Genomic DNA, 144,179 nt, shown 5'->3' on the forward strand with positions numbered 1-144,179 from the left:
CTTTGTGGGGAAAAAAGCAGACTTTGCTACACGTCTTAAAATTCCTCTTAAGTTCTTTGAATTATATGGCAATCACCTACAGACGCCCGAGAAAGTTTTGTGTAAAACAAAACAAAAACAAAAAAAGCAGGCTTGGCAACATGTCCTAAAATTACACTTAAGCTCCCCCAACTAGCTGTCAGTCAGCTACAGACGCCCAATTCTTTGTGTATAAATAGCAGACTTCGCACACGTCTTAAAATTCCGTTCAAGCTCTCCCAACTATCTGTAAATCAGCTACGGACGCCCAAGACAGCTTTGTGGGGAAAAAGCAGACTTTGCTACACGTCTTAAAATTCCTCTTTTAAGCTCTTTGAATTATATGTCAATCACCTACAGACGCCCGAAATAGTTTGTGTAAAAAAAATAAAAAAAAGCAGGCTTTGTGACACGTCTTAAAATTTCTCTTAAACTCTCTGAATTATATGTCAATCCCCCACAGAAGACCGAGATAGTTTTGGGTAAAAATAAAAAAAGCAGGCTTTGCGACACGTCTTAAAATTACACCTAAGCTCGCCCAACTAGCTGTCAGTCAGCTACAGACGCCCAATTCTTTGTGTATAAAAAGCAGACTTGGCACACGTCTTAAAATTCCGTTTAAGCTCTCCCAACGATCTGTAAGTCAGCTACGGACGCCCAAGACAGCTTTGTAGAAAAAAAATGATGTAGGCTTCGCTACCCGTTTTAAAATTCCACTTATGCACCGTCAACTAGCCAGCAGTCAGCTACAGACGCCAATGACAACACTTTGCCAATAGACTATTGAGGGTCCTCTGACACTTATCTAGCAGTGGTGGAAAATACTATAGTTGGGGTAGGTCAGGGGTGTGGAACACGGTTACACTGAGGGCCACATCTCAGTTATGGCTGCCCTAAGAGGGCCGCTTGTAAACATATATAATTTATGAATAAAAATGTATAAGAATTCACCTCATGATATTATAAAATTAATTGCTGTGCATTTGATTATTATATTTGTATTATATACACCAGAGGTCACCAACCTTTTTGAAAGCAAGAGCTACTTCTTGGGTACTGATTAATGCGAAGGGCTACCAGTTTGATGCACACTTAAATAAATTGCCAGAAATAGACAATTTGCTCAATTTACCTTTAACTCTATGTTATTATTAATAATTAATGATATTTACACTTAATCGAACGGTTTAAAAGAGGAGAAAACACGAAAAAAAAAATGACAATTAAATTTTGAAACATAGTTTATCTTCAATTTCGACTCTTTAAAATTCAAAATTCAACCGAAAAAAAGAAGAGAAAAAATAGCTAATTCGAATCTTTTTGAAAAAATAAAAAAAATAATTTATGGAACATCATTAGTAATTTTTCCTGATTAAGATTAATTTTAGAATTTTGATGACATGTTTTAAATAGGTTAAAATCCAATCTGCACTTTGTTAAAATATATAACAAATTGGAACAAGCTATATTTCTAACAAAGACAAATCATTATTTCTTCTAGATTTTCCAGAACAAAAATTTTAAAAGAAATTCAAAAGACTTTGAAATAAGATTTAAATTTGATTCTACAGATTTTCTAGATTTGCCAGAATATTTGTTTTGAATTTTAATCATAATAAGTTTGAAGAAATATTTCACAAATATTCTTCGTCGAAAAAACAGAAGCCAAAATGAAGAATTAAATTAAAATGTATTTATTATTCTTTACAATGAAAAAATAAATTTACTTGAACATTGATTTATATTGTCAGGAAAGAAGAGGAAGGAATTTAAAAGGTCAAAAGGTATATATGTTTAAAAATCCTAAAATCATTTTTAAGGTTGTATTTTATCTCTAAAATTGTCTTTCTGAAAGTTATAAGAAGGAAAGTAAAAACATTAATGAATTTATTTAAACAAGTGAAGACCAAGTCTTTAAAATATTTTCTTGGATTTTCAAATTCTATTTGAGTTTTGTCTCTCTTAGAATTAAAAATGTCGGGCAAAGCGAGACCAGCTTGCTAGTAAATAAATAAAATTTAAAAAATCGAGGCAGCTCACTGGTAAGTGCTGCTATTTGAGCTATTTTTAGAACAGGCCAGCGGGCTACTCATCTGGTCCTTACGGGCTACCTGGTGCCCGCGGGCACCGCGTTGGTGACCCCTGATATACACTGTAAAAAAAAATCTAATTTTCAGTTAAAAAAAAACAACTAGCAGCTTCACCGTAAAATGTACAATGTTTTTTTTACAGCATTTTACTGTAAATGGAAAAACGGTACTATAGTTTTTTTTTTTACTGTAAAATCCTGGCAACTGAGCTGCCAGTTTTTTTTACTGTAAAATCTATTGTCATTTCTATAGTGTACAATTTGATAATTAACTTCCTTTGATATAACTCAAGCAGATATTTTTTTTATTTTAAAAAGTTTGAAATTAATGATAGTATTATATTTGTTGCATTATTAGATAATTCAGTTTACAATATTATCATTTATTTATTTATCATTTATAATATATCCCATAGCATGCAATACATGTACAGTATTTATGTCTGTCACAATGAAAAGATTGCACTTAGTAAATGATATTGTTATTGACTCATATTATTTCAGGGCTTTTGCGGGCTGCATTTAATGATGTGGCGGGCCGAATATGGCCCCCGGACCTTGAGTTTGACACTTGTGGGGTAGGTGGTAAACTTCTCTTAACACAAAGTACAAATAAAGTACTACTTAATTAAAGTAACATTAACAAACATAATGTGTTACTAAATGAACACCACTCTTGTCAAATTAAAACCATATTTTGCCCCCAGATCCTTCTCCTTTCTGTAGCTGCGCCCCTGCTGCACTCGGAGGGGGTGTGCACGTGTTTGTGTGCGTGTGTGTGTGTGTGTGTGTGTGTGTGTGTGTGTGTGTTCTTGATTTCTACCCTTCTTGAGACATCAACAAGGAAAAGTACCTTCCACATGAGGACATAAATCATGGTCCCAATACGGAAAACCATTGCATCTAACAGAGAGCCAAATACTAGAGTCCGTGAACATTGCTCCAAAGTTTTGTTGATTTAATGTGCATACAAAAGTAAACATTGACAAATGCAAAGGCAGTAATATATGATAAAACAAGACGGCAGCTAGAGAAGGACTTCCCTGTTCATCCCCCAAAAAAACCGCCAGGTGAACCGCTGATTTTACGACTTCCGGTGCTGACGTGAGACAACCCGCGTCCCATATGTGACTATAGGATGAACAAATACACTACGGTACTCAGACTATAGTGGCCATTAACAGTGAGCTTCTACAGCTGGGTTGCCCAAAGTGCGGCACAGGGGCCATCTGTGGTCCTTGACTCGTTTGTCATCGGCCTTAAGCACATTACGAAAAACAAAAAAATAGAGGATGTCTCATTTGCACCCCTGGTGGTGAAATCTATCAAAATTAGGGTGGTCCCAAAAAGGAGGGATTTTTCAAATTGACTGTGTGTCGGTTTTAAAAGTGTAAGAAATTGAAATGCGCCCTCTTTGGACAAAATTAATTTAAAAAAATTCATAAATATGTATATAGAGACATACTGTAATAACTTGAAGTAAATAATGAAGACTAAATATCAATTACAAAAAACAAAACAAAAAAATTAAAAGGAGTATTTTTTTCACAATGTGTCGACTTTTTTCTTATAAACTTGGGAACGATTTCTCACATTCTTTCTGTTTCTGTAATATTGCAATATTTTCTCGTGAAATTATTACTTTTTTATGTGGATTCATTACTTTTTAATGCAAAATGGTGACATTGGAGTTGGGGGTTAAATCACCAAAATGATTACCGGGCGCGGCGCCGCTGCTGCCCACTGCAGTGTGTGTGTGACAATCATTGGTACTTTAATCTTAATGTTAATTTTTCGAATAAAAGTCTGACTCCCCCTCTGGCCAACATATGAAATAACAAGTGTGTGTGAAATTGAAATGCGGCCCCTTTGGCCAAAATTGATTTAAAAAAAATAAATAAATGTATATAGAGACATATGGTAATAACTTGATGTAAATAATGAAGATTAACAACTAATTACAAACAAAAAACTAAAAAAAAAACTAAAAGCTTACCTTTTTTATATTTACATAGTGTGTGTATATATTATTAATTTTGTAAATACAAATCTTTTTATATTTTTCGGAGGTGTGTGTGTGTGTGTGTGTGTGTGTGTGTGTGTGTGTGTGTGTGTGTGTGTATTTCTACCCTTCTTGAGACATCAACAAGGAAAAGTAGCTTCCATATGAGGACCGGTGAACAAGTTAGGACATAAATCATGGTCCCAATACGGAAAAGCATTTCATCTAATAGAGAGCCAAATACTAGAGTCCGTGAACATTGCTACAAAGTCAGGATTTTTTGTTGAAATCTATCAAAATGAGGGTGGTCCCAAAAAGCAAGGAATGTTTTAAATTGACTGTGTGTCGGTTTTAAAAGTGCGCCCCCTCTGGTCAACATATGAAATAACAAGTGTGTGTAAAATTGAAATGCGCCCCCTTTGGCCAAAATGTATTAAAAAAAAAGAAGAAAAAAAAAATATAGAGACATATGGTAATAACTTGATGTAAATAAAGAAGATTAAAAACTAATTACTAACAAAAAAGTAAAAAAACAAAAACAAACTAAAAGCTTACCTTTTTTATATTTACTTAGTGTGCATATATTATTAATGTTGTCAATACAAATCTTTATATATTTTTCGGAGGTGTGTGTGTGTGTGTGTGTATTTCTACCCTTCTTGAGACATCAACAAGGAAAAGTACCTTCCATATGAGGACCGGTGAACAAGTTAGGACATAAATCATGGTCCCAATACGGAAAAGCATTTCATCTAATAGAGAGCCAAATACTAGAGTCCGTGAACATTGCTACAAAGTCAGGATTTTTTGTTGAAATCTATCAAAATGAGGGTGGTCCCAAAAAGCAAGGAATTTTTTAAATTGACTGTGTGTCGGTTTTAAAAGTGCGCCCCCCCTGGTCAACATATGAAATAACAAGTGTGTGTAAAATTGAAATGCGCCCCCTTTGGCCAAAATGTATTAAAAAAAAGAAGAAAAAAAATATATAGAGACATATGGTAATAACTTGATGTAAATAAAGAAGATTAAAAACTAATTACTAACAAAAAAGTAAAAAAACAAAAACAAACTAAAAGCTTACCTTTTTTATATTTACTTAGTGTGCATATATTATTAATGTTGTCAATACAAATCTTTATATATTTTTCAGACGTGTGTGTGTGTGTGTGTGTGCGTGTGTGTGTATGAGTGTGTGTGTGTGTGTGTGTGTGTGTATTTCTACCCTTCTTGAGACATCAACAAGGAAAAGTACCTTCCATATGAGGACCGGTGAACAAGTTAGGACATAAATCATGGTCCCAATACGGAAAACCATTGCATCTAATAGAGAGCCAAATACTAGAGTCCGTGAACATTGCTACAAAGTCAGGATTTTTTGTTGAAATCTATCAAAATTAGGGTGGTCCCAAAAAGCAAGGAATTTTTCAAATTGACTGCGGGTCCGTTTTAAAAGTGCGCCCCCTCTGGTCAACATATGAAATAACAAGTGTGTGTAGAATTGAAATGCGCCCCCTTTGGCCAAAATGTATTAAAAAAAAAAGAAAACAATATATATAGAGACATATGGTAATAACTTGATGTAAATAATAAAGATTAAAAACTAATTACAAACAAAAAAGTAAAAAAAAAATTAAAAAAATGCAAACCTTACCTTTTTTATATTTACATAGTGTGTATATATTATTAATGTTGTAAATACAATTTTTTAAAATATTTTTTCGGAGGTGTGTGTGTGTGTGTGTGTGTGTGTGTGTGTGTGTGTGTGCGTGTCTGTGTGTGTGTGTGTGTGTTTCTGCCCTTCTTGAGACATCAACAAGGAAAAGTGCCTACCATATGAGGACCGGTGAACAAGTTAGGACATAAATCATGGTCCCAATACGGAAAACCATTGCATCTAATAGAGAGCCAAATACCGCAGTCTGTGAACATTGCTACAAAGTCAGGATTTTTTGTTGAAATCTATCAAAATTAGGGTGGTCCCGAAAAGCAAGGAATTTTTCAAATTGACTGTGTGTCGGTTTTGGTCAACATATGAAATAACAAGTGTGTGTAAACATGTTAAGTGCTCCCCCTCTGGCCGACATATGTAATAACAAGTGTGTGTGAAATTGAAATGCTCCCCCTTTGGCCAAAATTTATTAAAAAAAAAAAATTGTATATAGAGACATATGGTAATAACTTAATGTAAATAATAAAGATTAAAAAATAATTACAAACAAAAAAGTAAAAAAAATAAAAAAGTAAAATCTTACCTTTTTTATATTTACATAGTGTGTATATATTATTTATGTTGTAAATACAAATCTTTATACATTTTTCGGAAGTGTGTGTGTGTGTTGTGTGTATGTGTGTGTGTGTGTGTGTGTGCGTGCCTGCGTGTTTTTGCACAGTCATGCCGCTCAAACAAGCCCCGCCCCTCCTTGAAACACACAACTCTTGTTTTGGACGCCTTCCTCATCTTACTCCTCGGGACACTTTTTACTTCTCTTTGTACAACATTTTTGAAGACAGTTGTAACCTTAAACGCCCGCGAAGTTAGTCGACAATCAAATTAAACAACAGCCGCGACATTTTGGACTTTTCGTCAAGCGGCTGTTATTTGCCGAGGTGAGTGATTTTTTTTTAAAGTGTTGTCTTTCACATTTAGACTCCTTTTATATCAACAAATAATGGCGGCGCTTTTTTGTTTTGTTTTTGAGTCTTTCCTAGTCGTCAGTTGGACCTTAAAGGGTTTCTTTGTTGAACATTCCTTGTGGTTTTCCCTCTAAAATGTTCGTTCCTTATTCTCTGACGTCACAAGGAGCAAAACGCACTCGAATAAAGTGCAACACTTTTTTTGGGGGTTTGCTGAATTGAAAGAGAAAGTATTTACTTGTTGCCTCTCATACTGTATAGTTAATACACTGCAAAAACTGATATCTAAGTAAGATTAAATATCTCAAATAAGGGTGATATTTGTTTTTTTTTCTGTCTGATAAGATAATTCTTCTCACTAAGCAGATTTTATTTTAGAGTGTTTTACTTGTTTTAAGGGTTTTGGTCCTAAATGATCTCAGTAAGATATTACAGCTTGTTGCTGAGATTTGATGACCTATATTGAGTAAAACATGCTTGAAACTAGAATATCAACTGATGCAAAGCGGTGTCATCAACACTCACAAGTATAAAACTATGTTTTTAAAGTAATCATTTCTTATTTCAAGCGTGAAAAAAAAAAATCATGACTTTGACACAATTGTGTCTCATAATTAAAACAGATGACAGCCAAATGGACTTTGCTGTTTTATTTTCAATGAAACAATAGACAATATGTACTCATATAGTAGTACAGTTGGCACAGTACAGTAAACTAGTTAATATCAATCAATCAATGTTTATTTATATAGCCCTAAATCACAAGTGTCTCAAAGGGCTGCACAAGCCACAACGACATCCTCGGTACAGAGCCCAAATACGGGCAAGGAAAAACTCACCCCAGTGGGACGTCGGTGAATGACTATGAGAAACCTTGGAGAGGACCGCATATGTGGGTAACCCGAAATAATACGTTACAGTAATCGAGACGAGACGTAACGAACGCATGAATAATGATCTCAGCGTCGCTAGTGGACAAGATGGAACGAATTTTAGCGATATTACGGAGATGAAAGAAGGCCGTTTTAGTAACACTCTTAATGTGTGACTCAAACGAGAGAGTTGGGTCGAAGATAATACCCAGATTCTTTACCGAGTCGCCTTGTGTAATTGTTTGGTTGTCAAATGTTAAGGTGGTATTATTAAATAGATGTCGGTGTCTAGCAGGACCGATAATCAGCATTTCCGTTTTCTTAGCGTTGAGTTGCAAAAAGTTAGCGGACATCCATTGTTTAATTTCATTAAGACACGCCTCCAGCTGACTACAATCCGACGTGTTGGTCAGCTTTAGGGGCATGTAGAGTTGAGTGTCATCAGCATAACAGTGAAAGCTAACACCGTACTTGCGTATGATGTCACCCAGCGGCAGCATGTAAATACTAAAGAGTGCAGGGCCAAGAACCGAACCCTGGGGGACTCCGCACGTTACCTTGACATAGTCCGAGGTCACATTGTTATGGGAGACACACTGCATCCTGTCAGTAAGATAAGAGTTAAACCAAGACAAGGCTAAGTCTGACATACCAATACGTGTTTTGATACGCTCTAATAAAATATTATGATCGACGGTATCGAAAGCGGCTATAAGATCAAGAAGCAGCAACATAGATGACGCATCAGAATCCATCGTTAGCAATAGATCATTAGTCATTTTTGCGAGGGCTGTCTCCGTAGAGTGATTTGCCCTGAAACCGGATTGAAAAGGTTCACAGAGATTGTTAGTCACTAAGTGTTCATTTAGCTGCTGTGCAACAATTTTTTCGAGAATTTTGGAAATAAACGGAAGGTGGGAGACCGGTCGGTAGTTTACCATGAGGTCAGGATCGAGGTTAGGTCTTTTGAGCAGAGGATGAATAACCGCTTTTTTGAATGCTAGGGGAACAGTGCCAGAGGAAAGTGATAAGTTTAAAATATTTAACACTGATGGACCTAATAATACAAACAGTTCCTTGATAAGTTTCCCAGGAAGTGGGTCAAGTAAACATGTTGTTTGTTTTATCCCACTTACACGCTGTAATAATTCCTCTAATGTTATTTCATCAAAAATAGAGAGACTATTTTGGAGGGCAATGTCCGTCGTATATACAGTCGTATTTGTGTTAATAGAACCCAGTTGTAGCTGGGATGCGTTGTCTTTAATCTCCTTTCTAATGAGTTCACTTTTCTTATTAAAGAAATTCATAAAATCATCTGCCGAGTGGGTGGAGCTACTGGGAGGAGTCCCTTGTTGGGTTAGCGATGCTACTGTACTAAACAGAAATTTAGGATCGTTTTTGTTGAGGCGGATGACATTTGAGTAGTATTTAGCTTTAGCTAAGGTAAGCATGCGTTTATAAGTTATTAAACTATCACTCCATGCTTGATGGAAAACCTCAAGTTTAGTCGCACGCCATTTGCGTTCCAGTTTTCTACATGATCATTTATGAGCTCTAATTTCTTCTGTAAACCATGGGGTGCGCCTTTTAGGGGGCCTTTTTTGCTTTAGCGGTGCTATACTATCAATAATTTTGCGCAAGGCATCGTCAAAGTTGTTAGTGAGGTTATCAATAGAGCCGACATAATTTGGGAATGGTGCCATTACCGAAGGCAGTAGGTCAGCAAGAGTCATCGTTGTGGCAGCATTAATGTTGCGGCCGCTATAGCAGTTATTATTATTATTAGCTTGTTGACAATGAGTCAAAACTTCAAATTTTATAAGGTAATGATCGGACATTACTTTAGTATATGGAAGTATCATAACTTTCATAATAAAGTTTATATTTAACATGTGACATTTCAAACAATTTTGAACAGAAATAGTTCATGCACATTCAGATAAATTCTTCCAAATTACAATTTAAAAAATTTGGGCCGGTGGCCGGGCTGTATATATGTGACCCGTGCTGGCAAAATGAGTCGGAATACGCACAGGCTAATTTTGACCTACAGGCAAATAAGTGGAAAAAATGTATCTTGGTTGAAATTGAGATTTTCACAAAAATGAGTCCATAAAGCCACAATCTAGCGATCCCAATCATCGAAATAGCAAGAAAACATCTTAAATCACCTTTATTTGAAGGTTTTGTACGAGGTATATCTTCAGAAATTAGTCCTTTGTGTTAAAATTCCTTGAGAAAATCAAGTGTTTTCAACGCTCACTCGCGGCAATAAGGGGGAATCCCCCTAGCCATATTTGGTATCATTGTGACGACAAGTTTACCTACTTTCTAAAAATGAGCATGGAATTCCCGATGACGCCATTCTGAACCAATAGAATTCTAGTTTTTAAACCTGTTCCGACGTAAACAAATCCGGCTTGTTGCTAACCGGTCGCTGTGAGGCGTACCCTAATTGGTTGAATCACCCCGCGCGGTGCATTGTGGCATCATGGCAGCGCCCTGATGAAAAACAACACACAGTAATTCGAGCGGAATATTTAGTGAAAAAAGGTGATTTTCGAACATTTAATTATTATTTTTGTGGATAAGTTAGACTGTTTTACATTCCGTAATGGATTTAGAAGGTGGAGAGGGTACACAGGCGGTTGCAAGTGCGCTAAATTCACTGCAGTCGGCGAATCTTCTTAGTGCTGCTGGTCAGGAATATTACGGACAGCTGACCAGCTGACAAACTGACCAGTGAACAAAAAAACTGTGACATAACTGTGTTGACATTTTTGTACATAACCATTTTCAATAGAGTTGAATATATATTTTTCCTTTAGACATGGGATTTGACTTTAATTGTACCAATTTTGGTGTTGCTACAAGGACTTTTAAGGTATGGTTGCTATGGAGTTTTGTTTTGGAACATTCTGTTCTGGAACAGTAAACTGCTGTTTACTGAAAAAAGCTGTTTTTTCTCAAAACAGACCCTCAAACTTGGTCGACTTCAATCGGATGTAACTCGGTCGTTTTCTGTCCAATTCCAACAAACCATATATCATTTTGAAGGTCTTTAGATGGAGAATGTGTAAATAACAATAACTCAGTTTTTAAAATTTCCTCATTGTGACTCATTTTGCCAGCACAGGTCACATATGCGCACTAATTCACTGAAAAAGCACGCACTTGGCGCGATGATGTCATGTTATCGATGGAAAAATGCATTTTTAGACAATATGATTTGCCTGAGCGGCTAGGACACCCCGAGAGTAACAAGCGGTTGCCTTGTTGCCTTTCAATTAAGAAAAATAAATTCGTTTTTAGTATAAGTTTGCTGGTTTCAAGAAATGTAATGCCGAGCGCATATCATTATGTCAAGATAATGGCACTAGCATTTACTTAATTTAAGAATTTTTTTCAACATATTGAGCAAAAAGGTCTCTTTTTTATTTTTCTACCAGGAAAAGTGCACTTGTTATTAGTGAGAATATACTTATTTTAAGGCCAGATGTGACTCTTTTGATGACTGCATCCGGCTCTCAGATAAATCTTAGCTGACATTGCTTAACACAATAAGTAATGAATAATTCCGCTGGTAATCACAGTGTTAAAAATAACGTTTAAAATGTAAAACATTTTCATGCATTTTAATCCATCCATCCGTTTTCTACCGCAGTGTTTTTCAACCACTGTGCCGCGGCACACTAGTGTGCCGTGAGATACAGTCTGGTGTGCCGTGGGAGATTATCATTTCACATATTTGGGTTAAAAATATTTTTTGACAACCACTAATTATAGTCTGCAAATTATGTGCCATTGAGTGTCGGTGCTGTCTAGAGCTCGGCAGCGTAACCGTGTAATACTCCTCCGTATCAGTAGGTGGGAGCCGGTAGCTAATTGCTTTGTAGATGTCGGGAACATGTTGTGTGAGACGACAAGGGTTTGTCGTCGTATCTAATGCTTAGACCAAAAATAAACAAAAGGTGAGTGCCCCTAAGAAAAGGCATTGAAGCTTAGGGAAGGCTATGCAGAACGAAACTAAAACCTAACTGGCTACAAAGTAAACAAAAACAGAATGCTGGACGACAGCAAAGACTTACTGTGGAGCCAAGACGGCGTTCACAAAGTACATCCGAACATGACATGACAATCAACAATGTCCCCACAAAGAAGGATAAAAACAACTGAAATATTCTTGATTGCTAAAACAAAGTAGATGCGGGAATTATCGCTCAAAGGAAGACATGAAACTGCTACAGGAAAATACCAATAAATAGGAGCACAAGACAAGAACTAAATCACTACACACAGGAAAACAGCAAAAAATACAAAATAAGTCAGGGCGTGATGTGACAGGTGGTGACAGTACACCTACTTTGAGACAAGAGCTATATTCATACATGCTTGGTTATGGTTTAAAGTCGTATCCAACAATTGCGACAAAGACTTTTTACTGTCAACTGAATTTGGTTTTTTAGTGATTTCTGCTGGTGGTGTGCCTCCGCATTTTTTCAAAGGTTGAAAAACACTGTTCTACCGCACCTGTTCAAGAAGTTGCATTAATGGTAAGAAGTATTTTATTCATTATTGGTTAGCTTCAGAATAACAATATTATTAAAAATAATAAGAGACTTATTATACTCTAAAAATGTTGGTCTTACTTAAAAATGCACGCATTTACCGGTAGTTGTATTCAGTGTTAAAAAATATTATATGGCTGTCATGGAAATACATTTTAAAATATTTGGCTTTCATGGCTCTCTCAGCCAAAAAGGTTCCCGACCCCTGGACTAGACATATAAGATTTCATGGGATTTAGCGATTAGGTGTGACAGATTGTTTGGTAAACGTATAGCATGTTCTATATGTTATAGTTATTTGAATGACTCTTACCATAATATGTTACGTTAACATACCAGGCACGTTCTCAGTTGGTTATTTATGCGTCATATAACGTACACTTATTCAGCCTGTTGTTCACTATTCTTTATTTATTTTAAATTGCCTTTCAAATGTCTAGTCTTGGTGTTGGGTTTTATCAAATATATTTCCCCAAAAAATGCGACTTATACTCCAGTGCGACTTATATATGTTTTTTTCCTTCTTTATTATGCATTTTCGGCCGGTGCGACTTATACTCCGGAGCGACTTATACTCCGAAAAATACGGTATATAGCCCTAAATCACGAGTGTCTCAAAGGGCTGCACAAGCCACAACGACGTCTTCGGCTCAGATCCCACATCAGGGCAAGAAAAAAACTCAACCCAATGGGATAACAATGAGAAACCTTGGAGGGGACCACAGATGTGGGGACCCCCCCCTACTGGGCTACCGGTGCAATGGACGTCGAGTGGATCTAGTTAATAGTGTGAGAGTGGGGGGGCCAGCAGGGGATCATCTTAAGTGGAGACAAGTCAGCAGCAACGGATGCACAGATGACTGGTCCACCCCGGGTCCCGACTTTGAACAGCTAGCGCATCATCTGTGGTCACCTAATAGCCCCTAATCGTGGATCTAACATAATAGTGTGAGAGTCCAGTCCACAGTGGATCTAGCATAATAGTGTGAGAGTCCAGTCCATAGTGGATCTAGCATAATAGTGTGAGAGTCCAGTCCATAGTGGATCTAACATAATAGTGTGAGAGTCCAGTCCATAGTGGATCTAACATAATAGTGTGAGAGTCCAGTCCATAGTGGATCTAACATAATAGTGTGAGAGTCCAGTCCATAGTGGATCTAACATAATATTGTGAGAGTCCAGACCAGTCCATAGTGGATCTAGCATAATAGTGTGAGAGTGCAGTCCATAGTGGATCTAGCAGAATATTGTGAGAGTCCAGTCCATAGTGGATCTAACATAATAGTGTGAGAGTCCAGTCCGTAGTGGATCTAACATAATATTGTGAGAGTCCAGTCCATTGTGGATCTAACATAATAGTGTGAGAGTCCAGTCCTTAGTGGATCTAGCATAATATTGTGAGAGTCCAGTCCATAGTGGATCTAGCATAATATTGTGAGAGTCCAGTCCATAGTGGATCTAACGTAATAGTGTGAAAGTCCAGTCCATAGTGGATCTAACATAATAGTGTGAGGGTCCAGTCCATAGTGGATCTAGCATAATATTGTGAGAGTCCAGTCCATAGCGGATCTAACATAATAGTGTGAGAGTCCAGTCCATAGTGGATCTAACATAATAGTGAGAGTCCAGTCCATAGTGGATCTAGCATAATATTGTGAGAGTCCAGTCCATAGTAGATCTAGCATAATATTGTGAGAGTCCAGTCCATAGTGGATCTAGCATAATATTGTGAGAGTACTGTCCATAGTGGATCTAGCATAATAGTGTGAGAGTCCAGTCCATAGTGGATCTAACATAATAGTGTGAGAGTCCAGTCCATAGTGGATCTAACATAATAGTGTGAGAGTCCAGTCCATAGTGGATCTTGCATAATATTGTGAGAGTCCAGTCCATATTGGATCTAACATAACAGTGTGAGAGTCCAGTCCATAGTGGATCTAGCAGAATATTGTGAGAGTCCAGTCCATAGTGGATCTAACATAACAGTGTGAGAGTCCAGTCCATAGTGGATCTAACATAACAGTGTGAGAGTCCAGTCCACAGTGGATCTAACATAATAGTGTGAGGGTCCACTTCATAGTGGATCTAGCATAATATTGTGAGAGTCCAGTCCATAGTGGATCTAGCATAATATTGTGAGAGTTCAGTCCATAGTGGATCTAGCATAATATTGTGAGAGTCCAGTCCATAGTGAATCTAGCATAATATTGTGAGAGTCCAGTCCATAGTGGATCTAGCATAATATTGTGAGAGTCCAGTCCGTAGTGGATCTAGCATAATATTGTGAGAGGAGAGTCCAGTCCGTAGTGGATCTAACATAATAGTGTGAGAGTCCAGTCCATAGTGAATCTAGCATAATATTGTGAGAGTCCAGTCCATAGTGGATCTAGCATAATATTGTGAGAGTCCAGTCCATAGTGGATCTAGCATAATATTGTGAGAGTCCAGTCCATAGTGGATCTAACATAATAGTGAGAGTCCAGTCCATAGTCCATATAATCTATTCCCAGGTGGGCCGGGGAAAAAAAATGTGTGCGGTTTGAAAAACACAACGAACTTAGACTTTGTCTCAGTGTATATGACTCTGGGGTAAACAGTTATTAGCTAAAAAAGGTAGCACTTTAATGTTAGCATGCAGCAGCAGGCCCATAATAATAATGATACTAATGGATTAGATTTATATCACGCTTTTGTAGACACACAAAGAGCACTCATTCATTCACTCCACATTCACACGTTGATAGTGGTAAGCTACATTTGTGGCCACAGCTGCCCTCGGGTAGACTGAGGAAGCGTGGCTGCCAATTTGTGCCAACGTAGGTGGGGGAAGTGTCTTGCCCAAGGACACAGCGGCCATGACTAGGATGGCGGAATCGAACTTGGAACCCTCAAGTTGCTCTACCATCTGAGCCACGCCGTCCGACTATCAGTAATCTTTAAAAGTAATGTCAATTCAGCAAAACTAACAGGCGTTTTAATTGAAACCGAAAACCATTGTTTGACTTAAAAAAATAATCTACTGGTAATCAAATGTCAACAGTTAAAGGGAAATATTGAAAAAGCAGTTTTAGTTATGTTGAGGCTTACAATTTATTGAAATAATGTCATTTTAGCAAAAGTGAACTAACATTTTTGGAAAATGAAAACTTTGAACTTATAAAGATAATCAAATGTCAATAGGTTAAGGGGCTTAAATAGACTGGAAACCTTTATTAGACTTTATAAAACTAATCCAATGTCAACAGGCTAAAGGGAATAATGATGGACAGTTTTTTTGTTATTTTGAGGCCTAATGTGTAATCTGTAACAGAGAACAAAATCTGTAACAGAGAACAAAAGCTTTGTTCGACTTAAGAAACTAATCAAATGTCCACAGACATGTATAGGACATGTTGATGTCTAGTTTGTATATTAGTTTGAGGCCTAATAGGTAATCTGTGAAAAATGTCATTTTAACAACGGTGACAAATCTTTCAATTGAAACTGAAATCCTTTAGACTTAAAAATCGTATCAAATGTAAGCAGGCTAAGGGAAATATTGATGGAAAGTTTTTATATTATTTTGAGGCTTAACAGGTAAACTGACAAATATTTTAAATTGAAACTGAAAACCTTTATTGGACTTAAAAACGTCACATCATAGGCATTAATGTTACTTTTTGTGATTTAAAACAATGACACGGACTCAAAAGTTGAGAGGTTACACTTTTGTTACATTACTTTTCCGCGAGAAGGCGTTGTGTAGTCTGTTAGTGCTTTGTTGTGTATATGTATATATACATAAATATATATGTATATATACTGTGTGTGTGTGTGTGTGTGTATATACACGCTGTGTGTATACATATATTATGTGTATATGTTTATATGCTATATATATATTGTGTGTATATATACATATACTGTGTGTGTGTATATGTATATATATATACACACTGTGTGTGTGTATACATATATGTACTGTATATATGTATTTATACTATATATACTGTCTGTATGTATGTGTGTGTGTATATATATATATATATATATATATGCACCGTGTGTGTGTGTATATACAGTATATATACTGTATGTATGTATGTATATATATATATATACACCGTGTATGTATATATATATATATATATATATATATATATATATATATATATATATATATATATATATATATATATACATACAGTTATGTTCATAATAATAGCAGTGTGTTTAAAAAGGTGTGTAAACCTCAAAATTCTTCAAATAAATTGTATTTTAATGAACACAAATGCATTGGGGAGACGGCACATTCTATTTCAAAGCCAGAAAATTGGAAAAAAGTAATTCAATTTGACAATATTTTACAGAAAGTCAAGAAATATAAAACAAAAAAATAGCAGTGTTGACATCTTTCTTTATAAAACTCAAATGTACTGTATAAACTATGTAAGGCTTGCAGATACAACTTTCCTTAGAATTATTAACTATAATTTAGTTGCATAACCACGGTTTCTGATAACTGCTTCACATCTGTGGCACATGGAGTCGACAGGTATTGCAGCCCAGGACAATTGTACTACGTTCCACAATTCCTCTGCATTTTTTGGTTTTGCCTCATGAACAGCATTCTTTATGTCAGCCCACAAGTTTTCAATGGGATTAAGGTTCAGGGATTGTGCTGGCCACTCACTCCATTACTTGAACTCTGTTTGTCTGGAACCATGATTTTACTCGCTTGCTGGTGTGTTTGGGGTCATTGTCTTGTTGAAACACCCATTTCAAGGGCATTTCCTCTTCAGCATACGGCAACATGACTTCTTCCAGTATTCTGGTGTACTCAAACTGATCCATGATCCCTGGTACGCGATAAATAGGACCAACACCATAGTACGAGAAACATCCCCATATCATGATGCTTGCACCACCATGCTTCACCGTCTTCACTGTGTACTGGGGCTTGAATTCAGTGTTTGCAGGACGTCTGACAAACTGTCTGTGGCCCTTAGACTCAAAAAGAACAATCTTACTCTCATCAGTCCCCAAATATTACGCCATTTCTCTTTAGGCCAGTCAATGTGTTCTTTGGCAAATTGTAACCACTTCAGCACACGTCTTTTTTTTAACAATGGGACTTTGCGGGGGCTTCTTGCTGGTAGCTTGGCTTCACATAGACGTGGTCTGATTGTTACAGTACTCACAGGCCATCTTAGATCTTCTTTCATCCTCCTGGAGCTGATCATTGGCTGAGCCTTTGCCATTTTGGTTATTCTCCGATCCATTTCAATAGTCATTTTTCTTTTTCTTCCTCGCCTTTTTGGTTTTGGCTGCCATTTTTAAGCATTTGATATCATTTTAGCTGAACAGCCTATCATTTTCTGCACTTCTTTATAGGTTTTCCCCTCTTTTATTAAATTATTAATCAAAGAACGCTCTTCTTCTGAACAGTGTCTTCAACGACCCATTTTAGTCTGTTTTTCCAAGGACAAATGCACAGCCAGCATATGCAGCGTCAGTTGCCTTGATCCTAAAATAAGGGCCACTTGTTCAACATATTTTTTTTACACATAATCAATGATGTCACTTATGGAACGCAGCACTGCTATTTTTTTGAACACGCCCCTTTCAGTAAATGATTCAGTTTCACAGAATCAGCAGCATGCACATCATTCCTGTTGGGTCTTTTGGTTTTCTATACCTTTACTAAACCTTCTAGAAACTTACTTGCAGTGTAGCAGTTGAAATTCTAACATAAACAGTGATTTATCTTGCTAGTGATGTGGGACTGCTATTATTTTGAACACAACTCTATATATATATATATGGCAGGGGTGCGGTGCCCACACTTTTTTGGCTGGCGAGCGACTTTTTAAATTGGCGGTATAGCTCTGTTGGTAGAGTGGCTGTGCCAGCAACCTGAGGGTTCCAGGTTCGATCACAGCTTCCGCCTTCCTAGTCACTGTTGTGTCCTTGGGCAAGACACTTTACCCACCTGCTCCTAGTGCCACCCACACAGGTTTAAATGTAACTTAGATAATGGGTTTCTCTATATAAAAGCGCTTTGAGTCACTAGAGAAAAGCGCTATATAAATAGAATTCACTTCACTTCACAAATGACCAAGTCGAGGTGATCTACCTCATATATACTGTACATACTCCGTGGCTTGCTAGCTTGTTTGCGCTAGCTTTTCGGAGACTCTTATTTTGTTAGCGCAGGCAGGATGGAGCGGCACTTTTATTGTAAAGACAGGAACCGTGCGGTCAGTCTTTGGGCTTTTAACATTTCACAAGATCCTCGGGTGCCTTGAACGTCAATCAAGTGACGAAAGTCACGCCATAGCGAAGATTTATGATCGCTAATTTTTTATGATCGACTGACACACCCTCTGCGATCGACCGGTAGCTCGGGCGGTATATATATATATATATATATATATATATATACATACCGTAATTTCCGGACTATAAGCCGCACCTGACTATAAGCCGCACCAGCTAAATTTAGGGGAAAATACAGATTGCTCCATATATAAGCCGCACCCAATTATAAGCCGCAGGGTTTTGATGTGTAATTACCGTAGTATATAGGGGTTCCTGCTACCACGGAGGGGATTGTCGGGACAGAGATGACTGTTTGGGAACGCAAAGCGTCCCATTTATTAACAATAAATCTTTCAATCATTCAATCAAACTTTCACATCTTTGACATGGCGAACAGCATTCGTGCAGAGTACAAATAATACAACGGTGCAAAGTAATACAAAGTGCTCGCCTGTACGTTATCAAAATAACCAGCCTACTGGTATATGAAAAGTCAGTCTTTAATCATTGTGTCATCGTCTTCCTCCTGCGTACTAAAACCACCGAAATCCTCTTCGTCGGTGTCGGAGAAGAACAGGCCGTAAATAAGCCGCACCCTTGTATAAGCCGCAGGGACCAGAACGAGGGGGAAAAGTAGCGGCTTATAGTCCGGAAATTACGGTATATATATATATATATATATATATATATATATATATATATATATATATATATATATATATATTAGGGCTGCAACTAACGATTAATTTGATAATCGATTAATCTGTCGATTATTACTTCGATTAATAATCGCATAAAAGAGACAAACTACATTTCTATCCTTTCCAGTATTTTATTGAAAAAAAACAGCATACTGGCACCATACTTATTTTGATTATTGTTTCTCAGATGTTTGTACATGTTGCAGTTTATAAATATAGGTTTATTAAAAAAAACAAAACATTTATTTTTTATTTTTATTTTTATTTTTTAAAAGCCTCTGCGCATGCGCATAGCATAGATCCAATGAACCGATGACTAAATTAATCGGCAACTGTTTTTATAATCGATTTTAATCGATTTAATCGATTAGTTGTTGCAGCCCTAATATATATATATATATATATATATATATATATATACATATATATATATATATATATATATATATATATATACACTGTGAGTGTGTGTGTGTCTGCGATCGACCGGTAGCTCGGGCGGTATGTATATATATATATATATATATATATATATATATATATATATATATATATATATATATATATATATCACACTGTGTGTGTTCTGGCAATGCTTACGTAATGGGGACATCTCTTTATTTACACAGTCACCTTTAGGGGACCTCTGACGGTATGGGGACAAAAAAACAGGTCCCCTAAAGGGAAACCTTTTTAAATGATAGTCAGATCCATGAATTGATTAACGTCCATGATATATTAAACAAGTTGAAAAACTTATTCGGGTGTTACCATTTAGTGGTCAATTACTTCATCAATCCAGAGATTTAAAGACATGTATGAGCTAACTGGGCAGTGGCCATTTTTCCAAAAAAAATTTTATGCCTCCACAACCTGTAGAAAGGGTGGTCCCCACAAGTGATGATCAAAAACTTGGTCCCCATTCCAAATGATAAGCAATGTGTGTGTGTGTGTGTGTGTGTGTGTGTGTGTGTGTGTGTGTGTGTGTGTGTGTGTGTGTGTGTGTGTGTGTGTGTGTGTGTGTGTACGTGTGTACTGTATTTAAGTATATATACTGTATATAGTGTGTGTGTGTGTGTGTGTATATGTGTATTATATATATATATATATATATATATATATATATATATATATATATATATATATATATATATATATATATATATATATATATATATATGTATGTATATATATATATATGTATATATATATATATATATATATATATATATATATATATATATATATATGTATGTATATATATATATATGTATATATATATATATATATATATATATATATATATATATATATATATATAATGTATATATATATATTACTATTAATAGGAGTCGGCAGTAAAGCAAGTCCAACAATGACACGGCAGATCGGTTTGTTATGTAACATCAAATTGCAAAGCTGCTTGCTCATCCTAGACCAGCGTTTTTCCTTCAGGCAAAGCAATTGTCACCCCGTGGTGTACTCTGTATGATTGCATTGCACATTAAGGGCAAAGGTGGGACTTCTGTGCTCATATGGTCAGACTGTGCATGCATGCCTATCAATGGTTAACTCCCTCGTCTGACAATATGCGAACAGTACTTCCAAGTCTGGCGTCACACATTTATCCAGTCATTAGGAAACAGAAACTAGTCAGTGTTACTGAACACTTGATTGTCTTTAGCAGCACATGTATTCATCCTTAATAAAATATCTTACCCAGGAATGATTTTACCCTGCAGTTAAGGATTTTTTTTTACTCTCATTCAACAATGTTTTCCCCCTCTACCATCGAGAGGTCATATGACCGACTGAGCGTAGAAGCCGAGGAGGCCAGGGGACTGCAGGCTGAACAGATTTGATTGAGCAACGGCCAACATGTAAAAGAAAACAACACGACGACTGAATCCTGCAGTTTAAATCACGAGTTAAAAGTTGTTTGGGGTTTTTTGCCAAAATTGGACACGTTACTGCGGATTGAGGGTGATAAATGAACGTGACTGGCAGCTAAAACACTCCCAGGGAAACTGTAGTAAGAGAGTTTCTCCAATTTGTAAATGTATGCATGCGTTGTTAAGGCCAGACATTCTAGAGTAGAGGTGTCCAAACTTTTTCCACTGAGGGCCTCACACTGAGAAATGAAAGAATGCTGGGGCCATTTTGATATTTTTCATTTTTAAAACCAATACAATATTGTACCCATCAGGGCTCCCCTCAATGTTTGTGAATATTAAAATTAGGGGTTGTCCAATAATATCGTACTGCCGATATTATCGGCCGATAAATGCTTTAAAATGTAATATCGGAAATTATCGGTATCAGTTTCTAAATTATCGGTATCGGTTTCAAAAAGTAAAATGTATGCCTTTTCATAAGGCCGCTGTGTACACGGGCGTAGGGAGAAGTACAGAGCGCCAATAAACCTTAAAGGCTCTGCCTTTGCATGCCGGCCCAGTCACATAATATCTACGGCTTTTCACACACACAAGTGGATGCAAGGCATACTTGGTCAACAGCCATGCATGTCACACGGATGTTAGCCGTATAAACAACTTTAACACTGTTACAAATATGCGCCACACTGTGAACCCACACCAAACAAGAATGACAAACACATTTCGGGAGAACATCCGCACCGTAACACATCATAAACACAACAGAACAAATACCCAGAACCCCTTGCCGCACTAACTCTTCCGGGACGCTACGATATACGCCCCCCTCCCCCCCACCCCCCAACCTCCTCATGCTCTCCCTGAGAGAGCATGAGGCTACAATATACAACCCCCGCCACCCCCCGCCCACCTTAACCTCCCCATGCTCTCTCAGGGAGAGCATGTCCCAAATTCCAAGCTGCTGTTTTGAGGCATGTTAAAAAAAATAATGCACTTTGTGACTTCAATAATAAATATGGCAGTGCCATGTTGGCATTTTTTTCCATAACTTGAGTTGATTTATTTTGGAAAACGTTACATTGCATTCAGCGGGGCATCACAACAAAATGAGGCATAATAATGTGTCAATTCAGGGGTGGGCAATTAATTTTTACCGGGGGCCGCATGAGCAACCCGAGCACTGCTGGAGGGCCACCCGACAATATTTCAATTACATTTTGTTTAAATTATTTTTGATATTCCGTAAGATAAAAAATAATAATATTTTCATTTAACCTAACTTATCTTTATACAAAAGCAGATGGCTTTTGATGGTTTTATTTTTAACACTTTCTTACACAACACTACCTGATGTGTAATACAATGCAAAAATTTCAATTTCTGTCACTTTATCCTGCCGCCTGTTTGTTGTGAACGTAGCACGCCTGTAAGGTGATTGGCGAAGAAGGAGGAAGCGTTGCTGTTGCGGAAATGAGGAGTGAGGATAGATGTGCGTGTGGAAAGAACGAGATAAGTTGAGCTGTGTTAGTATAGGTTGCTCAATAAAAGTTTAAAAAGAGCGTCAGACTTGGTGTGCACTTCTTCTGGACGCTACAATTGGAGTCAGAAGTGGGATGAAATGCCTCCCAGTTCGCCTTGCCATCAAACCTGGGAGTCTTCATTGAGGGCGGAATTCCCCCATGGCAAGCAGCGTGCGCTGCACCTGTAGACACTGCCTCTCTCCTTCCTTTCTCTCTCTCTCTCTCTCTCTCTCTCTCTCATCTCCCTCTCTCTCTCTCTCTCTCTCTCTCTCTCTCTCTCTCTGTGGCGAGCTCCTCACGTGGCACGTACCTCTCGATGATGTAGCAGGCTGCGCACACAATTAAGCAGTGCAGTATGCGCAAAGTTTTACTTCTGCCACCAATTGTAGCGTCCAGAAGAAGTGCACACCAAGTCTGACGCTCTTTTTAAACTTATATTGAGCAAGCTATACTAACACAGCTCAACTTATAAGTCTGACGCTCTTTTTAAACTTATATTGAGCAAGCTATACTAACACAGCTCAACTTATCTCGTTCCTTTCACACTCACATTTATCCTCACTCCTCATTTACGCAACTCAAGAAGACAACATCAACTTCAGCAGGTCGTTACACTATATTCTTTAAACATAGCAACATGTGTACCACAAATTAAGTACACGGCTTTACCTTTACTTGGCAGTCCATGTCTTGTTGAAAACACGCCATTCGTCATCACCTTTTCTTTTTTTAGCGTCTCGGGGATAACCGGGCGGACCCGGGCATCACTTGTCGCTGTGCGCCTTCACTAATAGGACATACGCCCATAAATAACACTTTTCAAAATAAAAGCAGCACAGTTGTATTGCACGCACGACATATATGTTTTTTTAAATTTATTTTGTAATTTGTGATTGCCGCTGCGCGCACGAGCATACGTCCACACGGAAGTCATACAAATAACGCTTTTCAAAACAAAAGCAGCACCGTTGTATTGCACACTCGAAATAGAAACTTTTTAAAATTTATTTTGTAATTTATGATTGGCCTCACGCGGGCCGGACAGGGACGTACAAAGGGCCGGATGCGGCCCGCGGGCCGCAGAATGCCCAGGTCTGTGTTAATTCCACGACTGTATATATCGGTATCGGTTGATATCGGAATCGTTAATTAAGAGTTTGACAATATCGGAATATCGGATATTGGCAAAAAAAGCCATTATCGGACATCTCTAATTAAAAGTCCCGGGGTCTGCTATCTAATGTCTTGGAATTGCAACTGTATTTGCAACCTATTGTCATACTTGCAAATGAGACTCAGAAATGTGATAATGAAACAAGATATAACTACTGGACAGCAGTTATCACAATCAGCTAATTTTTAATGTTGTAATAAAAAAATTTGATTTTATTATCAAAAACAAATATTTTTTATGAACACACACAAGTACCAAAAATTGGTACCATTGAGTACCAGTATTGATTCCCTGGTACTGAGATTTGGTACAGTATCGGTTCAAATGTGAAAAGTACCCGTCCCTACCAGTTAGCGATTAGTGATAATAAGATAATACTGTATTATTTGAATATCTTAGTTTTGCACAATAACAAGGTGCATTCAGAAACAATTTGATTCAAAACACAATTTTATACAAGATGCAAAAGTCGGGCATTAGTGTCCAGACTTTTTCCACCAAGAGCCGCATACTGAAAAGTCAAAACATCTGGCACACATTTTGATAATTTCGATATTGTTTTACTCAATAGCTTGTTTGGTTTGATTTTATTTTGACAACATGCTGTGGGCCAACAAAACTTGAGTCGCGAGCCACAAATAGCCCCAATGCCACACTTTGGAAGTCCCCTCTCCATGGGTTTGAGGGGTCCTTTACCTGAAATACATTGAAAACCCCTGCTTCAATTTGCAATAAAAACATAATTTAAAAAGTACATGTACTTGTGCTTTGGAGTGCAAGACTTTGTTCCTCATAATTCTCATTATGGCAGACCTGTGACACTATTATTTTTAACTTTGGTGGAATTCAAATAGTTGGTCAGACAGGTTCGAGTTGGGAGGAAGTTAAAGAGCTTGGGATTTTTTTTGAGAGCTACCATTTCATCCAAGTTTATATTGTCCTTTAAATCATGTATGTTGAGGGCAGTGTAGGAAACGATTTCTTTAAAAATAAGCAATATTTTACAACCGTTTAAGTTTAATACACATGGGTTTTAGTGCCCTAAAACTGCCTTCCGGGTTTAGTAATGGTATTGTGAAACATTGTGAATGCTGTAGTCTTAATTTAAGAATGGGGCTATAATTGTAAGGAAATAATGAGTCATACAGTTCCGAAAAATTAGGTAAAATGTGTGGAGTTAACCAAAAAAGAGCCCGGTTAGGCAAAACACACAGGAGGATTAACAACTTATTTTCTTAAACTTTATTAATGGTACAGGAGAAGGCGGAGAGTTAAACGTAACTCTCTTTGACCAGTGTGGTATTTGTGTTAATGAGCAAACTGCTCAGCCAGCTTTAATAGCCCTGATGAGCTCATTATACGACAAATAACATAACATAACACCCAACATTTTACCATTCATAATTAGGTATGGGGACCAAGTGGAAGAACCGTCGGAGGTCGCGCAACATTACGATAATCGAAGTCTCGTATTTGAATACAAATTGGTTACTCGTGTCACACCAAGCGTTACATGTCTATTGTTAAATGTTCTAAATGAATAAATACAGCTGCACTCACATTTTAAAGTCGCAGTTTTCTCTCCGTGTGAAAATATAACAAAGTATTGTTACATACGGAGTTTCGCCAAATATCACGGCTACATCGAGACACACATGGATAATTTAAAAATACATAATCAATTTCTGTATCGTTATACTACATCTTCAAAGTATGGCTAGGTTAACACGGAGATCTCACATAACTTTTCAACTTGATTTTGACGCCATCGGTCCTCCTTTCTTCTTCTACGGTGTTTTTCCAGTCCAATAAAACAGTTTCTGAGTAAACTTGATATAAGCCCCGCCCACAGGCACACGCTCTTCATGCTAAAACACTGCCTTTAGTATAATACTGTAAAAAAAAAAGAAGCGAAAGCGGAAAAAAGAAACAAAACCGGAAAAAAGAGAAGCGATCATAAAAACCTTTAAAACACACTGAAACAATATAAGTGTAAAAAAAATGAAAATTGGCATCAGAAACATCCACCAAAAATATAGTATTTTTTTCAATGTTTGTATTTATTTGTTGCCAAAACTTGTTTCGGTGCCAATACAACTTTTTCAATGTAAAAAAACAAACATTTAATTCTGTGGTGGAATTTCTGACCTTTGAGCTATATTTCGTGTCTGTCAAGAATGTCTGCTCGTTTCATTTCTTTTCTATTCTAAACCATTGAAGGACCAGATGTAGGCCAAAGTTGAATATGGAGTCGCTCTGACCATTCTACAAAATGTTTTGATTGTCTAAGTATGACTAAGGGATTCAAGGATGTTGCAGAACAAACAGGTCGAAAACATCAGGACCTTGACGCATGAAGAAAATAGATAAAATGGCCAAGTGACAAGGGCTGAGAGTGATTGCTTGATTCTTGTGTCCTCCGGAGGACGTTTGTCTGTCTGCACGGGCAACTCAATCCAACTTTGTACTTTTTGACTATGGGTAAATAAACCTTTTGTACTAAACTCACTTTTGTTGCTGTTTAAGCTTCGGACAATCCACTACAATACCAGATTTCACTGACTGTGTTCTGGCTCCATACTTTGAAAACTACAATGGTGGCTCCCATTAGCCGCATCTTGCAAGCATGTTTTATCATCTTTAGAATCCCCCAAAAAAGGCTTGTGTTCTTGTCTCTAATGATTGGGAACGTTAGGCAAAATTCCCCCCAAAATATTTTTTTTGTCAAATCCTATCTTTTTATGTAATTGTTTACGTTACAAAAAATGCGACGTCTATGTGAACGCAATTTGACCCGCATACAGACATGACGTGATTTACGGAAGTAAACATGGCTTCAATTCAATTAGTAGGTCTCACTGGTGGCACATTTGGGGCAATTTCAAGGATTTTGTGCAACCAAAGTCAACGTTTTCTGAACCAAATTATTGTGCGTAGATAGAATGTTAAGAACTAAGAGGGCTGGCATTTTGTCTCTCGCAGTTTATTTTGCTTCGATGTCTACTCCGAAGAGCGTGTGAGCGAGCAGTCGGATACATGAGTGGTAAAAGATTGATGTGAGATCCTAAAATATATTATTTTTGCCTTTTTTCTGCTCATTTGTCAACTATTTATTTTGCAAACGTCTATTCTGGCGAAGAATTATGACGCTAATTTGATGACGTATTGGTCAAATGAACCCGACCAGAGCATTCTTACCAATATACACATTCGATGCATATCCGATTTATATCTACGTATGAAAGAGGACCGGGTCAAATATGACAAATTCGGAATTGCACTGTTCACATTAAAATGAAAACATCTGATAGAGGTCACAAGGCCTAGGGAACATTAGATTTTTCAAAGTTCTTTCCCTTTTGTGTTTTGTTCAATTTTTCTTTGCCCAAGTTGACTGTTGCAAAATAAACAGTTGCCAAAATGATAAGAAAACAGGCAAAAATAATAATTTGGGAACTCACGTCAATGTTTGACCATTCCTGTCTGACTGCTCACTCACATGCTCTTTGAAGCAGACGTGGAAGCAAATGTGCCGCAAACTGCGAAAGCCAAAAATGCTTGCCCTCTTTCTTCCTAAACTTCTACACGCAATAATTCAGTTTAGAAAATGTTGACTTAGATTGCATTAAACCCTTAAAATAGACACAAATGCGCCACTACTGAGACCTACAAGAATTGGAGCCGTGTTTAGTTCCGTAAAGACTGCAGCACGTGTGACGTCATAACCTCATGTCTGCATGCGGGTCAGATTGCTTTCGCATTAGACATCGTCTTTTTTTGGAATGTGAACGTCTACATGAAAAGATTGGATTTGACCAAAAAAAATCTGAATTTGAAAGCCTTCCCAGTAGTATAAACGTAGCATAATACAATTGGGCTCGAAAGTGTGACGTAGAAACACAATGCATTTTGGTTCTTTTCATGGCTGAAGTTGTTCTATATTCTTTAATTCTTTAATATGGCCAAATGGTTCGAATCGTGATCACTTCAGGCAGGGGGAAAAAACGATTTGGTGAGATTGTTTTTATTTCCAGCCTAGTAGCAAAGCCAAGGAAATCGGGTTAGTAAGATAAAAAAGAGACGACGAATAGCTTGGAAAGCAGCCTTGAAACGATCAAACATCACTTTTAATGCCATCACCTGGTACATGGTGTGTTCATTGCATTTTCATACTAGTAAGTTCGAATCAAAGCCTGTTTTATTTTATTGCACACATAGTATTTAGTAGGATGTTAGCGTTAGCTAAGCTAAGCTATCTGGGGAAAAACGCAATAAAACCCCTATACATATATCAATAACTGAGAAGACTTTAAATATTCCCCACATTAATGCAGAGTGTATTTCAGACTTATATTTACTTTGAAACACTGACAAGTCTTGTTAACTTACCTCTGAAAGGACACAACAGTCTTCTCTTTCTGATGTAAAATTCCCAGGTTCTGCACACACCCAAAGTTGGTTAGTCTGTGAGCATTTACAGACTTGGCACTCCAAAATGTTTGGCCTGTATAAAAACGGACTCCGTTGACAATGGAGATACATGACACATTCAGCAGCTCGCTCAAATCATGTCTATTGGACGTGCTCATATGGATCAATTCCACCAAATGTACTTCTTTTTTAAGGTGGCGAACCTTTGGAACAGGGTCCAGTTTGTTTCGGTACAGTCCCGTGATTAGTTTCTTTCGTACGATGCATTTTAATCCAGTTTGTTACTCTCTTTCACAATACCAATGGTGTAGCCATGTAAACAAAATCAATGGCTACCCAGCCCCCACAGTGCATTGCGAAATCAGCCCTATAGATCCTTAACATCTTTTAAAGCGCCACCCTTGCACAATAAAAGCCAGGTACTCTCTGCTTTTGACGTCGTGGGCCTTTATATAAGGAAATACGCTCTCACTTTTTGAATGAAACTACTAAGCAAGACAGACAATTCCTGAATCAAAAAAAGTACCTCGTAAACCACAGAGTCTCATCTCTTATAAAAGGAAGTGAAACCCACAGTAAACTTGATAGTGTTACGCCTACACACACACACACACATGAAATTGTACTTATGTTTAAACTATTACTTGTCTCTGTCTCTGCAGGAGAAACATCGTAAGAGAAGATTCCAAGCTGGAAGACAGCTTCTTGCTTTGTTGACTTAACGGAACATCGTATCATGTTGTGGAAAGTTTGCTGACGCTGTTGTGACTTTGGGATCAGTAAGCCATGTTGGATCCGGTATGTCTGCAAGAGGACGTCAGCCTGTTTAACAGCCATCGTGCTTTCACACACAGACACACGACCCTAACTTAAGTCTGTGACAGGATTCTTCCACCGCCATCAATGGAGAGTTAATGTGTTTGCACTATAATGGGGACAGTGGAGAATATTTGGACATTCCCATCAATGAATTAAAAAAAATCAGAAGACTTATGGGATAAATCACAACGTAACCACAATCTGGACCAGTTGTCTGTCCCACAATGCATTGCTCGTTGAGAAAGAAAACACCAGCGCGCAACTCGGACTTCTCGGCTATTGCCGTCCCCTCCATGCACGGGTCGGGGTACCTGGACTACACGGTGGAAAGCCACGCGTCCAAGTCCCTGCAGCACATGGACGAGTTCCGACGTCAGGAGGTACTGTGTGACCTGGTGCTGCACGTCACGCACAAGGAGAAGAGCATGGACTTCAAGGTGACCACACTACACTACAGAAAGCAGGGGAAACAACTTGGAATTTCAATATTCAACAGTAGATAATTACTGTATGTAGCCTGATGGGTCGCAACATTTTTACACCAAATATTACTAATTGGTATGGATGTGCCGATGGTCGCTGACCAGTCGGTATTGGCCGATTTTTACTTAAAAAATGATGTGATCGGCCATTGCCGAATAATGCCTTTTAATGCCGATCCTCTCTGGTTGACAAGCGGCTAGCAGCTAAATTATGTGTGTCCATACACTGTGTGGAGCTGCTCCCCTAAATTAATAATAATCACCTCCCATTACGACAAAGTGCATTTCTTAGTATTTTAAGTGTCATTTAGTATCGTTAAAGTAACATTATCTTTGGATGACGAGGCTAAACATGTTACACACCAAGAGAAAGCCAGGAGCAGGCCTCCTCATACCTAAACTAACCCAGGCACAAAGATTGTTTATTTAACACAAACATCAGGCTGATTTAAAAAATAAGTAATAACCAAATATACTGCTTAACCTGCTCAGTGGCTTTGTGGTTAGAGTGTCCGCCCTGAGACTGGAAGGTCGTGAGTTCAAACCCAGGCCGAGTCATACCAAAGACTATAAAAATGGGACACATTGCCTCCCTGCTTGGCATTCAGCATCAAGGGTTGGAATTGGGGGTTAAATCTCCAAAATGATTCCCGAGCGCAGCCACCGCTGCTGCTCACTGCTCCCCTCACCTCCCAGGAGGTAAACATGGGGATGGGTCAAATGCAGAAGATAATTTCACCACACTTAGTGTTAGGGTTGGGTATCGTTTGAATTCGAACGATTCCGATTCTTTGTTTAGATTCCGATTCCTGTCGATTCCGATTCTTTTAAGAGGCAGGGTCAAAAAAAAGTTTAGGATATTTTAAATGAGCTAGCTAACCTACAGTCTTTCTGAATGAAATAGTCTGACATTCTCCATCAATTTTAATTCTATTAACTTTTTATGAACTTTACTATAAATTCCTCACAGGGCTGTTTTCAACTAGAATATAAATATCAAATCTATGAACTTGAATATAAATATTATAAATTATGAATACATTTTCCCAGGGGTACACTTTCCTCAAGAGAGCTTTATTTTTGAAAACCTCATGAAAACACATTTACACGTAAGTGTATGATGCTGCAGGAAACCTCATGAAAACACATTTACACATAAGTGTATGATGCTGCAGGAAACCTCATGAAAACACATTTACACACACAAGTGTATGATGCTGCAGGAAACCTAATGAAAACACATTTACACACACAAGTGTATGATGCTGCAGGTACTTAAAAATGTTACCGTGCTCCCACTGATGGGCTAACCTGGTGCAGAAAAGCAAATAAACAATAAGAAACAACTTGCAAAACCCAGTCCAGATTAGCAGCAGGTACAGTATAAAATCAGAGACAGTTTTTGTTTAGGAAAATGACCATATCGGCCTTCTCAGGCAGGATGCGTGAGCGTTCTGGACAGATAGTGTCTCCTGCTGTGGAAAATACACGTTCACTGGGTGTGGAAGAAGCTTGAACGCATAAATAGGAGAAAGCGAGATATGACAGCAAAGGATAAGTCTTTTGTTGGTTCCACCGGACCACCACCTGGTACATCTGCAGCTCTCTTTCCACTCGTTTCTTGATGGACATGGAGCTCTGTTATTTCGCGGTTATTTCATTTTTTTTTGTAAAGTAAAGCCACACTTTCGACCGCCGACGCCCGCTATCCATGCTTGAGCTTGACTGACTCGCTCGGCTATGCTAACACTTCCGGCGGTGGGCGCTTCTTCGTTGGTGTTCAGCGGCTTCTTCTTACGGTTCGGCGGACATATTTTTTTCCGGTCGGCAAACTTGGTATCGAAAATAGGAATCGAAATTTAAACTTTTGAACGATTCCGGGAGAATCGGAAAGTTAGTCCCGGTTCCAATCGATACTCGATACTCGATACCCAACCCTACTTAGTGTGTGTGTGTGACTATCATTGGGATTTTAACTTTATAAGAAGGGATTCATGAATAACTGACTAAAAATACATTTCAAATAGAATAAAATAAATAATCCATCCATCTATTGTTTTCTACCACTTGTCTCTCTCTGTGTCACGGGGGGTGCTGGAGCCTATCCCAGCTACATTTTGGCGGAAGGCGGTGCACACCCTGGACAAGTGGCCACCTCATCGCAGGGCCAGCACAGATAGACAGACAACATATTATGAATTTATTTATAATAAATAATCCATTTAAAATGAATAAATAAACTCAATTAACATGAATACAGCTGAGATAGGCTCCAGCACCCCCCGCAACCTCAAAAGGGACAAGCGGTAGAAAAATAGATGGATGGATGTTTTTTAGCTAAACTGTCAAAAAAAAATTACATTAGTTATCATTTTTGTGCTAAACAAACTTCTCTATGACTGTAGCTCCAGATTTCTTCTGTTTGTTTAATATTGTCATTACTGCCACAAGTGTATTTCAACAGAGTACCGCTGCGGCCTATACGGCTGAGAAACAGATATTTTTTGGACCGCCCTCTAGTACCTCTACAGTATATTATTAATACCAGAGTGATCACATCGATATTTTTAGTTTAAATTTTTTTTTTTTTTTTTCCTTTTTGTTAATGTTTATAAACTCAGGGAATAATTCCTTGGACACAGGAGTACTTTGAGGGCAAAACACAAAGTATTTAAAAGAGTAGCAGATAGTATTTTTACTTTTGTTTCGTTATTGTGTACTATTGACTTTGTTTTGAGCAAACCACTATGTAATACAAGATAATAAGGAACTGATTTGAATATTGTGTTGATATTGTTAAACTGTCAATAGCACTCACCATAAATACATTGAAAAGTGTACTGGCAATACATGTTATCGGTATTGGTATTGGACGCTCTTACGCATGGATGATCTCTGTATCGGAATCGGCAGCATAAAACCCTGATCCGAACATCCCTACTAAATAGTACTGTATTTAAATATACCCCTGTTTTGCCACCTGCACTAAACATTATCAGCCCCGGGCTGATGTAACAGTTGGTTGGGGGGCGCATGATAAATGAAAATAACATAACATAACATTATGATTTAGCTTGACTTGTACATGCTTGCTGGTAACTGGATTGGGGCATTTGATGTGAGTTTAACATTTGAGCAAAGGAGAATTGTCCAGCCCAATACAGTGTTTCCCATAAACTGCCAAGATACCTGTGGCGGTGGGTACGTGGCTATGGGCGTGGTCACCATGACATCATCGAGTATTTTGCATAATTTACTACAATGATATGATTTTCTCTAAAAAGGCTCAAAAAATGTATACTTACTCATTAATAATAACAGTTTTGTTTTAAACATCCATCCATTCATCCATTTTACAATATAATTACAACACTTTATGTACATATTTATATACAGATTTGAACAATAAGTTATTCACTGAAATATATTTATTAATTGTGGTTCTTACAAAAAATATATCTTATAAAAATATAAAAGCTAAAATGTCTCTTAAAGCTCTGCCCCTTTAATTAGTGCGTACTAAATAATTTAACTTTAGCCTACTACTACAACCATATTATTTACCAGCAACATAAATTGAAACAGAGGCAGAGGTGTCCTGCCACAGTCAGTAACAAATAAACAGAAAACAGTAGTGGTGGTAGATAGACACAAAGCTTCATCAAACATCTGATCCACTGAACAAAGAGCTCCAAAAATCTTGATCCTACACTTCTCTTTTGTAAAGTAAATCCGAACAGCCGATATGGGCATCCACATCAACTATATGATTTGCCTGAGAAGCTTGACAGAACACACAAAAAAAAAAATTCAAAAATAAAAATTTTTTTTTAATAATAAATAAATGAATGTGTGGGAAACACTGCAATATACTTATTTATTTTTAGGACCACCAGTAGGGGTGGATTGTATTTCTAACATGTTTCATACCAATATCATTACAATATTATGCATGTGAACCTCGAATGTTTCAATTAATTTTTTTCAATTCAATTTCAATTTATTGGGAACATGTCAAAAATTCACAAGCACACATTTTTCTAAAGTGATCAACTGTCCAAAAGGCGTGGGAAGAAGCAGAGTTTGTCTGGTCCCACCCCTGTGCCGTAAGCAGCAATAATAAAAATACATTTAAAAAAAAAAAAGATATGGTAGCTAAAGATAAGAAGTGGTGACTAATAATTCAGAATGAATACATTAGTGTAAAGAGGAACTTACTCATATTCTACCCCCACACACACACAATGAGTATACTGTGCAAACACCATCTGCTTGTATTGTTTCTTAAACTGGCTCATGCTAGTACTTTAGTTTGTACTCAATACATTCCATAGATTAGTCCCTCACACAGATACACTAAATACATGCATAGGACTTTGGGTCATATATAAGTACAATTTGTGACAAAGCAAGATTTTAGGCTATGCGGCTAGAAATGACAAAAATAAACACTACTTGCTAACTTTAGCGCAACCTTAGTACTGGACTTCAAAGTCTCCACTTTTTTTTAGTGGACCTCAATTTCCTTTTTGATACAATGTGTCTCCTCAGAAGTATATTTAGTAGAACATGGCTGTCAAACTCGCGTTCATACAGGGACACATTGCAGTGATAGCTGCTTCCAGAGAGCCACATGTAACAGTAAATATATATAAATAGGGCTGGGTGATATTGGTGAAAACTGAATCAGTGTTTTGTATCGATCTACACGGATATTAATAATTTTTTATGAACTATCGAAAATAAGGACCAGGAGAAAAATATATAAAATGTAAACATTTGTATTTAAGATGTAACCTTCCTCTGATTGTAATCCCTCCAGCTATCAAGACAGAAAGGAAACAACCATGGAAAAAAACCCTGTGGTGGCATGGTTAGGGGTATGGTGGGGGCGTCATCGTATAATTAGCACAATTTGCTATGACGATATGATTTTCTTTAAAAAAGTTCACAAAATGTATATCTACATTTAAAAACAAATCTGCTATTAATAATTAGTATTAACATATGTTTTATATCATTTAGCTCTATTTTCAATTGCTGCTTAATGTACAATGTACTTTGTTGAGAATTTTTCAAGTCTGAAGAGACTTTTACTTTATTAAAAACAACTAGCAACAAAACTAACTTCATTTTTTGGTGTTATAGAATGTACTCGTGTTTACTGACTCTACTTCTGTCCCTCGATGTCCCCGATGACGAGCATGCTGCACCGAGCATGACGTCACACTTGCTTCGCGCTGCTGCTCCAGTTGGACTTTCTCTCCTTAAAAGCCGTTACTGTCCTCTTGATATTTGCACATTTTGTAGAACGCTGTCTGTGGGTATATATCAAAAATTACTGTTATGTATTGGGAGGAGTAGACGGCACAGACAGCAGGGGTTTGTTTTTAAGATAGATAGATAGATAGATAGATAGATAGATAACAAACAATAATAATATAATTAATTACAGAATGGAATGTGACAAAATCCAAGAGAGTGTATGGTGTGTGTGTGACTATGTGTATGAATTAACTGTTGAGTGTTACCGTAAATGTTGAGCGAGAGGCAAGTCCTAAAGGGGGCAGGGCAGGCTCATAGATCCGTGAAACAAGCAGTAAGTCGGGGGCTATAGCGGGGGCGTAGGAGGTCCGTGTCCAAGCGGGGGTCGAGGATCGAGGGAGGCAGTCCGGAATCCAGTGGGAAGTCGAGGCACACAGCTCGATCACGGGAGACAGGGGAAGCACTGCGGGAAACACAAAGGACATAAGACACGGGAACAGGGAAGGCACAGAGAGAGATCAAGTACGCGGGAGGGAAGCCAGAGACGGGATGCTTACTACGGGAACAGATGATTACGTTCTCGCCCGGAACGCAGGTCTTCACTGGCTTAAGAAGCCCAGGGAGCTCATCAGCGACAGGTGTGCAGATTGCAGATTGATTGCAGCTGCCTTCTGCTGCCGGAGTAACGCGCACAGGTGCACTCTTGGAGGCGCAATCAACAGAGCTCACAGATGAGTGCGCATGGGCCATGACAGTTACGTCCACAACTCAGACATGCTGACTACGCTACAATGGCGTGCGTCTTGTTTACGTCATCACAACATCGTGTTTCGGGAGCACTGTTTTCGATGTTCAAAGTTTATTTTGGCAGGCAAATTTTCAGTGCATCACAAGACAATCGTGTGCAAATAATAGGCTGTATATATCCATTCATACTGTAACGACCTGTAATGTTTTATGTTTGTGTGGTTTTGATTTGATGTTAGTTTTTCCCATGATCCCAAACACACCGTTTGTGCCTGAAAGCAGTTTGGTGGAGAATGAGGAAATGTTGTGTGTCTGAAAAAAAAAAAAAAAAGCTACATTCGGGCGGAACGCGGGGTACACCCTGGACAAGTAACTCTGTATGTAGTGTCTCCAAATATCCTACAGTAAAAGAAAAACATACTCTTGATTTTTTAGAATATTGAGTGAATAATTTTATTTGCCAGCAATGTTCGTCTCATTGCAATTGCTGTGTATAATTGAATGACCCCTGGATTATGAATTATTTAAGAACCTTTACATTAAAAAATCTAGGTTTTAGTTTTGCCTATGTTAGTTTAGTGTAGTGTCCTATATTATTCATACGTGTGTGTGTGTGTATGTATGTATGTATGTATATATATATATATATATATATATATATATATATATATATATATATATATACATATATATATATATATATTAGGGCTTCAACAACTAATCGATTAAAATCGATTATAAAAATAGTTGGCGATTAATTTAGTCATCGATTCGTTGGATCTATGCTATGCGCATGCGCAGAGGCAATTTAAAAAAATTTTTTTTTTTTTAAATAAACCATTATTTATAAACTGCAACATGTACAAACAGCTGGGAAACAATAATCAAAATAAGTATGGTGCCAGTATGCAGTTTTTTTCCAATAAAATAATGGAAAGGATATAAATGTAGTTTGTCTCTTTTATCCGATTATTAATCGATTAATCAAATTAATAATCGACAGATTAATCGATTATCAAATTAATCGTTAGTTGCAGCCCTAATATATATATATATATATATATATATATATATATATATATATATATATATATATATATATATATATATATATATATATATATATATATATATATATATATATATATATATATATATATATATATATATATATTCCCACCAATCACTTTTCATTTAGACAAGATCACAATGATTTAGTTACTTTTACACTGTGTTCCTGTTAATGATATACATGATCTCAAATAACTAATGTATCAAAAGTATCGATATTTTGATTTGAGAATCAATATTAGAGCATCAGTATTTGGTATCGGCACTATCGACATTTCAGTATCGATCCGCACGTTGGTGGGGAGGAGCGCTCAGCATAGATTACAGACCACTTTGGTCTAACTACGGTCCATTTGAAAAAATCAAAAAAACTGCCATACTGTCAAGGTGACTTTTTCTGTTTTATCCCTGTGCAACAATCATTTTTACTTTCTCTTCTCACTCCATGCAAAGAATCAACCACAAGACAAAAAGATGGCACAACCAAATTTAAATGTTGATATTATTACCGGATTGGCTGTTAGCGTGTCACTCCCATTGATCAGTGATCACAACCTGTGTTGCTCGGTTACCAGAGAGCGAGTGTCTTTGTTCATGCAACCAACCTTGCTTCCAGTTTCTTCCAAGAAAAAAAAAAAATTGACCGTTTTATTGAACGCTTTTTGTATTGATATTGATTACGTGTCTGTCGCAATAAAGATTGGATGCTTTATTGACGCACATTATAGATAGATCTGCCCCCCAGGCTTTGAGTTTGGCACCTGCGCAGTAGACCCTCATTCTTCTCTATTGTTATTTGTTAGCATTAAATGATGCATTCAATGCAGTTCGTTTTTTGCAGTTTTGCTGCGTAAGCTTCATTGAGTAGGTTGCTTTGCTGTGAAAAACAATGTTATAATAATTCGGTTCAATATCAGCACTTGTTTAAGCTACTGTAATTGACCCAAACATACCGTATTGTCCAGACTATAAGCCGCTATTTTTTCCATCGGTTTAAATCCTGCGGCTTATGAAACGGCGCAGCTATTTTATGAATTTTTCTTTGCTAACCTCCGTAATGTTTTGTATTCAACAAATAGTTTTGATAGAACGCAGACAGAGACATTGAAAAGGTGTGTTGTTGGTGCTGTGGTGCTATCTTTTGGATGAGTTTGCTCACTGCATGTGCTGCAGGTTGACAATGTACTCCCTTTTTCGTGCCAGGAATAAATTTCTCCATAGCGTTTCTGCTTGAAAGGATTGTTCATACTTTACTCCAAGCAACGTTTGTAAGTTTTATGCTATAAATAAAACAATTCATACTTACTAAACTGTCCCATGTGTGATGTCTGTAGGAGTGTTTTCATGCATATTTGTATGTGTTATTGTAATGTAATGAAGCTAGCGTCGTTAGCATTGGCTAATATGCTAACACATTTAGTGTCTGTGTTAGTATTATTAACGTACAATGGCATTCTTTTTGTATTGTTTAAATTTCATAAATTCACCAAAACGTCACCGTTGAGTTATTGAGTCTGTTTAGCTGATTGGAGAGCTAGCTTCCGCAACTAGTGGATTCATGACGATGACTTCTGTTTTGTCTGATCAGCCATTTTACTGCCGTGTTACAGGCACCGTTTGGAAATAATCAAGGTATGTAAGTAAACTTTTACAAAATCTTTTGTACCGGTATATATCCGCGGCTAATAGTTTGGTGCGGTTAATATATGTACAAATATTTTTTCTTCTAAAATGCAGTTTAAATATGGGTGCGCTCCATAGCCCGGAAATTACGGTAAATATCAATATAGCCATGGATATGAAATAGTAATAAATATTCTGATATACAACGTGAATGCTTATCTATCTTGTGCGGTTGTTTCAGGTGCACAAGGTGGTCCTGGCCTCGTGCAGCCCCTACTTCAGAGCCATGTTTTCCAGCAGTTTCATAGAGTGTCAGGCCTCGGAGGTCACCCTGCGCGATGTCTGCCCCCAGGTGGTGGGGAGACTGATCGACTTTGCCTACACGTCCCACATCGTCGTGGGGGAGAAATGTGTGCTGCATGTTCTTTTGGGTGCCATGAGGTAAACGCGCACACAACCTAACATTGATAGACGTCTTTTAAATAACGTTTCTTTCCCTTCTCTGCCAGGTTCCAGATGGAAGACGTGGCCAAGGCATGCTGCGACTTCCTCACCAAGCACTTGGAGTCGTCCAACGTCATCGGCATCACTCTCTTCGCAGAGGAGATCGGATGCGCCGAGCTGTACATGAAAGGCCGGGAATACATCAACACACACTTCAGTGAGGTGACACATGCGCTCAGTCTTAAGAGATGCTCTCAACTGGATTTAATGCACGCCTTTCGAGGAAATAACATCAAATGTGTGTTGTTGTTGTTTGCTGGTTTGCCCCAGGTGACCAAAGAGGAAGAATTCTTTAGTTTGTCTCACTGCCAGCTGCTGGAGCTCATCAGTCAGGACAGCATCAAGGTGCTCTGTGAGTCAGAGGTGTGTGTGCCCCCCTTAAGCTAGTCATTAACATTTCTTTAAAGCTGTCTGAGGACTTTGTTGTAATCAAATTACAGCAAGGCTTTATAGGGTTGGGAATTGACAAGATTTTTGTGGTTCCGATTCCCCTTTTGATTCTGCTTAACGATTCAGTTCCTTACGGGTAGGGATGTATACAGAGTAACGGTATTTTTTAGAGATGTCCGATAATGGCTTTTTTGCCGATATCCGATATTCCGATATTGTCCAACTCTTAATTACCGATTCCGATATCAACCGATACCGATATATACAGTCGTGGAATTAACACATTATTATGCCTAATTTTGTTGTGATGCCCTGCTGGATGCATTAAACAATGTAACAAGGTTTTCCAAAATAAATCAACTCAAGTTTTGGAAAAAAAATGCCAACATGGCACTGCCATATTTATTATTGAAGTCACAAAGTGCATTATTTTTTGTAACATGCCTCAAAACAGCAGCTTGGAATTTGGGACATGCTCTCCCTGAGAGAGCATGAGGAGGTTGAGGTGGGGGGTGTATATTGTAGCGTCCCGGAAGAGTTAGTGCTGCAAGGGGTTCTGGGTATTTGTTCTGTTGTGTTTATGTTGTGTTACGGTGCGGATGTTCTCCTGAAATGTGTTTGTCATTCTTGTTTGGTGTGGGTTCACAGTGTGGCGCATATTTGTTACAGTGTTAAAGTTATTTATACGGGCACCCTCAGTGTGACCTGTGTGGCTGTTGACCAAGTATGCCTTGCATTCATTTGTGTGTGTGAAAAGCCGTAGCTATTATGTGACTGGGTGGCACGCAAAGGCAGTGCCTTTAAGGTTTATTGGCGCTCTGTACCTCTCCCTACGTCCGTGTACACAGCGGCGTTTTAAAAAGTCATAAATTTAACTTTTTGAAACCGATAACGATAATTTTAAACCGATAATTTCCGATATTACATTTTAAAGCATTTATCGGCCGATAATATCGTCAGTCCGAAATTATCGGACATCTCTAGTATTTTTTAGTATCGGTTCCTAATTAGGTCGATCCATATGCACCGTGAAGATTCTGGACTAATGATACTGCCTTTGGTATTTTTTTATCCAGCTGATCGTCGTAATTATGACACGCTATCACATTCGGTTCAGCTGCTGCTGCATACACATAACAAATCACCTTGGAATAATTACAAATAAGAAATAACGTTTGTAACACCACAAATTATCTTCAAAAAGCCCCTCAAAGTCATGCTCGCTAAGAAGAGTTGTACAGTTTCAAGTGAACGCCACTGCACTTCATCAGCCTTCCTCATAGCCATCCAGTAATCCACTCAAATAAGTACAAATTGAAGTAATACATGAATCCATAAAGTTGCTTTGACGCAAGATAGGATATGCTGACAGGTTGCCGTTGGACGTCACTCCATCGTTACGCATTTGCATGCCATTAATAGACACCTTTGTTGTACCGTATTTTTCGGACTATAAGGCGCACTTAAAATCCTTTCATTTTCTCAAAACTCGAAAGTGCGCCTTATAACCCGGTGCGCCTACTGTATGGAATAATTTTGGTTGTGCTTACCGACCTCGGAGCTATTTTATTTGGTACATGGTGAAATGATAAGTGTGACCAGTAGATGGCAGTCACACATAAGAGATACGTGTAGACTTCAATATGATGGCAGTCACACATAAGAGATGCGTGTAGACTGCAATATGCCCCAAGTAAACAACACCAACATTTTATATGTTCCATTGAAAATATAGAACATTACACATGGCGCTCAAAAATCTATCAAAATGTTTTTGTACGACTTTGGTAAGCTATGAAGCCGCACCGCTTGATGGATTGTACTGTGCTTCAACATACTTCAACAAGTATTATTATGGTGTGTGTATAAGGTAAGACACATTATCTGCCGTTTTGTTTCGCAATATTATGCAAAAGCAAATTTTCTTACCTTCTGGTACTTGCTGATCTGTATTTAGGATCTGCATAAGTCCTAAAAATGTGCGCGCGTCCGCCTTTATAGTAGTCGATAAGTTTATTTGTTTTCTCTATCTTCTTGTTATGGGACATTCATCCTCTGCTGTTGCCATTTCTAATATAAAGTAGTGTAAAGTTCTTACTTACATCTGTCAGTAAACTCGCCATGAAAGCGCTAAAACATACCGGTGTAGTGAGTTTAAATTATTCACCCAAGGAACTTTAGTTTTATAGAGTTCCGGTCGGACGTTTCTTCACAAGATACATTTCCCACTTTGTTATTGCACTAATGAGCCACGAATGAGGAGATGTTGCTCCGTTATTGATTTAAGTCAATCAATCAATCAATCAATGTTTATTTATATAGCCCTAAATCACAAGTGTCTCAAAGGGCTGTACAAGCCACAACGACATCCTCGGTACAGAGCCCACATACGGGCAAGGAAAACTCACCCCAGTGGGACGTCAATGTGAATGACTATGAGAAACCTTGGAGAGGACCGCATATGTGGGTAACCCCCCCCCCCCCCCCCCCTCTAGGGGAGACCGAAAGCAATGGATGTCGAGTGGGTCTGACATAATATTGTGAAAGTCCAACACATCAGCGATAAAGTCTGAATGTCATTAAAACAGTTAGCGCCATCTTTTGACACTTCTTCCACTCCCGTCCTTGCACACTACACCGCTACAACAAAGATGACGGGGAGAAGACGCTGCCGAAGGTGAGCCACGTAAATAAAACCGCCCACAAAACGGCGCATCCTGAAGCGACTGTCAGAAAGCGGCTTTAAGATGATATGTAAAACATAATCTATGCAACATTTTGACCAAAGAACCACCATCACATGTTATGTAGACCACAAGGAAGTGTTTTACATTTAGAAAAAAATAATAATAATATGACCCTTTTAATGCGCCCTATAATCCGGTGTGCCTTTTGTATGAAAATAGACCTGCTCATCGACAGTGCACCTTATAATTCGGTGCGCCCTATTGTCTGGAAAATACGGTAATTTCTACACTTGATTGCACTTCAAAGAGGAGACAGAATGTCATTCGATGTTCTCGAACAATATTAGCGCTCTTTTTCTTACATCAACTTCCTGCTTCCGTTCTCACGGGATCATGGGAAATGCAGTACTTTTGGCCCAAAACAATACATCTCTACATATAATGATAAAACTGCTATGATATGAAAATGGGTAGGATTAAATAGGCTCTGCTTCTTCCTACTCCTTTTCGGATGTGCTGTAATGAAACAACTGGAAATATGTGATGCGTTATATTACCGTATGCACCTGGGGATAGGTTGATTGGCAACACTAAATAGGCCCTAGTGTGTGAATATGAGTGTGAATGTTGTTTGTCTACATGTGTTGGCCCTGCGATGAGGTGGTGACTTGTCCAGGGTGTACCCCGCCTTCCGCCCGAATGCAGCTGACATACACTACCGTTCAAAAGTTTGGGGTCACCCAAACAATTTTGTGGAATAGCCTTCATTTCTAAGAACAAGAATAGACTGTCGAGTTTCAGATGAAAGTTCTCTTTTTCTGGCCATTTTGAGCGTTTAATTGACCCCACAAATGTGATGCTCCAGAAACTCAATCTGCTCAAAGGAAGGTCAGTTTTGTAGCTTCTGTAACGAGCTAAACTGTTTTCAGATGTATGAACATGATTGCACAAGGGTTTTCTAATCATCAATTAGCCTTCTGAGCCAATGAGCAAACACATTGTACCATTAGAACACTGGAGTGATAGTTTCTGGAAATGGGCCTCTATACACCTATGTAGATATTGCACCAAAAACCAGACATTTGCAGCTAGAATAGTCATTTACCACATTAGCAATGTATAGAGTGTATTTCTTTAAAGTTAAGACTAGTTTAAAGTTATCTTCATTGAAAAGTACAGTGCTTTTCCTTCAAAAATAAGGACATTTCAATGTGACCCCAAACTTTTGAACGGTAGTGTAGGCTCCAGCACCCCCCACAACCCCAAAAGGGACAAGCGGTAGAAAATGGATGGATGTTCGAAATAAACTGAAACTGAACTGAACTGCACTGAACATTAGCCATCTCGTCTTATCATTCCACATGGGAGCACACATTAAAATAAATGAATATTAACAGCTGCGCTATAATTATATAAACATGCAATTTAAATAAGCTGTTAAACAGTAAACTTTACAACAAAAGTTACAACAACCGTGCTTAATTGTGTTTCATTTCCTTCTCTTTCTTGACTCTACAACTGGACGATTGAGCATTTTACTTGATCACTGAGTCTTTTTATTATTATTGTTCACACTACATACACACATATACGATCGGTAGCTGTCAACACTCAATATAGCCTACGGTCCGTCACTCAAATGCGTCAGTGTGCAACATAAACACAAAACTATTTCTATTGTTACAAAATGCACAACCACCTAATATGGTAATTGATTATATTGATTTATACGATATATGTGATATAATATATCATGTGAAAGGTATGTCCTCTGCAAATGAATGCGATACATAAATATTATTTCCAGTTGAGTGTAATTGATAAAAACACAGTGATGTCTCTGTGTGCTCTTTACAAGATGATGACATCATAACTGCATCAGCACACATAGTTGACTTGTTCAAAACTTCAAAAAGTGGCGGCTTAAAAAGTTGATAAAAGACGTCCCTGCTGTGAGATTTTACATCATGTTGTGGAGGTATACAACCTCTTGTGCTAAAAACAAATATGGTAATTAAAAAAAAAAAATGTTCCCTCATCTTTATTTACACCAATTACACATAGACTTAGACTTCCTTTTTATTGTCATTCAAATTTGAACTTTACAGCCCAGATAAGAACGAAATTTCGTTACATAAGCTCATGGTAGTGCAGGATAAAAAAGCAATAAGGTGCATGTATAAATAAATAAATATATATAAATAATATATAAATATATATATAAAATAAATAAATATATATAGTACCGATAAGAGTACCGATATTGATAATAAATATCGATAAGGGTATTGCATCGATAAAATCTTAACGATATACTTTCCTACTTACGGGATTCTTTTATCGATTCTCATCTGGGAAAAAAAGAGAACAAAAAGGTGGATTAGCATCAATTGAGTTTAGTTTAAAGGTAACATGACCTTACAAAGCCTACAGTGAGGTCTTAAGAGGCACATATGTAGCATAGAAAAAAAAACTTTTTTGAAAATATGTTGAATGTAACATAAGATTAACATGAAAGTGTCAAATATGTGTTATACTTTTGATGACTTTGGCTTACAATTTATGAAAACCTTGAATTGAAAATCTTAGAATATGTGAAGGTTTATGGAAACCTTCACATATTCTAAGATTTTCAAGATATTGATCTGTAAGCCATGATCATCAAAATTAGAATAAAGGCTTGACATATCTCACTTTGCATGTAATGAGTCAATGTCACATATTTAGTTCCACACTTGATTGCCAAGATACCTGTGGTGGGTGAGTGGCTCCGGGCGTGGCCAATATGACATCATTTCAGCCCTTTGAGGCACTTGTGATTCAGGGCTATATAAATAAACATTGATTGATTGATTGATTGATATTTGCTGTGTTGCATATATTTTCATGTGAAGGTTTCAATATTAGTAAGCCACGATCATCAAAATTAGAATAAAGGCTTGACATACAGTATCTCACTTTGCATGTAATGAGTTAATATCACATATTTAGTTTCACATTTGATTGCCAAGATACCTGTGGTAGGTGCGTGGCTTGGGGTGTGGCCAATATGACATCATATCTGCTGCGTTGCATATATTTTCATTAACAAGGCAAAACAATGTATACATGTTGCGTCGACAGCTCTTCCTCCCAAGGAAGTCAAAGTCTGCTGTCCACTCCCAAGTTCTTTTAATGGCAAATATGCTGATGTTAAATTGACCACCAAAAGCAGTAGTTGGTATTTCGTTGTTTATTGTCAAAGCTTTGGCAATAATGAGACCAATCCAGCACCCAAGCGTTCCCTAGCCCGGTCCAGATCGGTCTAGCTCGGTCTCCCCCGTGCTCGTTATCTCAGGAATGTTATGGCAGTCTCAACAGCGCTCTGCCTGTCTACTCAAGGACACTCGAATCCAAGCACTTTGTACCACACGAGACATTAGCTGATGTAAATATGACTATAGGAGTTTTTAGAAAGAAGTAACACTTAAATATGGATATATGGAAAATATCTCGTTCCATCACTCCCCCTTTAAGATCTTCTTATAAGATCTTTTACTACTAGTTAAACACTTCTAAAGCACGCCCCACATTAAAGTAGGTGCTGTTTTTTTTCTTTAAGCAAGCTAGCGATAAAACAACAGCTTATTTACATGGGAGATAGATGGAGGGAGTCCACGTCAATGTCGTCATGGTCAGGGAAGTAAACCAACAATTCTCGAAAGTCTTAAAGTTACCACTTTGCTAGACCCCCTTTAGTGACACTTAGCCCAAGGGGCGATAAAGCAACCGCATGAGGCTATGATGGCCAAAAAAGCTCCGAATGGAGACCAAGACAGACTTAATTAGGTCAGTCCACCTGCCTAATGTGCTTAGAAGCCAATCTTTGAAGGGGTCAGAGAGAGAGTTCCCTAGACAGGGCCTGGAGGCCCTTTAAGGCCCTCTGAACTGAGCCATCGGGGGTAGTGTTGTTAGGAATGAAGGTACAGCATTGGTCACCAAACATTGCACACACTCCTTCTTCCTTGGCTAGGATGCGGTCAAGGGCTATGCGGATCTGAACGGCCCTGAGGGAGGTCGGGGCAAGTTGTTCAGCAAGTCCCTCAACGGCGTCACGAGTCAGGTTGGTTAGTCTCAACGGCGGCGGGGAGTTAGAGAGGCCGCTGAAACAGGAGTTCCAAGGGGTGTTAATTTGGTGAGTGGGGTCACCAGTCTAACCATAGCACAAAGCCCAACGGCTGACGTTGGGATTCTAATGTACAATCTGTGCTTCCCACAACACCAGAATAAGTCAGCTCGTGCCTAAGGGCCTATCCTAGAGCCATCTATCAGTGTGGTACACCAGTAATGGTTGATGTCACCCAATTTGTTGGGGGACGGAGAGGGTCCTGTAATTTGAAAACGCGTGTAATTCAGCTTTTGGGCCACAAAGGGAAGAAGTCGGGTGGCATTGTCAACAGAAGGGTACACATGTCAGTCAACTTAAAAGGGGCGGGGTGAGTGTGGGAAAAGGGACGTCCAGCGGAAGAAGCAACACAGTCACCCAGGTTTTGGCATCCACCTGAGCCACAGGTTGTCTGCACCCGCTCCTAAGGTCAAAGGTCAAAGTTACCAGGCCTTCGGTGGTGATGTCATTAGCACGCACGGATGTGAGCCTTTGAAACACCACCGAGGTGGGGTGGTACTTTAGGTGCTACAGAGGGTGTAGAGGTAGTTAACGCCCTCTCAAGGACATTAATTTTAATAATTCCTTTAGCGTCTGTATCAGTCAGGTCAAGCCCCAAAACAACATAAAAGGGAAGATGGGCACAACTTACCAGAGTATGTTGTCTGCATCCGACACCAATGGTTCAGGGTTGAGTCGTAACAAATATAGAGGTTATTACCACGGTAATAGCTATTGTGTCCCCCGTAATTAATCACACTGCACAGGTCAAAAATAAGTCTTGCTATCCCCTTTGACCCAGTCTATTTAAAGTCCGCTGTATGTTCTTAGACACTTGTCAGTCACTGTCGTCAGGAAGGATGAACTGAGACACAAAGACAGTAGAACACGCCCAAGGGATAAACGGGGATAAACATCAAACTTTTCACTTAATGTAACGACACAGATAGTTATGCTGCAAACAAGCAAGAAAAACTAAGAAACATTTAGCATACTGGATTGGTCTCACACAAGGATATACAATATAGAAGTTGAAAAGAGTAATGTAGGTAGAAAATCTCTCTCGTCTCCTGGGCTGAGGGGCAGATGTTGTGGCGATGTCAGCAATGACATCCGCTGGTAATCTGTCAGGTTCTTCAGCTGTAGTGCAGAGGGAGAGGTGGTACCAGGTGTCCCCTCCACCAGCCAGTCGAAGGGCGTGGGACGTCCGTTCCACGACCTTGAAGGGACCAGTCCACCTGAGCTCCGTCCACTTGCGTTTGACGACCTTGATCTTGACCCTCTCAGCGGGCGGAAGGGAATCTGTACAGAAGAACTGGCACACAAATTCTGCAATTTTTTGTGTAAAATACCATTTTGGTTTTACGCTGAGTCCTCCTTCCATGGGGGGCTGCTGGTCCTGTGAATGGCTGACCTGTATGCAGCTCATAGGGTGAAAAACTCAAAGGGCGGTAAAACAGTTTAATTCACGGACCTTCGAATGATCATTAACGCTAATTGCAACATGTCAATCCAATTAAATTTGGTCTGTGCACAGATTTTAGCCAATTAGTTTTTTATGTTCTGGTCCATCCTTTCAACCTTGCCTTGGGACTCAGGATGGTACCCCAAACCTGTGTTCTAGTCCGAAAGCCTTTTCGACCAAGGCTAAGTGAGTATTTTTTTAATGGTTGCCGTTGTCTGACCTAATCTTTTTGGGGAAACCATGTCGGGGTACTAGGTCATTCACAAGTCATTTAATTACTGATATTGCATCCTCTTTTGAGGTTGTTGTTGATTCCGGCCAACCACTGTGATTGTCAACACAAGTCAGTACGTACCTTTTCCCTTGTACCGTATTGATCATATCAGTGAAGTCAAAGACTATACATGGTTCACCCTCACCTCCTCCATTTTCTAAATTTGATCTATTAAACTACTATCGATGTGTAAAATCGTTATTTTCAAATTAAAATTAGTTATAACTTCTTACCCACGGGAAAAACGTTAAAACTATGGAATGTGTCAGTCGGATGATTGTCGATTTTGTTCCAAGGAGTCTGTATCCACCCTCACTCACCCCCTTCTGTTTCTGAAAAAAGGACTGTGTTAGTCATACTATCACTTTCAGAAACATCTAAGAAAAAGGTCAGCTAATAGTCAAGTAGCGGAGGACAGGTAATGTTTGAGGTCAATGATTGTCTCATTAGCCTCTATGGTCCACTGGGGGGTGGTGTTAGGGTAGGGGACCCCTTAGCGATATCACAAATAACTCAAACTCAACTAAACCCTAACTTTTATGTAACTTATTCAATATGGAGAAAGTAACAAATATGCTTATATTTATATTGTCACCAATACTAGAAAAATACTACCCTTGTGGTGAATGCTTTAGCAATAGTATTTTCAAATTTTACCACACCTGGTAGCCCCAATAATTCATTAAGTCAAGCTCATGTTGTAGAAAGTTGAATAAAGCAGACACGTTTGTTACTGAATACTTTCTATCAGACTTCTGCCATGGCAACTTTGTGTATGTAATGAGCAACTATAATTATTTGATATGCTTAAATGTGTAATGTGTCGTTTTAGCTCAGCTGTTGTGTAGCTGCTAGCTCCTCGTAGCCTACAGGTGTCTAAAGTGCAGCCCATAGTTATGTGTTTAACATAACCATGGGCTAAACCTAAACAATTGAAAATGTGGTATTTGGGTGTCGGTGTAATGTTTGGCAGCTACGCCGTGTCTTATCATTGGACCTAAGTTCTTTGGTTTTGTAGGCGAGACAGAGAGCAAGGGAACAATGTGGGACACAATTGTGTCCATCTTATACCATGCTAGCTGTTGCAAAGATAGGTCAACATGAGCAGCCACACCTTGAGTTCCAACATATATAAATAATCATAACATATGGCGAGTCGGGTGGCAGAACACACGGAAGCATCTCAGTCAGTCAGGGTTTTCACCGTTAGAGCCATTCCTGTTGTTTCAGGCTGTGGTATGCTTGGTAGTGGTGTCGCAGCTGGGTGGTTCAGCCGTCAGGTAACACCAGGAATGTTCCTTCTTTGCGATTTGAATGTCAGGGTACAGTCTGTAAAGGAGGTCCAGCAATCTGAACCGGAAGTGGTTTGGTGACAGTTAACCTTCTTGTGACCCCAGCGAAGCCTTCGACCTTTAAAGAGGAAGCACACAGTTTTTTTGGTACCTCTGCATTCAGAATCAAATGGGTGGCTGATAAAATTGTCCGTTGACACTCATGTCCAGCAGGGGTCCTGTCGGTACTTCCTGCTGCGGCTCCTGATGTGGGCGTCCTCTTACACGCCTTCGTGTTTGTTTGTTGGCACGACGGAACCTTTCCTGTTCGGAAATGTTCGGACAGTCACTACTCCAGTGACCAGGCTGGTCACAGCCGAAACAGTGTCTACCCCAGACCGGCTTTGAAGCATCGTGTTGTCCACCACCCGAGTCCAACCGCACGTCTGTTGAGGATTCTTTCCTCCACCTGTTGGAACTCAAAAGCAAGGTCACCCACTGCTGAATATACCCTAGCTGATCTTTGACCTTTTGGTTCTTTTAACCTTTTATCTTCAGCGATCTGTAATTTAAGTAGTCGTTTCCTTGTTGCTCTGTCATTAGCCCTATTTTGCATCTAATTATTCCTATTGATTTCTTCCCATTTCACTCAAACAACTAAACAAACAAATAAACAAACTTGCAGCTAACCACAATCAACAGCATACCATTTACGAATACCTTCATTTGTCACTTTCTCATCTTTCTTTCACTTTCGTTTTCCTTTACAAACAACCTCCTGTTCCCTAACTCTTCCTTACACTTCACACAATGTTTCTATTTTCTGTTGTCCTAGAAACCATTCACGTAACGTAAGGTTATAAACATCCTTTTCCCCTATTGTTAATGTCATTTGTCAAAAATGTCTGCCGTAGGAAAATGCACAGACGTGTAGAAGGGGTTAATTTTCGGATGCAAGATCAATCTTAGAGGGGGCGTGTTAATACCTCCTTCTCTTGTCACTGGAGTAGGGGGCGGTGTCAGTCAAAGTCTGGGCGGGTCGTTTGAATTGTCTTGCGCATGCGCGGCAGACAAAAAACCAATCAGTTCATTCTGTCATTAATCATCGTTTCTTTTGCTGCATTTCGTTTTTCCACGTAATCCCCATTTACTTTTATCATACGCCAAACTCTTAAATTCTCTCCCTGAGTGTTCCATTTTCACCAGCGCACACACACACACACACACACACACACACACACACACACACACACACACACACACACACACACACACACACACACACACACACACACACACACACACACACACACACACACACGAGCGCGCGTAAGCACTCCCACTCACACACTCACACTCAGCAGCACACTCTCTGCGTTTCACTTTACCATAAAACTTCCAGTTACTTTTTTTTAATTTATTTTTAATTTTATTTTACCAGACGTTTGAGTTCACGACTTTTCGAGTATTGTAAACTCCCTCTTAACCCTTTCAAGGAACGTTCTCCTTTTTTTTTTTTTTCTCTACCTGCTAGTTCCATTGTCGACAACCGTCCATTCAATTGATCATTGAACGGTAGCCAATCATCACATTTTGCCCTGCCGCCATCACATTTCTGTTTGTCACACTCCAAGGCCATTGTGTCTATATTTTCTTAATTCTAGTGCCCTCAACGCAAAGGGATCTCCCAACCCGGTTCCTTAGTTTTAGTGTCTTATCACACTGGGATCTATCAACCCGCTTCTTTAGTTTTAGTGTCTTATCACACTGGGATCTATCAACCCGCTTCCTTAGTTTTAGTGTCTTATCACACTGGGATCTATCAACCCGCTTCTTTAGTTTTAGTGTCTTATCACACTGGGATCTATCAACCCGCTTCCTTAGTTTTAGTGTCTTATCACACTGGGATCTATCAACCCGCTTCTTTAGTTTTAGTGTCTTATCACACTGGGATCTATCAACCCGCTTCCTTAGTTTTAGTGTCTTATCACACTGGGATCTATCAACCCGCTTCCTTAGTTTTAGTGTCTTATCACACTGGGATCTATCAACCCGCTTGCTCTTTTAGGCGGCGACCAACTACCCAGGGTGAGCCACACCCAACTATTAGTTCACTCGTCAATGAAACTGCCCGTCACGGTAATCGAGACACAATGCCGTGAGTTGACCACTTATTTACAATTTAAATGCAATGGCAGGCTCCGCAAAAATGCAATCAATCTATCGAAATCACAACTCTGCGTCTGGGGTACAATATAGTGTTTGACTTACAGACTTCAGGACAGACTCCTAACGCAGATTTTATCTAAAAAGAAAGGTTCTGCTCACCTTGAATTGGCCAATTGAGTCTGTCCAGAAGATTGCAAGAAGTCATCGATCAACAGCGTGCCATCTCGGACGAAGCCCCCAAATTGTTGCGTCGACAGCTCTTCCTCCCAAGGAAGTCAAAGTCTGCTGTCCACTCCCAAGTTCTTTTAATGGCAAATATGCTGATGTTAAATTGACCACCAAAAGCAGTAGTTGGTATTTCGTTGTTTATTGTCAAAGCTTTGGCAATAATGAGACCAATCCAGCACCCAAGCGTTCCCTAGCCCGGTCCAGATCGGTCTAGCTCGGTCTCCCCCGTGCTCGTTATCTCAGGAATGTTATGGCAGTCTCAACAGCGCTCTGCCTGTCTACTCAAGGACACTCGAATCCAAGCACTTTGTACCACACGAGACATTAGCTGATGTAAATATGACTATAGGAGTTTTTAGAAAGAAGTAACACTTAAATATGGATATATGGAAAATATCTCGTTCCATCAACATCTAAAACAAATCTATTGTTAATTATAATTACCATATATTTTTTCTTATATAATACCGTTTTGCATTTTTTAACTGTTGCTTCTTATCGTACAAAGATTTCTCCAATCCTTTGTCAGTCAAATCCAGCATCTGTTTCTGGTGTTATTCGTGTTTAGAAACTCTGTATTTCTGTCGTTCCACGTCCCCTACCTAAAAGCAAGCAGCAGAGAGCCTGACGTCACTTTTGCTTTGCGCTGCTGCGAGCCTTCCTCTCCTTCAAAGCTGCCAGTGTCATTTAAAATTTTGAGGATCGCTGTCCGCGGGTATATCTCGGATAAATTAAAGCAGTGTTTTTCAACCTTTTTTGAGCCAAGGCACATTTTTTTAATTGAAAAAATGTGGAGGCCCACCACTAGCAGAAAACATTAAAAAATGAAACTCAGCAGCTGATATTGACAATAAAAAGTTGTTGTCGCAATTGTTGGGTATGACTTTAAACCATAACCAACCATGCATCTTGTCTCAAAGTAGGTGTACTGTCACCACCTGTCACATCACGCCGTGACTTATTTTGAGTTTTTTGCTGTTTTCCTGTGTGTAGTGTTTTAGTTCTTGTCTTGCGCTCCTATTTTGGTGGCTTTTTCTCTTTATTTAGTATTTTCCTGTAGAAGTTTCATGTCTTCCTTTGAGCGATATTTCCCGCATCTACTTTGTTTTAGTGATCAAGAATAATTCCGTTGTTTTTATCCTTCTTTGTGGGGACATTGTTGATTGTCATGTCATGTTCGAATGTACCTTGTGGACGCCGTCTTTGCTCCACAGTAAGTCTTTGCTGTCGTCCAGCATTCTGTTTTTGTTTACTTTGTAGCCAGTTCAGTTTTAGTTTTGTTCTGCATAGCCTTCCCTAAGCTTCAACGCCTTTTTTTAGCGGTACTCACATTTTGTTTATTTTTGGTTTAAGCATTAGACACCTTTTTACCTGCACACTGCCTCCCGCTGTTTCCGACATCTACAAAGCAATAAGCTACCTGCTGCCACCTACTGATATGGAAGAGTATTACACGGTTACTCTGCCGAGCTCTCAACAGCACCGACCACTCAACAACAACACATCATTTGCAGACTATAATTACTGGTTTGCAAAAAATATTTTTAACCTAAATAGGTGAAATTCTCCCACAGCACACCAGACTGTATCTCACGGCACACTGGTTGAAAAACACTGAATTAAAGTACATCCACAGCGCTGACACGCTGCCTCTGCTCCAGATCACATCGTGCGCATTGCTTACGTCATCACAACATCCCGTTTCAGCAGCGCTGTTTCGGCGATCCAAGCACGTCTTTTTTTGGTGGCCAAATTTTCGATGCATCACTAGTCAATAGTGTGCAAATAATACACTATATATAACCATTCATACTGTAACTACCTGCTGGTGTTAATTGTGTATCATGTTCATGTGTTATGAAGTATATTTCTTCCATGGTCGTATGGCGGAGGATAAGGAAGTAGTGTTGTGTGTCGGGGAACTGAAACACAGAGACAGACATGTGTGCACGGAGGAAGTACTTTTTGGAATCATGCCGGTTGTTAGCAAAAGATTGGCAATCAAAGAGCGGCAGACTTTGTGTGTCTTCTTCTGGACGCTACATTATATTATTTAATTGTTTTCACGTTAAAAAAACCTCATTTCTAAGGTGTGGCGGTTTTTATTTTGCTGTGGCAGACCCCCACAATCAATTACATTAAAGGGGAATTGCACTTTTTTTTTTTAAATTTTGCCTATAGTTCACAATCATTATGAGAGACAAGAAGACAAGGGGTTTTGTTTTTTTGTTTTTGCATTTCAACATGTAAAAATTGGCCTGTTCTTGGTGACTAGCAACTAAATCACTTTAAAATACATTCAAAAACCCGTCAACAATAGTTAATTTACGTTCCGTGACCTGTATTATAACCAAACTGTAGCAACATTGTTATTGTAAGAGCGAACACTGAGGAACTCTTTTTCTCACGTAGTAACACATATAGGCGTGCTACAATGCTAGCCATTAAGGCTAGCAACGGGAAGAGATAAGCCTCTATGTCAGTACGAAACGCATTTGAGTTTGTAATGCACAACACAATGCAATAAGACACCAATCTGTACTGACTGAAAAAGATGAACAGTCATATTACAGAATCTTTAAAGTATTAGACCACATTTCATGTTTTGTTTGTACACAGCTAGCCAGACAGCATATGTGTGCTGCGTGTATCATGATCAATATAAAGTGTGACTCAACAGATGGACAGATGTCTGTTTATTCTAGCTGGTTGTGGATGTTTTTTCCGGTTTATTTAGGTAAGCACTCCATTTATGTTTAAATAGCATGACTTCAAATTCCACATTTTTCAGCTTTGAGTCACTTTCACCTCACTCTCTCGGCTTCCGTCTGCTCCAACATCTCACTCTTCATTGAGTTCGCTTCTCCTCCATATATTCAGTTTAAAGATAAGGTTGTGAATCCTCATTTGTCCAAAAAAAAGTGGTCTTCGTTGTTTGTTACTAAATCGGCCATGATTAGAAGACAAACACGCCTTTGTTTTTGGAAGTAAGACACACAGTTGTTGCCAGCAGTAAGAAGTGCGCTGCTATGGAAACGAAAATAAATGCGCAGAGGAATTGGTTCCAGCAATGATTAAAATGACAAAAAATACGGTAAATGTTGTACATATTACATATTGTTATGATCGTGTCTGTTACTACATTATATACAGTATATACACTACCGTTCAAAAGTTTGGGGTCACCCAAACAATTTTGTGGAATAGCCTTCATTTCCAAGAACAAGAATAGACTGTCGAGTTTCAGATGAAAGTTCTCTTTTTCTGGCCATTTTGAGCGTTTAATTGACCCCACAAATGTGATGCTCCAGAAACTCAATCTGCTCAAAGGAAGGTCAGTTTTGTAGCTTCTGTAACGAGCTAAACTGTTTTCAGATGTGTGAACATGATTGCACAAGGGTTTTCTAATCATCAATTAGCCTTCTGAGCCAATGAGCAAACACATTGTACCATTAACACTGGAGTGATAGTTGCTGGAAATGGGCCTCTATACACCTATGTAGATATTGCACCAAAAACCATACATTTGCAGCTAGTCATTTACCACATTAGCAATGTATAGAGTGTATTTCTTTAAAGTTAAGACTAGTTTAAAGTTATCTTCATTGAAAAGTACAGTGCTTTTCCTATAAAATAAGGACATTTCAATGTGACCCCAAACTTTTGAACGGTAGTGTATACTTTCAGTGTGCATACAAAACGTTGAAGGAGGGTTTTGAAGTTGTTTTAGAGGGCGCATCTTCCAAGCGTTTTTTACCATCTTTAACCCCCCAAAATATCCAAAATAATCGTGATTATTATTTTTGCCATAATCGTCCAGCCCTACTGCTTGGTGCCATTCGTCTAGCGGCATACGAGACCTGGTGCTAGTACTTAGTACCCGCCTTGAAGCCAGTCAGAATCTGTCTCTCGTAATGCACATCTAAATGAGAATGCAGTCATTTCAATCAACAGGAAATGGCGCTAACATTATAGACCATGTTAGTTAGTACCTGTAGTATTTATGCAGGCAAGTGACGATGAGTGCTGCTTGGATTAAATTGCCGCAGTTCAAAAACGCCACATTCATTTCTAGTTAACTGTTTCAGCATACACTGCAAAAAGTTAGTGTTCAAAAACAAGAAAAAAAAAATTCAAAAATGAGGGGTATTTTATTTGAACTAAGCAAAATTATCTGCCAATAGAACAAGAACATTTGGCTTGTCAAGACTTTCCAAAACAAGTAAAATTAGCTAACCTCAATGAACCCAAAAATACCTTAAAATAAGTATATTCTCACTAATAACAAGTGCACTTTTCTTGGTAGAAAAAAAAGAGACCTTTTTGCTCAATATATTGAAAAATATTCTTAAATTAAGTAAATGCTGGTGCCATTATCTTGACATAATGATATGCGCTCGGCATCATGATTTTTTTTTTCATGCTTTCAATAAGAAATTATTACTTTAAAAAAGTAGTTTTATACTTGTGAGTGTTGATGACACAGCTTTGGTTCAGTTGATATTCTAGTTTCAAGCATGTTTTACTCAATATACTGTAGGTCATAAAATCTCAGTTAGAAGCTGTAATATCTTACTGAGATCATTTAGGACAAAAACCCTTAAAACAAGTAAAACACTTAGTGAAATCTGCTTAGTGAGAAGAATTATCTTATCAGACAAAAAATAAGCAAATATCACCCATATTTGAGATCTTACTTAGATTTCAGTTTTTGCAGTGTATTGCTCGTATGTCCTCTTGAAGAAATAACTACCTTGCAATTATCACAAGTAGCACTTTTGCGATCTTTCTTGTAAAATATAGCCAAACTTTTGGGTGGCCTGGCCGCCATGTTGCTGTCTGATATCACTATGTAAGTTGCGTAATGACGTCATTCACCCCGCAGGGATCGTTAAGGGAATTGTTTTGAAAGCACTTCCAAGAAATTGATACACCGGGAACCGGTTCTTCGATTCTCATCCTTAAGGCATTCGCGGTGCTGTAATACAAAATCTGACTTACCAAGAAAAGGTGGTTAAAATATGGCTTTATTTTTCAATGTTCATACATCTGCATGGGTGAACATGTTGCCATCACGTGTTACAGGCCTCGCACTGAGTAGCCTGGACCCAGTGTTCAAAATGGTGTGTCTGTTTTATATGAATAGAAAGAAGACACAAAGTGCTTGATTGCGTTCTAATCGCAGGCTGTAGCCAGCCTGGAAGCATTGACAAGCACCTCCCAACCCCCTCCTTTCCTATCAGGCCGGAATAACATGTCTAGTGGCATTCAGCTTGGAAACATACACTTTTACTGTGACTTAGATACATCAAACACAATTAGCATACTCTATTTACGCATTCATTTTCCAAAACAATTGTGACTACTAATTGTAGGTGTCACACACGCTCACATGTCTGCCTCTGGACGAAATGAAAGTAAAATTCCTAAGTATGTAAGTTAAAGTTCTGTCTTTAAGTAAGGTTTAAAACATGGGATAATGATGCACATTGAAGAGACATAAGTAACTGACAGTTGGAAAAAGCCAACGTCTTCTTTGATCCGTTTGACAAATATAAACATTTATTTGTTAAATTTGTTCTCTTAAACCAGTGCTTCTCAATTATTTGCTGTTGTGCTCCATAACGTGCTTGTGCTGATTTTTTTTCTTTATCGATAACAATGAGGAAACCAGAATTAAAGGCTACAATGAGCACGTTATGTAGTGCACAGCTTTTCCAAGCGGAGTTTGAAGCATAATACTGCATGATATCAACAAAGCATGTTGTGGGATCACATGTAGACCCCAATATTTTCACAGTGTTGCAATTTTTATAGTCGCGCATGCGTCGATAGACAACATTTTTTATTATCTGTAGCAGGCGTGTCATAAGTGTGGCCCGTAGGCTATTTGCGGCCTGCAGCTAATGTTTTAAAGGCCCACGGCACATTCTAAAAATACTATTAAAATAAACAAAAACATAACAAAAGTGGAATAAAAAAGCTTACAGGTGAAATGTAATTTAGAAAAAGTTGCAATGTTGACTAATAAAACAAAGCTGTTTTTTTTTCTTTAAAACTGTCATTGCTCAAAACATAATATTGAATCAAAATCAATGTTTTTATGAATTATTGACCTGTCCAAGGCTCCGATTACTACGATTTTGTGGAAGATTTTGCATATTTTGTGTGTTTGCCTTAAAAAAAACAGTTTTGTTTGACATAAAGGGCAAAAAACAAACAAACATTAAAAAAAAACCAACTTAGAATTGACGGATAGATCTCAGTGTTTCCCATAAACTGCCAAGATACCTGTGGCGGTGGGGGCGTGGCTATGGGCGTGGTCAACATGACATCATCGAGTAATTTGCATAATTTACTACAATGATATTATTTTCTCTAAAAAAGGCTAAAAAAATGTATACTTACTAATTAATAATAACAGTTTTGTTTTAAACGTCCATCCATTCATCCATTTTACAATATAATTACAACACTTTATGTACATATTTATATACATATTTGAACAATAAGTTATTCACTGAAATATATTTATTAATTGTGGTTCTTACAAAAAATATATCTTATAAAATATAAAAGCTAAAATGTCTCTTAAAGCTCTGCCCCTTTAATTAGTGCATACTAAATAATTTAACTTTAGCCTACTACTACAACCATATTATTTACCAGCAACATAAAGTGAAACAGAGGCAGAGGTGTCCTGCCACAGTCAGTAACAAATAAACAGAAAACAGTAGTGGTCAAATACAAATAAGGCAACAAGAGAAGTATCCTACACTTCTCTTTTGTAAAGTAAATCTGAACAGCCTATATGGGCATCTACATCAACTATATGATTTGCCTGAGAAGCTGGACAGGACAAAAAAAAAAAAAAAAATTTTTAATTTTTTTATTTGTGGCGGACGTAATTCTTTCGTGGCGGGCTGCCACAAATAAATGAATGTGTGGGAAACACTGGATCTGAAGTTGATAAGCGTTAAATAAATAATGTATGTATGCCCTGGCACACAATTATCATTTCATGACCGAAGCAAAACACTTTTTACACTTTTATACTGAAATAAACACACCTACAACTTATTAAATACAAATATAGAAAAAACTACCGGCAGCGGTAAAGTTTAGATTCATGAAGGAAAAAAGAAAGTGAATGAATGTTTATAACGGAAAAAAATTTACATATACATAAAAATGAAATTAAGTAACGTTTATGACAACCTTTTCCAAAACACAATGTAGAATGTGAGATATAACAGGATAATGCATACATTTATCATTTGTTTTCAAAACGCTTACAAAAAAGTGGGACCCCAAAATTTTACTGTGGCACCCCATTTTTATGACTTGATGACGTTTTTTTAACTTAAATGTACATCATTTAATTGATCATAATGTGTTAACAGTTTTACCAAAAATACCACCTGTTGGTGGTGTGCCTCTGGATTTTTTCAACGCAAAAAATGTGCCTTGGCTCAAAAAAGGTTGAAAAACACTGGTCTATGTGTGATGATGTAAATGAGGTGTGGTTGTAATATATAAGTATGTGTCAATGAAAGGGCCTTTTAGGACTTTTCTTAATTTGATTACATGCTATAGTATAATTTTATTGTTATAATTGTATTGCATGTTTTTTGCATCTCTTTAATTTAGGTAGCTAGGGACTGCAGATGGAATTTAGCTACCGTATTTTGGGAGTATAAGTCGCACCGGCCGAAAATGCATAATAAAGAAGGAAAAAAACATATATAAATCGCACTGGAGTATAAGTCGCATTTTTGGGGAAATTTATTTGATAAAACCCAGCACCAAGAATACTTATAGTCCGAAAAATACAGTATTTAGCTATAACCTGGTGCAGAACATATCTGTCTTTGAGCTTAATGTTTCTGTGCACTGTCCCTTCAAATAAAGACTAAACTAAATAGTTCAGTTAACTACGTTCAAATGTTGAGTATTTCTTTATTTTACAATGAACAGCCTCCAGGAATGGTCTTCTGAGGATATTAGCTTCCTCTAAAAACCTCAATTAGTGCCACAAATCTGGTGGGACTGACACATTCCACGACACAGAATGTAGAAGTGAGCAACATTAGCAATGGTGGGATTATGTAATTGAGGTAAATAATTACAAGTAAACACATCATTTCAGGTGTATAAAGCATGTACCGACTGGGTGAGCTGGGACCTGGAGAATCGAGCCCAGTACTTCCACGCTCTCCTGAACGCGGTCCACATCTACGCTCTGCCCCCCAAGTTCCTCAAAAACCAGCTCCAGTCGTGCCCCATCCTCAGCAAGGTACTTGACTACTGTACTTTACATGTCTACTGTGTGTTTAGTTTAGCTCATGTCTTAAAGTCACATGCTCCTTTTCCCCCCACCTCAAGGCCAACGCGTGTAAGGACTTCCTCTCAAAGATATTCCAGGAAATGACGTTAAGGAAGGTTACTCCGGCGCCCATACGTGGAACACAGCTCATCTACGTGGCTGGCGGGTATGACGGAAATTTAAGCACACATGCCAGCGATCCCTTAGCGCTGCATGCTGCAGAATTGTACTCCCATTGTTTTGTACGTTGCTGCAGCGCTCTGTTTCCTCTTGGTTCAAGTCTGTATATCAGTAAAGTAAATAAGTACAGGAGTAGTCCTTGTTAGTTCTTCTTTTTTAGCATGTTGTTTAGAAAATTGGTAGAACCTAGATACAATACTTATATGGACCCTAGAGTATTGCAGAAACCGATATTGAGCCGATCAGCAGGAAACATACATACTTTTTTTGTAGTGTGGAAATACTAAAAAGGCTTAATCAAGTGAAATTACTTAGAGGAAAAAAAGTAGTATGAAAAAAATACCGTATTTTTCGGACTATAAGTCGCAGTTTTTTTCATAGTTTGGCCGGGGGTGCGACTTATACTCAGGAGCGACTTATGTGTGAAATTATTAACACATTACCGTAAAATATCAAATAATATTATTTAGCTCATTCACGTAAGAGACTAGACGTTTAAGATTTCATGGGATTTAGCGATTAGGAGTGACAGATTGTTTGGTAAACGTATAGCATGTTCTATATGTTATAGTTATTTGAATGACTCTTACCATAATATGTTACGTTAACATACCAGGCACGTTCTCAGTTGGTTATTTATGCCTCATATAACGTACACTTATTCAGCCTGTTGTTCACTATCCTTTATTTATTTTAAATTGCCTTTCAAATGTCTATTCTTGGTGTTGGGTTTTATCAAATAAATTTCCCCAAAAAATGCGACTTATATATGTTTTTTTCCTTCTTTATTATGCATTTTCGGCCGGTGCGACTTATACTCCGAAAAATACGGCACCCTATTTATTATTTACTTTCTAGAACAGGGGTGGGCACTTAATTTTTACCGGGGGCCGCATGAGCAACCCGAGCACTGCTGGAGGGCCACACCGACAATATTTCAATTAAATTTTGCTTAAATTATTTTTGATATAATAATAATAATAATACCTGGGATTTATATAGCGCTTTTCTAAGTACCCAAAGTCGCTTTACATGTTAAAAACCCATCATTCATTCACACATGGTGGTGGTAAGCTACTTTCGTAGCCACAGCTGCCCTGGGGTAGACTGACGGAAGCGTGGCTGCCAATTTGCGCCTACGGCCCCTCCGACCACCACCTATCATTTATTCAACATTCATTCACCGGTGTGAGCGGCACCGGGGGCAAGGGTGAAGTGTCCTGCCCAAGGACACAACGACATGGTAAGAGGCGGGGAGCGAACCTGTAACCCTCAGGTTTCTGACACGGGCGCTCTACCCACTACGCCATACCGTAAGATAAAAAATAATAATATTTTCATTTAACCTAACTTATCTTCATACAAAAGCAGATGGCTTTTGATGGTTTTATTTTTAACACTTTCTTACACAACCCTTCCTGATGTATATAACAATGCCAAAATTTCAATTTCTGTCACTTTATCCTGCATCCTCTTTGTTGTGAACGTAGCACGCCTGTAAGGTGATTGGCGAAGAAGGAGGAAGCGTTGCTGTTGCGGAAATGAGGAGTGAGGATAGATGTGCGTGTGGAAAGAACGAGATAAGTTGAGCTGTGTTAGTATAGGTTGCTCAATAAAAGTTTAAAAAGAGCGTCAGACTTGGTGTGCACTTCTTCTGGACGCTACAATTGATGTCAGAAGTGGGTTGAAATGCCTCCCTTTTCGCCTTGCCATCAAACCTGGGAGTCTTCATTGAGGGCGGAATTCCCCCATGGCAAGCAGTGTGCGCTGCACCTGTAGACACTGCCTCTGTCTCTCTCTCTCTCTCTGCGGCGAGCTCCTCACGTGGCACGTACCTCTCGATGATGTAGCAGGCTGCGCACACAATTAAGCAGTGCAGTATGCGCAAAGTTTTACTTCTGCCACCAATTGTAGCGCCCAGAAGAAGTGCACACCAAGTCTGGCGCTCTTTTTAAACTTTTATTGAGCAAGCTATACTAACACAGCTCAACGTATCTCATTCCTTTTACACGCACGTCTATCCTCACTCCTCATTTACGCAACTCAAGAAGACAACATCAACTTCAGCAGGTCGTTACACTATATTCTTTAAACACAGCAACATGTGTACCACAAATTAAGCACACGGCTTTACCTTTACTTGGCAGTCCATGTCTTGTTGAAAACACGCCATTCGTCATCACCTTTTCTTTTTTTAGCGTCTCGGGGATAACCGGGCATCACTTGTCGCTGTGCGCCTTCACTCACAGGACATACGCAAATAAATAACACTTTTCAAAATAAAAGCAGCACAGTTGTATTGCACGCACGACATAGATGTTTTTTTAAATGTATTTTGTCATTTGTGATTGCCGCTGCGCGCACGAGCATACGTCCACACGGAAGTCATACAAATAACGCTTTTCAAAACAAAAGCAGCACCGTTGTATTGCACACTCGAAATAGATACTTTTTCAAATGTATTTTGTAATTTATGATTGGCCTCACGCGGGCCGGACAGGGACGTACAAAGGGCCGGATGCGGCCCGCGGGCCGCAGAATGCCCAGGTCTGTTCTAGAATGACTGATGCCGTTTTTAAGTTTAATTACATCCTAGTGACCAAAGTAGTTCCTGAAGACGAGCTAATGATGTCCTAAATTGAATGATGCGGACACGTTTGTTACTGGATACTTTCTAATACGCTTCTTTCTGTCTTGGAGACGTTGTATGTGTTGGTAATATGCATATATGATTATTTGATACTTGTTTATATTGACAAATGTGCAGTTTTAGACTGCAACGTTGTTCAATTAATATTACATATGTCTAGCTGGTGTGCTTTTGTGTGCTTAGCTGCTGTGTAGCTGCTAGCTCCTAGTAGCGTATAGCCTACCATGTTCACCTTTTGTAAAAATTGGAGCGGTAATTAGGGGTGCAAGTCTTTGGGAACCTATGAAATTCCGTTGTACTTGTGCAATTACAATAAAGAGCATACTAACGATTGGATCCGATTCCAAGTCCTGGGGTGACGTTTCGGTTTTAGAATCGATTCTCGATTTATCACGATTCAAACCGATTCAGGGAGAAATAATTCCCTGAGTGTTGACAAAAATGATTTTAATTTGTAAAGTTTTTTGTTTTTTTTTAAAGTTTTATTTATACATTTCAACAATCAAATAAGTACAAAAGTAGTACAAAACAGTACAAAAAGAATACAAAGCAGCGCCAGGGGCTTATAAATTCAAAGTAACTAAAATAGAATGCAAAAAAAACATATATATAATATAAACAAAGTGCAAAGCCATAGGCTCACTCAATTTCAGTAAACAACTCAAATTTGGAACACAGCATAATCGTCTTCACAGCTTTCTGGTTGCTAGAGGTAGAGAGTGTCTTAATGTACAGTTCTAACTCTTTTTTAAAGGCACAAAAGACAGGTCGGGTATTGAGAAACTTACATTTATGAATATAAAACTTAGCCAATAGTATAATGAGGTTGCAAAGGTAAAATTCCTTTTCAAATTTTTGTTCATATAGTGTAAAACCAAATATCACATCTTTAAAACAAAGCACAAATTTGTCATAAATATTGTCCAGGATGAAGCGACAGATGCCCTGCCATAGTGATCGAGTGCTTTCACAAGTCCAAAACAGGTGGTAAACAGTCTCTGGATGCATGTTACTTAAGGTGCAGGTAACATCAATGTCCTTCTTGTATCTAACCATCACAGTCTTTACAGGGTAATAACGATGAATGATTTTAAAAGATATCTCTTTGACTTTGTTGGTAAGTAAATACCTGTTAGGAAGGGACCATGTTTTGACCCAGCAGATGTCATTCACAATATTATTCCAGAGCGCAATTACATAGGAGACAGACACACAATCATTTTGGAATAAGCTGCGGATTTTTCTGATCAAAGCAAAGTTTCCCCACAGGAGTGTCAAGTGGATCATTCACAATTTTTACAGCAGAAAGAGGAGATGAGTAAGCCCTGTTCAACATAACAACACCCGTTGGAATGGCATCAAATACAATGGCAAATTGTTTGGGAGTCACAGGGACCTTAAAGTGGTTGAGAAATTCTTGGTAATTAAAAAGTTGACCTTCCTTATTGAAAAGCTGACTCACTAAAATAATATTATTGTTGAACCAATTGTTGAGGAAAAGAGATTTCCTTTTGTAGCATATATCTTTATTGTTCCAAATGAAGTATTTGGTAGGTGAGAAATTGTGCTTGTATATAAGAGACCATGCCAGAAGGGCTTGTTTGTGGAAGTTTGAAAGAGCAACAGGAATCCTATCAATGCTGTAGTTACACAATAGCAAAAATTTTAGGCCTCCAAGGTTAGAAAATACATGATGAGAAATGAAGTTCCAAATTGAGGTAGGGTCTTTCAAATAGTGTCGTATCCAATTAATCTTGAAGGTGTTGTTTAGTGTAGTGAAATCCAGAAAGTTTAGACCACCCTGATTATAATTGTTCATTATAACCGATTTCTTAATATAATGAATTTTGTTTTTCCAAACGAAGTCAACAAGTATTTTGTCAATAGTTTTACATATTTTTTGGTTAACATCTAAAGAAATAGCCGCATACGTAAGCCTGGAGATACCTTCTGCTTTGGAAAGCAAGGTTCTGCCTTTTAAGGATAAATCTCTCTGTAGCCATTGGTTAAATCTTTTCTTAGTTTTTTCTACAATTGGATTAAAGTTCAAGACCGATCTAGAACTCTGATTTTTAGTGATAAGTATTCCTAGTTTAATTTGTAAAGTATTGTTGTGCAGCAACTTATTATTTGATCATAAGCCCCTTTTTGCCAAATATTGTTATATTTAACGTTCAAAATCAATAGGGTTCCTATTTGGAGCGGGAAGATACTGCTGAAAAGTTTGAAAGAGACAAATGTTGCCAGTTAACACTAAAACCATGTAGCAATTTCTTTTTTGGTCTTGAGCGCCCTTGTGTCAAATAGCATTCAAAATCAATTGGGTTTTTGTGCTAACACGAGTAATAATAATGTTCTTTCTGTAGCAGGGGAGGGATAATGCATAAGAATGAAAAGGACCAGTAACTTATTTATTCTTAAACAGCATTGGTGTAAATCTATTCAAAATCATTCCGGTTCTTGCTTTAACAGGGTGGAATAATACCAGAACGGTTATATGGTGGTATTTGGTAAATAATACAATGCATTCATAATACAATGCATTCAGTTTTATCTTAACTTACTTAAGCCCCCTTTTGTCTAATAGAGTAAGAACTCTGTTAATTTTGAAGGCTAACAGGGTGAAATAATGCCAGACAATTAGATGGTTGTGTTCAGTAAATTATACAATTAATAACATGCATTGGTTTTATCTTAACAAGTCCCTTTGTGTCAAACAGAATTCAAAAGCAACACAGTTCTTGCACTAAGAGGGTGGAATAATGACTGACAATTACATGCTTGTGTTTAGAAAATATTGTAATTAATGACATGCATTAATTTTAACTTACCATACTTTGCACTAGGGTTGTCCCGATACCAATAATTTGGTACCAGTACCGGTACCAAAATGTACATTTCGATACTTTTCCAAATAAAGGTAACCACGAAAAAGTGTCAATATTGGCTTTATTTTAACAGAAAATCTTACAATACAATAAACATATTTCCTAATGCATTCAAAGAACAGTTTTAGAAGGTTAAAATGTAAATTAAAGGGCATTAAACACAAGCTGTTTTTCTTGTTGCACTCAAAAGAATAATTTACAATTTTCCATAATGAAAAATTAGATTAGAATTAGAGATGTCCGATAATGGCTTTTTTGCCGATCGCCGATATTCCGATATTGTCCAACTCTTAATTACTGATTCCGATATCAACCGATACCGATATATACAGTCGTGGAATTAACACATTATTATGCCTAATTTTGTTGTGATGCCCCGCTGGATGCATTAAACAATGTAACAAGGTTTTCCAAAATAAATCAACTCAAGTTATGGAAAAAAATGCCAACATGGCACTGCCATATTTATTATTGAAGTCACAAAGTGCATTATTTTTTTTAGCATGCCTCAAAACAGCAGCTTGGAATTTGGGACATGCTCTCCCTAAGACAGCATGAGGAGGTTGAGGTGTGCGGGTTTGGTAGGGGCGGGGTTTTGGGGGGTAGCGAGGGGTGTGTATTGTAGCGTCCCGGAAGAGTTAGTGCTGCAAGGGGTTCTGGGTATTTGTTCTGTTGTGTTTATGTTGTGTTACGGTGCGGATGTTCTCCCGAACTGTGTTTGTCATTCTTTTTTGGTGTGGGTTCACAGTGTGGCGCATATTTGTAACAGTGTTAAAGTTGTTTATACGGCCAACCTCAGTGTGACCTGTATGGCTGTTGACCAAGTATGCTTGCATTCACTTGTATGTGTGAAAAGCCGTAGATGTTATGTGACTGGGCCGGCACGCAAAGGCAGTGCCTTTAAGGTTTATTGGCGCTCTGAACCTCTCCCTACGTCCGTGTACCACTCCGTACAGCGGCGTTTTAAAAAGTCATCAATTTTACTTTTTGAAACCGATACCAATAATTTCAGATATTACATTTTAAAGCATTTATCGGCCGATAATATCAGCAGGCAGATATTATCGGACATCTCTAATTAGAATATAATAAAAAAGCTTTATTAACATAATATAAAATTATTTATGATATATGGTTGCCAATCCTGATCTGTGCTTTAAGAAAATTACAATTATTAGTAAGTACTAAAAACAAAACTATGGATAAATGTACCCAGATAAGCTATGTTGCAGGTAAAATACACAGCTGTTAAAGATAAAACACAAATAGTAGCAATTTGTCACCAAATTCAGTCATTTTACCTGCACTAGTTGACGTTAGATGGGCGGTCCTAACTCTGCTAATATTTGACATCAATCCAAGCAGCTGTATGTGCATCTATGTATCCACATGTTATGTATCTACATGTTATGTATCTACATATTATGTATCTACATGTGCACAACAGGGGAGCTGGTTTACTTATGAGCGTACACTATGTGTTTTTTCGAGAATGTCAACGTGTTGGCTGAGTGACGTCAGTGAGGGAATGGGCGAGTAAAGAGAGAGAGAGAGGAGCGTACGCACTGCGCAGTAAAGTGACTGTGTGCTGCAAAACTAATAATAAAACAACCAGATCGTCACAAATCGGCGGCCTCAAATTCTGACCAGAAAGCGGAGCTTAGCAGACTCTTTGCGGTGTAAAGTGAACTGAAGGGAATGTCTCCCCTGCGCTTCTCCACTGTGATCTGCACCGGAGCCGAACAGCAGGACAGGTGGAACAGCTACATTTTTACCTTTCACTCTTTATGAATGCAGATCCGAACGGTTATTATTTAAATGTTTACCTAAGTTTGAAGCAAAGGTGGTAATGCTAATTGCCAAATTTGTCGAGGTGTGTTTTAAAGCAACGCTTGAAGCGCGGCGCTTCCTTATTCAAAGTGTCACCTTTATCGTTGGTGTTGAAGCCCAAATACCTCCATATTGCGCTTCACCACCCTATTCATTAACCAGTAGAATTGTCGTTTTTTGCCATTCTTCCTCTCTAAGATGTTATTGCTTGTATGCACTTTGTGTGTGTGTTTTGACACACTCGACATCATGCGCCTCGGCTCTGTAGTCACCGCCGCACAGCTGCACTCAGATGAAAGAACGGTACCGGTACTTTTTAAAGGCGGTATAGTACCGATTTCAATCCATTAGTGTCAGGTTCAAACACTGATGACATCTATTAAACAGACGAGAAGCAAGGAATCATGCAGAGACAGAGTTACATTTTGCTCAATTGAGGAGAGACGTGTTTTGGGCTGTACTCTAGTTACAGATCCAAATTACGTTCTAAAAGTCCAGCCCACGTGCTTCCTCTATTTATTTGGGAGGTCCCTGGTTACATCACTGAAGCTGTCGCTGAGGGAAGGGGGTAATCTCGACAGCTCCAGTTAGACACAATATATGATTGTACAAAATGCAAATGTGCTGAGAGTCGTGATATCGCCTTGTCTCTGCTCTGTCTGCGTCACGGTACTCGATGTTCGGCCTTGGCAGTCAGCAGGCCGATTCTGGAAACAAACACCGATACGAGATCTTTTGGATTGCCAGCTTTGCACAAACAAAGAAAAATACAATTTTAGCACAATTGATAATAACTATAGCAACGGCCCTTAAGTATAAGAGTTGATGATAATATATACATAATTATTCTAACATTTAGTATCGCGGTGCTTTATTAGTACCGGTGTGCCGTACAATTTGTGTCAAACACTATTCTTGCTCTGACATGTGCCAAACTGACTTGTACTCGTTCCTCTCCAGATACCGGCAGCATTCCCTGGCCACCATGGAGGCTTACGACCCGCGCAGGAGAGTGTGGATAAACCTGGCCGACATGGCCGCTCCCAGCAGTGGCCTGGCAGCGTGCACCCTTTTCGGGCTCCTCTACACCGTGGGTTGTCATCAAAACCGTCCCTCGTTGTCTTTCTTTTCAACGTGGCCAACAACGCCGTCTCCCCGGTCTTTCAGGTCGGCGGCAGAAACCTGTCGCTGGAGAACACCACCGAGTCCAACATGCTGTGCTGCTACAACCCTATGACCAACCAGTGGAGCCAGCGCGCGCCCCTCAACATCCCCCGAAACCGGGTCGGGGTGGCCGTGGTGGACGGCTGCATCTACGCAGTGGGCGGCTCCCAGGGCTCCACGCTGCACAACACTGTGGAGAGGTCTGTGACGGGGGTTCTGCTTTGTCCAAACCAAGTTCAGGTTGACACACTTTTGCTTTGCAGGTGGGATCCAGAGTCCAATCGCTGGTCCTTCGTGTGCCCCATGTCGGTGGCCCGCATGGGGGTAGGAGTGGCGGCATGCGGTGGGGCCCTCTACGTGGTGGGTGGCCTTGATGGACCGAACCGCTCCAATATGGCAGAGAAATACCAACCGGACACGAACACCTGGCACCAGCTGACACCCATGAGCACCGTACGCAGCGGACTGGGTAATCCTCCGACGACAGCAACAAATGAATGCTAAAGTTCTGGTTCATAGTTACTTTTCTTTGTCTTGTGCAGGGTTGGTGTGTGTCAACTCTTACCTGTACGCCATAGGAGGCTTCGACGGACGCCACCCGCTGGCCACCGTGGAGCGCTACAACATAGCCAGGAACACGTGGGAGTCCAGGGCATCCATGCAGAGCGGCAGGAGCGCGCACGGCGTGGCTGTGCACCAGGGCCGCATCTTTGTGCTCGGTCAGTCCCCTCGCTCACAACAACACAAAGTCATGCACTCAACCGGTTATTATTTTAAATAAGTTCAAGATCAGGTACAGTAGAGCATTAACCTCTAAAGGCTTTAGTGGCCACATGCGTGGACAGCACCTTTTAGCTCTTATTTCCAATATTGTGTACACTACTGAATTGGGGTCTTATGCCGACATATGGACACTTATACTGCCATCTGGTGGTGTCAGAAGAGTATAACATACAATGGAATTTGGAAAAAAAGTGTAAAAATAAAAATTAGCATGTCACTACACATGAAGTACACGTTTGTGTACTTATGGACTAAGTACATCATATCAAAAGATGATTTTTAGTAGAGATGTCCGGTAATATCTGCCTGCCGATATTATCGGCCGATAAATGCTTTAAAATGTAATATTGGAAATTATCGGTATCATTTTTTTTATTATCGGTATCGGTTTATTTTTGTGTTTTTTAAAATTTTTTATTAAATCAACATTAAAAACACAAGATACACTTACAATTAGGGCACCAACCTAAAAAACCTCCCTCCCCCATTTATACTCATTCACACCCCTTTTACACAAAAGGGTTGTTTCTTTCTGTTATTAATATTCTGGTTCCTACATTATATATCAATATATATCAATACAGTCTGCAAGGGATACAGTCCGTAAGCACACATGATTGTGTGTGCTGCTGGTCCACTAATAGTACTAACCTTTAACAGTTCATTTTACTCATTTTCATTAATTACTAGTTTCTATGTAACTGTTTTTATATTGTTTTACTTTCTTTTTTATTCAAGAAAATGTTTTTCATTTATTTATCTTATTTTATTATTATTTTTTATAAAGGACCTTATCTTCACCATACCTGGTTGTCCAAATTAGGCATAATAATGTGTTAATTCCACGACTGTATGTATCGGTATCGGTTGATATCGGTATCGGTAATTAAGAGTTGGACAATATCGGATATCGGCAAAAAGCCATTATCGGACATACCTAATTTTTAGTTTTTATTCTAATTAGGGTCCAATAAGCCCAAATAGCAAAGAGAAATTTAAAAAAAGCATGTAAACAAACAGCTTAGGCCTTCAGATGTTAAAGGGGTAGCTGTGTTTTGCTATTTTTGGGGGCTATTTTTGTGGTGATATCCTGTGTGAATAGGCTAATGCACGCAGCACAAATGCGATACAAGTGCTGTATGAAAGTGGTTTTTTTTAGGATCGCATGTTATAAACAATATTCATTACAGTATAACCTCGATTTACAAACTTAATTAGTTCTTCAGCATGGTTCGCCAGCCAAAAGGTTTGTATAGAGAAACGGAATTTCCCATAAGAATCAATGTAAACATGAAAAATGTATTCTAGCCTCGACAAAAGTCCCTATTTTAGTTAAAAAATAAACAAAAAAAACTGCACACTTTGAAGTACCAGTGGAGTAGAAAAGCAAGTTGACTCTATATGGTTAATTGTATTTCATTGTATCCATTAAACCAGTGGTTCTCAACCTTTTTTCAGTGATGTACCCCCTGTGAACATTTTTTTAATTCAAGTACCCCCTAATCAGAGCAAAGCATTTTTGGTTGAAAAAAAGAGATAAAGAAGTAAAATACAGCACTATGTCATCAGTTTCTGATTTATTAAATTGTATAACAGTGCAAAATATTGCTCATTTGTAGTGGTCTTTCTTGAACTATTTGGAAAATATATATATAAAAATAACTAAAAACTTGTTGAAAAATAAACAAGTGATTCAATTATAAATAAAGATTTCTACACAGAAGTAATCATCAACTGAAAGTTCCCTCTTTGGGGATTGTCAAAAATGTCCTCTCCTGTTGTTCTCCCCTCTAATGTTTTACAAAAAAGTATGTGCTCATAAATATCGTCAGTATCGATGTATCTGACAAAACCTACAAGTTGTGCATTTCCACTAATATCTGTGGATTCATCCAGCTGGAGGGAAAATGAGTCGCTAAGTTTTCCAACAACTTGCTCAACAATGTCTTTTCCCATTTTATATACTCTCCGGCAAACAGAGTCATTTGATAAAGGCACATTCTTTATTTTATCGGCTGCGTTTTTATCCAGTATTGTCTCGGTCAGCACTGCAGCGGCTGGAATTATCAGCTCTTCAGCGATAGTGAACGGCTTTTTTGGCTTTAGCAACAAGCAAAGACACCCCGTAAGAAGACTCCAGGGCCAATGTTCCCTCTAATTGTTCATGTGTGTGTGCAAACGCACAAACTCCCTGAGCATTCAGTGGAGCACATGTGAGCAACATCAGACGTGCACACTGTGGCTACACCAGCGTCACACCTGTCCCAAACCTGACATCATAACAATTGAAATGTTTTATTCAAATAATTTTCTGATATTAGTGATTTTGCCCTCTTACAATGACAATTAAAAAAAACATGTTTTTCATGACCTATGTGCTAGTATTGTATGTCTGGCTGCGGGTCCTGCCTTTAAAAGTAATGCTAGAGAGATTACATTTAGTTCCTGTTACTTTCTGTCTGTAAAATACATCTTTTTAAGATTAAAGATTAAAGTACCAATGATTGTCACACACACACTAGATGTGGTGAAATTTGTCCTCTGCATTTGTCCCATCCCCTTGGGGAGCAGTGGGCAGCAGCGGCGCCGCGCCCGGGAATCATTTTGGTGATTTAACCCCCAACTCCAGCCCTTTGTTGCTGAGTGCCAAGCAGGGAGGTTATGGGTCCCATTTTTATAGTCTTTGGTATGACTCAGCTGGGATTTGAACTCCAACCTACCGATATTAGCATTTATGGAATCTAGTGACAATATTTCATGAATAATATCCTTAGATTAACATTCTTAATAAATGGCAGTAAAATAAGCACACATCTGATTGAGGAGTCAGAGTGTTACAACCTGGCATTTACACAATGTGTGGCGTTGGGGTTGTCCGACTTTTTGTGTGGCCATAAAGGCATCACTGGCTAAGTGCCATGAGTGCGTGTGTTGGTGCAGGTGAGCGAGCGAGCGGCTTCTGTATGACGGATGACAACGTTGGTTTAAGCCTGGTTTGTATGGCAGAAAATTACCAGTTTTTATAGATACAAGTTTTTTTACTCATGTTTTTGGTGTGGTTACAAACAGTTTTGCTCAATAAAGTGATTGATGGAATTCCTGTCCGTAAAGTGTCTCGACAGACGATAATTGAACTGTGTTGACAAAGATTGTTTTATTCATTGGGGCCACTCTTGTTGTCACCTGTCACTCACAGAGTTGCATTGCAAAATCATACAGAATAAATAGTAATGTGTTTATTTTGTTTAAAGTTCAGATGGGATTTTTGATTTCCTGCGCGGCATTAATTTGCTGTGCGCAGAGGACGCGTGAGCGGTGCGCAATTGCGCAGGCGCGCACCTTAGAGGGAACGTTGTCCAGGGCTTTGGCTGATGCTGTGGAGGCTTTCCACATCGTGTCTTGAGATGACCTGAATTCATTAAGTCTATTCTATGCCTTGGGGGGGTTACAACTCGAAGCCGTAAATCCCATTAACACATATTCTTCGGAATACTGTCTGAATTTTGCCGGCTCAGGTTTGGCCTTCTTTGGCACAGGTTCCTCCTTGTTTTCAGCTGCATTACTGCTACGCTTTAACCAAGCCTCCATTGTTTTCTACATCGATAGTTGATTGACAGTTGGTGGCGTGTGGCACCGCCAGGTAGGGTCAAACCGTTATGGCATGGGCCATGGGGGAAACTCTGGGTTTATGGTAATGAATGGAATAGCCTACTTGATTTGATGTTCAGTTTATGAACTTACATTCATATTTTGTTGAAGTATTATTCAATAAATATATTTATAAAGGATTTTTGAATTGTTGCTATTTTTAGAATATTTAAAAAAAAATCTCACGTACTCCTTGGTATACCTTCAAGTACCCCCAGGGGTACGCGTACCCCCATTTGAGAACCACTGCATTAAACCATAGCCAGTTGTATTTACAATCCGCAAAGTATGTGAAAATAACGTCTAAACACCACAAAATGCCACAAATTCAGTCAGCCAGTTTGAATGTTCCGCTCTGAACGGATTCGGTAATTTCCATATTTTGACATCCCTGGAGTAACACTTCTGCACTCTGACCAAAGTGTCAGATCAGTCATACTGGAAATACCCAAAAATTAGAGAGACACGTGCTGTCTATCATTCACAGTCCTGATATAAGACATTATTAACACATGGGTCTTTCTTTTTATTGTATGCATTCTAAGTCGTGAATAAATAAATACATAAAAAGTCCACTAACAATATAGTCAAAGGGGGCTCTCTATTCCGCCAACTGAACCCTCTTGTAGAGGTTGCCCTCTAGTGGGTTCTTCAGACCACCACACACTGCCAGGAGAGCCAGGAATTCCGGGTATAACACTGTTTTATTTTCATAGAATAGTGCAAAGTCTTTTGCTTTCCAGCAAACTGTCTTTCTCTCCTGCGTCCGCTCAGCAGCACCTCCAACTCCAACTACTCGTCTTATCACGGCTGCTGCTAATAAAGGCGACAGGTGATTAGATAACAAGGCCCACCTGGGCCATCTACGCACCTGTCGCTGTCTTCGAGGCCGGTCCTGGCAACACCCTGTTCCGTGGCAGGCCTGCAGGCCACGCCCCCCCTCCACACCTCTAAATAACCATCCAAAACCCGCCCAACAATACTCTGTACACATATCGTGACCTGAATATTAACCAAATATTAGCAATATTGTTATGAGCCCGAACTCAGATGGACTATTTTCTTAGCGGTGGAATGATAACACACAGCTAAGTAGTCCTCTGCCTCTTTACAGTCAACTGGCCGCGATGTCCTGCTGCTCCCGCATCATCGTGTCTCGGCTCGTCAAAGTTATTCTAGACTATAAATCATGCCTCTCATTTGGATATAACTAGAATTTAACCATACATCTAGAAGTTGTTATTCTGTGAAATTCAATGTATACCCTTCCTGTTTCCGAGGGAGGACGTAAACTAGAAGAGTTCCGCTCCCGACACTACAGTTTTGGTTAGGGGCAGCAGAAGAGCTGACCGTGGGCTTCAAATAGAGAAGATTCATGAATAATGTCTTTTTTTTCTGCAAAAACTAAGATATAAATGGTGATTTCTTCACAGTTTTCACATTTTTTTTAATCCTTTTTTTTGTGGGTTTTATGAGCTGCAGGCTCAAATTATGTAAAAAAAAAAAAAAAAAAAACACAAAATAACTGAAATCGTTTAAGTTGTGGGCCCTGAATCTATAATCTAGTTTAACGTTTTGAATAGAATTATGGAAATAAATACACTTTTCCATTATATTTTTTGGAAAGGTTCAGTGTGTGTGTGTGTGTGTGTGTGTGTGTGTGTGTGTGTGTGTGTGTGTGTGTGTGTGTGTGTGTGTGTGTGTGTGTGTGTGTGTGTGTGTGTGTGTGTGTGTGTGTGTGTATATGTATATTGTTTGTGTGTATGTATATGTGTGTGTGGGTGTATGTGTGTATGTATGTACATATGTATATACTGTATAGGTATATATATATATGTGTGTGTATGTATGTATATGTATATATTTATATCTATATATGGATGTACTTTATATGTATGTATTAGGGGTGGGGGAAAAATCGATTCGAATTCGAATCGCGATTCTGACGTGCGATTCAGAATCGATTCTCATTTTTAAAAAATCGATTTTTTTTTTTAAATTAATTTTTTTATTTTTTATTAATCAATCCAACAAAACAATACACAGCAATACCATAACAATGCAATCCCTCATTGACATTATCATTAGACATTAAAATAAAAAAGAACAATAGTGTCACAGTGGCTTACACTTGCATCGCATCTCATAAGCTTGACAACACACTGTGTCCAATATTTTCACAAAGATAAAATAAATCATATTTTTGGTTCATTTAATAGTTAAAACAAATGTACATCATTGCAAACAGTTGATAAAACATTGTCCTTTACAATTGTAAAAGCTTTTTACAAAAATCTACTACTCTGCTTGCATGTCAGCAGACTGGGGTAGATCCTGCTGAAATCTATGTATTGAATGAATAGAGAATCCTTTTGAATCTTGGCAAAAATCTCACCCACACGATTATCAAATGTAATAGGAAAATTAATTCATACTGACCAAACTGGCTTCATGGAAGGTCGACAATCTTCAGACAATACAAGGAAATTGTTTAATGTTATTTACTATGCTAGAAGTCTCCCTTATCCCACAGCAGTATGTACTGTTGATGCGGAGAAGGCATTCGACCGCATAAACTGGTCATTTATGTTTTGCACATTACGTAAATTTGGATTTGGAGATAATTTTATACAATGGATTAAGATGCTTTATACAAGGCCCATGGCATCAGTCAAAACCAATAATCCTATTTCAGAACCTTTTTTGTTAAAAAGAGGAATAAAACAGGGATGTCCTGCATCTGGATTATTATTTAATTTGGTTATTGAACCCTTAGCTGCAAAAATAAGAAGTGAAAATAATATTCATGGTATAAATATTGGCTCTCAGTATAATAAGCTATCGATGTATTGTGACGACATAATTTTTTTACCTGTCACATGTTAACTTCTGTCTTCTTTATATCAATAATGTCATCACTGAATATGACTGTTTATCAGGGTATAAAGTTAATTGGGACAAATGTGACATATTACCACTTAATAAACACTGCAAGAAATTACAAGTTCAGAACTCCAAAATTAAATTGTATTGCATTATTATGGTATTGTTGTGTATTGTTTTCACACAAAAAAAAAACGTTTTTGAATCGAGAATCGTTTTGAATTGAAAAAAAATCGATTTTGAATCGAATCGTGACCCCTAGAATCGATTTTGAATCGAATCGTGGGACACCCAAAGATTCCCAGCCCTAGTATGTATATATATGTATAAGGGTGTCATTCCTCAACAATCTTTTAATCCAAACACAACATTACAGCAAGTGAGCGTCAATGTACACACATGTTAGTGCGCTCCAAAACCAAAAAAAAATTCATAATTTCACCTTGTTTATGGGAATATTGGTGGCATTGTTGAACACACTGGCATTTTCTGAGTGAACGTCAAGCAGTGGCATATGTCAGGAGTTATATTAAGAGCTGTTTTAACTTGTTTTGAAATGGTTCCAGTATTATTTATATGCCAAATATTACATAGTGATATTGTTATCGCAAGAGGACGATGCTTTTATATGTCGGGATATAGGTGATAGGCCATAAAGCCCATCCCTATTTTTATTTTATTTTGAAAGTAACAGTTGTTAACTTCTTTTTACACTGGTATGGCAGTTTAGAATGTCAAAATGTCACCTAAAACAGATAAATAAGGCACTGTGGTGATCACAGTTTGACCCTGGAATGGACTATTTTCCTTATTTTACATCAAATCGTTTGTTTTGGAGAATGGTGAACGTGTATTTCACCAACTTGCCCACCAGGTTAGAGCAACTCTTAAGTGCCTTTTAATCCACTCCTATATGGAACATCCATATAGATACCGTGTGGTGGTAGATTTCAAGTTTGCTCCTGCGTTTTCTGAATAACAACAACAACAATCCTCCCCCCAGGAGGCTTCAACCAGCACGACTTCCTGTCCAGCGTGGAGCGTTACTGCCCCGAAAGGAACGAATGGACGCACGTCACCGAAATGTCGACGGGGCGCAGCGGCATGGGCGTGGCCGTCACCATGGAGCCGTGTCCGGGCAGCCTTCCCGAGCAAGAAGGAGAAGTCGAGCAGGGATGAAGGGACGCTCCTGAAGGAGGCGCTGGTTTGTAAGTGGATGCAACAGTGTTATGTGTGAAATGTGGAAGATTGCAGGTGGACTTTTGCATGGAAAAAGGACATTAAGGACATCTACTCAATGTTGGAAACCAACCAACGTGCAACAATTACCAACAATCTACAATATTTAATTCCTTTTGAAAAACTGTTGCATTTCTACCTCTTATAACCCCTTCCCCACAAACATCTAGATGAGCACTTTGCTAATGCCAATGTAGTTCATAATTACTTCACTGTAATTCATATAAAGCTTTTGAAAATAAATATAATGAAATAGTTTAACTTATGCCCTGAATTTATTCTTGCCAAAATGAATTGTTAAAAAATATTATATATATGTATGGATGTATGTATGCATGCATGCATGGATTTACAAAACAATTACAACATATACTGTATATATATATTTATATATATACATAAAATATTACATGTTTTAATAGTGATGAAATAGAATTATAACCCTTATTTTACACATCTTTATTTTTTTAAATAACTATTATATATATTTGTAAAAGTTATACAATAAAATTATATCCCTGATTGTATTGGACAATTTTATAAAAACTTTTTAAAATCGGACGTTCTAAATATGTCCATTGGGTGGTGCATATAAAGTTGACAATCATTAAAATATGAATTCCCTGGTCAAACTTCTGAGTTCATTTGATTATTTGTTGATGAATGCATGCGTTCCGGCTGGAAATGATTAAGACAGATTTATATTTGTTTTACATTTTCAAAATACATGTTTGATTCTTGACCTGATATAATTTCATTATAAATATATGTAGATAGATAGATAGTACTTTATTGATTCCTTCAGAAGAGATCCCTCAGGAAAATTTTAATTCCAGCAGCAGTGTACAGAATTGAGATCAAATTTTAAAAAGTAAATAATTGGGGTATAAATGGAAATAAAATAGAAAATATAACAAGAATAAAAATAAAAAGCAACGATAAGAATAAAAATAATAACAGTAAAAATAAGAATATAACAAGAGAAACTATGCTAATAGACATTTTCAAAATACATGTTAGATTCTTAACCTGATATAATTGTATTATATATTTTGGATATTTGTATATGCTTAATCTACCAAGAGGTACAATATATTTGTTATTTATTTAAATAAAATAGTATAATTAATCTTTTTGATTTGACATTTTCAAAAAACATATTTTATTCCTAACCTGATATAATTTTATGATATATTTTGGATATTTATAAATGTTTAATCAAGAGTTACAATAATGTAATATATTTTTAAATAAAATACTATAATAAATCTTTATGATTTTACATTTTCAAAATACATATTAGATTCCTTACCTGATCAAATCCTTTTGTATATTTATATATTGCTCATTCTGTCAAAAGGTACAATTATTTGTTAACATTTTCTTTATTAAAATACTGCACTATAATTACAACGTTTTAGCTTTTGGCCAGGTTTCCAGTTTAACAAATAAAAACGTTCAGATTTGCAGCTAATGTAATGACTCTTAATCACCACTAGATGGTGCAACAACTCTAACAACTGCATTTCCGTGTCACAAAGGCGCATCTCTGCTGCGCAGCTTGAATTGTTGACTCGAGCTAAATCGTTTTCAAAAGGTGTGAGTGTGTTCACGCTGCGGCCGTAAATCCATTGTTAAAACAATTACAGTCCTTCAGAAACATGAAGAGGACACCACTTGTGCTCCTCCGGGCCTCACTTGTATATTCTTGTCAGATGTTTGACAAACACAAGTGCGCCGTCTTCAGTGACGCCACAACCTGTTGGCGTCAGTGTGGTGCGTTCAGGGTCCATCATGAGTCACTACTTAAGGTGACTGGCTCGTCGATTTGTGTGACGTAACCACCTTCTACTTTCCCTCCCCGTAATCTCTTGTCACACACACACATTTGGAGGTGTGTGTCCTTGCAGATATTGCCATCCTACCGCCTACCGGGGATGTGTTAGTTATGCTCCAAGGCGAGGGGAATACAAAAAAATAATAGGGAGATATTTGCATGCATACAAATGTGGGAAAAGAGCCCTTTTCCCCCCCCAATAGGTGATCATGGTGGAATGATCTGTTCCAGGGTCAAGCTGTGGCCACATTAAATGTTTTAATAACTTTAAGTGCAATAGTAAGTTAACCACGGCTATTAGTAGAATTTCAAAATGTATTGTTTTTTTTTCATTTATGTTGGCATTTATAATGTATAATACTTTTGCCGAGGGATGGCTAAATGAAGCCTTAGTGAGTGTGTGGCACACTCACTGGCTGTATTGACACTGCACTAAGTTATTGTTTCATATTTTTGTCATGTGCTGGATTAAAGAAGTCACTACATGTGACTTGCAAACAGAATATCAAACACACACACTTGCCATCCTTTAGCAGCTCACTGAGCTGAAGTCTCTACCGTGTTTTTGTTTGGTTTGCTTAAGGCAAAGGTATCTTCCTGATGGATGCTTTATAGCACAGGTGTCAAACTCAAGGCCCGGGGGCCAGATCTAGCCCACCATGTCATTTAATGTGGCCTGCCACATCATTTAATGTACTCCACCACGTCATTCAAAGTGGTTTACCACTTCATTTAATGTGGTCCACCACCTCATTTAATTTGGTCTACCACGTCATTTAATGTGGTGCGCCACTTCATTTAAAGTGGTCCGCCACATCATTCACTGTGGCCTGTCACATCATTAATGTTGCTCACCATGTTAATCAATGTGGTCCGCCACATCATTAATGTGGCCCGCCACTTCATTTAAAGTGGTCCGCCACATCATTCACTGTGGCCCGTCACATCATTAATTAAAGTGGTCCACCATGTTAATGTGGTCCGCCACGTCCTTCACTGTGGCCCGTCACATTATTAATGTGGCTCACCATGTTAATCAATGTGGCCCACCATGTTAATGTGGTCCGCCACGTCATTTAAGGTAGCCCACCATGTTAATGTGGCCCCCCACTTAATTTAATGTGGTCCGCCACGCCATTCACTGTGGCCCACCATGTTAATCAATGTGGTCCACAACCTCATTTAAAATGGCACGCCACCTCATTTAAAATGGCCTGACACTTCATTTAAAGTGTCCCGCCACGTCATTTAAAGTGGTCCGCCACATCATTAATGTGGCCCACCATGTTAATCGACGTGGTCCGCCACCTCATTTGAATTGGTCTGCCCCGTCATTCACTGTGGTCCGTCACATCATTAATGTGGCCCACCATGTTAAAATGGCCCGCCACATCATTTGAAGTGGCCCGCCACTTAATTTAAAGTGGTCCGCCACATCATTAATTTGGCCCACCATGTTAATCGACGTGGTCCGCCACCTCATTGAAAGTGGTCCGCCACTTCATTTAAAGTGGCCCGCCACCTCATTTAAAGTGGTCTGCCCCGTCATTCACTGTGGTCCGTCACATCATTAATGTGGCCCACCATGTTAAAATGGCCCGCCACATCATTTAAAGTGGCCCGCCACTTAATTTAAAGTAGTCCGCCACATCATTAATTTGGCCCACCATGTTAATCGACGTGGTCCGCCACCTCATTGAAAGTGGTCCGCCAGTTCATTTAAAGTGGCCCGCCACCTCATTTAAAGTGGTCTGCCCCGTCATTCACTGTGGTCCGTCACATCATTAAAGTGACCCACCATGTTAATGTGGTCCGCCACATCATTCACTGTGGCCCACCATGTTAATCAATGTGGCCCGCCACCTTATTTAAAGTGGCCCGCCACCTCATTTAAAGTGGCCCGCCACCTCATTTAATGTGGTCCGCCACTTAATTCACTGTGGCCCACCATGTTAATCAATGTGGTCCGCCACGTCATTCACTGTGGTCCATCACATCACTCACTGTGGCCCACCATGTTAATCAACCACCCCATTTTATGTGGCCCACCACTTCATTTAAACTGACCCGTCACTTCATTTAATGTGGTCCGCCACGTCATTCACTGTGGCCCACCATGTTAATCAATGTAATCCGCCACATCATTTAATGTGGTCAATCACCTGATTTAAATGTGGTGGCCCGCCATGTGGTCTATCACATCAATTACTGTGGCCCTCTGAAGGCAGCCATAATTGTGACGTGGTCCTCAGTAAAAAAAAAAAAGAGTTTGACAGCCCTGCTTTATAGGTTCCACTTCCTGTTCTATGGTTGTCATCACTGGTCTCCATGCAAAATGCAATAAGGACTCCAGGAAGTGTGCTGTGATGATGTTTGTGAGGCATGTTGGATGTTGCTCATTGTTGTCCACACACAGGAAATGGAGGCTCTAAGGGGGGGGGGGGGGGGGGGGCTTTAACTCCAGTGCGTGTGTGTGTGAGACCTTGGGAAGTGATGACCTCATCAACATCCCAGCCTTGCAAAGCTAATCTGTTACATTCTGAAGGATGCTACCCTGCCATGGAGCCACCCATGAAGGTGACATTGCTGGCGGAACGCAAGCGCCTTTGGCGTGGAAACACGTCCCGCCAATAGCCCCGCCCCTCCCCCCACAGACTCACATATTCAAATGAGCGTGACATGTGACACGCACTGCCGTATACGTTGTTTTAATCCCCGGTCAATATAAAGCTGCCTCTTTCACACAGAGATACTGCTAAACTGTTGCGCCCAATTCATCCACCTGCGCCTTTTGTACAGAAACCTGCAAAGCGGGATGTTGTACGAAAGTGCTGACGATTTGTCGCGTATGGCGTGACGTGCGAAAGGAAAAAGGAAAATGGCCTGGTCAACTTTGACTACTGCCCGTGCCGTTTGTTTACTTTAAATACCGCCTTTGATGGTGGAAAACTGCCAGGTCAACTTTATCGCATTATGACCGAAAAATGTCATATTCTAAATTCTGTGTGAAGGGGGCTACTAGCAATGATGGTGGAAAATTGCCAGATCAACTTTATCGCATTATGAGCGAAAAATGTCAGATTCTAAATGCAGTGTGAAAGGGGCTACTAGCAATGATGGTGGGAAATTGCCAGGTCAATTTGATCGCATTATAACAGAAACATTTCAGATTCTAAATGCAGTGTGAAAGGGGCTACTAGCACTGATGGTGGAAAATTTCCAGGTAAACTTTTTTGCATTATGTCAGAAAAATTTAATATTGTAAATACTGTGTAAAAGGGGCTACTAGCAATGACGGTGGAAAATTGCCAGGTCAACTTGGTTGCATTATGTCAGAAAAATGTCCGATTCTAAATGCACTGTGAAAAGGGCTACTATCAATGATGGTGGAAAACTGCCAGGTAAACTTTTTTGCATTATGTCAGATTCTAAATGCTGTGTGAAAGAGGCTACTAGCAATGACGGTGGAAAATTGCCAGGTCAACTTTATTGCATTATGACCGAAAAATTTCAGATTCTAAATGCAGTTTGAAAGGGGCTACTAGCAATGATGGTGGAAAATTGTCAGGTCAACTTTATCGCTTTATGACCAAAAAATGTCAGGTTCTAAATTCTGTGTGAAGGGAGCTACTAGCAATGATGGTGGAAAATTGCCAGGTCAACTTTATCACATTATGACAGAAAAATGTCAGGTTCTAAATGCAGTGTGAAAGGGGCTACTAGCAATGACGGTGGGAAATTGCCAGGTCAATTTTATCGCATTATAACAGAAAAATGTCAGATTCTAAATTCTGTGTGAAGGGGGCTACTAGCTATGACGGTGGAAAATTGCCAGGTCAATTTTATCGCATTGTAACAGAAAAATGTCAGATTCTGAATGCAGTGTGAAAGAGGCTACTAGCACTGATGGTGGAAAATTGCCAGGTCAATTTTATCACATTATAACAGAAAAATGTCAGATTCTAAATGCAATGTGAAAGGGACTACTAGCAATAATGGTGGACAATTTCCAGGTAAACTTTTTTGCATTATGTCAGAAAAATGTCCGATTCTAAATGCAGTGTGAAAGGGGCTACTAGCAATGATGGTGGAAAACTCCCAGGTAAACCTTTTTGCATTATGTCAGAAATATGTCAAATTCTAAATGCTGTGTGAAAGGGGCTACTAGCAATGACGGTAGAACATTGCCAGGTCAATTTTATCGCATTACAACAGAAAAATGTCAGATTCTAAATGCTGTGTGAAATGGGCTACTAGCAATGATGGTGGAAAATTGCCAGGCCAACTTTATCGCTTTTATGGCAGAAAAATGTCTGATTCTAAATGCTGTGTGAAAGGGGCTACTAGCAATGATAGTGGGGAACTGCCAGGTCAACTTAATCACATTATGGCAGAAACATTTTAGATTCTAAATGCTGTGTGAAATGGGCTACTAGCAATGATGGTGGAAAATTGCCATGTCAACTTTGTTGCATTATGTCAGATTCTAAATGCAGTGGGAAAGAGGCTACTAGCAATAATGGCCAGGTCGATTTTGTCACATTTATACAGAACTGTGTTGTGGGAATATGTTCAAACTGTAGTTACTTTTTAAAGATGAAAAATTGTTTTCTCGACTTGAGCCTCCGGCATATTATCATTTATACAGAACAGCGACAAAAATACTGTATTTTGAAATATGTAAAATTCATTTTTTTTAAAGGTGTTGACATTGGGTTACTTTCAACGATGGTGGAAAATAGTCAGGTCATCTTTGTCACATGCATACAGAACAATGTCATGGGAAAATGCCAGTATCGTCAGGCATTACTACTTTTTTAAAGGTGGAAAAATGTTGGCTCAACTTCAGCCTCTGATATAGTACCATTTACACAGATGTGTCTTTAAAATGTGTAAAATGGTCTACTACCAATAGTCAATATATTCTTCCTGTTCTTTTTTGGTGCTTTTCCTACAGAACACCACCACGGGGGGAAAAAAGCAGAAATAAAACAGCCAATCTTCCACTACTTTCGAAGGTCTCACACCTTTCATATTGATGCCTTTTATACATAACTGCCCATAGGGGAAAATGTTTGCTTTTGGCAGTGTAAAAAGGGATAATGTTTCAGATGGTAGAAAATTGCCGGGTCTTTTCCTTTAATACAAAACGAGATGAGATACAACTAGATGGTTGAAGATTTCCTTGTCAACTCTGTCTCCCCCGTTTTGCGTGTGTGCTCTTCATACAGAACTTGACATGTGGGAAGAGGCTTAATCACTGACTTTTTTAATGCAGTAAATGTTGCAGAAGGTGCAATATTGCCTGGTGGACTTTTTCCATATTGGTGTCTTTTATACAGAACCACCTTCTGGAAAATGTTTTCTTTTGACAGTGTAAAAAGGATACTGCTTCTGATGGTGGAATATTGCCGGGTCTACCTTCTCCTTCCATTATATGTCGGTGGCGTTTATGTAAAACAAGACGCGTAAAAATGGCTTTTCCAACTAGAAGGTTGGAAATGTTCAGGTCAATGTAATCCCCTCTTGCTGCGTTCTGTGCTTTTTACACAGAACAGCGATACAGGGAAAATGCCTGCTCGTGAATCCCTGACTTCAATGCGTAAATGTTGTACAAAGTACAAAACTGCCCGGTCAACTTTTTTTCAAACGTTTCATGTTGGTGATTTTTATACAAAACCGCCATTCGGGAAATATCTGCTTTTTTCTGTGTAAAAAGGGACACTGCTTCTGATGGTGGAAAATTGCAGGGTCTACCTTCTCCTTCCATTCTACAAGACACAAAAAAATGTTGGCTTTTCCAACCAGAAGTTTGGAAATGTTCAGGTCAATGCAATCCCCTCTTGCTGCGTCCTGTGCTTTTTACACAGAATTGTGATACGGGGAAATTGCCTCTTGTCAATTGCTAACTTCAATGCGTAAATGTTGCAGAAGGTACAAAACTGCCCGGTCAACTTTTTCCAAACATTTCATGTTTGTGCGTTTTATACAAAACCGCCCTTTGGGAAATATCTGCTTTTTTTCTGTGTAAAAAGCGATACTGCTTCTGATGGTGGAAAATTGCCAGGTCTATTGCATCAGTGTCAATACAAAACAGTGACACCAACGAATTATACGTTCCTACAACCAGAATGTGGACAACTTCCTGGTCAACTTTGTCCCCCCCTGTTCTGTTTGTGTGCCTTTTATACAGAACCCTAACATGGGTGAAAATACCTGCTTAAAGATGCTTTTAATCACCGACACTAATGCAGTAAATTTTTCCACAAAATGCAACACTGCCTGATGGACTCTTCCCACGGTTTCAGGTGCCTTTTATACAAAACCGCCATACGGGAAATATCTGCTTTTTTTCTGTGTAAAAAGGGATACGGCTTCTGATGGTGGAAAATTGCATGAGTGTCAATACAAAACAACGACACCAAAAAATAAGTTTCTACAACCAGAATGTGGACAACTTCCTGGTCAACTTTGTCCCCCCCTGTTCTGTTTGTGTGCTTTTTATACAGAACCCTAACATGGGTGAAAATACCAACTTAAAGAGGCTTAATCACCGACATTAATGCCGTAAATTTTGCACAAAGTGCAACACTGCCTGATGGACTCTTCCCGTGGTTTCAGGTGCCTTTTATACAAAACCGCCATACGGGAAATATCTGCTTTTCTTCTGTGTAAAAAGGGATACGGCTTCTGATGGTGGAAAATTGCATCAGTGTCAATACAAAACAGCGACACCAAAAAATAAGTTTCTACAACCAGAATGTGGACAACTTCCTGGTCAACTTTATCCGACCCTGTTCTGTCTGTGTGCCTTTTATACAGAACCCTAACATGGATGAAAATACCTGCTTAAAGAGGCTTTTAATCACCGACACTAATGCAGTAAATTTTGCACAAAGTGCAACACTGCCTGATGGACTCTTCCCACGGTTTCAGCTGCCTTTTATACAAAACCGCCATACGGGAAATATCTGCTTTTTTTCTGTGTAAAAAGGGATACGGCTTCTGATGGTGGAAAATTGCATCAGTGTCAATACAAAACAGCGACACCAAAAAATAAGTTCCTACAACAAGAATGTGGACAACTTCCTGGTCAACTTTGTCCCCCACCCGTTTTGTTTGTGTGTGCCTTTTATACAGAACCCTAACATCGGTGAAAATACCTGCTTAAAGAGGCTTAATAATTACCGACATTAATGCAATACATTTTTCCACCAAGTGCAACACTGCCTTCCCACGGTTTCAGGTGCCTTTTATACAAAACCGCCAATTGGGAAATATCTGCTTTTTTTCTGTGTAAAAAGGGATACGGCTTCTGATAGTGGAAAATTGCATCAGTGTCAATACAAAACAGCGACACCAAAAAATAAGTTTCTACAACCAGAATGTGGACAACTTCCTGGTCAACTTTGTCCCCCACCCGTTTTTGTTTGTGTGTGCCTTTTATACAGAACCCTAACATCGGTGAAAATACCTGCTTAAAGAGGCTTAATAATTACCGACATTAATGCAATACATTTTTCCATCAAGTGCAACACTGCCTTCCCACGGTTTCAGGTGCCTTTTATATAAAACTGCCACTTCAGGAAATATCTGCTTTTTTTCTGTGTAAAAGGGGATACTGCTTCTGATGGTGGAAAATTGCAACAGTGTCAATACAAAACAGCGACACCAAAAAATAAGTTTCTACAACCAGAATGTGGTCAACTTTGTCCCCCCCTGTTCTGTTTGTGTGCTTTTTATACAGAACCCTAACATGGGTGAAAATACCAACTTAAAGAGGCTTAATCACCGACATTAATGCCGTAAATTTTGCACAAAGTGCAACACTGCCTGATGGACTCTTCCCATGGTTTCAGGTGCCTTTTATACAAAACCGCCATACGGGAAATATCTGCTTTTTTTCTGTGTAAAAAGGGATACAGCTTCTGATGGTGGAAAATTGCATCAGTGTCAATACAAAACAGCGACACCAAAAAATAAGTTTCTACAACCAGAATGTGGTCAACTTTGTCCCCCACCTGTTCTGTTTGTGTGCTTTTTATACAGAACCCTACCATGGGTGAAAATACCAACTTAAAGAGGCTTAATCACCGACATTAATGCCGTAAATTTTGCACAAAGTGCAACACTGCCTGATGGACTCTTCCCATGGTTTCAGGTGCCTTTTATACAAAACCGCCATACGGGAAATATCTGCTTTTTTTCTGTGTAAAAAGGGATACGGCTTCTGATGGTGGAAAATTGCATCAGTGTCAATACAAAACAGCGACACCAAAAAATAAGTTTCTACAACCAGAATGTGGACAACTTCCTGGTCAACTTTATCCGACCCTGTTCTGTCTGTGTGCCTTTTATACAGAACCCTAACATGGATGAAAATACCTGCTTAAAGAGGCTTTTAATCACCGACACTAATGCAGTAAATTTTGCACAAAGTGCAACACTGCCTGATGGACTCTTCCCACGGTTTCAGCTGCCTTTTATACAAAACCGCCATACGGGAAATATCTGCTTTTTTTCTGTGTAAAAAGGGATACGGCTTCTGATGGTGGAAAATTGCATCAGTGTCAATACAAAACAGCGACACCAAAAAATAAGTTCCTACAACAAGAATGTGGACAACTTCCTGGTCAACTTTGTCCCCCACCCGTTTTGTTTGTGTGTGCCTTTTATACAGAACCCTAACATGGGTGAAAATACCAACTTAAAGAGGCTTAATCACCGACATTAATGCCGTAAATTTTGCACAAAGTGCAACACTGCCTGATGGACTCTTCCCATGGTTTCAGGTGCCTTTTATACAAAACCGCCATACGGGAAATATCTGCTTTTTTTCTGTGTAAAAAGGGATACGGCTTCTGATGGTGGAAAATTGCATCAGTGTCAATACAAAACAGCGACACCAAAAAATAAGTTTCTACAACCAGAATGTGGACAACTTCCTGGTCAACTTTATCCGACCCTGTTCTGTCTGTGTGCCTTTTATACAGAACCCTAACATGGATGAAAATACCTGCTTAAAGAGGCTTTTAATCACCGACACTAATGCAGTAAATTTTGCACAAAGTGCAACACTGCCTGATGGACTCTTCCCACGGTTTCAGCTGCCTTTTATACAAAACCGCCATACGGGAAATATCTGCTTTTTTTCTGTGTAAAAAGGGATACGGCTTCTGATGGTGGAAAATTGCATCAGTGTCAATACAAAACAGCGACACCAAAAAATAAGTTCCTACAACAAGAATGTGGACAACTTCCTGGTCAACTTTGTCCCCCACCCGTTTTGTTTGTGTGTGCCTTTTATACAGAACCCTAACATGGGTGAAAATACCAACTTAAAGAGGCTTAATCACCGACATTAATGCCGTAAATTTTGCACAAAGTGCAACACTGCCTGATGGACTCTTCCCATGGTTTCAGGTGCCTTTTATACAAAACCGCCATACGGGAAATATCTGCTTTTTTTCTGTGTAAAAAGGGATACGGCTTCTGATGGTGGAAAATTGCATCAGTGTCAATACAAAACAGCGACACCAAAAAATAAGTTTCTACAACCAGAATGTGGACAACTTCCTGGTCAACTTTATCCGACCCTGTTCTGTCTGTGTGCCTTTTATACAGAACCCTAACATGGATGAAAATACCTGCTTAAAGAGGCTTTTAATCACCGACACTAATGCAGTAAATTTTGCACAAAGTGCAACACTGCCTGATGGACTCTTCCCACGGTTTCAGCTGCCTTTTATACAAAACCGCCATACGGGAAATATCTGCTTTTTTTCTGTGTAAAAAGGGATACGGCTTCTGATGGTGGAAAATTGCATCAGTGTCAATACAAAACAGCGACACCAAAAAAATAAGTTCCTACAACAAGAATGTGGACAACTTCCTGGTCAACTTTGTCCCCCACCCGTTTTGTTTGTGTGTGCCTTTTATACAGAACTCCTAACATGGGTGAAAATACCTGATTGATTGATTGATTGAGACTTTTATTAGTAGGTTGCACAGTGAAGTACATATTCCGTACAATTGACCACTAAATGGTAACACCCGAATAAGTTTTTCAACTTGTTTAAGTCGGGGTCCACTTAAATTGATTCATGATACAGATATATACTATCATATATACTATCATCATAATACAGTCATCACACAAGATAATCACATTGAATTATTTACATTATTTACAATCAGGGGTGTGGAGGGAGGGTATGGACATCAAGTAGTGGACATAGAGAGAGAGAGAGAGAGAGAGATCAGAAGGCATAAGAAAAAGTATCTGCATTTGATTGTTTACATTTGATTATTAGCAATCCGGGGAGGGTGTTAGTTTAGGGTTGTAGCTGCCTGGAGGTGAACTTTTATTGCGGTTTTGAAGGAGGATAGAGATGCCCTTTCTTTTATACCTGTTGGGAGCGCATTCCACATTGATGTGGCATAGAAAGAGAATGAGTTAAGACCTTTGTTAGTTCGGAATCTGGGTTTAACGTGGTTAGTGGAGCACCCCCTGGTGTTGTGGTTATGGCGGTCATTTACGTTAAGGAAGTAGTTTGACATGTACTTCGGTATCAGGGAGGTGTAGCGGATTTTATAGACTAGGCTCAGTGCAAGTTGTTTAACTCTGTCCTCCACCTTGAGCCAGCCCACTTTGGAGAAGTGGGTAGGAGTGAGGTGGGATCTGGGGTGGAGGTCTAGAAGTAATCTGACTATCTTGTTCTGGGATGTTTGGAGTTTAGATTTGAGGGTTTTGGAGGTGCTAGGGTACCAGGAGGTGCATGCATAATCGAAAAAGGGTTGAACGAGAGTTCCCGCCAGAATCCTCAAGGTGCTTTTGTTGACCAGAGAGGAAATTCTGTAGAGAAATCTCGTTCGTTGGTTAACCTTTTTGAAAAAAGGCTTAATAATCACCGACTCTAATGCAGTACATTTTCCCACAAAGTGCAACACTGCCCGATGGGACTTTTTCCTACACGTTTCACGTCGGTGCCTTTCATACAGAACCTTCAAAAACAGGAAAATACCAAGTGTAAAAAAGGGATGCTGCTTTCAATGACGGGAAAAAAATGCCAGGTCTACTTTTGTCTTCAATTCTGTGTGACACATTTTCACTACCAGAACGTGGAAAATCTCCTGGTCAACTTTCGTCTGCGCCTGTGCTGTGTACACAGAACTCGACGTGTGTGTGGGGGGGGGGGGAAATGCCTGCTTTCAGAGGGTTATTAATCACTTTCAGCACATTGACTGCAGCGAATGTTGCACTTTAGGTGCCTCCTTAGTTAGTGGTGTGTGATCCAGGTAGCTACTGTCGTGCAATGTTTACATTTGGTGCTTTGCTACTTCCTGGTTGTGCAAGCCCGGCCTTTTTTCTTGGGTGGGTTGGGGGGGGGCATTTTGGTGGTTTTTCCACATGCGACGCAAGCCTCGCCGCCGTGTTGTGTGCACGCAAGCACTGCGGCCGGACTGCTCCGCGCGCTGTGTGTTCCTCCGCCTCTCCGCGTGGAGCAAAGCATGGCGCGCACTGTTTCAAGCTCCCCTCTCGCTGAATTGATTCTACTATGGGGCTGCTAGAAACACCGCCGGGAAACCGGGGGGGGGGTCTTCCCTCTTCGAATTATCCCCACTTCCGCGTGTTAAACATCTCAAAACGACCCGTAGTCGGTTCATTTGGAGTTGAATTATGACCAAAATACGTCTCGCGTTTTCGCGGCTGACATAAATGAACGCGAAACCTGGAAATGGGAAGCCGCAAGGGGGCGTGCACCCCCGTGTTCCGCAGAATGGTTTGTCCCACAATTTATTCCAGGGAAAGACTGACAGTTTTTTGGGTCATGAAGCAGCTGTTGAAGTCAGTGGCCTGCCCTCCCTCCGCCAGAATAAGGAATTAGTACATTTCGAATTAGACAACGTCAAAACGATAGGACAGGAAGAGGGGGGAGGAAATAAATAATAATAATTTAAAATAATAATAATTTTCTGTGTTATTATTATTTAGATATTTTTGCATGTTTGGTTTGGCAGTGAAAAAGTGGGGCAAATTCCTTATGAAATTGCTTATTTACAGGGGCGAATTTGCACACTTTATTATAGTTGCCTGATTTTTGACCCCGTCGGCTAATTCGCCGGCTTTTGCGTCAAGTATACGTAAATATTTGGGACGACCGGCCGCGACAAGGAGGCGGCGAGGTCAAGACCTCTCCTCCCCCCCCCCGCCCCCCGTTTTGGAAAAAACGGCAGCAGAGGTCCTCTGCTTTTAAGTGGATTAAAAGAGTCCGGGGACAATCCCTGCCGGGCCGGCGTTGGACAGACCGGGTGCAGTTTAGATGAGGGACTTAAGACTGATTATCTCTCACGCTGCTTTTGTTTTTGCCGGCCTACTACTGTTGCACCTAAGCTGACACTTTGTGCTTTTTAAACATTTTTTTTTTTTGCATACAGTATTTTCCTTTTTTTTTCCTACGCTTTGAACCCTGCGGCTTAATCAATCAATCAAAGTTTATTCATGTAGCCCTAAATCACGAGTGTCTCAAAGGGCTGCACGAGCCTCAACGACATCCTCGGCTCAGATCCCACATCAGGGCAAGAAAAAAACTCAACCCGATGGGATACAATGAGAATAATAATAATAATATATTTTATTTGTAAAAAAAGCACTTTACATTGAATAAACAACCTCAAAGTGCTACAGTGTATTAAAAAAAATAATAATAAAATAAAAACTAGAACAGCCAAATAGCTAGAACTAGTATGCATATATCTAATTTAAAAAAAGGCTTTTTTAAAAAGAAGGGTTTTTAAGCCTTTTTTAAAAGCATTCACAGTCTGTGGTGCCCTCAGGTGGTCAGGTAGAGCGTTCCACAGATTGAGAGCGGCGGAGCAGGAAGCCCGGTCTCCCATTTTTTCCTACGCTTTGAACCCTGCGGTTTAATCAATCAATCAAAGTTAATTCATTTAGACCTAAATCACGAGTGTCTCAAAGGCATACTTGCCAACCCTCCCGGAATTTCCGGGAGACTCCCGGAATTCAGCGCCTCTCCCGAAAACCTCCCGGAAGAAATTTTCTCCCGGAATTCAGCCGGAGCTGGAGGCCACGCCCCCTCCAGCTCCATGCGGACCTGAGTGGGGACAGCGGCGACAGTCTGTTTTCACGTCCGCTTTCCCACGATATAAACAGCGTGCCTGCCCAATCACGTTATAACTGTAGAATGATCGAGGGCAAGTTCTTGGTTTCTTATGTAGGTTTATTGTTAGGCAGTTTCATTAACGTCCTCCCAGCGCTGTAACAACACACAACAACAGCAGTCACGTTTTCGTCTACCGTAAAGCAGTTCGTCTGCAGTAAAAAGCTATGTTGTGACACTCTTAAACAGGACAATACTGCCATCTACTGGATAGCCTCCGGAACATTGAAATTCAAGTATTTATTTTATTTATATGTATAATAAAATAAATAAATATATATATATAGCTAGAATTCACTGAAAGTCAAGTATTTCATATATATATATATATATATATATATATATATATATATATATATATATATATATATATATATATATATATATATATATATATATATATATATATATATATATGCTTCTGGAGGTGGAAAATTGCCAGGTCGTCTTTTTCTGGTTGAAAGGAGCTGTGTTACACGCACAAAGATGCCTGGTTGATTCCATCCTTCCATTCTGAGTTGGTGCTGGTTATACAGAACAGCAACAAGAAGGCAAGAAAACGCCAGCTCTTACAGGCAGTACTACTTCCTGAAGGAGGAAAATTGCCGACTTCGTTGTCGACTTTAATCTCCAATCAGCGTCAAGCATTTTTCTGCTGAGTCACGGGAAAATGTCAACTTTTCCAGGCCGTGTGAAAAGAGCTACTCCTTCTGAAAGTGGAAAACTGCCTTGTCACCTGTTTGGTACAGAAAACGTGGGAAATCGCTTGTTGTTAAATGTTAGCAATGATGGTGGAAAATTGCCAGGTCAATTTTATCGCATTGTAACAGAAAAATGTCAGATTCTAAATGCAGTTTGAAAGGGGCTACGAGCAATGATGGTGGAAAACTGCAAGGTCAACTTTATCGCATTATAACAGAAAAATGTCAGATTTTAAATGCTGTGTGAAAGGGGCTACTAGCAATGATGGTGGAAAACTGCCAGGTCAACTTTATCGCATTATGGCAGAATAATGTCAGAGTCTAGATGCTGTGTGAAAGGGGCTACTAGCAATGATGTTGGACAATTGCCAGGTCAACTTTGTTGCATTATGTCGGAAAAATGTCAGATTCTAAATCCTTTGTGAAAGGGGCTACTAGCAATGACGGTAAAAAATTGCCAGGTAAATTTTATCGCATTATAACGGAAAACTGTCAGATTCTGAATGCATTGTGAAAGGGGCTACTAGCAATAATTGTGAAAAACTGCCAGTTCAACTTTATCGCATTATGGCAGAAAAATGTCACATTCTGAATGCAGTGTGAAAGGGGCTGCTAGCAGAGATGGCGGAAAATTGCCAGGTCAACTTTGTTGCATTATGACAGAAAAATGTCAGATTCTAAATGCTGTGTGAAAGGGGCTACTAGCAATGATGTTGGAAAATTGCCAGATCAATTTTATTGCATTATAACAGAAAAATGTCAGATTCTAAATGCAGTGTGAAAAGGGCTACTGGCAATGATGGTGGAAAATTGCCAGGTCATTTTTATCACATTATAACAGGAACATGTCAGATTCTAAATGCATTGTGAAAGGGGCTACTAGCAATGATGGTGGAAAATTGCCAGGTCAACTTTATCGCATTATGGCAGAAAAATGTCAGATTGGAAAACTGCCTTGTCACCTTTCGGCTATCTTTGTTGGTACAGAAAACGTGGAAAATCACTTGTTGTTAAATGTTGTGTGAAAGGAGCTAGTACTTCTGAAGGGGGAAAATTGCCAACTTCTTCGTTGACTCCATTCCCCAATCAGTGTCTGTTGTGTTTTTTTAAAACAGAGACACAGAAAAAATGCCAACTTTCCCAGGCTTTATGGTTAGACTTTTTACAAAACCTTGGCAAAAAAAAGTGGAAAAATTGCTTGTTATTAAATTTTGTTTGAAATGGACAACTATTTCCGAAGGTGGAATATTCCCTTGGCACATTTTGGCCACGAAATGGCAAGGGAAAAAAGTGGAAAATTGCCGACTTCTTTGTCACTGCTTTCTCCAATCGGTGTCCGCTGTATTTTTTTTAAACAGCGACACAGAAAAAGGGCAGAAAAACCTTGCCTTTTCCAGGCTGTGTGAAAGGAGCTACTTACTCCCAAAGGCGGAAAATTACCTGACACCTTTTGACCAATATTGTTGGTGCAGATTTTACGAAACCGCGACAAAGAAAAAGTGGAAACATATCTTGTTATTAAATTCTGTGTGAAAGGGGCAACTACTTCTGAGGGTGGAAAATTGTCTTGTCACCTTTTGACAACAAAATGATGCGGGAAAAAGTGGAAATAGCCTGTTGTTAAATGCTGTGTGTGAAAGGGGTCATTACGTCCTTAGTCCATCCCACTCTATCCCATATCAGTGTTGTCTGGTTTAAGGCTGTCCCAATACAACCTTTTCACCTCAGACACCATACCGATATCGGGGCCTATCGATTGATATTGATCTGATACGATATCAGCAAAAATCATACATCTCTTTTCATATTATGGTAGTGTGGAATGGTAGAAAATGTTTGATCAAGTGACAATAGTCAAACCGCGAACAATGAAAAACACTAACTGTCAGGTTCAAACACTGATGACATTTATTAAACAAGACAAGAAGCAAGGAATTAAACAGAGACAGAATTCAATTTGGCTCAATTGAGGAGAAACGTCTGGACTGTACTCTTTGCACAGTTCCACCGCGCTCTGACGAAAGATTGTACGCCTCCTCTTTTATTTGGACTTTCCCTGATTACATGGCAACAGTTGTTTCTAAGGGAGGGGGGTCGTAAACAGCCATCGCCTTTGATTAAAACAGTTCAAAGAAAAGCTCGCCTCGAGGGGAGTCAGGCCCTGCTTCCTCTCCGCTTTGTAGTTCTCGGGTCAAGACAATATCTTTCTGTTGATTACAATACATCAAAGAAACAGAACACCTTCATGTTGCTCCCCATCCTACACGGTGGAGTTTTACAAGCCTTCTTCTTGGTAGGATCAAAGACAGCTTTTTGTCCTCTCGCCGGGAACTCACGGCAACACAAAGTTTTGTGATAACTTAGATACAATTATTCTGACACTAACCTCGTTTGGAATGGACTTATGCTGTCTTCAGGTTGAAGCGGGGTGGTCATTGTTATTGACAACACCGAGTGGTCACAATAATTCATTAAGTTAACTTAAAAGCCATGACGCAGTAAGTGGGATGATGCGGACACGTTTGTTCATGATGCGGACACGTTTGTTACTGGACGCTTTCTAATACAGCCTTGGAGAGTTAGCATGTGTAAGTAATAATATAATAATATGGGCTCTGCGGGGTTGGGTTGGGGCGGACGGGGGCTGGCTTTGTTTGGCGGGGGGTGGGCTCGCGTGGCGTCACGCTAAAGTGGTCTGGTGTGGGTCACGGGCCGTGGGGGAGGGCGGCTTCCTGGCCGTAGTTCCTGGTTGTCGGCCGCATGGACTGGGGGGGATGTCCGGGTCCTCTACTCCTCCTACTTATAGCACACACAGTTACACAAATATAGGACTTTGGGGGATTGTCCTGCGGGGAGGCATGGCGGGGGGTTGAGGATGCCTCCTATGGGGCTCCAGTCCTCCTGTCTTGTCCCCTGCTCGTCCATCCCTCAATCTTAGCTGCATATTAGACACTTAGGATTTGGAGGGCTCGGCTGGGTTGGGACCCACCAAGACCTTGATGTCCCCCAATTTTAATCGCATTATTAGTTCCAACAAGCATACATATCTCACTCACGCTACAGTACACGCATCAATAGGGACTGGAGGTCGGCTGTAATGGCTGACCTCCTAATTTTAACTACACAGTAGACACTCTGGGGGCCTTGTACACATGCATGTGGGGGGGTTGGGGTTCGGCGCACCCCTCATTGCCTCGTCGGCCGTCGCGGATTCCGGGGACTGCGTTCTGGTGGCCTGCCAGGCTTTTATTAATTTATTATTATTATTATTATTATTTATATGTGTATGTATGTATATATATATATATATATATATATATATATATATATATATATATATATATATATATATATATATATATATATATATATATAATTTTTTTTTTTTTGTATTTATTTTTTTTTTATTATTTATTTTTTTTAAATAATTTTTATTATTTACTTACTTTATTTTATTTAATTATTTGTATTTGTTATTTTTAATTTAATTTAATTTGTATTTCATTTTATTATTATTATTATTATTTTTTAAATTATTATTATTTTTGTTTAATCTTATTATTTATTTGTGTGTGGCGTCGCGCGGGTCTCGCTTCCTGTTGGGTGGGGTCCGTGCCCGTGTGGCCCGACCTTGCGCTGTGGGGTCTCTGTTGGCGACTTGATGTGGTGGCGGCGCGGCGCCCGTGTCTGGTCTGGATACTGTGTCTCGGTTGTTTGGGCGGTGGTGTGTTTGTGCGGGTTTGGGTTGGGGTGGTCGGGTCTTTTGGTGGGGGGGGGGGTGTTGGTGTCTCTTGTTTGCGTGTTGGCGTTTGGGCTTGCTGGCGGGCTGGCGCTGGCTGGTCTCTGTGATCCTGTTGGCGTGTGGTTGCCGGTCGCGTTTTTTTTTTTGATCGCTTTGATCTGATTGGGTGGTGCTGGCTGTCTGGGGGTGTTGTGGCTGCTGTTTCTGCTGCCGTTTGTTTGTGGTGTGGGCGCCCGTGGCTGCTGGGTCTGGTGCAGGGGGGTGGCTGATGTTGTGACTGGTGGCAGCGCGCGCGCGTGGTGGTTGTCGGGGCTGACAAACTGTGTATATGTATGTGTACGTGTGCGTGTGTGTATGTATGTATGTATATATATGTGTATGTGTATGTATGTGTGTGTATGTGTACATGTGTATGTTTATGTGTATGTATATATATATGTATGTATATTTCTGGGGGTACGTTCTGGGCCTGCCTGTCGGGTGGGGGTCGGCGCCTCAGGCTACTGCATCCGGACTGCGTGTCTGGAGCTCCTGGGTCCCACCGTCCATCCCTTCCAGGTGCCCGTCTTGGTTGGGGCCTGCTGGGTCTGGGGCCTGCTGGGTCTGGTCCCTGTGTCTACTGTGGTAGCTTGGTGCTGCAGGGTATTCCGAGGTGCTGCGAGTCGGCCAGTTGTTGGGGTAGCGACCTTGTGTGTCAGCATGTCTGTGATCTTCTTTTAATTCTTTTTTTTTTATAAATAGATTTAATTATTTATTTATTCTTATTTTTTAAAAATATATTTTATTAATATTATTATCATTATTATTATTATTATTATGTATTTATTTATTTTAGTTATTTATTCCCCTACCTCAGGGGGGGGACTCGGCGGGGCGGTTGCTGGTTGTTCCATCTCCATCGTTGGGGTCCCTGCGGGTGGGGTGGGTGGTTCTTGTGGCTCCGTGCTGGGTGGTCCTGTGGCGGCCGGCTTGGGTGGGGTGGCCGTGGGCTGGCCTCCCCGCGCTCTCCGGGGGTTGGTGGGGGGCTCGTGGGGGCCCTGTTGCCGATGGGGCGGGGGCGGTCTTCCCGTCCGGTTGCGGGGGGTCTCCGGGCCCCTCGGGCGGGGCGTCCCGCCTTTCTGTCCGTGTGGGGTGTGGTCTCTCGCTGGCTTGGGGTCTGGCTGCCCCCTGCTTTTCTCGTGCCTTGTCCTCTGCCGGGTGCGTCTGTCTGCGGCCTGCTGCTGGCCCTTGTGGGCGGCACGGTGGGCCAGGCTCTGGGGTTCCTGTCGCTGTCCGGCTTGGCTGCGTGGGGGCGGTGGCCCCTGGTTCCCTGGGCACCACACCTACTGTTTGTGGGATGGGCTCTCGGGGAGGCTGGGGCCGTACTCTGGCTCCCGCACACACTGGGAGTCAAATGTATTGTACATGCAAATTCACATATACTCACACACATACATACACACATACATAGGTACCTACGCTCCCACATACATATACAAATAAATACAGTACATATTTACACACTCAAAGTTCGTACATCCACACGCACATTCATTATACAAACATACTGTATACACATACTGTACATATACATTCACTGTAAAAACATACATATACACATACTGTACATATACACTCACTGTACAAACACACACATACACATACTACACATATACATTCACTGTACAAACACACACATACATATACTGTACATATACATTCACTGTACAAACACACATATACACATACTGTACATATACATTCACTGTACAAACACACACATACACATACTGTACATATACATTCACTGTTCAAACACACATACTGTATACACATACTGTACATATACATTTGCTGTACACACATATACACATACTGTACATATACATTCACTCTACAAGCACACATACACATACTGTACATATACAAGTACATATGCACACATACACTCATGCACATAATCACGTTTCATCAAACATATATTAACGTTGTTGCCCTAGGGTAAACTGGGTATAACACATGGCACACTGACAAAGCTTAACCTATTGTTACTATAACAATCTACAAGGTTAAGGTTGCTTCTCTATCTTCCCCTCCATTTTTCTGCATTCTTTCGTATCTCAAGTTATCATTACGTATAGGTATTGTTGCATTTGAACAATTGTATTGTTGATAATAAAGGTAAAGTATTGGTATTGTTTATTATCAATAGCACTATTTCTATTGGTATTCATATTGCTCCATTTTTAGTGTAATAATGCTCATTGTCATTTCTGTATTATTTTTTTAATTTTCGCTAACTGCTTATTTGCTATTACTTTTACCATCATATTTGTACATGTCGTATTTGCTGATGTTGCTCTGTTGTTGTTGTTGTTGTTGTGTTTGCTGTTGTTGTTTTTGTCTCTCTGTCTAATCCCCCTCTTGTCCCCACAATTCCCCCCTCTGTTTTCCTTTTTCTCTCTTTCTATCCTCTCCTGCTCCGGCCCGGCTGCACCAAATGATAATATAAATACATTTAATAAAGTCAAAATACAAGTAAGGCAACAAGAGAAGTATCCTACACTTCTCTTTTGTAAAGTAAATCTGAACAGCCGATATGGGCATCTACATCTGCTATAAGATTTGCCCGAGAAGCTGGGCAGGACATTAAAAAAAATAAAATTAAATTAAAAAAAATTGAATGGACTTATGCTGTCTTCAGGTTGAAGCGGGGTGGTCATTGTTATTGACAACACCGAGTGGTCACAATAATTCATTAAGTTAACTTAAAAGCCATGACGCAGTAAGTGGGATGATGCGGACACGTTTGTTCATGATGCGGACACGTTTGTTACTGGACGCTTTCTAATACAGCCTTGGAGAGTTAGCATGTGTAAGTAATAATCATTTGATGCTTGGTTATATCGACAAATGTGCTGTTTTAGACTGCATTATTGTTCAATTAGGAACACTTCCTACGAATGTCTAGCTTGTGCGCTATTGTGCGCTTAGCTGTTGTGTAGCTGCTGGCTACTAGTAGCCCATATAGCCTACCATGTTAACCTTTGTGTATATAACTTGACTAAAATAGAAGAGGGTGTGTCCTTATTGGAGGACATTTAGATGTTAACTGGCGGTCCAACAAGTCAGGACTGCTCGTATCGGACATTTCTGATGCAAAACGTCATGTAATCGGTTTGATATCGGACCGAGATTAATATCGGATTGAGAAACCCTAGTAGGGAGTGTTTAATATGATGTCAAAAGTGAACAATAAGGCTGAGTTGGTGTCATTTGTTTAAAAAAAAAAGAGCAGAAAAAATGTACAAAAGAGGTAGAAAAGGGCAGGAAAATGAGTTTTGGAGAAATAATCAGTTCCAGGGTCAACTAGTGTCTAGGCATTGTTCATTTAAACATTCTTAAAAATGTAAAAAAAAAAAAAAAGAAGGACAAACCATGAAATACTTCAGCTTTTTTCAAAAAGGTGAGCCTCAAAACTTCCCCGTGACACATCTGGTTGTGGTTGTTTTGGTTTTTTTGCATGGTTTCCATGGTTACATGATGATGACATGGCCCCGCCCCCCCATGTCATGTTTTAAGTTTCATGTTGTTTTGTTTGTTTTTGTTACAAAAAAAGAGCTTTATGCTTCATGCTGGCGGTAAAGGGGTGAAACGGGATCAACTGATGCCCCCCCCCCCCCAAACCCCCCGACACACACTCACGCCCACCACCCACTGAGTGTGTGTTCTTGTGTGTGTGTGTGTGTGTGTGTGTGTGTGTGTGTGCGTGTGTGTGTGTGAGGACATAAAAATGTGTGTGTTGTACGTGTCTACCGCCAGCCTCTAATGGGGATCATGTGTGGAGTCAGCACACAAAAACATGCTAACCCCCCCCACATAGGGCTGCATTGACACACACACACACACACACACACACACACACACGCACACACACACGGTGCGCCTCAGTCAGCAAGTTAAGAACAACTCCTACGGGAGGTCAAGCACCACTGTGTGTGTGCGTGTGTGTGTGTGTGTGTGTGTGTGTGTGTGTGTGTGTGTGTGTGTGTGTGTGTGTGTGTGTGTGCGTGTGTGTGTGTGTGTGCGTGTGTGTGTGTTCTTGTATTTCTACCCTTCTTGAGACATCAACAAGAAAAAGTACCTTCCTTATGAGGACCGTAATCTCGGTCCCAATACGGAAAACCATTGCATCTAATAGAGAGCCAAATACTAGAGTCCGTGAACATTGGTCCAAAGTCAGGATTTTTTGTTGATTTTAATGTGCATACAAAAGTAAACATTGACAGGTGCAAAGGCAGAACAAGGAAAAGTAGCTTCCATGTGAGGACCGGTGAACAAGTTAGGACATAAATCATGGTCCCAATACGGAAAAGCATTGCATCTAATAGAGAATGTCTCATTTGCACCCCCTGGTGGTGAAATCTATCAAAATGAGGGTGGTCCCAAAAAGGAGGGATTTTTCAAGTTGACTGTGTGTCGGTTTTAAAAGTGCTCCCCCTCTGGTCAACATATGAAATAACAAGTTTGTGTAAGAAATTGAAATGCGCCCTCTTTGGACAACATTAATAAAAATTATAAAATAAATATGTATATGGAGACATACTGTAATAACTTGAAGTAATTATTGAAGATTAAAAACCAATTACAAATTATTTTTTTTAAATTAAAAGCAGTCTTTTTCTCACAAGATGTCGACTTTTATCTTATACAATTGGGAACAATTTCTCATATTCTTTCTGTTTCTGTAATATTGCAATATTTTCTCGTAAAATTATGAATTTTTTTTGGTGTAAAATCATTACTTTTTGATGCAAAATGGTGACATTTGTCATATACAATTCTGACTTTTATCGCAATATTGCCAATTTTTTGTAAAATAGTGACATTTGTTTGAGTGAAATGATGACTTTTGTCATAATTTTGCCAAGTAAAGTTCCGATTATTATTATAACTGCCAACATTTTAAAGTTTTCTAAAAAAAATGGTGTCTTTTGTTGAGTAAAATTACGACACTTTTCATAAAATTGCCAACATTTTAAGCTTTTCTTGTAAAACTGCGACTGTTATTGAGTAGAATTCCAACTTGTATCATAATATTGCACACATGTTCCGTTTTCTTGTAAAATTTTGACTTGTGTTGAGTAAAATTACGACGCAGTGTAATTTGGGAAATTGTGACCTTTTTCTTGTGAAATTCCAACAAATTTTTCACAACAAGCCGTTTTATATTTGCATAGTATGTATATATTATTCATGTTGTAAATACAAATCTTCATATATCTAGAAAGGGTGGTCCTAAAGAGGTAGGCATTTTTCGGAGGTCTCAAAAAGCTAACAAATACAAGAGAGTGTGTGTGTGTGTGTGTGTGTGTGTGTGTGTGTGTGTGTGTGTGTGTGTGGGTGTGTGTGTGTGTGTGTGTGTGTGTGTGGGTGTTCTTGTATTTCTACCCTTCTTGAGACATCAACAAAGAAAAGTACCTTCCATATGAGGACCGGTGATCAATTTAGGACATAAATCATGGTCCCAATACGGAAAAGCATTGCATCTAATAGAGAATGTCTCATTTGCACCCCCTGGTGGTGAAATCTAACAAAATGAGGGTGGTCCCAAAAAGGAGGGATTTTTCAAATTGACTGTGTGTCGGTTTTAAAAGTGCTCCCCCTCTGGTCAACATATGAAATAACAAGTTTGTGTAAGAAATTGAAATGCGCCCCCTTTTGGCCAAAATGTATTTAAAAAAATATGTAAATAGAGACATACTGTAATAACTTCAGATAAATAATGAAGATTAAAAACCAATTACAAACAAAAAATTCAACAAAAAAAATTAACTAAAAGCAGTATTTTTCTCACAATGTGTCGACTTTTTTCTTATAAAATTGGGAACAATTTCTCATATTCTTTCTGTTTCTGAAATATTGCAATATTTTCTCGCAAAATTGTTACTTTTCTATGTAAAATTATTACTTTTTAACGCAAAATGGGGACATTTGTCACATAAAATTCTGACTTCTATCACAATATTGCCAATTTTTTTGTTGCTCTTGTAAAATAGTGAAATATTTTTAGTAAAATTATAATTTTTGCCAAGTAAAATTCCGATAATTATTATAATATTGCCAACATTTTGAAGTTTTTCTTATAAAATTGTGACTTTTGTCGAGTAAAATGACGACTCTTTTCATAAAATTGCCAAAATGTCAAGTTTTTCTTGTAAAATTGCGACTGTTATTGCGTAAAATTCCAACTTTTATCATAATATTGCACAAATGTTCAGTTTTTCTTGTACAATTTTGACTTGCGTTGAGTAAAATGACGACTTCTATTATAATACTGCCAAAATTATACGTTTTTTTGTGAAATTGTGACCTTTTACTTGTAAAATTGCAACTAATTTTTCACAACTAGCTTTTTTATATTTGCATAGTATGTCCATCCATCCATCCATTTTTCTACCGCTTGTCCCTTTCGGGGTCGTATATATTATTAATGTTGTAAATACAAATGTTTATATATCTAGAAAGGGTGGTCCAAAAGAGGTAGGCATTTTTCGGGGGTCTCAAGAATGTAAGTGTGTGTGTGTGTGTGTGTGTGTGTGTGTGTGTGTGTGTGTGTGTGTGTGTGTGTGTGTGTGTGCGTTGGGGGAAAGGGGGGGGGGGGCTGAAGGAAAAAAGGAGGAAGGTATGAACACATGTAAAATGATGAGAAGTGTGTGTGTGTGTGTGTGTGTGTGTGTGTTCTTGTCTCTCTGCGTTTGTGTGACAACACACACCTCCATTGTGGGGACACGTGTCTCTAGTGGGGACATTTTGGCTCCTACACGTAGCGTAGAAAACCAGCTCCAATGAGCTTATCTCAGACTTTTGTGAGTGCAAAAGAATGAAAGCAGAAAATCTTAGCTGGGAAATAGCAGGAAAGGCTGAGTGGAGCAAGTTGAGGGGCCCGGTATGGGGGGGAGGGGGGTATGTAGGACCTGGGGCGGTAGGCAAACTCACACACACACGCACGCACACACACATTGTATTTTTTGCCTTCTTGAGACCTCCGAAAAATGCCTACCTCTTTAGGACCACCCTTTCTAGATATATAAAGATTAGTATTTACAACATTAATAATATATATATGCTATGTAAATATAAAAAAGCTTGTAGTGAAAAATGAGTTGGAATTTCACAAGAAAAAGGTCACCATTTCACAAGAAAAACTTCGAATTTTGGCAGTATTAAAATAGAAGTTGGAACTTTACTCAAAGTACGTCAAAATTTTACAAGAAAAGCTTAAAACTTTGGCAATTTTATGAAAAGAGTCGTAATTTTACTCGGCAAAAGTCAACAATTTTATAAGAAAACTTTAACATTTTGGCAACATTATAATAATTATCGGAATTTTACTTGGCACAATTATGACAAAAGTCATTATTTTACTCCAAAAAATTCACTATTTTACAAGAACAACAACAAAAAATGGGAATATTGTGATAAATGTCAGAATTTGATATGACAAATGTCACCATTTTGTATTAAAAAGTGATAATTGTACATAAAAAAGCAATAATTTTATGAGAAAATAGTGCAATATTACAGAAACAGAAAGAATATGAAAATTATTTCACAATTTTATAAGAGAAAAAGACTGCTTTTAGTTGAAAAATTTTTTTTTGTTTGTAAACGGTTTTTAATCTTCATTATTTACTTCAAGTTATTACAGTATGTCTCGATATACACATGTATTTATGTTTTAAATAAATGTTGGCCAAAGGGGGCGCATTTCAATTTTTTACACACACTTGTTATTTCATATGTTGACCAGAGGGGGAAGCATTTTTAAAACCGACACACAGTCAATTTGAAAAATCCCTCCTTTTTGGGACCACCCAAATTTTGATAGATTTCACCACCAGGGGTGCAAATGAGACATTCTCTATTAGATGCGATGGTTAATGGCACCATGATTTCGGTCCTAACTTGTGCACCGGTCCTCATATGGAAGGTACTTTTCCTTGTTGATGTCCCAATAAGGGGAGAAATACAAGAACACACACACACACATTCTTGTATTTGTTGCCTTCTTGAGACCTCCGAAAAATGCCTACCTCTTTAGGACCACCCTTTCTAGATATATAAAGATTTGTATTTACAAAATTAATAATATATACATAGTATGCACATATAAAAAAGCTTGTTGTGAAAAATGAGTTGGAATTTCACAAGAAAAGGGTCACAATTTCAAAAGAAAAACTTCGAATTTTGGCAGTATTGTAATAAAAGTTGGAATTTTACTCAATAACAGTCGCAGTTTTACAAGAAAAGCTTAAAACTTTGGCAATTTTATGAAAAGAGTCGTAATTTTACTCGGCAAAAGTCACAATTTTATAAGAAAACTTTAACATTTTGGCAATATTATAATAATAATCAGAATTTTACTTGCCAAAAATATGACAAAAGTCATAATTTTACTCAAAAAATGTCACTATTTTACCAGAACAACCAAAAAATTGGCAATATTGCGATAAAAGTCAGAATTTTATGACAAATGTCACCATATTGCATTAAAAAGTGATAACTGTACATAAAGTAATAATTTTACGAGAAAATATTGCAATATTACAGAAACAGAAAGAATATGAAAAAATGTTCACAATTTTATAAGAGAAAAAGACTGCTTTTAGTTGAAAAAAAATTTTTTGTTTGTAATTGGTTTTTAATCTTCATTATTTACTTCAAGTTATTACAGTATGTCTCTATATACATATTTATTTATGTTTTAAATAAATGTTGGCCAAAGGGGGTGCATTTCCATTTTTACACACACATGTTATTTCATATGTTGACCAGAGGGGGAAGCACTTTTAAAACCGACACACATATGAAAAATCCCTCCTTTTTGGGACCACCCTAATTTTGATAGATTTAACCACCAGGGGTGCAAATGAGACATTCTATATTAGATGCAATGGTTAATGGCACCATGATTTCGGTCCTAACTTTTTCACCGGTCCTCATATGGAAGGTACTTTTCCTTGTTGATGTCTCAAGAAGGGTAGAAATACAAGAACACACACACACACACACACACATTCTTGTATTTTTTGCCTTCTTGAGACCTCCGAAAAATGCCTCCCTCTTTAGGACCACCCTTTCTAGATATATAAAGATTTGTATTTACAACATTAATAATATATATACGCTATGTAAATATAAAAAAGCTTGTAGTGAAAAATGAGTTGGAATTTCACAAGAAAAAGGTCACCATTTCACAAGAAAAACTTCGAATTTTGGCAGTATTATAATAAAAGTTGGAATTTTACTCAACGTACGTAAAAATTTTACAAGAAAAGCTTAAAACTTTGGCAATTTTATGAAAAGAGTCGTAATTTTACTCGGCAAAAGTCAACAATTTTATAAGAAAACTTTAACATTTTGGCAACATTATAATAATTATCGGAATTTTACTTGGCACAATTATGACAAAAGTCATAATTTTACTCCAAAAAATTCACTATTTTACAAGAACAACAAAAAAAATGGGAATATTGTGATAAATGTCAGAATTTGATATGACAAATGTCACCATTTTGTATTAAAAAGTGATAATTGTACATAAAAAAGCAATAATTTTATGAGAAAATAGTGCAATATTACAGAAACAGAAAGAATATGAACATTTTTTCACAATTTTATAAGAGAAAAAGACTGCTTTTAGTTGAAAACATTTTTTTTGTTTGTAAATGGTTTTTAATCTTCATTATTTACTTCAAGTTATTACAGTATGTCTCGATATACACATGTATTTATGTTTTAAATAAATGTTGGCCAAAGGGGGCGCATTTCAATTTTTTACACACACTTGTTATTTCATATGTTGACCAGAGGGGGAAGCATTTTTAAAACCGACACACAGTCAATTTGAAAAATCCCTCCTTTTTGGGACCACCCAAATTTTGATAGATTTCACCACCAGGGGTGCAAATGAGACATTCTCTATTAGATGCGATGGTTAATGGCACCATGATTTCGGTCCTAACTTGTGCACCGGTCCTCATATGGAAGGTACTTTTCCTTGTTGATGTCCCAAGAAGGGGAGAAATACAAGAACACACACACACACACACACACACACACACACACACACACACACACACACACACACACACACACACACACACACACACATTCGTGTATTTGTTGCCTTCTTGAGACCTCCGAAAAATGCCTACCTCTTTAAGACCACCCTTTCTAGATATATAAAGATTTGTATTTACAAAATTAATAATATATACATACTATGCACATATAAAAAAGCTTGTTGTGAAAAATGAGTTGGAATTTCACAAGAAAAGGGTCACAATTTCAAAAGAAAAACTTCGAATTTTGGCAGTATTGTAATAAAAGTTGGAATTTTACTCAATAACAGTCGCAGTTTTACAAGAAAAGCTTACAACTTTGGCAATTTTATGAAAAGAGTCGTAATTTTACTCGGCAAAAGTCACAATTTTATAAGAAAACTTTGACATTTTGGCAATATTATAATAATAATCAGAATTTTACTTGCCAAAAATATGACAAAAGTCATAATTTTACTCAAAAAATGTCACTGTTTTACCAGAACAACCAAAAAATTGGCAATATTGCGATAAAAGTCAGAATTTTATGACAAATGTCACCATATTGCATTAAAAAGTGATAACTGTACATAAGAAAGTAATAATTTTACGAGAAAATACTGCAATATTACAGAAACAGAAAGAATATGAAAAAATGTTCACAATTTTATAAGAGAAAAAGACTGCTTTTAGTTGAAAACATTTTTTTTGTTTGTAATTGGTTTTTAATCTTCATTATTTACTTCAAGTTATTACAGTATGTCTCTATATACATATTTATTTATGTTTTAAATAAATGTTGGCCAAAGGAGGTGCATTTCCATTTTTACACACACTTGTTATTTCATATGTTGACCAGAGGGGGAAGCACTTTTAAAACCGACACAGAGTCAATTTGAAAAATCCCTCCTTTTTGGGACCACCCTAATTTTGATAGATTTCACCACCAGGGGTGCAAATGAGACATTCTATATTAGATGCAATGGTTAATGGCACCATGATTTCGGTCCTAACTTTTTCACCGGTCCTCATATGGAAGGTACTTTTCCTTGTTGATGTCTCAAGAAGGGTAGAAATACAAGAACACACACACACATATTCTTGTATTTGTTGCCTTCTTGAGACCTCCGAAAAATGCCTACCTCTTTAGGACCACCCTTTCTAGATATATAAAGATTTGTATTTACAAAATTAATAATATATACATAGTATGCACATATAAAAAAGCTTGTTGTGAAAAATGAGTTGGAATTTCACAAGAAAAGGGTCACAATATCAAAAGAAAAACTTCGAATTTTGGCAGTATTGTAATAAAAGTTGGAATTTTACTCAACGTACGTCAAAATTTTACAAGAAAAGCTTAAAACGTTGGCAATTTTATGAAAAGAGTCGTAATTTTACTCGGCAAAAGTCAACAATTTTATAAGAAAACTTTAACATTTTGGCAACATTATAATAATTATCGGAATTTTACTTGGCACAATTATGACAAAAGTCATCATTTTACTCCAAAAAATTCACTATTTTACAAGAACAAAAAAAAAATGGGAATATTGTGATAAATGTCAGAATTTGATATGACAAATGTCACCATTTTGTATTAAAAAGTGATAATTGTACATAAAAAAGCAATAATTTTATGAGAAAATAGTGCAATATTACAGAAACAGAAAGAATATGAAAAATGTTTCACAATTTTATAAGAGAAAAAGACTGCTTTTAGTTGAAAACATTTTTTTTGTTTGTAAATGGTTTTTAATCTTCATTATTTACTTCAAGTTATTACAGTATGTCTCTATATACATATTTATTTTATTTTTTAATAAATGTTGGCCAAAGGGGGCACATTTCAATTTTTTACACACACTTGTTATTTCATATGTTGACCAGAGGGGGAAGCACTTTTAAAACCGACATACAGTCAATTTGAAAAATCCCTCCTTTTTGGGACCACCCTAATTTTTATAGATTTCACCACCAGGGGTGCAAATGAGACATTTTCTATTAGATGCAATGGTTAATGGCACCATGATTTATGTCCTAACTTTTTCACCGGTGCTCATATGGAAGGTACTTTTCCTTGTTGATGTCTCAAGAAGGGTAGAAATACAAGAACACACAAACACACACACACACACACACACAACCGCGCACACACTATAAGACACAATATTGAACTCCATTGAAGAATTGAGTGTTTTTGTAAACGGCTTTCACCCTATAAGTGAACATCTTTACCTCTGAATCGTTTCAGTCGGATGTTTGCAAGTAAGTCGAAGCTGAAGCCCACGGAAAAAAAAAAAGGTGCCATTTTTCTGCTCTGTTTCTGGGAAGACATTAAGTTTAAAAACAATACGGTACGAGCAGTGACGTGCGGTGAGGTTCATGGCTGGTGAGGCACTGACTTCATCACAGTCAGATTTACAAACATATGAACCCTAAATAGTATCTTATTCACCATGTGATTGGCAGCAGTTAACGGGTTATGTTTAAAAGCTCATACCAGCATTCTTTACACATACAAACTGTAGCACACAAAAAAGCACATTTAATTAAAAAGACATTATTATGGTCTTACCTTTCTTGCTGGACATCCACACAGCCAGCCTTTGCGTGTGTACCACGCCGTTTGAAAAGAACGGGTCTTCTGTCCCGAAGTCAAAAGCAAACCTTTTAGCTCCGGCGTTGGTCTACCTTTAATTATTACCTCCTGCTTCGATTGAAAGTCCAGTTTAGAAAACGGTTTTATTTTACATATGTAATACTCCATGTTTTTAATAAAAGTTCAGGCGAGAGGAAATAAACAATCGCTGTACTTGACTTGCTAACTGTTGCTTGTTGTCACTTCTTCTGCGGCCGAGGAATGATCTCTGGGATCACTATCGCCCTCTACCACCAGGAGGCGGGATTACTGCGAGCCTCAGCCAGTACGTCTTTTGCAGCAGTTTTATGAATGCTCAGCACAAAAAATACGTTACACACATACAGTTGTTGACAAAATACACTGTACATTATATACCTCAGCTAACTAAACTATGCCATAGTTTAGTTAGCTGATATAATTCACGTAGCAATACGGTCTCACTGCACAGCAGCTCAGCTGTGCAAAATAAAAAATAATCTAAAACTGGTGAAGTTAAATGGAAAATAACTTTAGTATAATCACTGGATACATATAACAATTTAATTATTTTTTTTTTCTTTTTACATTTTTTTTCTTTCCATGATGGCAGGTGAGGCCCCGCCTCCCCTGCCTCTAGTGACTGCACGTCACTGGGTACGAGTGATCAGCATTTAAGAACATGAGGTTAATATTACATTTCGCTTTGCTTCTGTAAACTCTACACACAATACTAGTGCTGTCTAATTACGTCCTTTAGAATTGATTAAACTTTCTAAAAAATGGTAATCCCTCCCCCCACTCTTCACTGTGACTATAAATAGTATTTGTGCATATAAATGTTGTAAGAACAGCTCTGCATAAAATGTACCGTATATTCCGGGCTCCAAATTTGAGAAGAAGAAATGCATATTTTTACATACGTTATCCGCACTGAACCCTACGTCTAATTTTTCAACAATTTACATACCTTAACTGTTTCCAAACGATGCTTGTCACCTGGCAGTAAAACGGCGGATCAAACAAAACAGAAGTCATCGTCATGGACCCACTAGCTGCGGAAGATAGCTCCCCAATCAGCCAAACAGACGCAATAACTCCACGGTGACGTTTTGGTGAATTTACGAAACTGAAACAATACAAAAAGAATACAAATGAATAATACTAACACAGACACTTGTAAATGTGTTAATGTATTTGCTAATGCTAACGATGCTAACTTGATTACATTACGATAGTTCATACAAATATGCATGAAAATTCTCCTTCAGTCACCACACAGTTTGGTAAGTGTGAATTGTTTTAGTTATATTGTAAAACTTACAAATATACTTCCGGTTCAAGGAATGAAACAGGAAGTACATTTTCAACCTGCATCTCCTGCATTGAGCAAACTTGTCCAAACGATGGCGTCGTAGCACAAACAATGACACACCTTTGCAGTGTCAAGGTCGTAATATGAAAACAATTTGTTGAATACGAAGCGTTTTAGATGTTAAGAAGGAAAAGTTAAATACGGTAAATTCAATTGCTTTATCTCGCGTAATATTTTTATAATATTTAATATTGTATATTATTTTTTTATTATAATATTTTTAAACATTCAATATTTACCAAAAAGAACAAATCATAATTTTTTCATTATTAATGTCCGTAATATCATCGCTTTCCTGCAGTGATTTCTCCAGATTCTCTGAAACCTTTTGATGGTATTACGGAGCGTAGATGGTGAAATCCCTAAATTCCTTGCAACAGCTGGTTGAGAAATGTTGTTCTTGAACAATTTGCTCACGCATTTGTTCACAAAGTGGTGACCCTTTGCATCAGTCCATCTTAGATGAGCTCAGGCCCAGCGAAGCCGGTGGGGTTTCTGGGTGTTGTTGATAAATGGCTTTGGCTTTGCATGGGAGAGTTTTAACTTGCACTTACAGATGTGGCGATGAACTGTAGTTACTGACGGTGGTTTTCTGAAGTGTTCCTGAGCCCTTGTGGTGATATCCTTTACACACTGATGTCGCTTTTTGATGCGGTACCGCCTGAGGGATCGCTTACGTGCAGGGATTTCTCCAGATTCTCTGAACCTGTTGATGATATCACGGACCGTAGATGGTGAAATCTAAATTCCTTGCAATAGCTGGTTGATAAATGTTGTTCTTAAACAATTTGCTCACGCATTTGTTGACAAAGTGGTGACCCTCGCCCCATCCTTGTTTGGGAATGACTGAGCATTTCATGGAAGCTCCTTTTATACCCAATCATGGCACCCACTTGTTCCCAATTACACTGTTCACCTGTGGGATGTTCCAAATAAGTGTTTGATGAGCATTCCTCAACTTTCTCAGTCTTTTTTGCCACTTGTGCCAGCTTTTTTGAAACATGTCGCAGGCATCAAATTCCAAATGAGCTAATATTTGCAAAAAATAACAACGTTTTCCAGTTCGAACGTTAAATATCTTGTCTTTGCGGTCTATTCAATTGAATATAAGTTCAAAAGGATTAGCAAATCATTGTATTCTGTTTTTATTCACCATTTAACACAACGTGCCAACTTTACGGGTGTTGGGGTTTGTATATTAGCTTGGTTAGTTGTTAAATATTGTGGACTCTGCTCATAGGAACTGTATCATTATGCATCAGCAGTAAAATATTGCAGTAATATAGAATCATCAACAAAAGAATAACACATTGTCCTTCAAGTCAAAAGGTGACGAGACCAGCGTCTGAAATCGGTGGACGAATTGGGAGGGTAAAAAAAAAAAAAAAACATCTGCAGACTGTCTGCTCTGCCAATTATAGGCCAGCTCACGTTTGGAGCTGAGCACTAAAAGAAGCAGAAGGGTGGGGGGGGAAAGAAGGAATCAAAAAGGTCTTGTAAGTTTTTGCAAACGTCTCGTAGAGGACATGGCGGTCTGGATCCAATTTGACGTCCGAGTCAACAGATGTTTCAGTCGGGTCAAACGCAAATAAAAGACTCTTTATGTTGAAAAGTCTTCACGTCCAAAATAAGAGAATAGTTCATGGGTGACTTATGAGTTTAACATGTTCATTTTTTGTCCCATCTTCTAATTCATTCATTTTATCATCTATTATTACACCCAAAAATGTGTTTTCTTTTACCCTTTCATTGTCTATTCCGTCTATTTGTGTTTGTGTTTCCTTTCTACTGTTACCAAATAACATTATTTTAGTTTTACTGAGATTCAAAGATAGTCTGTTTTTGTCAAACCATCTTTTTAATTTGTCCATTTCTTCATTTCTCTTGCTCTAGTGTAGTTAGTCAAGTGTGACCCAAATAATAATCTATGTTCCTAGTAAGAGTCATGTTATTATTTGTATTAGCTTTTGTGTGTTCTCTCCTGAACAAAACACAGTTTTATCATGTCTAAATAATACTAACTTTAAGTCCTTTGTAACTTCACAAATGTCGTTTATTTAAAGGCCTATTGAAAGCCACTACTACCGACCACGCAGTCTGATAGTTTATATATCAATGATGAAATCTCAACATTGCAACACATGCCAATACGGCCGGGTTAACTTATAAAGTGCAATTTTAAATTTCCCGCCACACTTCCGGTTGAAAACGTCTAGATATGATGACGTATGCGCGTGACGGAATCAGTTGATACGGAAGTATTGGTACCCCATTGAATACAATACAAAAAAGCTCTGTTTTCATTTCAAAATTCCACAGTATTCTGCACATCTGTGTTGGTGAATCTTTTGCAATTTGTTTAATGAACAATGGAGACTGCAAAGAAGAAAGTTGTAGGTTGGATCGGTGAATTAGCGGCGGACTACAGCAACACAACCAGGAAGACAGAGATGGATAGCAGACGCGCTAGCCGCCGAACTCACCTTAACTTCCTCCGTCTCGCCGACCGCATCTGTGATCGGGTGAAGTCCTTCGTCGCACCGTCGATCGCTGGAACGCAGGTGAGCACGGGTGTTGATGAGCAGATGAGGGCTGGCTGGCGTAGGTGGATAGCTAATGTTTTTAGCATAGCTCTGTGAGGTCCGGTTGCTAAGTTAGCTTCAATGGCGTCGTTAGCAACAGCATTGTTAACCTTCGCCAGGCTGGAAAGCATTAACCGTGTATTTACATGTACATGGTTTAATAGTATTGTTGATCTTCTGTCTATCCTTCCAGTCAGGGATCTATTTATTTTGTTTCTATATGCAGTTAAGCACGATGCTATCACGTTAGCTCCGTAGCTAAAGTGTTTCGTCGATGTATTGTCGTGGAGATAAAAGTCACTGTGAATGTCCATTTCGCGTTCTCGACTCTCATTTTCAAGAGGATATAGTATCCGAGGTGGTTTAAAATACAAATCCGTGATACACAATAGAAAAAGGAGAGAGTGTGGAATCCAATGAGCCAGCTTGTACCTAAGTTACGGTCAGAGCGAAAAAAGATATGTCTTGCACTGCATTCTAGTCCTTCACTCTAACGTTCCTCATCCACGAATCTTTCATCCTCGCTCAAATTAATGGGGGTAATCGTCGCTTTCTCGGTCCGAATCGCTCTAGCTGCATTGAAAACAATAGGAAAATGTGAGGAGCCTTTCAATTGACTACGTCACGCTACTTCCGGTAGGGGCAAGGTTTTTTTTTATCAGATACCAAAAGTTGCGATCTTTATCGTCGTTGTTCTCTACTAAATCCGTTCAGCAAAAATATGGCAATATCGCGAAATGATCAAGTATGACACATAGAATGGATCTGCTATCCCCGTTTAGATTTTAAAAAATTAATTTCAGTAGGCCTTTAAAAATTGACCAATTTTGGTCCAAGTATTGATCCCTGAGGTAACCCCACAAGATATCTATCTTCACATATTGCTACTTAGTAGGCTTCTTACCCAGTTCAAAACCAACCCTCTGATTCCATACCTTTCTAATTTGTTTCTTAAGATGCTGTGATTAATTGTGTCAAATGCTTTTGTTAAATCCATTGTTTGCTATCTATTGCATTGGTGATCCCTTCCGTTATTTGGATTAATGCCATTGATGTTGAGATGTTGGCTCTGTAATCCGCATTGGTTGTCTGTGAGTGTTTCGTTTTTATTCATGAATCTGTAGCTAAACAATTTTTCTATAATTTTAGAAAATTGCGGAAGTAGAGAAACAGGTCTGTAGGCTGTAAACTGGTGTTTGTCTCCAGTCTTATAAATTGGTAGAGCTTTGGCTATTTTCATTTTATCTGGGAATTAGAATTGATAGGTTGCTGATATATGTTAAAGGTTCTGAAATCCCTTCAATAACCTTTTTTATCGTTTCAATATCATTTCCGTTACAATCAGTTGAGGTCTTGGATTGACCTTTTTTCACAATATTGATTATCTCCTTTTGTCACTCCTTCTAGGAACATAGAGTTGGGGTTTCCATCTATGGTGTCTGTGGGGGGTGTGTGGCCTGCGAACCTGCAGCGAAGCGGGGTGTGTCAGGATCGGTTTCGAGATTAGTGACAGGTGCGTATAGATTCTGATCACCTGTCGCTCTGTTAAAGGCAGCAGTCGGAAAGGAGAGGAGGTTGTTGATGGTGGAGAACAAGCGAGAGAAACTTTAACATGGCTGAAAAGCACAACTTATTGCAAAATAAATCATTGTTCGCAAAGATGAACACGGCTGTCATGTCCGTCATTGGTGGTCCAGAGAACCCGGAGGAGCAAGACCTCCACAGTGTCATTCAACTGACTCAGGATCTGGAATCTTTTCCTCCAGATTTGGTACTTATTGAAGCTTTCAACTACTTTGTTCATATTGTCATTTTTTACATTTCCATCTGAGAAGTATTTGGGATAGTCCTTCTTAGCACCATTTTTAATAATGCTATGTAAGATGCCCCATGTTGCTCTCATATTGTTTTTGTTCCGGTCCAATAATTGACTGCAATATTATTTCCTTCGTGTTCGTAGTAAGCCAGTTAGCTTGTTCTTATATGTTTTGTACTTGTTTTCTGCTTCTGTAGATCTTTGTGTTATATATGTTCTATATAATGTATTCTTCTTTTTGCAAGCTTTTTTCAGTCCTTTCGTCATCCATGGTTGATTATTTTTTCTGTTGCTTCTTACTAAGTTGTTTCAAGGGACAGTGTTTGTCATAAAGCATCTGGAAGGTAACTTTTGTTTTCCCAGATCATTTTTGAAAGCTGTCATACTTTGTTCTGTACCTATTCTTCGAAATGTTGTCATCAATGTTCCTCTTCTTCTAGTTTCCGTCATTTATGATGAGAAATTTAGTGTAAAAAAATTAAGCTTTCACAATAAAAACACAAGGAAAAATATAAAACACGAGTACTGGTACTGCCTTTTAACTTAAATTTGATTCCTTTTTCCATTTTCGCATTTCATTTTATAAAGATTGGTAATTGTCGAGCAAATGTAAAAAGAAGTTAAGCACAAACAGAAATCGGAAAAAAGAAAATGTTATTCCAAAAGGCATTTATATGGAGCCCCTAAAGGGACATGGGGGGAAAAAAAAAAATTATTTTTTTTTTTTTCAGACATGCATCTCGTGCGCACGAGAAACTTTTTACAAAGTTATAAAAAATGGTTAAAAAAATTAAAGAATTGTTTTATTTTTTATTTTTTTTAGACATGTATCTCATGTGTAAAAAAAAAAAAAAAAAAAAAAAAAATTAGTACATTTTTTATTTTTATTTTTTATAACTATAAAAAGTTTCTTATTATAAATTATTTGAATTTTTTTCCCCCCATGTCCCTTTAGGGGCTCCGTAAAAAAAATAATTTTAATTTTATTTTTTTAGGGGCTCCGTAAAAAAAAAAAAAGTAATTTTTTTTTTTTTAGACATGCATCTCGTGCGCACGAGAAACTTTTTACAAAGTTATAAAAATTGTTTAAAAAAATTAAATTGTATTTTTATTTTTTTTAGACATGTAGCCTTTAGGGGCTCCGTACATTTATGTATCATAATTATGCCTTATTGTATTCGAGTGTGGCAAAAAAAAAAAAAAAGCCTAATAAAAAGCTAATGAATGTACACACAAGTGTAAAAGTAAGTCAAGCACTCCTTTCAAAGGTTACGACAAGTGTGGTGTTTTTGTCTGTATGTTGACATTGAAAAAGCCAAAGAAAAAGCTAAATTTATTGTCACACACTTTCATTCGTCGTACAAAAACATCGCAATTCTTTATGAAGTGCCGTTTTTCGAAAGTGTTTCAGGTGGCGCAAGTGTAAAAAGAAGTTAGGTTGTTCTGCCCGCCTCTTTTTACTTTTCCAGAGCTTTAGTGTCGCACGAAAAAGTTGTGTAGCGTAGCATGTCTAGCTAGCCACGAGCTTGCTAACAAGGACACTAGACTGAGACCAGGCTCTTGCTAGCATAAATGTAGCATATACACGCTAGTATACAAAAAAAGTTTTTTAAATTCTCAATTGAACAAATTAACGCACTGAAGTATCAACTTACATCCATGTGCTGGTCACTATTAGTCAGGCTCTTGCTAGCGTAAATCTAGCATATACATGCTAGTATACAAAAAAAGGTTTTAAAATTTTGAATCTAAGAAATCAGCGCACTGACGTTTCGCCTCACATATGTGCTAGTCCCCATTAGCCAGGCTCTTGCTAGCATAAATATAACATACAAGCTAGCATACAAAAAAGTTTTCTTTTTTTTTAATTTAACAAATTTACGCACTAAAGTATTAATTTACATATATGAGCTAGTCCCCATTAGCCAGGCTCTTGCCAGCGTAAATGTAGCATATACATGCTAGCATACAAAAAGAGGTTTTAAAATTTTAAATCTAAGAAATCTGCGCACTGAAGTATCAACTTACATCTATGTGCTAGTCCCCATTAGCTGGGCTCTTGCTAGCATAAATATAGCATACAAGCTAGCATACAAAAAATGTTTTAATTTTTTTAATTTACCAAATCAACGCACTGAGGTATCAACTTACATCTATATGCTAGTCCCCATTAGCCAGGCTCTTGCTAGCATAAATGTCAGGTTCAAACACTGATGACATCTATTAAACAAAACAAGAAGCAAGGAATTAAACAGAAACAGAATTCAATTTAGCTCAATTGAGGAGAAACGCGTAGACACTGTACCCTTGGACAGTGTCGTCTCACGCCCTGACGAAAGATTGTACGGCCTCCTCTTTTATTTTGACTTTCCCTGATTACATGGCAACAGCGGTTTCTAAGGGAGGGGGGTCATAAACATTCATCGCCTTTGGTTACAAAACAGTTCAAAGAAAAGGTGCCTGCAGCTTGCGTCTGGTCCTGCTTCCACTCCGCTTTGTAGATCTCGGGGCAAGATAAAATCTTCCTGTGGATTACAATAGAAAGAAAGAAACCGACGCCTTCATGTCGCTTCCCATCGTACACAGTGGAGTTTTACAAGCCTCCTGCTTGGTAGGATCAAAGACAGCTTTTGTCCTCTCGCAGGGCGAGCTGAACTCAATGTAACACAAAGTTTTGTGATAACTTAGATACAATTATTCTAACAATAAATATAGCATACATGCTAGCCCACAAGTTAGCATAGGAAATATTGTAAAATGTTAAATCTAACAAATCAAAAATGTATGGAGCCCCTAAAGGGACATGGGGGAAATTTTTCTTTTTATAATGTTTTTTTATTATTATTTTTTTAGACATGTATCTCGTGCACACGAGAAACTATCTGGTACGCACGAGAAACTTTTTATAAAGTTATAAAAAAAATAAGGAAAATTGTTTGTTTTTTAAAAATTTTTAGACATGTATCTGATGTAAAAAAAAAATTTTAAAAAAATTCTAAATATTTTTTTTCGACAGAAATTTGGTTTTTTTTTAGACGAGAAAGTTTCTCTTGCGTACGAGATACATGTCTAAAAAAATAAAGAAAAATTCTAATTTATTTTTTTTTAAATAAAAAAATAAAAAAACAAATTTACATTTTTTATTTTTTTTTAGACATGTATCCCGTGCGCACGAGATGTCTAAAAAACAAAAAATTCGAAATATTTTTTTTTGACAGAAATTTGGTTTTTTTTTAGATGAGAAAGTTTACAGATACATGTCTAAAATTTTTTTAAAAATTATAATTTAAAAAAAAAAAAAAATTAAGTGGGGACACGAGAAAGTTTCTCGTGCGCACGAGATGTCTAAAAAAAAAAATTTGAAATATTTTTTTTCTACAGAAATTAGGTTTTTTTTTTAGACGAGATAGTTTCTCCTGCGCACGAGATACATGTCTAAAAAAATAAAAAAAATAAAAAATTATAATTAAAAAATTTTTTTTTTTATAACTTTATAAAAAGTTTCTCGTGCGCACGAGATACATGTCTAAAAAAATATATCTATATATATAAAAATACTTTTTCCCTATGTCCCTTTAGGGGCTCCGTACAAATGACTATGAGGTGGTTCGATGTTGGAATTTTCCGGGTGTAGTTTCCCAAAACATTTAAATGGAATTCTGTTTGGACTTTGGTTAAGAATCTGATAGCTCTTGAATAAACACTTAACATGTCTTCCCGCAATAGGGCAGTTATAAGACGTTAAAAGGAATCGAACAAGGGTTTTTTTTTTGTGCTGTGCATCTCCCGCTTGTCCACTTTCACTTCCTTGTTGTTTTGATGAGGTTTTTTTTTTTCCCCCCGACGGTAGCCGCATAACAAGCGTGTTGAGTTCTTGTCGTGGTCGCCACGACAACCAGCTTCCCCTCTGGCTACTTGTCATCTACATGTAAAAAACATGTTAATACTCCTAAAATATACCAAATAATTACCAGTTAGTTTCTGGGGTATTTTATTTGTATTCAAGTAAGTGAGGAAGAAATAGAACTGCTTTACTTCAAATGTAAGAAAAAAACCAAAAAAATACACTATAATAAAAGTAATGGAGTAAAGACGGTTTCTCTTTCTCTGATGGTTGCCTGGCAACCTCACTGCAAACCATACAAGCAGGAATTTCAACCCTTGTTTACTTGTTGATAATATGCTGTGTTTTTATTCTAAATTGTCAGTTAAAATCTGAAATATTTCATTCATTTGTGGAATATAATATTAGACAACTTTATTTGATTTATACCCTGATTAATTTATAGCTTTAATTGGTTAAAGACGCTTTAATAGCATTTTTATGTTGGAAAAATGAAGTAAAAATAAAAAAAACTTGTAATCAAAGTCAAGTGTGCCTCATGCAAGTGTAAAAAGAAGTCGGGCGCTAAGGTCCGAGCGCCAATGGTGCCTATTTGAAATAATAACAAAAAAATAATAATCTGTTTCAGGGTCAAACTGTCACCATCATTAATAATTTATTTATTTTACTGGCAATTTAAAAAAAAGATCTGTTGTGTTATTGTAAAATGTTACTTTTATGTACAAACCCCAAAACCAGTGAAGTTGGCACGCTGTGTAAATGGTAAATAAAAACAGAATACAATGATTTGCAAAACCTATATTCAAATGAATAGACTGCAAAGACAAGATATTTAACGTTCAAACTGGAAAAAGTTTTTTTTTTTTCAAATATTAGCTCATTGGGAATTTGATGCCTGCAACATGTTTCAAAAAAGCCGGCACAAGTGGCAAAAAAGACTGAGAAAGTTGAGGAATGCTCATCAAACACTTATTTGGAACATCCCACAGGTGAACAGGCTAATTGGGAACAGGTGGGTGCCATGATTGGGTATAAAAGCAGCTTCCATGAAATGCTCAGTCATTCACACACAAGGATGGGGCGAGGGTCACCACTTTGTCAACAAATGCGTGAGCAAATTGTCCAACAGTTTAAGAACAACCTTTCTCAACCAGCTATTGCAAGGAATTTAGGGATTTCACCATCTACGGTCCGTAATATCATCAAAAGGTTTCAGAGAATCTGGAGAAATCACTGCACGTAAGCGATCCCTCAGGCGGTACTGCATAAAAAAAGCGACATCCGTGTGTAAAGGATATCACCACATGGGCTCAGGAACACTTCAGAAAACCACTGTCAGTAACTACAGTTCATCGCCACATCTGTAAGTGCAAGTTAAAACTCTACTATGCAAAGCCAAAGCCATTTATCAACAACACCCGGAAACCCCACCGGCTTCGCTGGGCCTGAGCTCATCTAAGATGGACTGATGCAAAGTGGAAAAGTGTTCTGTGGTCTGACGAGTCCACATTTCAAGTTGTTTTTGGAAAATGTGGACGTCGTGTCCTCCGGACCAAAGAGGAAAAGAACCATCCGGATTGTAATAGGCGCAAAGTTGAAAAGCCAGCATCTGTGATGGTATGGGGGTGTATTAGTGTCAAAGGCATGGGTAACTTACACATCTGTGAAGGCACCATTAATGCTGAAAGGTACATACAGGTTTTGGAGCAACATGTGTTGCCATCCAAGCAACGTTACCATGGACGCCCCTGCTTATTTCAGCAAGACGATGCCAAGCCACGTGTTACATCAACGTGGCTTCATAGTAAAAGAGTGCGGGTACTAGACTGGCCTGCCTGTAGTCCAGACCTGTCTCCCATTGAAAATGTGTGGCGCATTATGAAGCCTAAAATACCACAAAGGTATACATCTGTACATCAAGCAAGAATGGGAAACAATTCCACCTGAAAAGCTTCAAGAATTGCTCTCCTCAGTTCCCAAACGTTTACTGAGTGTTGTTAAAAGGAAAGGACATGTAACACAGTGGTAACATTTCCCCTGTGCCAACTTTTTTTGCAATGTGTTGCTGCCATTAAATTCTAAGTTAATGATTATTTGCACAGAAAAAAAAGTTTCTCAGTTGGAAAATTAAGTATCTTGTCTTTGCAGTCTATTTACCATTTACACAACGTGCCAACTTTACTGGTTTTGGGTTTTGTGTAATGGCAAATGACGACGACGTGACACGTTATGCTAAAGTGTAAAAAGAAGTTCAGTACAACTAAACAGGAAAAGTTGTTTGTGGCACTTTTTGGAACACATAATTTTAAAAAAAAACACCAAAAAAAAAGCCCTCAAAAAAGTATGTGTGCAGTTTGGCCTTTAATGAGATCTGAGGTTTTTGTGGCGTTCCCTGTGACTTTGGACCAAACTATCAAACTTAAGGCCAGATCTGGCCCACCACGTCATTTTATGTGGTCCGCGAAATAATGTGTAAAGAAAGTACTTAATCTTTACTTAGAAATGTATTCAATCTTTCCATTTGGACAGAAAATAATACCTGCACTCCATGCAATCACATGTTTCTTATTCTTAACTAATGCAAAAAAATATATGATCATACATCCCAAACTATTTATTACAATGGAAATATTTCAAAACAAGTTGTCCATCAAATTGTACGCTGCAAAAATGACAATAGATTTTACGGTAAAATTGTCAAATTCACTGGGTTTTTACAGCTTTTTACTGTAAATGGAAAAAACATTTAATCACTACAAAAAACATTTAATTCTTGCAACTGAGCTGCCAGTTTTTACTGTAAAAAACTATGGTACCTCAAAAAGGGTCATTATGTCTTCTTATTCATATACTTTTCACATTTGTAATCAGACAGGAAAAAATTCCATCTAATATACCAAAAATATTGTCTGATTACAAGAAAATTTGATAACTAAAATGTGGCACCGTTTTGATATTTTCAGTAATGCACCGTAAAATCTACAGTTGTTTTACGGTAAAAAAAAAAACATCAGCTCAGTTGCCAGAACTGAGCTGAAAAAAATAAAAATATATTTAACAACAACAACAAAAAAAGAGTATATTTTACAGTAAAATTCTTACAAATGAGCTGCCAGTTTTTTACTGTAAAAAACTGTGGTGCCGTTTTGATATTTACAGTAATACACTGTAAAATCTACAGTTGTTTTTATGGTAAAAAAAAAAACAAAAAACATCAGCTCATGCCAGAATATGTCAGTGAAAAAAAAAAAAGTATATTTACCTAAAAAAACCAAGTACATTTTACAGTTAAATTCTTGCAACTGAGCCGGACAGTTTTTTACGGTAAAAAACTGTGGTACCGTTTTGATGTTTTTTTTACGGTAAAAAAAAACTACCAAAAAAACATTAGCTCATGCCAGAATATGTCTGTTAAAAAAAAAAAAATTATATTTACTTTAAAAAAAAAAATTCTGGCAACTAAGCCGTCAGTTTTTACTGTAAAAAACCTCAAAAATGTCTTCTTGTTCATATACTTTTCAAATGTTCTTGTAATAAGACAGGAAAAAGTTCCATGTAATGTACCAAAAATATTTTCTTTACTACCAGGAAATTTGAAAAGTAAACTGTGGTACCATTTTGATATTTACAGTAATACACCGTGAAATCTACAGTTGTTTTTATGGTAAAAAAAAAAAACATCCGTTCAGTTGCCAGAACATGTCAGTAAAAAAAAAATATATATATTTACCTAAAAAACCCCAGTATATTTTACAGTAAAATTCTTACAAATGAGCTGCCAGTTTTTTACTGTAAAAAACTGTGGTGCCGTTTTGATATTTACAGTAATACACTGTCAAATCTACAGTTGTTTTTACAGTAAAAAAAAAAAAACATCAGCTCATGCCAGAATATGTCAGTGAAAAAAAAAGTATATTTACCGAAAAAAACAAGTACATTTTACAGTTAAATTCTTGCAACTGAGCCGCCAGTTTTTTACTGTAAAAAACTGTGGTACCGTTTTGATATTTACAGTAATACACTGTAAAATGTACAGTTGTTTTTACGGTAAGAAAAACCCAAAAAAAACATCAGCTCATGCCAGAATGTCAGTTAAAAAAAATAAAAATGATATTTACTTGAAAAAAAAAATTCTGGCAACTGAGCCGCCAGTTTTTACTGTAAAAAACCTCAAAAATGTCTTCTTGTTCATATACTTTTCAAATGTTCTTGTAATAAGACAGGAAAAAGTTCCATCTAATGTACCAAAAATATTTTCTTTACTACCAGGAAATTTGAAAAGTAAACTGTGGTACCATTTTGATATTTACAGTAATACAACGTAAAATCTAAAGTTGTTTTTACGGTAAAAAAAAAACAACATCAGTTCAGTTGCCACAATATGTCAGTAAAAAAAAAATGTTTACCTAAAAAGACCCAGTACATTTTACAGTTAAATTCTTGCAACTGAGCCGCCAGTTTTTTGCTGTAAAAAACTGTGGTACATTTTTGGTATTTACAGTTATACACTGTAAAATCTACAGTTGTTTTTACGGTAAAATACCATCAGCTCATGCCAGAATATGTCAGTAAAAAAAAAATAATAATAATAATATAATTTTACTGTAAAAAACCTCAAAAAACTTCATTATGTCTTCTTATTCATATACTTTTCAAATGTTTTTGTAATCAGACAGGAAAAAATTCCATCTAATATATCAAAAATATTTTCTTTATTACAAGGACATTTGAAAAGTAAACTGGGGTACAATTTTGATATTTACAGTAATACACCGTAAAATCTACAGTTGTTTTTACGGTAAAAAAAAAACATCAGTTCAGTTGCCACAATATGTCAGTAAAAAAAAAAAAGTATATTTACCTAAAAAACCCAGTGCATTTTACAGTTAAATTCTTGCAACTGAGCCGCCAGTTTTTTACTGTAAAAAACTGTGGTACCGTTTTGATATTTACAGTAATACACTGTAAAATCTACAGTTGTTTTTACGGTAAAAAAAAAACAAAGAAACATCAGCTCATGCCAGAATATGTCAGTTAAAAAAAACAAAAATTATATTTACTTCAAAAAAAAATTTCTGGCAACTGAGCCGCCAGTTTTTACTGTAAAAAACCTCAAAAATGTCTTCTTATTCATATACTTTTCAAATGTTCTTGTAATCAGACAGGAAAAAATTCCATCTAATACATCAAAAATATTTTCTTTATTACAAGGAAATTTGAAAAGTAAACTGTGGTACCATTTTGATATTTACATTAATACATCATAATATCTACAGTTGTTTTTACGGTAAAAAAAAAAAACATCAGTTCAGTTGCCACAATATGTCAGTAAAAAAAAAAAAAGTTTACCCAGTACATTTTACAGTTAAATTCTTGCAACTGAGCCGCCAGTTTTTTTCTGTAAAAAACTGTGGTACATTTTTGGTATTTACAGTAATACACTGTAAAATCTACAGTTGTTTTTACAGTAAAATACCATCAGCTCATGCCAGAATATGTCAGTAAAAAAAATAAAATAATATTATTTTACTGTAAAAAACCTAAAAAAAATTAAATATGTCTTCTTATTCATATACTTTTCAAATGTTCTTGTAATCAGACAGGAAAAAATTCCATCTCATACATCGAAAATATTTTCTTTTTTACAAGGAAATTTGAAAAGTAATACACCGTGAAATCTACAGTTCTTTTTACGGTAAAAAAAAAACATCAGTTCAGTTGCCACAATATGACGGTAAATTTAAAAAAAAAGTTTACCTAAATTTTACATTTACGGTAAAAACACAAACATTAGCTTATGCCAGAATATGTCAGTAAAAAGAAAAAAAAAGTATATTTACCTAAAAAACCCAGTGCATTTTACAGTTAAATTCTTGCAACTGAGCCGCCAGTTTTTTACTGTAAAAAACTGTAGTACCGTTTTGATATTTACAGTAATACACTGTAAAATCTACAGTTGTTTTTACGGTAAAAAAAAAACAAAGAAACATCAGCTCATGCCAGAATATGTCAGTTAAAAAAAAAAAAAAATTATATTTATTTCAAAAAAAAAATTCTGGCAACTGAGCCGCCAGTTTTTACTGTAAAAAACCTCAAAAATGTCTTCTTATTCATATACTTTTCAAATGTTCTTGTAATCAGACAGGAAAAAATTCCATCTAATACATCGAAAATATTTTCTTTATTACAAGGAAATTTGAAAAGTAAACTGTGGTACCATTTTGATATTTACATTAATACATCGTAATATCTACAGTTGTTTTTACGGTAAAAAAAAAAAACATCAGTTCAGTTGCCACAATATGTCAGTAAAAAAAAAAAAGTTTACCCAGTACATTTTACAGTTAAATTCTTGCAACTGAGCCGCCAGTTTTTTGCTGTAAAAAACTGTGGTACATTTTTGGTATTTACAGTTATACACTGTAAAATCTACAGTTGTTTTTACGGTAAAATACCATCAGCTCATGCCAGAATATGTCAGTAAAAAAAATAAAATAATAATATTATTTTACTGTAAAAAACCTAAAAAAAATTAAATATGTCTTCTTATTCATATACTTTTCAAATGTTCTTGTAATCAGAAAAAATCTATCTCATATATCGAAAATATTTTCTTTATTACAAGGAAATTTGAAAAGTAAACTGGGGTACCATTTTGATATTTACAGTAATACACCGTAAAATCTACAGTTCTTTTTACGGTAAAAAAAAAACAAAAAAAACATCAGTTCAGTTGCCACAATATGACAGTAAATTAAAAAAAAAAGTTTACCTTCATTTTACATTTACGGTAAAAACACAAACATTAGCTCATGCCAGAATATGTCAGTAAAAAAAAAAAAAAAAGTATATTTACCTAAAAAACCCAGTGCATTTTACAGTTAAATTGTTGCGACTGAGTCGCCAGTTTTTTACTGTAAAAAACTGTAGTACCGTTTTGATATTTACATTAATACACTGTAAAATCTACAGTTTTTTTTATGGTTAAAAAAAACAAAAACATCAGCTCATGCCAGAATATGTCAATAAAAAAAATTAAAAAAGTATATTTACCTAAAAAAAACGTACATTTTACAGTTAAATTATTGCAACTGAGTCGCCAGGGTTTTACTGTAAAAAAACTGTGGTACCGTTTTGATATTTAGAGTAATACAATGTCAAATCTACAGTTGTTTTTACGGTTAAAAAAAACAAAACATCAGCTCATGCCAGAATATTTCAGTAAAAAAATAAATAATAATAATTAAAAAAAAAAAACATTCCGTACAAAACCTCAAAAAAATGTATTATGTCTTCTTATTCATATACTTTTCAAATTTTCTTGTTATCAGACAGGAAAAATTTTCATCTAATACATCAAAAATATTTTCTTTATTACAAGGAAATTTGAAAAGGAAACTGTGGTACCATTTTGATATTTACAGTAATACACCGTAAAATCTACAGTCTTTTTACGGTAAAAAAAAAACCATCAGTTCAGTTGCCACCATATGTCAGTAAAAAAAAAAATGTTTACCTAAAAAGACCCAGTATATTTTACAGTTAAATTCTTGCAACTGAGCCGCCAGTTTTTTGCTGTAAAAAATGGTGGTACATTTTTGGTATTTACAGTTATACACTGTAAAATCTACAGTTGTTTTTACGGTAAAATACCATCAGCTCATGCCAGAATATGTCAGTAAAAAAAAAATAATAATAATATTATTTTACTGTAAAAAACCTAAAAAAAAATTAAATATGTCTTCTTATTCATATACTTTTCAAATGTTCTTGTAATCAGACAGGAAAAAATTCCATCTCATACATCGAAAATATTTTCTTTTTTACAAGGAAATTTGAAAAGTAATACATCGTGAAATCTACAGTTCTTTTTACGGTAAAAAAAAAACATCAGTTCAGTTGCCACAATATGACGGTAAATTTTAAAAAAAAGTTTACCTAAATTTTACATTTACGGTAAAAACACAAACATTAGCTTATGCCAGAATATGTCAGTAAAAAGAAAAAAAAAGTATATTTACCTAAAAAACCCAGTGCATTTTACAGTTAAATTCTTGCAACTGAGCCGCCAGTTTTTTACTGTAAAAAACTGTAGTACCGTTTTGATATTTACAGTAATACACTGTAAAATCTACAGTTGTTTTTACGGTAAAAAAAAACCAAAGAAACATCAGTTCATGCCAGAATATGTCAGTTAAAAAAAAAAAAAAATTATATTTACTTCAAAAAAAAAATTCTGGCAACTGAGCCGCCAGTTTTTACTGTAAAAAAACCTCAAAAAGTTTCATTATATCTTCTTATTCATATACTTTTCAAATGTTCGTGTAATCAGACAGGAAAAAATTCCATATCATATATCGAAAATATTTTCTTTATTACAAGGAAATTTGAAAAGTAAACTGGGGTACCATTTTGATATTTACAGTAATACACCGTAAACTCTACATTTTTTTTAACGGTAAAAAACATCATTTTATGCCAGAATATGTCAGTAAAAAAAAAAAAAAAAGTATATTTACCTAAAAAACCCAGTGCATTTTACAGTTAAATTCTTGCAACTGAGCCGCCAGTTTTTTACTGTAAAAAACTGTAGTACCGTTTTGATATTTACAGTAATACACTGTAAAATCTACAGGGTTTTTTTATGGTTAAAAAAACAAAAACATCAGCTCATGCCAGAATATGTCAGTAAAAAAAAATTAAAAAGTATATTTACCTAAAAAAACAGTACATTTTACAGTTAAATTATTGCAACTGAGTCGCCAGGTTTTTACTGTAAAAAACTGTGGTACCGTTTTGATATTTAGAGTAATACAATGTCAAATCTACAGTTGTTTTTACGGTTAAAAAAAACAAAACATCAGCTCATGCCAGAATATTTCAGTAAAAAAAATAATAATAATAATAATTTTAAAAATAAAACATTCTGTACAAAAACTCAAAAAAATGTATTATGTCTTCTTATTCATATACTTTTCAAATGTTCTTGTTATCAGACAGGAAAAAATTCCATCTAATATATCAAAAATATTTTCTTTATTACAAGGAAATTTGAAAAGGAAACTGTGGTACCATTTTGATATTTACAGTAATACACCGTAAAATCTACAGTCTTTTTACAGTAAAAAAAAAAAACATCCATTCAGTTGGCACAATATGTCAGTAAATAAATAAATAAATAAATGTTTACCTAAAAAAAAAACATTTCATTTTACAGTGAAATTCTTGCAACTGAGCCGGCAGTTGTTTTTTTTACTGTAAAACACTGTGGTGCCATTTTGATATTTACAGTAATACACTGTAAAATCTACAGTTGTTTTTACGGTAAAAAACCATCAGCTCATGCCAGAATGTTAGTAAAAAAAAAAATTATAATTACCTAAAAAAGCCAGTACATTTTACAGCTAAATTCTTGCAACTGTAAAAAAAACTGTGGTACTGTTTTGATATTTACAGTAATACACCGTAAACTCTACTTTTTTTTTTACGGTAAAAAACATCATTTTATGCCAGAATATGTCAGTAAAAAAATATATATATATATTTACTTTAAAAAAAAATTCTGGCAACTGAGCTGCCAGTTTTGACTATAAAATCTACAGATTTTTCTTTGTATTTGTAAGTGAAAATAACAATAATAATAAATCAAATGCAAAGGAAGTCATTATTAGAAACAACATGACTGCGATGTGACCCCCAATGATTTTAACACCCCTGCTTTAGAGGCCTCGTGCAAGTGTAAAAAGAAGTGGAACACCTAATATAATACAACATATCCATGTGGTTATGCATGAAAGGTTTTTCTTTTGAGGCTGGATTTCAAACCATTAGCCACAGGTTGCCCACCCCCTTGCACGCTACACGTCACACACACACATATTTCTGTGCAGGTGTGCGTGTGTGTGTGTGTGTGTGTGTGCGTGCGTGCGTGCGTGTGTGTGTGCGTAATTGCATGCATGTGTCTGCGTCACGCATTTGCCATCTGAATCTGAGGCACGTACAGCCCAGGAGGAGCAGCGGCAGGAAGACAGACAGGAGGCAGTCAGGGGGGGGAGAACAAATGAAGAGGAAGGAGAGACAGGCAGAGAGTGAGACAAATAGAGAGAGAGACAGCACGAGCATGCAGGATCAGGCTGTGTTCTTCCAGGCAGCAACAAAAAAAAAAAAATAAGGAAATAGGGGAAGAGGTAAACAATGATGACTTGAAAGATTACATTCCTGCCAGAGAAGGACACTTGCATGCCGCTTTAGGGGTCCTACTACTGTGTCATTAGACCCCTCCCCCTAAACCTCCAAAATGTACAGTACCTCCTTCAAATCTGCAGTTCCGAGACCCCCATCTAATGAAAAAAAAAAGGTCTGTTTTTTTTTACGCTGAAGTTGAAAACTCAAAGATCATCAACTAACCATTTTGTTTGTTATTTATTCCAGGCAAGGTGGCTGTTGTGCTCATTAATTACTGGCGTGAGGAGCGACTGCGGCAATTAAATGGCAGGTCGACGTGTGTAGGGTACCGTTCACTTTGTGGATTCTTTTGAGGCTTTTTTGACGATTACCGATATACTGCACTCATTAATAAGGGCGTTAGATGTTGGGTTTGTCTCGCGTGTTTGCGCTTTTGCATGAGCCAGCATGCCTTGGTTTTTCACTTTTGTGGATTATTTTGAGTTTATTTTTTTTATCAATGATAACTGGTGGGAGGAGCAACTGCGTTCATTATGTGACATCTTGACAAAGTGCGAATTCGTTTTAATTTCACAGATTATGTTGAGTCATTTGTGTTTATTGTGCAAGGTGGGTATATAATCGGGGTGTGGGGAAAAAATCGATTCGAATTCGAATCGCGATTCTCAAATTGATTCTCATTTTTTAAAAATCGTTTTTATTTATTTATTTATTTATTTATTTATTTATTTATTTATTTATTTATTTATTCATTTATTTTAACTAATCAATACAAAAAACAATACAAAACAATACCATAACAATGCAATCCAATTCCAAAACCAAACCCGACCAGGCAACACTCAGAACTGCAATAAACAGAGCAATTGAGAGGAGACACAAACACATTTATTTATTTATTTATTTATTTATTTATTTATTTATTTTAACTAATCAATACAAAAAACAATACCATAACAATGCAATTTATTTATTTATTTATTTATTTATTTATTTTAACTAATCAATACAAAAAACAATACAAAACAATACCATAACAATGCAATCCAATTCCAAAACCAAACCCGACCAGGCAACACTCAGAACTGCAATAAACAGAGCAATTGAGAGGAGACACAAACACATTTATTTATTTATTTATTTATTTATTTATTTTAACTAATCAATACAAAAAACAATACCATAACAATGCAATTTATTTATTTATTTATTTATTTATTTTAACTAATCAATACAAAAAAACAATACAAAACAATACCATAACAATGCAATCCAATTCCAAAACCAAACCCGACCAGGCAACACTCAGAACTGCAATAAACAGAGCAATTGAGAGGAGACACAAACACATTTATTTATTTATTTATTTTAACTAATCAATACAAAAAACAATACCATAACAATGCAATTTATTTATTTATTTATTTTAACTAATCAATACAAAAAAACAATACAAAACAATACCATAACAATGCAATCCAATTCCAAAACCAAACCCGACCAGGCAACACTCAGAACTGCAATAAACAGAGCAATTGAGAGGAGACACAAACACATTTATTTATTTATTTATTTTAACTAATCAATACAAAAAACAATACCATAACAATGCAATTTATTTATTTATTTATTTTAACTAATCAATACAAAAAAACAATACAAAACAATACCATAACAATGCAATCCAATTCCAAAACCAAACCCGACCAGGCAACACTCAGAACTGCAATAAACAGAGCAATTGAGAGGAGACACAAACACGACACAGAACAAACCAAAAGTAGTGAAACAAAAATGAATATTATCAACAACAGTATCAATATTAGTTACAATTTCAACATAGCAGTGATTAAAAATCCCTCATTGACATAATCATTAGACATTTATAAAAAAAGAAAAAAAAAAGAACAATAGTCTCATAAGCTTGACAACACACTGTGTCCAATATTTTCACAAAGATAAAATAAGTCATATTTCTGGTTCATTTAATAGTTCAAACAAATTGACATTATTGCAATCAGTTGATAAAACATTGTCCTTTACAATTATAAAAGCTTTTTACAAACATCTACTACTCTGCTTGCATGTCAGCAGACTGGGGTAGATCCTGCTGAAATCCTATGTATTGAATGAATAGAGAATCCTTTTGAATCGGGAAAAAAATCGTTTTTGAATCGAATCGTGACCCCAAGAATCGATATTGAATCGAATCGTGGGACACCCAAAGATTCACAGCCCTAATATATACAGTCATGGTCAAAAGTTTACATACCCTTGTATAGAACATTATGTCATGGCTGTCTTGAATTTCCAATGGAACTGGTGCTTTACAGAGAGTAAATGGGACAATGAAAAAGGAGGTTTACCTCCAAATTCTTCAGGACAACCTAAAATCATCAGCCCGGAGGTTGGGTCTTGGGCGCAGTTGGGTGTTCCAACAGGACAATGACCCCCAAACACATGTCAAAAGTGGTAAATGATAGGCTAAATCAGGCTAGAATTAAGGTTTTGGATTCCTCTCCCCCTTCCTCTTCATCATCTACACCACTGATTTCCACTATCAGTCAGAGTCCTGCCACCTTCAGAAGTTGTCTGATGACTCTGCGATAGTGAGGTGTATTGAGGATGGTGATGATGAGGAATACAGGGCACTGGTGGAGAACTGTGTCACATGGTGTGGAAAGAACCACCTACAGCTCAATGTGACAAAGACCAAGGAGCTGGTTGTGGACCTGGGAAAGGAGGAGGAGTACTCCGGCGACCCCTGTTTCCATCAGAGGGGTCGATGTGGACATGGTTGAGGATTATAAATACCTCGGAGTACACATCGACAACAAGCTGAATGGGTCAAAGTACGCTGAGACACTCCACAAGAAGGGACAGAGGCTAGGATCCTTCAACGTCTGTACAAAGATGATGAAGATGTTCTACGAGTCGGTGGTGGCGGGCGCCTTCTTGTACGCCGTGGCCTGCTGGGGCAGCGGACTGAGAGCGTGGGACGCAAACAGGCTGGACGAGCTGGTAAAGAAGGCCAGTAACGTGGTGGGAGTGGAGCTAGACTCTCTGGCGGTGGTGTCAGAGAGGAGAAGTCTAGCAGAGCTCCTAGCCATTATGGACAACACCTCCCACCCACTACACTCGGAGCTGGCGGAGAGAACGAGCACGTTCAGTGGAAGGCTCAGACTCCCAAAATGCAACACGGAACGACACAGGAGGTCCTTCATACCGACAGCCATCAGACTGTATAATGCATATGTTCCTTCTTGACTGCACTTCAATGTAGATTATATGTATAATATATTTATATTATTCACATGTCAATATTACTGTATAGTATTTATTGTCTATTGTGAGCGAACTGTGGTGCTGAATTTCCCCCAGGGATCAATAAAGTACTTTCTATTCTATTATATTCTAAACGTGTGTACAATGTTGAATAAAAACAAGTCCATGTCAGAAAACCAACACATTTAGCTGAACTGCACCAATTTTGTCAAGAGGAGTGGTCAAAAATTCAAGCAGAAGCTTGTGGATGGCTACCAAAAAGCGCCTTATTGTAGTGAAACTTGCCAAGGGACATGTAAGCAAATATTAACATTGCTGTATGTATACTTTTGACCCAGCACATTTGCTCACATTTTCAGTAGACCCATAATAAATTCATAAAAGAACCAAACTTCATGAATGTTTTTTTGCGACCAACAAGTATGTGCTCCAATCACTCTATCGCAAAAAAATAAGAGTTGTAGAAATGATTGGAAACTCAAGACAGCCATGACATTATGTTCTTTACAAGTGTATGTCAACTTTTGACCACGACTGTATCTATAACTAACAGGAGTAGCGATTGCATTCATTGTGTGACAAGTGCGACTGAGCAGCTTACTTTGGATTTTGATTGAATGGATTTTTTTTTGTTAATTGTGTTTGTTTTTAATATCCAATGTGGTTTTCGTGACAGGTGGGAGGAGCAATGGTATTCATTAAAGGCCTACTGAAATGAAATGTTCTTATTTAAACGGGGATAGCAGATCCATTCTATGTGTCATACTTGATCATTTCGCGATATTGCCATATTTTTGCTGAAAGGATTTAGTAGAGAACATCGGCGATAAAGTTTTGGTCGCTGATCAAAAAGCCTTGACTGTACCGGAAGTAGCGTGACGTCGCAGGTTGAAAGGCTCCTCACATTTCCCCATTGTTTACACCAGCAGCGAGAGCGATTCGGACCGAGAAAGCGACGATTACCCCATTAATTTGAGCGAGGATGAAAGATTCGTGGATGAGGAACGTAAGAGTGAAGGACTAGAGTGCAGTGCAGGACTTTCTTTTTTCGCTCTGACCGTAATTTAGGTACAAGGTCTCATTGGATTCCACACTTTCTCCTTTTTCTATTGTGGATCACGGATTTGTATTTTAAACCACCTCGGATACTATATCCTCTTGAAAATGAGAGTTGAGAACGCGGAATGGACATTCACAGTGACTTTTATCTCCACGACAATACATCGGCGAAGCACTTTAGCTACGGAGCTAACGTGATAGCATCGGGCTTAAATGCAGATAGAAACAAAAGAAATAAACCCCTGACTGGAAGGATAGACAGAAAATCAACAATACTATTAAACCATGAACATGTAAATACACGGTTAATGCTTTCCAGCCTGGCGAAGCTTAACAATGCTGTTGCTAACGACGCCATTGAAGCTAACTTAGCTACGGGACCTCACAGAGCTATGCTAAAAACATTAGCTATCCACCTACGCCAGCCCTCATCTACTCATCAACACCCGTGCTCACCTGCGTTCCAGCGATCGACGGCGCGACGAAGGACTTCACTCGATCATCGATGCGGTCGGCGGCTAGCGTCGGATAGCGCGTCTGCTATCCAACTCAAAGTCCTCCTGGTTGTGTTGCTGCAGCCAGCCGCTAATACACCGATCCCACCTACAGCTTTCTTCTTCGCAGTCTTCATTGTTCATTAAACAAATTGCAAAAGATTCACCAACACAGATGTCCAGAATACTGTGGAATTTTGCGATGAAAACAGAGCTTTTTTGTATTGGATTCAATGGTGTACCAATACTTCCGTTTAACTAGTGACGTCACGCGCATACGTCATCATACAAAGACGTTTTCAACCGGAAGTTTAGCGGGAAATTTAAAATTGCACTTTATAAGTTAACCCGGCCGTATTGGCATGTGTTGCAATGTTAAGATTTCATCATTGATATATAAACTATCAGACTGCGTGGTCGGTAGTAGTGGGTTTCCTTTAAATGCCAGATTTATATTACGTGTGTATGCTTGTGCATGAGCGAGTATACTTTGGGCTATGACTCTGTGGATTGTTTTGAGTCGCTTTTGTTTATTTCCGTCATGCAAGGTGGTTATCATGAATAACTGACGAGTGAAGCGATCACAATCATTATATGGCATGTTCACAAAGTGTGATTGAGCGGTGCAGCCTGGGATTAAATTCAATGGATTATGCTGGGAGCCGGCACTGGTGGTGCCTCCCGATTCCCAGCATGCTCCGCGCCGCCTTTTGGTAAATTGCTCAAAAAGTACGTGTTTCGAGTTGATGTTTTATCATTCATCATTATAAATCACATGGCGACATCTTTCAGACGCGGAATTTTTCCCCACCAACATTCACTTGAAAATTTCGATTTTGTTCATCCTGACGGGAGTAAAACGGTGATTTTGAGCGCTGTGATTGCCGAGTGCTCCGCGCGCTCGCTCTCACAAGCCAATACGCTCTAATGGAGAAATTCCAACAAGGCGACTGATTGGCAGGAAAAAGGAAGCCATTCAATTAGAAAGGAAGCTTTCTGGAGTGAAGAAAAATACAGTTTGCTATGATTGAGCTACAACCTGTTTGGCGATTGTGTGAGTGTGTACGTGTACGTGCGCGTGCGTGTGCGTGTACTCTCCCCCCGCCCATCAATGGGGGCTTCGTTAGGGTAATTACAGCTTTGCCATGTAAATAAGGCACTCGTAGAGGGGAGAGACACACCCACCCCCTTTTGCAGCCCCAATTAACCTAACTCCCCTTGGAATTTGCATACGTTATTACACGCACACACACACACACACACTCACACACTTTTACATGCATGTGCATTGGACACGCACATTACCACATACGGTGACTCACAGGTGTGGGTATGCCCTTCATACCGCAATAAGTGTGTCTTGGCTCAAATCAATCAATCAATGTTTATTTATATAGCCCTAAATCACAAGTGTCTCAAAGGGCTGCACAAGCCACAACGAGTGGCTTCTGCAGCCGTCAAGCAGCCGTCAAGCATGGTGGTGGTTGTGTCGTGGTGCATGAGTGGACTGACCGTACGTCCTCTTTTGCGGGGCTGTGCGGGCAGAGTTTCTTAAATGCCTCAAATGTCCGGCATTTTGAGTTAGGGCTGTGTGTATTTTCAATGTACAAACCCCGTTTCCATATGAGTTGGGAAATTGGGTTAGATGTAAATATAAACGGAATGCAAATCCTTTTCAACCCATATTCAGTTGAATGCACTACAAAGACAAGATATTTGATGTTCAAACTCATAAACTTTTTTTTTTTTTTGCAAATAATCATTAACTTAGAATTTCATGGCTGCAACACGTGCCAAAGTAGTTGGGAAAGGGCATGTTCACCACTGTGTGACATGGCCTTTCCTTTTAACAACATTCAGTAAATGTTTGGTAACTAAGGAGACACATTTTTGAAGCTTCTCAGGTGGAATTCTTTCCCATTCTTGCTTGATGTACAGCTTAAGTTGTTCAACAGTCCGGGGGTCTCCGTTGAGGTATTTTAGGCTTCATAATGCGCCAGACATTTTCAATGGGAGACAGGTTTGGACTACAGGCAGGCCAGTCTAGTACCCGCACTCTTTTACTATGAAGCCACGTTGATGTAACACGTGGCTTGGCATTGTCTTGCTGAAATAAGCAGGGGCGTCCATGGTAACGTTGCTTGGATGGCAACATATGTTGCTCCAAAACCTGTATGTACCTTTCAGCATTAATGGTGCCTTCACAGATGTGTAAGTTACCCATGTCTTGGGCACTAATACACCCCCATACCATCACACATGCTGGCTTTTCAACTTTGCGCCTATAACAATCTGGATGGTTCTTTTCCTCTTTGGTCCGGAGGACACGACGTCCACAGTTTCCACAATTTGAAATGTGGACTCGTCAGACCACAGAACACTTTTCCACTTTGTATCAGTCCATCTTAGATGAGCTCAGGCCCAGCGAAGCCGACGGCGTTCCTGGGTGTTGTTGATAAACTGTTTTCGCCTTGCATAGGAGAGTTTTAACTTGCACTTACAGATGTAGCGACCAACTGTAGTCACTGACAGTGGGTTTCTGAAGTGTTCCTGAGCCAATGTGGTGATATCCTTTACACACTGATGTCACTTGTTGATGCAGTACAGCCTGAGGGATCGAAGGTCACGGGCTTAGCTGCTTACGTGCAGTGATTTCTCCAGATTCTCTGAACCCTTTGATGATATTACGGAGCGTAGATGGTGAAATCCCTAAATTCCTTGCAATAACTGGTTGAGAAAGGTTTTTCTTAAACTGTTCAACAATTTGCTCACACATTTGTTGACAAAGTGGTGACCCTCGCCCCATCCTTGTTTGTGAATGACTGAGCATTTCATGGAATCTACTTTTATACCCAATCATGGCACCCACCTGTTCCCAATTTGCCTGTTCACCTGTGGTATGTTCCAAATAAGTGTTTGATGAGCATTCCTCAACTTTATTAGTATTTATTGCCACCTTTCCCAACTTCTTGGTCACGTGTTGCTGGCATCAAATTCTAAGGTTAATGATTATTTGCAAAAAATAAATGTTTATCAGTTTGAACATCAAATATGTTGTCTTTGTAGCATTTTCAACTGAATATGGGTTGAAAATGATTTGCAAATCATTTTATTCCGTTTATATTTACATCTAACACAATTTCCCAACTCATATGGAAACGGGGTTTGTACCTTTCAGCATTAATGGTACCTTCACAGATGTGTAAGCTACCCATGCCTTGGACACTAATACACCCCCATACCATCACACATGCTGGCTTTTTGAACTTTGCGCCACACCAAGAGGAGTGGTCAAAAATTCAAGCAGAAGCTTGCCAGAAGCTTGTGGATGGCTACCAAAAGCGCCTTATTGCAGTGAAACTTGCCAGGGGACATGTAACCAAATATTAACATTGCTGTATGTACGGTATACTTTTGACCCAGCAGATTTGGTCACGTTTTCAGTAGACCCATAATACATACCTGACAACACTCCCGAATTTTCCGGGAGACTCCCGAAATTCAGCGCCTCTCCCGAAAACCTCCCGGGACAGATATTCTCCCGAAAATCTCCCGATTTTCAGCCGGATCTGGAGGCCACGCCCCCTCCAGCTCCATGCGGACCTGAATGAGGACATCCTTTTTTCACGTCTGCTTTCATACGATATAAACAGCGTGCCTGCCCAATCACGTTATTCCATACGAGGCGTCCGGCATACCGCCGATGAGCATGGTGTAGATGGAGAAGATCTTCTCGGCGTCCGTGTTGGCGCACACGTTGCCAAAGCCGACGCTGGTCAGGCTGCTGAGGGTGAAGTAGAGGCGGCGATGTACGAGCTGCGCACCGACGGGCCGCCGACCGTGTTGTTGACGTAGGGCATCTCCAGGTGTTTGCCCAGCTCATGGAGCCATCCTTGGGGAAGAGACGGGAGGACAACAGGGTGACAAGAACTAAATCATCCAGTCTAGAGATAAATTGTATTATTATGTTTATCTTACCTAAAAATAAATATATTTATTAATTTTTTTTTTTTTTAACTAAATACATTTTTACTATATTTTGCTAAAAACATAAAAATTAATTGTATTTTTATTTGCATTTTTTCTGACTCCTTATTACATCCAGCCATAGAATTATATATTAAAATAAACATATTTGAAATAATTAATTTGAAATGATCATAATAATTCATTTAAAATGCCCATATTCAATTATTAAAATAATTGCTTGTTTATCAACAACTTTAGCATTTTATTCATTACATTTTGAAGCTCTCAGAAGCCAAGTTATGTTATATTCCTTAAGATTTATTTATGCAAATTTGAAGTATCAATTATCCAAACACAGTTCTGTTTGCATATTTTCAGGATATATATATATATATATATATATATATATATATATATATATATATATAGAGAGAGAGAGAGAGAGAGATATATGTATATACATATATACATACATATATATATATATATATGTATATATATATATATATATATAGATATATATAGATATATATATGTATATACATATATACATACATATATATATATATATATGTATATATATATATATATATATATATATATATATATATATATATATATATATATATATATATATATATATATATATATATATATATATATATATATGTATATACATATATACATACATATATACATATATATATGTATATATATATATATATATAGGGACGGCGTGGCGAAGTTGGTAGAGTGGCCGTGCCAGCAATCGGAAGGTTGCTGGTTACTGGGGTTCAATCCCCACCTTCTACCATCCTAGTCACGTCCGTTGTGTCCTTGGGCAAGACACTTCACCCTTGCTCCTGATGGCTGCTGGTAGCGCCTTGCATGGCAGCTCCCTCCATCAGTGTGTGAATGTGTGTGTGAATGGGTGAATGTGGAAATACTGTCAAAGCGCTTTGAGTACCTTGAAGGTAGAAAAGCGCTATACAAGTATAACCCATTTATCATTTATCATTTTTATATATACATACATATATACATATACATATATATATATATATATATATATATATATATATATATATATATATATATATATATATATATATATATATATATATATATATATATATATATATATATATATATATATATATATATATATATATATATATATATATATATATATATATATATATATATATGAAATACTTGACTTGGTGAATTCTAGCTGTAAATATACTCCTCCCCTCTTAACCACACACCCCAACCACGCCCCGCCCCACCCCCGACCACGCCCCCCACCTCCCGAAATGGGAGGTCTCAAGGTTGGCAAGTATGCATAATAAATTCATAAAAGAACCAAACTTCATGAATTTTTTTTTTTTGCGACCAACAAGTATGTGCTCCAATCACTCCATCACAAAAAAAATATGAGTTGTAGAAATGATTGGAAACTCAAGACAGCCATGACATTATGTTCTTTACAAGTGTATGTCAACTTTTGACCACGACTGTATATTAGCATCAAGCTAGTGCATTTTTGGAAAAGGGTAGCCTTACATAAGTCATGTTGGAGCGTTTTTTGAGTCAATTTATTTGTTGGGATTAAAAATGGCAACATTACCTAAATATAGTTTGGCTGAGTCCGCTCTCATTCCTGCTGGAGTGATCGCCAAGTGCCGAAGTGCAACCCAACCCAGGTACCTTCGGCACCGTTGGAATGTTGGAATTCATGTTTCCCCCTCAATGAACCGCAACTTCTCGCAAGCATGGCAGTAACACCCCACCCCCCCCCCACCCCCACGCTCGACCGTATAGGCACAGTTTTCGACCTACTCGCTCGTGTGCAAGCTGCACGCTGACTCCTCTAAGACAACAATGGCGGCGTGAGTGGCAGATGCTGAATCTACACGGCGTGTCAGAGACAACACAGTTTTGCTCGCGTTATCGGTTCCAAATCCAACAAAAAGCAGCTTCCTGTCCATGTGGACAGAAGAGAAAGATGAGAAAGTGATGGTGCAGGTATCTCTTTTAGCTCCTGACCACAAACTCTATCACTGTCTCTCTCTCCCGAGCAGCACTATTGATCCGAGGAGCCAGTGATGCTTAGAAACATGGCCTTCCCTCCTTCTTTCCTTCTTTCCTTCTTTCCTTTTGCGCACCCACAGCACTAGTATCACTTTGCTTCCTCTGCTCGATCAAACACGTTGCAGCTGATAAGCTTGTTGGCCTTCCGTGCCCATCAGTCCTTCGTCCTCCTCATCCGTCCATCCACACTTAAAATCAGAAGTGCACTTTTGTGCATATTTTATTTCTTTTAAACAAAAACAGGGGGATTATTGTCTGAATAAAACATACTTTTGAATTATTATACATCCAAAATGAAGCATATATTTTGTGGTCTGTCAGTAGACCGATATTCCATGTACAGTATTGAAAACAAATTCTAAAATAAGCTAATATTTATTAATTTTTTTGCAGCATTCTTCATAATAAAAGTAATTACAACATTTGTCAATGAAAGATAATGTCCTTTATTTAATTAATAAATAATAATTTTAAGCATTAAAGTTAGTATGACAAATTATTAATGTGTAATGATTTATTGTTATACAATACATTATTAATAGTGTTATCAATAATAATATTAATAATGATAATAATCATTATCATAATAAAAACAAAAATAGCAAAAGAAAATTGAATTAAATCGTAATCTAATAATACAACTACTACCAAGAATACTAATAATGATTTATTTTTATATGACAATGATAATAAACTTTGAACCTTGAATAGACCTCAATGGTAATAATGCTAATGTAATATTTATTAGTAAACTAATAATAATTATAATAAGAACTGATTACTCACTAACAACTTCAACGACTCCCTGCGCGACACCATTGATAGTGTAGCACCGCTAAAGCTAAAAAGGGCCCCTAAAAGGCGTACCCCATAGTTTACAGAAGAAACTAAAGCCCATAAATGATCATGTAGAAAGCTGGAATGTAAATGGCGCGCGACTAAACTTGAGGTTTTCCATCAAGCATGGAGTGATAGTTTAATAACTTATAAACGCATGCTTACCTTAGCTAAAGCTAAATATTACTCAAATCTCATCCACCTCAACAAAAATGATCCTACATTTTTGTTCAGTACAGTAGCATCGCTAACCCAACAAGGGACTCCTCCCAGTAGCTCCACCCACTCGGCAGATGACTTTATGAATTTCTTTAATAAGAAAATTGAAGTCATTAGAAAGGAGATTAAAGACAATGCATCCCAGCTACAACTGGGTTCTATTAACACAGATACGACTGTATATACGACGGATACCGCCCTCCAAAATAGTTTCTATCTCTTTGATGAAATAACATTAGAGGAATTGTTAAGATGTGTAAATGGGACAAAACAAACAACATGTTTACTTGACCCAATTCCTGGGAAGCTTATCAAGGAGCTTTTTGTATTATTAGGTCCATCAGTGCTAAATATTATAAACTTATCACTTTCCTCTGGCACTGTTCCCCTAGCATTCAAAAAAGCGGTTATTCATCCTCTACTCAAAAGACCTAACCTCGATCCTGACTTCATGGTAAACTACCGACCGGTGTCCCACCTTCCGTTTATCTCGAAAATCCTCGAAAAAATTGTTGCACAGCAGCTAAATGAACACTTAGCGTCTAACAATCTCTGTGAACCTTTTCAATCCGGTTTCAGGGCAAATCACTCTACGGAGACAGCCCTCGCAAAAATGACAAATGATCTATTGCTAACGATGGATTCTGATGCGTTATCTATGTTGCTGCTTCTTGATCTTAGCGCTGCTTTCGATACCGTCGATCATAATATTTTATTAGAGCGTATCAAAACACGTATTGGTATGTCAGACTTAGCCTTGTCTTGGTTTAACTCTTATCTTACTGACAGGATGCAGTGTGTCTCCCATAACAATGTGACCTCAGACTATGTCAAGGTAACGTGCGGAGTCCCCCAGGGACTCCGCACGTTACCTTGCCGTTACCTTGCCGTTACCTTGCCGGATTGTAGTCAGCTGGAGGCGTGTCTTAATGAAATCAAACAATGGATTTCCGCTAACTTTTTGCAACTCAAGGCTAAGAAAACGGAAATGCTGATTATCGGTCCTGCTCAACACCGACACCTATTTAATAATACCACCTTAACATTTGACAACCAAACAATTACACAAGGCGACTCGGTAAAGAATCTGGGTATTATCTTCGACCCAACTCTCTCGTTTGAGTCACACATTAAGAGTGTTACTAAAACGGCCTTCTTTCATCTCCGTAATATCGCTAAAATTCGTTCCATTTTGTCCACTAGCGACGCTGAGATCATTATTCATGCATTCGTTACGTTTCGTCTCGATTACTGTAACGTATTATTTTCGGGTCTCCCTATGTCTAGCATTAAAAGATTACAGTTGGTACAAAATGCGGCTGCTAGACTTTTGACAAGAACAAGAAAGTTTTATCATATTAGGCCTATACTGGCTCACCTGCACTGGCTTCCTGTGCACTTAAGATGCGACTTTAAGGTTTTACTACTTACGTATAAAATACTACACGGTCTAGCTCCTGCCTATCTTGCTGACTGTATTGTACCATATGTCCCGGCAAGAAATCTGCGTTCAAAGAACTCAGGCTTATTAGTGATTCCCAGAGCCCAAAAAAAGTCTGCGGGCTATAGAGCGTTTTCTATTCGGGCTCCAGTACTCTGGAATGCCCTCCCGGTAAAAGTTAGAGATGCTACCTCAGTAGAAGCATTTAAGTCCCATCTTAAAACTCATTTGTATACTCTAGCCTTTAAATAGACCCCCCTTTTTTTAGACCAGTTGTTCTGCTGTTTTCTTTTCTCCTTTGCCCGGGTTATTCCGGTTCCGGTGACCATGGATGAGATGCTGGCTGTCCATAGTTGGGACCCGGTGGTGGACCGCTCGCCTGTGCATCGGTTGGGGACGTCTCTGCGCTACTGACCTGTCTCCGCTCGAGATGGTCTCCTGCTGGCCCCACTATGGACTGGACTCTCACTGTTATGTGGATCCACTAGGGACTGTACTTAGAGGGGGGGTTACCCACATATGCGGTCCCCTCCAAGGTTTCTCATAGTCATTCACATCGACGTCCCTTGTGTGGGCTCTGTCGTTGTGGCTTGTGCAGCCCTTTGAGACTTTTGTGATTTAGGGCTATATAAATAAACATGGATTGATTGATTGATTAATATTATTCATATATTATTAATATTATATTATTATTATATTATTTTATTATTAATTTCATGTATCTAGTGCTATTACTACAACTAATAATAATTAGGGATGTCCGATAATGGCTTTTTTGCCGATATCCGATATTCCGATATTGTCCAACTCTTAATCTTAGTCATGGAATTAACACATTATTATGCCTAATTTGGACAACCAGGTATGGTGAAGATAAGGTCTTTTTTTTAAAAAAATAAAAAAATTAAATAAGATAAATAAATTAAAAACATTTTCTTGAATAAAAAATAAAGTAAAACAATATAAAAACAGTTACCTAGAAACTAATAATTAATGAAAATTAGTAAAATTAACTGTTAAAGGTTAGTACTATTAGTGGACCAGCAGCACGCACAATCATGTGTGCTTACGGACTGTATCCCTTGCAGACTGTATTGATCTATATTGACATATAATGTAGGAACCAGAATATTAATAACAGAAAGAAACAACCCTTTTGTGTGAATGAGTGTAAATGAGGGAATGGGGGAGGAAGGTTTTTTGGGTTGGTGCACTAATTGTAAGTGTATCCTGTGTTTTTTATGTTGATTTAATAAAAAAATGTAAATTAAATTTTTTTTAAAAACCGATACCGATAATTAAAAAAACGATGCCGATATTACATTTTAACGCATTTATCGGCCGATAATATCGGCAGGCCAATATTATCGTACATCTCTAATTACAATGATAATAAACTTTGATTGTTGAATAGACCTCAATGGTAATAATGCTACTGTAATAATGATTACTTTTATATTTCTACTTCTATTACTAAATCTAATAATAATTATAATAATAATAATTAATTAATATTATTCATGTATTATTACTTTAATGTTTCTACTACTACTATTGGGGGGTGTGGCGCAGTTGGGAGAGTGGCTGTGCCAGCAACCTGAGGGCTCCTGGTTCAATCCCCACCTTCTACTATCCTAGTCACGTCCGTTGTGTCCTTGGGCAAGACACTTCACCCTTGCTCCTGATGGGTCCTGGTTAGCGCCTTGCATGGCAGCTCCCGCCATCAGTGTGTGAATGTGTGTGTGAATGGGTGAATGTGGAAATAGTGTCAAAGCGCTTTGAGTTCCTTAAAAAGGTAGAAAAGCGCTATACAAGTATAACCCATTTACCATTACTATTACTACAACTAATAATAATAATTTTAAAATTGATTGTG

At 38.0% G+C, this 144,179-nt stretch overlaps 1 protein-coding gene across 2 annotated transcripts; it reads left to right on the forward strand.

Annotated features, from left to right (window-relative positions):
* The first annotated feature begins 6,506 nt into the window (after window positions 1-6,506).
* On the forward strand, window positions 6,507-77,555 carry keap1a (kelch-like ECH-associated protein 1a). 2 transcript variants are annotated; one of them, XM_062041344.1, is made up of 12 exons: window positions 6,507-6,716; window positions 28,870-29,463; window positions 38,456-38,655; window positions 38,724-38,880; window positions 38,989-39,081; window positions 59,496-59,642; window positions 59,732-59,838; window positions 68,181-68,310; window positions 68,388-68,584; window positions 68,648-68,853; window positions 68,927-69,103; window positions 76,702-77,555. In XM_062041344.1, the coding sequence occupies exons 2-12, from the start codon at window positions 29,251-29,253 to the stop codon at window positions 76,875-76,877; spliced, it is 1,803 nt and encodes a 600-aa protein (XP_061897328.1). In that variant the 5' UTR covers window positions 6,507-6,716; window positions 28,870-29,250; the 3' UTR covers window positions 76,878-77,555. The 2 variants fall into 2 exon arrangements, with proteins under 2 accessions (XP_061897328.1, XP_061897329.1); XM_062041345.1 differs by lacking the exon at window positions 6,507-6,716 and adding an exon at window positions 12,083-12,171.
* Window positions 77,556-144,179: the final 66,624 nt, after the last annotated feature.

Source organism: Entelurus aequoreus, linkage group LG03 (genome assembly GCF_033978785.1).
Source record: "Entelurus aequoreus isolate RoL-2023_Sb linkage group LG03, RoL_Eaeq_v1.1, whole genome shotgun sequence".
Taxonomy (NCBI): Eukaryota; Metazoa; Chordata; class Actinopteri; order Syngnathiformes; family Syngnathidae; genus Entelurus; species Entelurus aequoreus.

Excerpts from the sequence above, each read along its gene's own strand:
- keap1a (XM_062041344.1), top strand. The coding sequence starts at position 29,251 with ATGCATTGCTCGTTGAGAAAGAAAACACCAGCGCGCAACTCGGACTTC. Across the intron at positions 38,656-38,723 it reads GTTCTTTTGGGTGCCATGAG|GTTCCAGATGGAAGACGTGG; the intron begins GTAAACGCGCAC and ends CTTCTCTGCCAG. Across the intron at positions 59,839-68,180 it reads CTCATCTACGTGGCTGGCGG|ATACCGGCAGCATTCCCTGG; the intron begins GTATGACGGAAA and ends GTTCCTCTCCAG.